This window comes from Pan troglodytes, chromosome 5 (assembly GCF_028858775.2).
Source record: "Pan troglodytes isolate AG18354 chromosome 5, NHGRI_mPanTro3-v2.0_pri, whole genome shotgun sequence".
Taxonomy (NCBI): Eukaryota; Metazoa; Chordata; class Mammalia; order Primates; family Hominidae; genus Pan; species Pan troglodytes.
The window spans coordinates 32213554-32322177 of NC_072403.2; the positions used below are offsets into that span (position 1 = coordinate 32213554).

General features: G+C 42.5%; 6 protein-coding genes, 1 long non-coding RNA gene, 13 other non-coding genes and 1 pseudogene across 27 annotated transcripts; 7 read left to right on the forward strand and 14 right to left on the reverse strand.

The window, feature by feature from the left end:
• Positions 1 to 611: 611 nt before the first annotated feature.
• LOC134810178 (histone H4-like protein type G) lies at positions 612 to 1044 on the reverse strand. Its single transcript, XM_063812179.1, has one exon. The coding sequence runs from the start codon at positions 976 to 978 to the stop codon at positions 682 to 684; it is 297 nt and encodes a 98-aa protein (XP_063668249.1). The 5' UTR covers positions 979 to 1044; the 3' UTR covers positions 612 to 681.
• A 3648-nt stretch (positions 1045 to 4692) lies between these two features.
• Positions 4693 to 6081, forward strand: H2BC9 (H2B clustered histone 9). The gene has a single exon (XM_016955029.4). The coding sequence runs from the start codon at positions 5656 to 5658 to the stop codon at positions 6034 to 6036; it is 381 nt and encodes a 126-aa protein (XP_016810518.1). The 5' UTR covers positions 4693 to 5655; the 3' UTR covers positions 6037 to 6081.
• Positions 6082 to 23341: 17260 nt separating this feature from the next.
• Positions 23342 to 26678, reverse strand: H2AC10 (H2A clustered histone 10). The gene is made up of 2 exons (XM_527265.8): positions 26187 to 26678; positions 23342 to 25875 (listed from the first exon to the last, which is right to left on the reverse strand). The coding sequence occupies exon 1, from the start codon at positions 26577 to 26579 to the stop codon at positions 26232 to 26234; it is 348 nt and encodes a 115-aa protein (XP_527265.2). The 5' UTR covers positions 26580 to 26678; the 3' UTR covers positions 23342 to 25875; positions 26187 to 26231.
• LOC115945180 (histone H3.1) lies at positions 24986 to 25429 on the reverse strand. Its single transcript, NM_001374556.1, has one exon. The coding sequence runs from the start codon at positions 25421 to 25423 to the stop codon at positions 25013 to 25015; it is 411 nt and encodes a 136-aa protein (NP_001361485.1). The 5' UTR covers positions 25424 to 25429; the 3' UTR covers positions 24986 to 25012.
• Positions 26679 to 26952: 274 nt separating the features above from the next.
• H2BC10 (H2B clustered histone 10) lies at positions 26953 to 27448 on the forward strand. Its single transcript, XM_527266.8, has one exon. It carries the CDS (start codon positions 27012 to 27014, stop codon positions 27390 to 27392), a length of 381 nt encoding a protein of 126 aa, XP_527266.6. The 5' UTR covers positions 26953 to 27011; the 3' UTR covers positions 27393 to 27448.
• Positions 27449 to 30945: 3497 nt separating this feature from the next.
• LOC112209429 (histone H4-like) lies at positions 30946 to 41192 on the reverse strand. 7 transcript variants are annotated; one of them, XM_063811833.1, is made up of 3 exons: positions 38986 to 41192; positions 35188 to 35545; positions 30946 to 32408 (listed from the first exon to the last, which is right to left on the reverse strand). In XM_063811833.1, exon 1 carries the CDS (start codon positions 39448 to 39450, stop codon positions 39139 to 39141), a length of 312 nt encoding a protein of 103 aa, XP_063667903.1. In that variant the 5' UTR covers positions 39451 to 41192; the 3' UTR covers positions 30946 to 32408; positions 35188 to 35545; positions 38986 to 39138. The 7 variants fall into 7 exon arrangements, with proteins under 7 accessions (XP_063667903.1, XP_063667902.1, XP_063667906.1 ...); XM_063811832.1 differs by having other exon boundaries at positions 30946 to 32432; XM_063811834.1 differs by lacking the exon at positions 30946 to 32408 and adding an exon at positions 37840 to 37981 and having other exon boundaries at positions 35008 to 35545.
• On the forward strand, positions 40478 to 40549 carry TRNAM-CAU (transfer RNA methionine (anticodon CAU)). The gene has a single exon. It is a non-coding gene; the product is annotated as a tRNA-Met (tRNA).
• Positions 41193 to 53651: 12459 nt separating the features above from the next.
• TRNAR-UCG (transfer RNA arginine (anticodon UCG)) lies at positions 53652 to 53724 on the forward strand. The gene has a single exon. It is a non-coding gene; the product is annotated as a tRNA-Arg (tRNA).
• A 5745-nt stretch (positions 53725 to 59469) lies between these two features.
• Positions 59470 to 59551, reverse strand: TRNAS-GCU (transfer RNA serine (anticodon GCU)). Its single transcript has one exon. It is a non-coding gene; the product is annotated as a tRNA-Ser (tRNA).
• A 5659-nt stretch (positions 59552 to 65210) lies between these two features.
• Positions 65211 to 65282, reverse strand: TRNAQ-UUG (transfer RNA glutamine (anticodon UUG)). The gene has a single exon. It is a non-coding gene; the product is annotated as a tRNA-Gln (tRNA).
• A 472-nt stretch (positions 65283 to 65754) lies between these two features.
• On the reverse strand, positions 65755 to 65826 carry TRNAQ-UUG (transfer RNA glutamine (anticodon UUG)). The gene has a single exon. It is a non-coding gene; the product is annotated as a tRNA-Gln (tRNA).
• Positions 65827 to 66603: 777 nt separating this feature from the next.
• Positions 66604 to 66685, reverse strand: TRNAS-UGA (transfer RNA serine (anticodon UGA)). The gene has a single exon. It is a non-coding gene; the product is annotated as a tRNA-Ser (tRNA).
• Positions 66686 to 67131: 446 nt separating this feature from the next.
• On the reverse strand, positions 67132 to 67203 carry TRNAM-CAU (transfer RNA methionine (anticodon CAU)). Its single transcript has one exon. It is a non-coding gene; the product is annotated as a tRNA-Met (tRNA).
• A 5900-nt stretch (positions 67204 to 73103) lies between these two features.
• On the reverse strand, positions 73104 to 73175 carry TRNAW-CCA (transfer RNA tryptophan (anticodon CCA)). Its single transcript has one exon. It is a non-coding gene; the product is annotated as a tRNA-Trp (tRNA).
• Positions 73176 to 75779: 2604 nt separating this feature from the next.
• On the reverse strand, positions 75780 to 76278 carry LOC129144356 (histone H3.3 type 1-like; annotated as a pseudogene).
• Positions 76279 to 76803: 525 nt separating this feature from the next.
• TRNAR-UCG (transfer RNA arginine (anticodon UCG)) lies at positions 76804 to 76876 on the forward strand. The gene has a single exon. It is a non-coding gene; the product is annotated as a tRNA-Arg (tRNA).
• An 889-nt stretch (positions 76877 to 77765) lies between these two features.
• Positions 77766 to 86320, reverse strand: LOC750915 (uncharacterized). Of its 2 annotated transcripts, XR_010157600.1 has the most exons (4): positions 85829 to 86011; positions 84504 to 84616; positions 83109 to 83186; positions 78853 to 79153 (listed from the first exon to the last, which is right to left on the reverse strand). It is a non-coding gene; the product is annotated as an uncharacterized LOC750915 (long non-coding RNA). The 2 variants fall into 2 exon arrangements; XR_680684.5 differs by lacking the exon at positions 84504 to 84616 and having other exon boundaries at positions 77766 to 79153; positions 85829 to 86320.
• On the forward strand, positions 81600 to 81681 carry TRNAS-AGA (transfer RNA serine (anticodon AGA)). Its single transcript has one exon. It is a non-coding gene; the product is annotated as a tRNA-Ser (tRNA).
• On the forward strand, positions 82236 to 82308 carry TRNAR-ACG (transfer RNA arginine (anticodon ACG)). The gene has a single exon. It is a non-coding gene; the product is annotated as a tRNA-Arg (tRNA).
• On the reverse strand, positions 84399 to 84470 carry TRNAM-CAU (transfer RNA methionine (anticodon CAU)). Its single transcript has one exon. It is a non-coding gene; the product is annotated as a tRNA-Met (tRNA).
• On the reverse strand, positions 85546 to 85617 carry TRNAW-CCA (transfer RNA tryptophan (anticodon CCA)). Its single transcript has one exon. It is a non-coding gene; the product is annotated as a tRNA-Trp (tRNA).
• Positions 86321 to 108624: the final 22304 nt, after the last annotated feature.

Below are 108624 nucleotides of genomic sequence, written 5' to 3' on the forward strand. Positions count from 1 at the left end.
GCTCTTTGACCCCTGTACTTTCATAAACAGTAAACTGAGACACGAATTATTGCAGTTACACCTTATCAAGGTGTTTCTATATTTACGATGGATCACAAGCAAAGGCACGAAACAAGTAAATTTATTTTAGCGCTGCTAAATTAGATCATTGAACTAGCAAGGGGGCCAGTCCCTCCACTGCAGACACATTTGTCAGAACGGCACCTGGCAAGTTTGTGCTAATTATTGTGTATTCTCTGGTTATTGAAATTGCTTATTAAGCAGAATATAAAAGTCGGGTTATCTTGGCACTAAAACTACAATTTTAATTACGGAGGGTAATCCTAACAGTAAGGAGAAAAACACACTACCATAACCACATTTTGAGAGCTTTTAAGTGACAATGTAGCCGTTGATGTCCTCAGCCAGCCCACCAGATTTCTAATCTCTGAACACATGATTAACTTACCACCTGTATTCCATGTTGTATGTCAGCCTTGGCGTAAATTTATACTTTACAGCATTGTACACTTAACAGCTTTTGGGCACCTACAGCAATAAAACACACAATATTGCTGAGTGCGTTAGTTAAGTTTCCACAATGTCAAACGTGAGCCCTTCGGAAGAAAACGTACGCGGCCCTGAAAAGGGCCATTAACGATATTGCAAGGAAAGGCCTGGCCTCACTTAACCACCAAAGCCTTACAGGGTTCTTCCCTGGCGTTTGAGCACGTAGACCACGGCCATGGCGGTGACCGTCTTGCGCTTGGCGTGCTCCGTGTTGGTCACGGCGTACCAGATCACATTTTCCAGGAACACCTTGAACACCCGGGGGGTCTCCTCATAAATGAGGCCAGAGATGCGCTTGACACCGCCATGCTGGGCCAAGCGCCGGATAGTGCACTTGGTAATGCCCTGAATATTATCGCTCAGTACCTTGCGATGGCACGTGGCACCGCCTTTCCCAAGGCCTTTTCCGCCTTTGCCTCGAACAGACATGATAAACAAGTCAGAACTATCTCTAAACAAAACGATTACTCGCTTTCCGCAGCCTTTTATATAACGGTGGAGTAGACCTTTTTGAAAACTGAAAGACCAGGAAAGGCGGGAAAACGTATGCAGTCCCCGCTCATCTACTTCTAGTAATAACAAGACATAAGAAATTCTCTTGTAGTAGGGAGATTTGCTGGCATTTAGAGAATAAGGATCTCTAAACGAAAGTGTCAAACATGTACCTAGAGGAAAGTATCTCGATTTTTGATGTCTGTATGTGTTTAAAGATTTACTCCTGGCCGGGCGCGGTGGCTCACGCCTGTAATCCCAGCACTTTTGGAGGCCGAGGCGGGCGGATCACGAGCTCAGGAGATCGAGACCATCCTGGCTAACACGGTGAAACCCTGTCTCTACTAAAAATACAAAAAATTAGCAGGGCGAGGTGGCGGGCGCCTGTAGTCCCAGCTATGCAGGAGGCTGAGGCAGAAGAATGGCATGAACCCCGTGGGGTGGAGCCTGCAGTGAGCCGAGATCACGTCACTGCACTCTAGCCTGGGCAACGGTGAAGCCCGTCTCAAAAAAGAAAAAAAAAAAAAAATTGATTTACTCCTTCCCTGTATATTAGAGCATTTACCATGCTGAAGTTGAAACAAGCCCAAATTCCAAGACATAAAAGAATTCCTAATCATATTGCCAAGCCGCCCAGCTAAAGAGAAGTAGCCTGGTTTTTGGTTTCGAATCTGTGAGTGACTGCTCTCTCACCGATATAAGACATGTTAATCTGAGTTTCAATGGCCCTATCTGTAAAAAGTGTAAATACTTGTTAATAATTGAGTTACTTTAAGCAAAACACTGGCATATAGTTAGTAAATGATTTTTTTTTTAAATACGGAGTTTCGCTCTTGTTGCCCAGGCTGGAGTGCAATGGCGCAATCTCTGCCCACTGCAACCTCCACCTTCTGGGTTCAAGCTATTCTCCTACCTCGGCCTCCCAAGTAGCTGGAATTACAGGTATGTGCCACCACTCCCGGCTCATTTTTGTATTTTAGTAGAGACCGGATTTCACGTTGGCCAGGCTGGTCTCCAACTCCTGCCCTCAGGTGATCCGCCCGCCTTGGCCTCCCAAAATGCTGGGATTACAGGCGTGAGCCACCTCACGGGCCAGTTGGTAAACGAATTCTTATTGCCACAGCCTTTTTTTACAGACAAAATAATAATGCAGAGGTAAAGCACACCGAAGGATTTTAAAACATTGCCTTTGCAACACCAATACATTCAGTGTGCTTTCACTTATATTAAGCACTATACAATTAAGCAATGAAGAATTGCCCAGAAAAAAGATAATGTAAATTGCCAGAGGCTCCATGCCCTGTTCTCATGTGGAGGACAGAAGGTACGGGGGTGACTGTCTTCTGGGGTTGATACAACAGGAAACTCAGGGAAAGCTGTCATAAATGTTAATAGGAGAAAAGGGGAATTTGCTCACAAGCCAAAATAAAGACATAAGCACCACTAAATTTTTACATTACAAAATACTTGCTGAGCTAGTTAAACGAGAGCATTTAAGTGGAAATAAATGATGTCTCTAAAATAGAATGTTCAAAATAACAATGGATTTTTTATTGTGCAGTTATGATGCACCAAACACACAGTCCTAAAGATCATGGGTTTTTGAAGCAGGGTCAGAAATATCTAAAAAATCATGTAACTGCATAAATGAATTATGGCCTAATGAGCACGTCACCACAACAAAAAGCCAAGAGTGCAAACAACTATTTGTGGGGAAAACAAACAAACAAACTTGATAAACCATGGAATTCCAAGCAATAAAAGCAGCAATCCCATCACAGCCTATTTCTACATTATTTTGAAATAATTAGATTTTTTTTTTTTTTTTTTTTTTTTTGAGGCGGGGTCTCACTCTGTAGCCCAGGCTGGAGTGCAGTGGCACGATCTCGGCTCACTGCAACCTCCACCTCCCAGGTTCAAGTGATTCTTCTGCCTCAGCCTCCCTAGTCGCTGGGATTACAGTTGCCTGCTACCACGTCCGGCTAATTTTTTGTATTTATAGTAGACAGGGTTTCTCCATGTTGGCCAGGCTGATTAAATAACTAGAATAACAAGAAATTGCGCTGGGCACGGTGGATTACGCCTGTAATCCTAGCACTTTGGGAGGCCAAGGAGTCACATCACCTGAGGTCAGGAGTTCCAGACCAATCATAGCCAACATGATGAAACCCCCGTCTCTACTAAAGCTACAAAATTAGCCGGGAGTGGTGGCACACGCCTGTGATCCCAGCTACTCGGGAGGCTGAGGCAGGAGAATCGCTTGAACCCGGGAGGCGGAGGTCCCAGTGAGCCGGGATCCCGCATTGCGCCATTGCACTCCATCCTGGCTGACAAGAGCGAAACTCCGTCTCAAAAAAAAAAAAAAAGTTGCAATAATATTTCCTTGAACCCTGTTTTCCCTGAGCATAGTGTACAGCTCCACCTGCACCTCGGGGTTTTAATTGGAAGGCTCCCATGCCACGTAAAATCTGTATTATATTAACTTGTATCCGTTTCTCCTGTTGATGTCTCAAATGAACTCTCAGGGCAAGCCAAAAAGAATAATAATGATTTAACTCCCCATACTGTCACAAATAAAGCTTTCGTACACTTTTGTCAACAAGTTGTTTCCTTTGTCCCTGTAGTTTTGGTTTTGCCTCAGCACACAACCATTTTCTGTTTTGTTGTTTTGAGACAGGGTTTCGCTGTCACCCATGGAGGAGTGGAGTGGCGCGATCTTGGCTTACTTCAACGGCTGCCTCCCAGGTCCAAGCGATTCTCCTTCCTCAGCCCCCGATATAGCTGGGACTGCAGGAGGGCGCCACCACGCCCGTATTTTTGTTTTTTGGTTTTGTACTTTTAGTGAAGACGGGGTTTCACTATGTTAGCCAGACTAGTCTCGAATTCCTGACCTTTGTATAAGTAACCCGCCCTCCTCGGGCTCCCACAGTACTGGGATTACAAGGCGTGAGCCGCCACTACCGGCCATTTTGAAGACAATGGCCAAGAGACAAAAGCCTAGTTTAGAAGAGCCACCGGCCCTGCCCCCATCCCCTAACCCTCCACCCTCCTTGTTTTAGGAGACATTACTCCCTAGTGCTACGGCGCTTTCAACTGAAATTGTTGGTGGCTCTGAAAAGAGCCTTTGGTTTAAGTTGGCGCACACCCTCAGTACAACTTATGCCCTCTCTCCGCGAATGCGGCGAGCGAGCTGGATGTCCTTGGGCATGATAGTCACTCGCTTGGCGTGGATAGCACACAGGTTGGTGTCCTCAAAGAGCCCCACCAGGTAAGCCTCGCAGGCCTCCTGCAGCGCCATCACAGCCGAGCTCTGGAAGCGCAGGTCGGTCTTGAAGTCCTGCGCGATCTCACGTACCAGACGCTGGAATGGCAGCTTGCGAATCAGTAGCTCAGTCGATTTCTGATAGCGGCGGATTTCACGGAGGGCGACAGTACCAGGCCGGTAGCGGTGGGGCTTCTTCACGCCACCGGTGGCTGGCGCGCTTTTGCGAGCTGCCTTAGTGGCCAGCTGCTTGCGCGGGGCTTTGCCGCCAGTGGACTTACGAGCTGTTTGCTTCGTGCGTGCCATGGGAATGGGTTTCAAGCAACGGTCACAACTGAACAAACAGTTGTTCTTACTCCTATTTATAAAGGCAAAGTCCTTCTGATTGGTCCGAATCTTCCAGTTTCGCGCACTAAATTATGTAGTGCGATAGGACTTGTGATCAGCTACTAGGTCTCATTTTAGAAAATCTTAACCTATCTAAATGCTTTTTTCCCCTAGTTCCTTACATTTTATTATGTTTTATGTGCCTACCTGTATTACGTACCTTCACTGATTTTATTTTAATCAGTTTGTTTGGGATTATGTTTGACAGACGGAAATGAACGTTCTGCAGTTCCGGAGCGATTTCAAAAATACCGCGTTTGAGAGTGATTGGTCCAGCTCAATTTCTCCTTTATATTTTTTAAAAAATTCTTACTTTGAAGAAATATTTTATTTTTAATATAAGTACCCTATTTCATATATTCTGAACCTTTCAACAAACACTGGTTTCACTTCCAGACACTCCGTTCCTAGGGGATATTAAAATCCCATCGCTCTTGAGATGTGTTCATCCTTTGATTACTGAAAAAGCTTAAATTTTTATGTAAGAATGCTAATGACCTTGATCAGATTATAAAAGAAAGCCAATGGTATAATTCTGGAAACACGTAAATCTTTAGCTAATTTCCATTTTAGAATTAGTTATTCATAGATAATTTTAAATCCGGAAGCTGCAATTTGGTAGGAAACTAGAAACATAGTATCCGTCTTTGTTTCTGTTTAAATTCGCACCTAAGGAGACAGAACTTATAGGTAGATGTTACTGGCAAGGCATTAGTTTTTCTAATGTTTTGAATGAAAAACTACGTTTTTTCCCCCGGGGGGTGTAGAAAAGGATTTAGGGTAGGTTTCGCATAAATATCCAATCAAAAAGTAGACTTGAATTTAACTTTTTTATTGGCTGATTTGGTCCAATCAGGGATTGAGAATGATTAAGCACCAATTTGCATAAAAGACCTACAAAAACGGCCAGCTGTGCTGTTGAGCCTCCGCTTTGGGGTGTATTCTTACTCCTTTATCTTGTTGCAATGCCTGATCCAGCTAAGTCCGCTCCCGCCCCAAAGAAGGGCTCCAAGAAGGCGGTGACCAAGGCGCAGAAGAAGGATGGCAAGAAGCGTAAACGCAGCCGCAAGGAGAGCTACTCCGTATACGTTTACAAGGTGCTGAAGCAGGTCCACCCCGACACCGGCATCTCCTCCAAAGCCATGGGGATCATGAATTCCTTTGTCAACGATATCTTCGAGCGCATCGCCGGCGAGGCTTCCCGCCTGGCTCATTACAACAAGCGTTCAACCATCACCTCCAGGGAGATCCAGACAGCCGTGCGCCTGCTGCTGCCTGGGGAACTGGCCAAGCACGCCGTGTCCGAGGGCACTAAGGCCGTCACCAAGTACACCAGCTCCAAGTAAATGGACGCATGTTCAAACCCAAAGGCTCTTTTCAGAGCCACTTAATGATTTCAATTAAGAGTTTTAATGCTGGGTGCTGCTGTATTCTATGGGGGAAGTGTCGCCAATACAGGTAAAATTTTCCTACATCACCTGTTTATTCTGTGCGTTTGACAAACACTAAGCTTTTAGAGCTTATTTGTCTTTATAAAGGTGGGGTATAACTACATTGTTCAGGCTGGTCTTAAACTCAAGCAAGTTTTCCCACCTCGGCCTTGCCTTGTATTACTGAGCAGATAATTTGACACAGCAGGAAAAGTGGGCATTCTTGTTTAGGAACCAAAAACTAAGTTTGCAACCTAAAATGCAATCAATTTGGAGCAACACGTCCACCAGTCTAGAGCTGGTAAGTTTGAGTATTCAAAATGAGTTGAAAGCACATTTAGTGCCTATAATAACCCACTCTAGATAGCATAATGTGGTCTTTGTAGGAGTCTCGTGGAAGTTAATGTCAACTGGGATATTGTAGTTTACCAAGTACTTGAGAAAAATTTAAATTTCTTAATAGATAAGGATTAGGAGACAAACTTTATGGAAATGAAAAAAAAAATGCCATGGAATAAACCTTTAGTTATTTGGCAAGTAGTATGAGGGCTTTTAGCTGTCTTTGAAAAACTTAAGATTTGTAAGACAAGGAAGAGCAGAGAATATAAATAGTAAAGGGCCTGGCAACAATGTGTCATTGTTTTTAGGTAATGTTGGTTGGCAGTCAGCAAAAAGGCCAGGCTCAGGCAGTCTTAACTTGAAAACGCTAACAGGAATCACCAAAACTATGTATACAACTCCTGCTGTGGGTTTTTTAAATATCAAGATTACCGATTTTAATGGTAGGGTAATATAGACTGAAATCCCCACATTCCTCCACCCTCATGGGCATTTCTCTTGGCTCATAAAATGTGGGGGTAGCAGGAGGAAAGGGAAGAGTATATTAAGAGCCTATATCTGAGAGGTACGTTCAGTTTTTCCTCAGAAGTAGCTGGTGGTTGGACTAGTAATTTATTCATTTATTGAGAACCTATTAAATTACAGAAAATACTTAGTAAAGAGCAGTGAGAAAGATAGAAACTATCCCTGTCCTTTACCTGGATTGAAATCTAAAGTGGATATTTGTACAATAAACTCACGAACTAAAGAAAGAAACATAAGTCTGAAGGTCACGTTTTTCTTTTAACTGGCTTTTGATGGGACTGAATTTAAATTGCCAAAAGGTGAATTAACATAATCTTGAAAACTTGCAAGTTCCTGGAGGCAGTTCTGGAGGGAGGATGGAGCAAAAGAGATGGCAGAAGAAGAGGAGCCAGCAGCATGGAATTCAAAAGTAGACATTCTTGCCTCCTCCCTAGTGGACAGGGAGGAGGGGTGGGGAGAGCACAAGAGAGCCATGACAGAGGAAGGGAGAGAGCACAGAGTTTAAGTCTATATTGATGGAACTATGGTTACAAATAGGGGCTACCCATTTATATTCTCATCTGGCCATGTCTCATCAGTGATTTACAAGGATTTCATAGAAGTGCTTTAATAAAATGTACAACCTCACTGAAATATAGAAAGTAATACTATAAGACAGCAAATATTGTATATTTATGCAAATAATTTTTTAATAAAAGGTTTTTTTAAGTCCACCTGTGTGAGTATTTGATACCTCTGGAAGTAACAACTTAAAATAGTTACTAGTTAATAAAAATGAAAGTCTACTTTTCCCTCACACAAAGCTAATACAGCTCAGACATGGGAGTTCGAATATCCTTAGAAATTCCCTCTCACGGCCGGGCGCGGTGGCTCACGCCTGTAATCCCAGCACTTTGGGAGGCCGAGGCGGGCGGATCACGAGGTCAGGATATCGAGACCATCCCGGCTAACACAGTGAAACCCTATGTCTACTAGAAATACAAAAAAATTAGCCGGGCGCGGTGGCAGGCGCCTGTAGTCCCAGCTATTCGGGAGGCTGAGGCAGGAAAATGGCGTGAACCCGGGAGGCGGAGCTTGCAGTGAGCAGACATCGCGCCACTGCACTCCAGCCTGGGCGACAGAGCCAGACTCCATCTCAAAAAAAAAAAAAAAAAAAAAAAAAAGAAATTCCCTCTCTCACGGCCGGGCCCGGTGGCTCACGCCTGTAATCCCAGCACTTTGAGAGGCCGAGGCGGGCGGATCACGAGGTCAGGAGATTGAGACCATCCTGGCTAACACAGTGAAACCCCGTCTCTACTAAAAATACAAAAAATTAGCTGGGCGTGGTGGCAGGCGCCTGTAGTCCCAGCTACTTGGGAGGCTCAGGCAGGAGAATGACGTGACCCCGGAGTTGGGGGTTGCAGTGAGCCAAGATCGTGCCACTGCACTCCAGCCTGGGCGACAGAGCGAGACTCCGTCTCAGAAAAGAAAAAAAAAATTTTTCTCTCTCTCTGTATATATATATATCATATATACATAAAATGTGTGTTTGTCCTCTATATATAATGTGTTTCTTATTATTTGGAATTCTCTCAAATATATTCTGCTATTGAATTCTCCCATGGAGGACCAACCTAACAAATGGGACAGATGAAATTCACAAGAAGTGTTAAGTATTACCTATACAAGAAGTCTGTGAGATGTAGACAAAATTCAAAACCTATATTCATAATCAATCATAGATCAGTAGCCTGTGAGACGTGTTAGACATAGAGAAAGTCAGTAGGGCTTGTGTGTGCACTACTCAGAGACAGGAAGAGATGAAAGAACCAAAAACTGCTGGATATTTATGAGACACCACATATTTATAAAGTACTCAATATTTATGGGGTCATAAATTGACCGCCCACTGTTAACATCCATTTTGGCTGGTTTCATTGGCCCTCTACAGACAGCATGCATATAAAAGGCATGGCTGGTCAGTATGCTACTATTGAGCAATATAAGTGGCTGTATACCAATAGAGCAAGCATGTGTTGGCTCCACATCATTTGCATCTGCTGACTCCTTTGCTTATCATGAACTCTGTTTCTCGAAATCACCCTCTCAGTGGGGAAAATATGCAAGGGGGAGAGAGAAACCTCACACATATGACATGCATAACCAAGGATTCAGGTAGTGAGACTGTGTCATTTGCAACCTATCTGAAATGTGTTCACTTGCCAAAGCTCTTTCCGCTTGTTTCTAGCTGTATGTTTCAAATTGATTCAATAAAATTAAATAAGCTGTGGAGCTCAGGAAACTCACATTGGGCTATGAGACTTTCTATTCATAGCCTCTGGAACAGCCTCCCTGGTAGCGTATTTGGAGGCTATCATTGCATTAAAGTAGTTTTCCGCATGACATTGTAATTTTGTCTTTCTGAATATATCCCTGTTCCAGCTCCAGCTATCATGTTTACATTTAATCCTGAAGGAAGGGAAGGCCTGTGCAGTGGCTCACGCCTATAATCCCAGCACTATGGGAGGCCGAGGCGGGCGGATCATCTGTCAGGACTTCGAGACCAGCCTTGGCCAACATGGTGAAAGCCCATCTCTACTAAAAATACAAAAATTAGCTGGGCATGATGGCCTGTGCCAGTTATCCCAGCTACTCAGGAAGCTGAGGCAGGAGAATCACTTGAACCTGGGAGGTGGAGGTTGCAGTGAGCCAAAATTGCACCTCTGCACTCCAGCCCGGGTGACAGAGTGAGAGACCCTGTCTCAAAAAAAAAAAAAAAAAAAAAGTAAACATTGGCAAGAATTGCTTCAGTTAGGAAGATAAGAAAACAATGCATCTCTAACTAGAATCAAATGTTCATTTTAACATGAACAGACGGTGCTGACTTCAAATGTAGCTGTTTGCAATCAGCATAGGGCTTAGGAAATCAGAAAAACACCTTGAGAAGTGAAGTCAGGGCTACATGGTCAGACTCAATGCCTAACATGAGTGAGATTGGGCTGAGTTTGAAGTCCAATGGCACTCTGTTTTTCTGTTTTGTTTTTTGAGACGCGGTCTCACTCTGTCACCCAGGCTGGAGTACAGTGGTGTGATCACGGCTCACTGCAGCTTCGACATCCCTGGACTCAGGTGATCCCACCTCAGCTTCCCAAGTAGCTAGGACAGCAGGCACACAACAACATGCCCAGCAAATTTTTTAATATCTTCTTGTAGAGACAGTGTTTTGCCATGTTGCCTAGGCTGGTCTCAAACTCCTGGGCTCAAGTGATCCATCTGCCTTGGCCTCCCAAAGTGCTAGGATTACAGGTGTGAGCTACTGTGTCTGGCTATGCTATTTTAAATATCCATTCTAGCCAGCAATCTGGTGAAGTTCCAATTCTACCTGCCTTAGTCCTGTCCTCTATCTTCCTGGATTTTCTCAACTCAACATTGGAGACATACCTATTGGTGTCAATGTTCTTTATGCATTGACTCCCCCTGACCCTCACCAATAAGATTCAACCTTGCCTTTTGCTTACTTGCTTGCTTGCTTGCTTGATTTATTTATTTAATTATTCTGAGACAGAGTTTTACTCTTGTTGCCCAGGCTGGAGTGCAATGGCTTACTGAAACCTCTGCCTCCAGGGTTCAAGTGATTATCCTGCCTCAGCCTCCTGAGTAGCTGGGATTACAGGCATGCACCACCACGCCCGGCTGATTTTGTATTTTTAGTAGAGACAGGGTTTCTCCATGTTGGTCGGATGGTCTTGAACTCCCGACCTCAGGTGATCCTCCCGCCTTGGCCTCCCAGAGTGCTGGGATTACAGGCGTGAGCCACCACACGCAGCCACCTTTTGCTTTAAACAGTTCAGCTTTCTCATTTCAAGGTACTCTGCGTTGTTCCTCAAAGCCTTTCACATCTGAAATGCCCACATTACTTGAATCAAACCACAAAGGTGAACCACACATGGTCCTTATTATCTAGGATATGAAACATTGTCCCATGGAGAAAATAATGTCCCATGGAGAAAATATTGTCTCATGGAGAAAACAACTTATCAAACAAAAATAACCAAAAGGTTCAGAATATATTTTTCTTGTTTTTGTTTAAGCCCTTCTTCTTGCACACTGAAGAATATAAAGAATTTATTCAAGCACAAAGCATAAGGATTGAACACCTGGAAATACCAATTCCAAAGTGATAGAGATAGCATTCTGAAATAGGGAAGTTCAGATTTCATTTATAAAGTTAGAGGAGCTTTTAGCAAGGCTCTGCACAACTTCAGGGGAGAATAGCTGAAGGCAACTCTTCTCTAACCTTGAGGCAGAGGGTAAGGAGCAAGTGCAAGGGAGCAAGGGGAAATTATCTTGATCAGGCTTGTTTGAAGTTATCCTGGAATTGACCTTTGAACATCCGTGTGTGCATGACATTCCCTGAAAGGGGAACAATAAATATTAATTACCCACAGATTGTGTTTGCCCCAGGCTTTCGGCATTCTGCCTGCACTGAATAAAAGCAAGCAGCTCCAGCTTTTCGGGGCTGCACTTTGGCCACTTGAGCCAGGCAGTCTCCTAGCTGCTCTTACACACTGCATAGCTGTGTGTGAGTACTCTTTTCATCCATCAGTCAGCCAGGGTCTGCAGGACAGATCCGGCAAGTGGTGCCCTGTATGAGGAATGCTGCAACGGATCTGGACTGAACCCTCAGAAATAAAGTAAAGTGACTGCTCAGTAAGTAATTGGTCCCCACTGGGGATTTCTAAGTTCGAGGGGATTTTCAAGCTAGGGTTTCATCATGGGACAACAGTTACAAGCTCAACAGCAACAGTAGATAAAAGTATTGAAACAGCTGCTTAAAGCTAGTGGAGACTTGGTTTCGGAGGCTCAATTAAGGGATGTAATGCAAACTGTTGTATTCCATAACCCATGGTTCCCAGAAGAAGGCACACTAGACCTAGGGCTCTGGGAGCAATTGGGAAGAAATCTTAAACAACATCATGTACAAGGACAACAGGTCCCAGTAACATCTGTAATGTTATGGGCTTTCGTTAGGGCTGCTTTGGCCCTGCTCTACACAGAAGAGCCTAAAAAAGGAGGGGAGGAAGAACCATCATCTACCTTACTGCCTCCTCCTCCTCCCTCAGCCCCGCCATTACCCGGGTAAAGATACCAAAGAAGAGACGGAGGTTTTTCCTAATTCCCCTCCCCCAATAAATCGGGAAGAAGACGAGATATACTACAGTTATGGGACCCTGTCTTAGGTAAGCGGCATTAGAAGGGGAGCTCCTGGCTTGTCCTGTGATGGAAGATCAACAGGCCAATTGGGTACATGAGCCTATTACTTTCAACACTTTTAAGGAAATCAGGAAAAGCATTAGAGAAAATGGACGTGCTAGCCCATTCACAAGAGGATTAATTGAGGTCATAGCAGATAACTACCATATTGACTCCATGGGACTGGTCAGTGCTAGCTAAAACAACTTTAGAGGCCCGTCAATACCTCCTCTAGAGGGCAGAATATAATGAATTGTGCAAACAACAGGCTAACCAGAATCAATTGGCAGGACAGAACATCAGCTGCTATGCTCCAGGGGAGGGGTCCCTATGTTAATGTACAACAACAATTAAATTTTGTCCCTCAAGCCTATGCGCTACTGTCTTTGTGCACTCACAGGGCCTGGGACCAAATTCCCGAAGGTAGAGTTCAACAGGGATCTTTCATAAATGTTCCACAAGGTCGTTAGGAGCCATTTGTTGAATTTATCAATCAGTTAACCCAGGCAATTAAGAGACAAATTAGTCATGCCAAGACCGCTGATATCTTATTGTTGCAATTGGCCCATGAAAATGTTAATGTGGATTGCCAGCAAGCAATGCAAGCAGTCACAGGGAAAGCAGCTACAGTAGGGGAACTCATACGAGCATGTCAGCTGGTGGGGACTGAAACACACAAAGCCAGAATATTGGCTATGGCATTAAAGCCTCCAAAAGTAAAAAGGGATAAAAATCCAAATTGTTTTCAGTGAGGAAAGCCAGATCATATGAAGCGAGAATGCCCCAATAGTAAAGACTAAAGTAACTCAGGAAAAGAACCCCCTTCTATATAAGGACAAGCCATAAAACAAAAAAGGGGGAATATGAGTAAGGACCCTACAACACTACTAGCACAAGGCTTATTTACCCTTAACTTCTTAAATTTAGACTTATTTACCCTTAACTTCCTAAATTTAAACGATAAATTTCAATCAGCCATAGAAAAGCACTTTGCAAAAACCTTTCAAAACATAAAACCTTTACTTTTTATGGAAAGATGTAAATAGTAAGCTATGGTGAGGTCCAAATGATTTGTTAACGTGGGGAAGAGGATATGCTTGTGTTCACACCCCCTCAGGTCCTCTTTGGATTTCTGCGCGACATATGAAACCATACCATGGCATGGCTGGAACCCAACCTGGTACCAAAAATAAAGGAAATGACCCTGCAGGACCCGCAGCCCCAAAACGATGCGGCTTCCTCGGACGACACAGGCCCCGGACATTATGCTGAAGAAGACAACTCAGGAAGCTGAGCAAATCCTGCTCCAGACACAAACACCATTCACTCCAGATAATCCGTTCCTTGCTATGCCCTCCGTTGTACATTGCAACACTCTCAGGGTATTGGTTTTTCTTATTCTCTCACTCTGCCTGCAACTCATACCTGCTACACTCTATTAGGCCCATCTTCTAGATCCACCTTTCTTCCGCCCTGTTACTTGGGCAGACACCCCCTTCCCAGCTTCTACCAATGTGACTGCTTGGGTAGGAGGGATAAACATACCCCTGGTGGGGTTCCTCAGTAACAGCCCTATAGAACAATGTGCAAAATCACCTCTCCTGGATAGACCCCCACTCCTGGGGGTCACTCTTTGATTGGAAATGAATATTACTGATTATACTCACGCTTGTCTTATGTTACCTACTGCTTCTGGGATGCAAAGCTGGAACACAAGCTGTAACCGCTGCACCTGTCAAGCTTGTCACTGCACACATCTGTATTCTTCAATCAACAAAACCTGATGCAAAAACAGAAAAGGGGGAGATGTAGGAGATCAGTCAGAGTGGTGAGAGAAACTGTAGGGAAAGGAGCAGGCCTTCTGAAAGGTCAGAAGGCTCTGCATAGCTTCGGGGGAGAATAGCTAAAGGCAGCTGTTCTCTAACCCTGAAGCAGAGGGTGAGGAGTATGTGCAAGGGGGTGAAGGTGAAATTATCTTGATTAGGTTTGTTCGTTTGAAGTTGTCCAGGAATTGAACTTTGAACATCCGTGTGACTGACGTCCCCTGAAAGGGGAACAATATGTTAATTACCCACAGATTGTGTTTGCTCCAGGCTTTCGGCATTCTGCCTGCACTGAATAAAAGCAAGCAGCTCCAGCTTCTGGGGGCTGCACTTTGGCCACTTGATCCAGGCAGTCCCCTAGCTGCTACACTGCATACCTGTGTGTGAGTACTCCTTTCATCCATCAGTCAGCCAGTGTCTGCGGGGCAGACCCCGCAAAGCAGGACAACAAAGGGGAGGTTAAACAAGGATCATTAATTAAGAAGCCAGGGCCAGGCAAGTTGGCTCACACCAGCATTTTGGGAGGCCAAGGTGGGTGGACCACGAGGTCAGGAGTTCAAGACCAGCCTGGCCAAGATGGTGAAACCCCATCTCTACTAAAAAATACAAAAATTAGCCGGGTGTGGTGGCAGGTGCCTGTAATCCCAGCTACTCGGGAGGCTGAGGCAGGAGAATTGCTTGAACCAAGGGGCAGAGGTTGCAGTGAGCCGAGATCATGCCGCTGCACTCCAGCTTGGCTGATAGAGTGAGACTCCATCTCAAAAAAAAAAAAAAGGCAGGAGACTTTTGTCCCTAATGCCTAATGTTGCTTAATTCTGGACATGACATTGTATATAACAAGAAAAAAGAGAACTCAAGTTATCTCATCTCTCTCAAGCTTAATGTGTTTTGGGAATTCCAACAGCTGGTTTTTTTGTGTGTTTTTTTTTCTTAAGGAAATGAGGTCTCATTTTGTCACCCAGCCTGGAGTGCAGTGGCACAATCATAGCTCACTGCAGCCTCCAACTCATATCTCTAATGACTCTCCCACCTCAGCCTCCAGAGTAGGACGGGCTACAGGAATGCACCATCACATCAAATTTTATTTATTTTCACAAACTATAGCACAGCAGTGGAATATGCTTACCATTAGGAGAGTTTTGAGACCCACTACCCCGGTTGAAATTTGTTACATCATTTTTATTAACTGGATGACTTTAGGCATTATGCAGAAACATTCAGCTTGTTTCCTCATTTACAAAATAGAAACAATGGATTTTCGTAATGATGAGGTGATTGCTCAAGCTTAGTTAGAGTTGGGTCTAACAAAGAATTCTGACTTCTATTTCACTTTTCTTTCTACCACTATCAAGAACAAAATGGGGGCTTCTGCACAGCAACTTCAGAAGATAAGCAGATTTTCTGGAAATGGATTTAGAGCAAGAGAGGATATCTAAAATCAAAGATATATGACACTGCTGGGGCTCAGAAACTGATATCCCAAAATATTGCACTTTGACATGCTGAACTGAAGAAGCTACAAGGTCTCTCTGACCTTCTCCCCACCCCTCCTGTCTCTCAATCCTTTCCGTCTCCCAAAGCACAGGATGAAGTTGTTTTCAGAAGTTCCTTATCTGCCTAAAGTCCAAACCTGCCAAAGAATACAATTATCTTTAGTCTCTACCCTGAGTTTTCATTAAATGAACTAATATCACAGGGAGAAACACAAGCCTGTCAACAAACCTAGATAGATTTTGTCACAAACCACTGCCTACTCTGCAGCCCTAACAGACATTGTCCCAGGCCCTGGCATGTTCTTCAAGCCCATTGAATTCCCCTACAAATCATTTATTATATCCCTAAAAACACTTCTCAAGCTCCCATTTCCCTAGGAAGTAGAATAAACATCTATGTCCAATTGCAGTATTGGGTGACCACTCTATCCACCCCCCTCTGCAGTGTACACGTTAATAATTTCATATGCCTTTTATTAATTCTGGTCATTAATTTAACCTTTTTCTTCTTTGGGGCCCACGTTGAAACCTCTATTTTCAACTTCTCTTCCAGTTAGGTGTGGCCTTTTAGCTAAGTTCCTGCCAATGGAACATAAATACAAGTAAAGATTGACATTTCCAGGCCTGGGACATAATAACTTTCCACGAAGGATTTTTCCATGTTCTTTCCCCTTGCAGGGCAAATGTAGAAGCCACATTTAGGATGGCTAAGCCACAAAGACAGAGGGCATCTAGGTTCCAGAACCACTGCTAGAAGAAAGAGGGACCTGCTGATCTAGAATACCCTTTTTGAACCTCATATCCACAGAAAATAAACTTGTATTTATCTTAACTAATATGCTCTGCACCAAAGAAGAGTCTAGATTCTTAATTTCTAAAAGGAAATGCATTCACTTGTTGCTGGATGAATCTTCAGGTCAAAACACTTCATCTGTAAAAGAAACATAAGATTTCATGCAGAGAAACAAAGCAAAATGTGGACTTCTTAAGAGTTAACCAGAGGAGAGGAAGCTATATTCACATCTATCAGCAGTAGAACTTCTGTCCACAGCCTAGTGATCTTTCAAATGTGGATGTGACCATAAGGATGAGGTAGTTTCATTGGATATGTTGCTTCTTGGGTCCTCCATTAGAAAAGCATAAGGAGGGTTGGATGCAGTGACTCACACCTATAATTGCAGCACTTTGGGATGCTGAGGCAGGAGGATCACTTGAGCCCAGGAGTTCAAGACCAGCCTGGGTAATATAACGAGTCCTCATCTCTATATTTAAAGAAAAAAAGATTAAATAAAATCAGTAAGGCGGCCGGGGGTGATGGCTCATGCCTGTAATCCAACACTTTGGGAGAGAGAGGTGGGAAGATTGCTTGAGGCAAGGAGTTTGAGACTTCAGTGAGCTAGGATCATGCCACTGCAGTCCAGCCTGGATAACAGAGCAAGACTGTCTCAAAGAAAAAAAAGAAAAAGAAAAGGAAAGAAAAGAAAAGAGAAAAGAAAAATAAGAAAAGAAAAGCTCAAGGAGAAAACAGAGACTCTATAATATTGACATTGCTCCCCAAAAGTCTCGTAGAATAATCTGGGTAAATTTTGTAAGACACCAGACATGTCTTTTTTCCTCTAACTGCACTTAACCAAAAAAGTGAAAGTAATTGATAGTCCATTTTTGACAGTTATAATCATAAATAAAATCCCTGGATCTCATATCGGACAATAGTCTCACTCAATATGAAGGATTAAGAAGAAATGTGATCTCTCAATTTTTTGTCAAGGTTTATCTAGGGCTCAAAATCAGTAGCTGGGAACATGTATCATCTTCATCATAATTTAATTTTGTTTTATTATGGATTCGGCCATCACATTATAACCATTATAGAAATTTTAATGTGGAGTTCTGTTGCTAGTAGGAGCAGTTTTCTTTGTACTTTGGAGCTCATCCGTAGATATCTAGTATAATGAAATCTCAGAAAATGTTACAGCATATAAAGCCTTGTAAAGATTACATTGGTTTCTTTCATGTGAAAAGTAAAATGATAGCAATTTTGCAGATCTCTTATTTTTTATTTTAAATAAATTATCATATAATAATACTCTTTCCTTAACTACTGGTATCCTTGAATAAGGCGAGCAGTCCTCCATGGGGTTAGCACTCATTGCTTATCTTTTCCTGCCCCTGCCTCTTGATTCACTGTCTTAACTGAATGTCCTTGGGTATCTGGAGCAACACGTTTGAAAAATTAAAATGTATGAATCAGGCCAGGTTCAGTGGCTCATGCCTGTAATCCCAGCACGTTGGGAGGCCAAGATGGGGAGATCACCTGAGGTTAGGAGTTCAAGACCAACCTGGCCAACATGGCGAAACCCCATCTCTACTAAAAAAAAAATACAAAACTTAGCCAGGCATGCAGGCACCTGTATTCCCAGCTACTTGGGAGGCTGAGGCAGGGAGAAGTGCTTGAACCTGGGAGGCGGAGGTTACAGTGAGCCGAGATCCTGCCACTGCACTCCAGCCTGGGCAACAGAGTGAGACTCTGTCTCAAAAAAAAAAAAAAAAAAGAAGGCGGGGCGCGGTGGCTCACTCCTGTAATCCCAGCACTTTGGGAGGCCAAGGTGGGTGGATCACCTGAGGTCAGGAGTTGGAAACAAGCCTGACTAACATGGCAAAACCCCATCTCTACTAAAGATACAAAAATTAGCTGGACATTGTGGCACATGCCTGTAATCCCAGCTACTCAGGAGGCTGAGGCAGGAGAATCACTTGAACCCGGGAGGTGGAGGTTGCAGAGAGCCGAGATCGTGCCATTGCACTCCAGCCTGGGCAACAAGAACGAAACTCCGTCTCAAAAAAAAAAAAGTATAAATCAGTACTGAGTTACCTGGAAATTCCAGCTTAAGAAAAACAAAGACCCTGGTTTTATGTAGTTGGCTATCAGAACAAGGTCCATAGCCCAAATATGCACCCAACTCAGGATCCATGAATCAATGTTTCTTCTCTCTGGTATGATCTTCCTACAGCTGTATAAAGAAAGAACTCACTCTCTTCTCTGCTCAGTCTTGTCAGGACCAAGAAAAATCTTCGCCTTCACCCTCTGAAGTTTTTCTCAAAAATCAATTAACAAAAAACAGATTAATAGGAGAGAAAGGCACACAAGTTTATTAACATGCAGGAGGGAGAACCACAAAGTAATTACCCCAACCCCAGCAGGGGGTACAGAAGCTTAAATGCCATCTTTAGGTTAAAGAATGGGGACTCAGAGCATGGCCAAAAACAGGTTAGGGTGGTCAATCATGCAAGACAGGTTATGGGAGGGCTTTGCTAACAAAGGTGGTCTTGTTATGTAGATGAAAACTCATAGGTAACAGCCCTCAAGAAGAATACATATATAGTAAATGTTTCTTTCAGACCTTTAAAGGTGTCAGACTCAGACTTTTTTTTTTTTTTTTTTTTGAGAGGGAGTCTCGCGCTGTTGCACAGGCTGGAGTGCAATGGCACAATCTCGGCTCACTGCAACCTCCGCCTCCTGGGTTCAAGCAATTCTCCTGCCTCAGCCGCCTGACTAGCGGGGATTACAGACGCCCACCACCATGCCCAGCTAATTTTTGTGTGTTTAGTAGAGACGGGATTTCACTACATTGGCCCAGGCTGGTCTCTAACTCCTGACCTCAAATCTGCCTGCCTCGGCCTCCCAAAATGCTGGGATTACAGGCGTGAGCCACTGTGCCCAGCCTGGTGTCAGACACTTAATCTTTCCTAGATTGGACAAGGTAAAGCCTCAGAAAAAAACCCTGGCAGCACCAAAGCAGGTTTTCTCTACAGATGCACATCTCCACAAAAGGCAGCTCTGCAGGGCAACTTCTGTTTGCAGACCCTCCAAAGAGCCATCTCAAAATATGTCAAAGAAGTATACTTGGGGATGAAATAGTTGATTTCCTTCAGCCTTGTTGGCCTAAAAGAAAGATGCAGAGGCACAAATCATAACTTAAAGAATTTATGGCCGGGCGCGGTGGCTAACGCCTGTAATCCCAGCACTTTGGGAGGCCAAGGAGGGTGGATCACGAGGTCAGGAGATGGAGACCATTCTGGCCAACATGGTGAAACCCCGTCTCTACTAAAAATACAAAAATTAGCCAGGCATGGGGGCATGCGCCTGTAGTCCCAGCTACTCAGGAGGCTAAGGCAGGAGAATCACTTGAACCCAGGAGGCAGAGGTGGCAGTGAGCCAAGATCGCACCACTGCACACCAGCCTGGGTGACAGAGCAAGACTCCGTCTCAAAAAAAAAAAAGAATTGGCGCCGGGAATGGTGGCTCATGCCTGTAATCCCAGCACTTTGGGAGGCCGAGGCGGGAGGATCACAAGGTCAGGAGATGGAGACTCATCCTGGCTAACATGGTGAAACCCTGTCTCTACTAAAAATACCAAAAAATTAGCCGGGCATGGTGGCGGGCACTGTAGTCCCAGCTACTGTGGAGGCTGAGGCAGGAGAATGGCGTGAACCCAGTGAGCCAAGATCACACCAGCCTGGGTGACAGAGCAAGACTCTGTCTCAAAAAAAAATAGAATTTACTTGAGCCAAAGTCAGCACAGCAGCTCAGAAATCTCAGGCCCAAGTAATCTTGGATATGAGCTCCACTGGCCTTTGTTAAAAATAGGTTTTTAAAGGCAAAAAAGGGGGGACAGAAGGTGGGCTGATACAAAATTTTTTGTCAGGAATTTTCCTTGGTTTACAGAAATAGCATTAATTAGTTATTGGCTATACATTGTAAAGCTACAGGGTGTGGGTTACAGTGTGGGATGTGGCATTATTAGATAAACTTATAGCTATTTATAACAATAACAAGCAGTATCTAGAGATGAATACATAGCTCAAAGAGGGGAGTAGGTTGTGATTGCTGTCTCATTTTAATGTTACTGTGGGCCTGATAATTTAAAATGACTCCCATTCCTCAGATGAAAGTTATTTTCTTGGCCTGGTGTGGTACCTCAGGTCTGGTAGCCCCAGCACTTTTGGAGGCCAAAGTGAGAGGATCCCTTGAGCACAAGAGTTTGAGACTTGCCTGAGCAACATAGTGAAGCCTCCTCTGTACAAAAAAAAAAAAAAAAAAAAGTTATTTTCTTTTCCCAGTCTTATCTCAGTTGTGAGTTCTTCCCCATCCACCCTTTTTAAAATTACAGCTGTCTACCACATTCCCTCCTGTCCTCTGGCAGTCATTCCCTTTATCCATTCTAACTTTTCTACATCTTTTTTATATAAGAATATACTAAACTCTTTTTTTTTTTTTTTTTGTTTTGAGACAGAGTCTCACTCTGTCGCCCAGGCTGGAGGGCAGTGGTATGATCTCGGCTCACTGCAACCTCCACCTCCCAGGTACAAACGATTCTCATGCCTCAGCCTTCAGAGCAGCTGGGACTACAGGCACGTGCAACCATGCATGGCTAATTTTTTGGTATTTTTTAAGTAGAGATGGAGTTTCGCCATGTTGGCCAAACTGGTCTCGAACTCCTGACCTCAAGTGATCTGCCCACCTGGGCCTCACAGGCCATAGACTTTGTGTAACTTGTGTTTCTTTCTCCCAGATGCATCTTCAACCTTGGCAAAAATAAACCTGTGAATCAGTGGAGATCTGCTCAGTCACTTTTTGGTTTACACTATTGGGGAGAACAAAAGAAGTACAGAAAAGAGCTTTCACTCTTATGGGCCTGGTGATGCACCAGAAGATTCTATAAAGCAAGCTTTACTAACTACCCTTTATCTATTTGTTTGCTTTCCCCAACATTGCCGCCCCTCGACACTCAAAGCACTTCTCCTTCGTCTTCTAAATTATCTAAAAATTTACTGTTCTTTGTTGAAGACACTACACAAAAGCTGGAATTCAAAGCCACCTCAATGTGTACTCATTCCCTAGGTGTCATTCATGTATATGTAATATATATGTTAATACACTTCTGCTTGTTTTTCATTTGTGAATCTGTCTTTTGTTACATGGGTTTGTTTCAACTAAGAACCTGCGTGAGGTGGGAGTTGAAGGGAAAATTATTCTGCCCTTTCTCCACCTTCATCTCCTGTTGTCCCCTGCTCATTCCCCATAGTCACCATGGTGCCTCAGCAGTCTCCCTCCTCTTCTCCCTGAACACATCCGCACAGGTTGCTTCCTCGCCTCTTTCAGCTCTTTGCTGAAATATTATCTTCTTAGTGGGGTCTTCATTGGTTGCCTTATCTAAATTTCAGCTTCCCATGACACTCCTTAGTCTTGCTTTATTTTTTTTTCCTTCTCACCATCTAACATATTACATAAACATATCTAGTTTATTTTCTGTCTATTCCAGACTCAAATGTAAATTCCATGAAAGCAAAAATTTTGTGTTTTGTTCTCTGGGTGTATTTCCAATGCACAGACCAGCATCTGGTACATTGTAAATTCTCAACCAGTGTTGTTTGCAGTAAATAAAAATCAATGTTGAAGAAATATGTCACCCAAAATGGATCATATTAAATTTTTAAAAAAGAAATACTATTTGTTATAAAAGTAATGATGGCATCATAATTTATTTTTGTTTTTATTTTTGAGATGGAGTCTCGCTCTGTCACCAGGCTGGAGTGTAGTGGCATGATCTCGGCTCACTACAACCTCCGCCTCCCAGGTTCAAGAGATTTTCCTACCTCAGCCTCCCCAGTAGCTGGGATTACAGGCGTGCACCACCAGGCCCGGTCCAGCTAATTTTTATATTTTTAGTAGAGATGGGGTTTCACCAAGTTGGCCAGGTTTGTCAAGAACTAACCTCATGTGATCCTCCCACATCGGCCTCCCAAAGTGCTGGGATTACAGGAGTGAGCCAAGGCACCTGGTCCATAATAAGGTGTTAAATAGCCGATAACATATATAAAATAGATGAAATGATATTGAAATTGTCATTGCAAAATTGTAACTGAGACAAAGAGATCTGACCTAACCAACTCCATCTTGCTTCTAACCTTCAAGCTGTCCTTGTTCATTCCTGGGTGTAGGCTGAACTACCTTTGGGAGGAACTTAGTTTATAGTTTAAAACTAATATGATAACAGCCCTTTCCCAAAACAAACCTCCTTGCCTGGGGACTAGACTGCCTTTGTAGGACTAACAAATTACTCACAAGATTAGAAATTATGGTTTAGGGGTAGGTCGTAATGGCTTACGCCTGTAATCCCAACATTTTGGGAGGCGAAAGCGGGTGGATCACTTGAGGTCCAGAGTTCGAGACCAGCCTGGCCAATATGATGAAACCTCGTCTCTACTAAAACTACAAAAATTGGCTGGGCATGGTGGCGCACGCCTGTAATCCCAGCTGCTTGGGAGGCTGAACAGGAGAATCGCTCGAACCTGGGAGGCAGAGTTTACAGTCTCCATCCTGGGCAACGCAGTGAGACTGTCTCAAAGAAAAAAAAAAACACACACATTATGGTTTAGGAGTCCTGCAGCTGGAACCTACAAGATTCTGACCCCACGTAAACTGCTCCTAAGATCAGTGCTTGAGATATTTTGCAGACCTGATGGATCAGTTGGCCCCACCCAGATTGGTAAACTGACTCATCCGATCTTGTGGCCTCCACCCAGAAACTGACTCAGCCCAAGGAGACACCTTCAGCTCCCTATAATGACATCTCTGACCTGACCAATCAGGACTCCTGGTTCATCGGCTTCCCCCCATCTGGAATGCTGGGGAGACTGATTTGAGTAACAATAAAACTAGGGTCTCCTGCACAGCTGGCTCGGCGTGAATTACTTCCTCTATTGCAATTCCCTGCCTAGATAAATCAGCTTTGTCTAGGCAGTGGGCAAGGTGAACCCATTAGGCAGTTTCATTATTTGCTTTACAAAAATCAATAGATAAAACACTTAGCCAATGTTGTTATTGAAGCTGGATGAGAGGAACATAGGTTTTATTAAACTATTATCACCTTTCCCATATATTCTGGAATGTCAAATAAGTTTTTTAAATAAAAGCAATATGTGAAAAAAAATGACAAGTTGCTAAATTAATAAAGATCATAAAGAAGGATCTGCTGAATACCCAAACAGGGCCTTGTGCTAATCTGTAAAGGAAGGGTTCTATATGAAAACATATCTTGGTTGTATGCCAAGCAGCCCAGGATGGTATGTGTTCCTCCTTGTAACATCCCTAAAAACCTGATACTTCCAATCACTGAAAGGACCTCGGTGGTTCAAAAAAACAAAAAACAAAACAAAACAAAAAAGAAAAAACTTACATTAGTGTTGCCCTAAGAAATTCTTATAAAAGCCAGGTGTTGAAAGAAAGTCAAGCAAGCCAGAAAGTCTTTAGAGACCAGTATATTCTCTCTGAAGGCAAACTACAAGGAAACTGATTCAATTAGAAAACTGCTAAGCCTAGAGTCAAACCAGAGCTAATAAGAGTATTAAAATTTATGTAGCAAGGAGTCTCAGCCCCAGCTGTTTGTTAGAAGCACCTGAATTTTAATAATTACCATTCCCTGGGCCCACTCTAGATTGCTATTAGTCTCATTGAACCCCAGGTAAAGATTTTTCTAAAGCCTTCCCATGTGACTGTAATGTTACATTGAGAAAACTGATCTGTAAAGAAATCAAACTATTTTAGGGGATTTTTCTGTGCACTTGCTTTAGAGAACATTTCATAGAATATTTCATTCTGCAACATAAATAAACATGCATTTTGCAAAAGCTCACTCCTTGTAAGAGTTCACAGGCAGGATGCCTTTACTGATGAGACCAAAACCAACAACCTAGGCTTCCTAAATCAGTGTTCATGAGAATCATCTGAGGTATATGCAGATTTGACTCCAGCCCTAGATGGGGATTGAAACAAGCTCCCATGTAATGCCCTGGGAGCTTCTAACAAGTTCCCACGTAATGCCCATGCTGCCAGTAATGTAGAGGCCAATCTGGCTTTCGTTTCTGCTGCCAATTTCTAATATTGAATTAACTATCAGCCAAAAATGGATCATTTCACAGAAAAACCAAGAACTGTTTAAAAAAAGGGGGAATTGTGCAAATAGCTGCTTCAGACACGAAAAAGCAGCAACCAAGGATATCCCTACCTACTCTCAACTGCCAATGCTCATACCTGTAAAGTTTTAAAAGGGATTAGCCAGAAATACACAACGAAAAAAAATCCCATCTATAATGGGTGTAAGTAGACAACGCGACTAACGCTTGAGACAATGTATATAAACGCCCCCAGGTGGCCCCTTCCACTACCAAATCTAAGCACCAAACCCCTAAAAGCCAGTTTAGAAAAGGACGCTGACAATCTGGCACTTTCGGGAAAAAGCACGGGAACAAATATAGCAAGCTTACCATTAACTTTAGCCAATCAAATGAGGACTTAAGTACTAAAACCAATGTTTAGTTTCAAAGATTTGATTAGTTAATCACAGCTATTTTCGGGTGAAAGTAGGCGGCTCTTAAAAGAGCCTTTTTAAATTGGATAGAATTACTGCCCGGAAACCTCTACGCTCTCTCCCCACGAATGCGGCGAGCGAGCTGAATGTCCTTGGGCATGATAGTCACTCGCTTAGCATGGATGGCACACAGGTTGGTATCCTCAAAGAGCCCCACCAAGTAGGCCTCGCAAGCCTCCTGCAGGGCCATCACCGCGGAACTCTGAAAGCGCAGATCTGTCTTGAAGTCCTGAGCGATTTCTCGCACCAGGCGTTGGAAAGGCAATTTTCGGATCAGCAGCTCAGTCGACTTCTGATAGCGGCGAATCTCGCGCAGAGCCACGGTGCCGGGACGGTAGCGATGAGGTTTCTTCACGCCGCCGGTGGCCGGCGCGCTTTTCCGAGCCGCCTTAGTGGCCAGCTGCTTGCGCGGCGCTTTGCCACCGGTGGACTTGCGTGCAGTCTGCTTGGTGCGGGCCATCTCAGACTACCTGAAAGAAAAACTCAGCCACTTGGCAGAGTGGAAACTGCCCTTATATATACTCAGAAACATTCCAATTGGCCTTGTTGATTTTCAAAAGTCCCGCGCAACAAAACCATTGGCTGAAGAGTCCAACGATGTGATTGGTGAATTACTGGAAAATCTGATTGGATGAATCACTTCATTTTTGAATCCTCTCTTCTCGGTTAGTCTGCGATCCAAGAACGTTAACTTCTTAAAGTTCTAATTCTGCGCTTCTCAAGCTGTAGTCCGTAAACGACTACTTTAAGACTTTGGAAGACGCTAATTCTCATTCAGTAGATGTGTTGTGGGGCCAGATTCGGAGGACCACGTTTTGAGAAGTTTATCTTGTGCCGTTTTCTTGAGTCACCTGGACTGCTGCTAGCTAGAAACCTTTGACCATTATAAGGCAGGATTCCTGGGTGATGTACCTGGGAAATCACGAGCCAAGAAGTCACCGACATACAACAGTGAGCAACAAATGTTAACTGAATTCTATTTTGTCCCAAATGGTGTTTTGCTTCGGTTGAGAATTTTTAAAGCACAGGCTAATTTTAGGTTTTCCAACGACTCTTATCATTTACTTTTCGTTGGGTCCTATTGATGATATTCCAGGATACCACCCCCCCAGCCTCTTCTGCAGGATAACTTGAACACTGCAGTGGCCCTGTCCATCTAAACTTTACAAGGTTTTGTAAACGTTACTGAACTTGCTTCTTCCCGACTACATTAAAGCACTTACTTGAGATATTAAACATTTTCTCATTAGTCCTGTTTGCCTAGTCAGTCACTTGTATAGACAGGGCAACAGCACGGCCTGAATATTGGGCAGGACATCGCCCTGCGCGATAGTAACTTTGCCCAACAGCTTGTTGAGCTTCTCGTCGTGGATGGCGAGCTGCAGGCGTCGGGGGGTGACGCGGGTCTTCTTGTCTCGGGCCGCGTTGCCCGCCAACTCCAGGATCTTGGCGGTCAGGTACTCCAGCACCGCCTCCAGGTACACCGGCGCACCGGCCCGGACCGGCTTGGCGTAGTTGCCCTTGCGGAGGAGGCGGTGCATTCGGCCCACAGAAAACTGGAGACCAGCCCTGGAAGAGTGCTTTTTAGCCTTGGCGCGAGCTTTGCTGCCCTGCATTCCACATCCAGACAAAGTGAAGTATTTAAATACTTGTTTAGAAGAAGGAAAGTGATTGATTCTAGTAAAACGCAAGCAGCTAAACTCTTATAATCTATATTCGGCAAAGTAGACTGTGCTATCTCCTCAACACAGATTTCAGCCAATCGAAAAGCAGGTGTTTAAAAAAATTTAAGAAAAAAAAAAAAAAACCACTTCTGACTTACATACTTATAGTTGAAAGGTCAAATTATGCAAGGTTGAGCTTCTGGGAGAGCCAATGAGATTTAGGAGTTCAGAAATGGCCTATCGTATATTCAGACACTAAAAGAACCAATCAGAAACCGAAACTCAGCCAGCCTCATTTGCATATACACGAAATAAATAATGAGGGCGTTTGGGTTCACCAGCATTTTCCTATGGTCATTTGACGGTATCACTTCGGCTGCGAACATGCCTGAACCAGCTAAGTCAGCTCCCGCCCCGAAGAAGGGCTCCAAGAAGGCGGTGACCAAGGCACAGAAGAAGGATGGCAAGAAGCGCAAGCGCAGCCGCAAGGAGAGCTATTCCGTGTACGTGTACAAGGTGCTGAAGCAGGTCCACCCCGACACCGGCATCTCGTCCAAGGCTATGGGGATTATGAACTCCTTCGTCAACGACATTTTCGAGCGCATTGCAGGCGAGGCTTCCCGCCTGGCGCATTATAACAAGCGCTCGACCATCACTTCCAGGGAGATCCAAACGGCTGTGCGCCTGCTGCTACCCGGGGAGCTGGCCAAACACGCGGTGTCGGAGGGCACCAAGGCGGTCACCAAGTACACCAGCTCCAAGTAAACTAGTTACCTGGGTAAAAGCGCCAACGACCCAAAGGCTCTTCTAAGAGCCACCCATGTTGTCATTTAAAGATCTGTAATTTTCCAGACTTGGCATTGGCAAGGTAAAATGGCTAAGCAACACATGGGATACTAAGGGTTTACTAAAACATCCAAGTTCGGCCGGGCGCAGTGGCTCACGCCTGTAATCCCAGCACTTTGGGAGGCCGAGGCGGTCGCGTCACCTGAGGTCAGGAGTTCGAGACCAGCCTCGCCAACATGGTGAAACCCCGTCTCTACTAAAATATACAAAAATTAGCCGGGAGTGGTGGCAGGCAACTTAATCCCAGCTACTTGGGAGGCAGAGGTAGGAGAATCGTTTGAACCCAGGAGGCGGAGGTTGCCGTGAGCCCAGATAGGGCCATTGCACTCAAACCTGGGGTATAAGAGCGAGACATCTCAAAAAAAAATCCAGGTTCCTTGTTTTTTCCCCTATAGATTGTAAGCGTCACCAAGGAGTAAGCGCGTATGCAGCTTAATATGACACATTTCACTCAGCAGCTAAGGAAAAATCGTGTTCTAGATTGATCCCCACTTTTCTTCTCCCCGCACACCACCATCTTAAAATTTTGTTTTCGTTTTTAGTTTCACTTTACCATCCTATTGCCCTTGATTTGGAGTAGCCGGGTGGAAATCAAGTTTGGGGTAGTCTTAAATCTAAAATAAGGTCTGAGAAAGCGAAACTCGTCTTTTAGTTCGTTGTTAGCTTGCAAATGGTTGGAGCGGCATATGATGGAGGAAATCACCTCTGTTGGTTGCATTTCTAAACCATGGCAGATCGCTACCAGACGTTCTCATATCCCCCTTGCGAGTCCACTGATTTCTCTACAAATTTTACTGAGTTTATAATTACTGGATTACTTCACGTAGCTATATATATTACCTCTTGGCAAGATCAGGAACTCTACCATCTTCCTAGCTGAACATATTGAGGTTTAAGACAAAGAACAGGCAACAGGATAGCCTGAAGTTGGAGCAAAGAAATGAAAATTCCCGGTGCTACATTCAGACGCTTTGATCTGTAAGCCTTTTTAAGGCTCCAAGGACTGTGTTCTCCCTAAACCTCCTCCTCCGTGTCCTGGAACGACTTTGTCCACAGCTACTCCCTTTCTTGAAAATTCACTTTAAGAGAGGAGGGTTACAAGGAATTAACATTTGTGTGGTAGTCCTTAGAATGCATTATTTCATTCATTGATTTTTTTTTCCTACAGTCAGCTGTGAAATGGAAGCTCCTCTTTTACAGGTGAATGACCTCAAGAATTAAGGTTAAGTAACTAGCCCCTTACACGTAAATAAAACTGAGATTTGAATCTACTCTGATTCTAAGGATTACTTCCAACTGTTTGTTAGAGACCATCCCAAGCAGGAGCCTAGTTGCTGTCATAGGAGTCAGGAAATTTAGGCTCAATTGTAATAAAAGAAAACTGGTCAGGAGATACACATATTCTTTGTTGCACAGCAAAGTCCTTACACCAGCAAAAGTTTCTTTTAAAAATAAAATAATATTAATGGTGACCTTTGGGCCCTAAAGATCACCTGGCAGCAAGTTTAACTTTTCTGAGCACTGTATTGTGGTGGGGAAAACATGGGCATTGTCAGTGTAAATGTGAGCTCTAAGATCTTATTTTCTATCTATTACCTACATGTCATTATCTGCAAATACCCACATAGCAGCTTACTGTGAACATTAAGTGACCAAAATTTGCTTTAAATTTTTTGTTTTGAGACAGGGTCTCACTTTGTCATCCAGACTGAGGTGTAGTGACACAACCACAGCTCACTGCATTCAACCTCCCTGGCTAGTGTTCCCACCTGTCTCCCAAGGAGCTGGCACTACAGGCACGCACCATCACACCCACTGAATTTTTTTTTTTTTTTTTTTATGATTTTTGTACAGCCAGGGTCCCACTGTGTTGCCCAGGCTAGTCTCAAAGTAAATTTGTAATGGAATTTGTGAAGAAAATTCTCTAAGCCCCAAATATAACTAAGGCATTCATTTCTTGCCCCCCAAAGCTAATTTTGAATACATTTTAAATTATATATTCATGAAATATTCAAGCATGGATTGAGGGGGACATCACTCAGGAAGTGATATAGTCCTGACTGATTGTTTCAATCCTAAGTTTGGGCAATTTATCTAATTCTTTTGTAAGCACTTCCTTACCTGTTTATTCCAAACAGGAATAATAATTAGTAACTACTGCATGACATTGCTGGAGTGACGAATCAAAGAACACAGCTAAAGCACTTAGGACCGTGTCTGCACAGAGAATGACCCCCTAAATATTAGCTGTGGCTAAGCCTCTGGTTGAAGTGATAGGGAAGGTGTCTTTGGTCCTGCCCACATTTAAAGCCCAGAGTCCTGAGGCCTGGAATAATTAGCATTTGATGTGAAATGGGCTTCTTTGTCTGGCAGTGTAAATAATACTCTTTGAACAGTTCAATCCCATCTTTAAAGCCATTGTTTTCCTCTGAAGCATTTTGAAGACATCCTACTGCCTGTGGCTGTTTGATTTCCCTATCGTTGCTTGCCAGTTCAAGCAACATGTCTCATATTTTCCAGGGACTGTCTCATGCCCTCACTGGAACTAGGGGTGCCTCATTTAATGGTCAGATGTGTTGAGTTGTAAGGAAACCTAGAAATTCACATGAGAAGTGCTTAGTACTTTTTTACTCTTTTTTCTTCCCAAGTTTCCTATTAACTTTGCTAACCTTGCTACATTTATTTTCCATCCATTTGTTGACTAGGTTTCCCTCATATACCTCCAAATCACAGCCCTGTTTTCAGATGAACTTCTGCAGCTTGATAAGTATGTTCTTTAATTGGAACATAGGAAATTGGCTGGCTAATGAGGGCCACACTTTCCTGAATCCATTGTATCCCTGAGACATAGGTCACTTCAAAGGAAACTGATTGGTATAAATTCCTGGCCTGAAAAGCTGAAGAACACCACCTCACCACTAGAGAAGTAACATCATTTTTAGGCTCTGATTTGAGTAGCTGCTACTATTGTATTTGTCACTCCTGCGGTAAATAATTTCTGAAAAGAACCAAGAAGTTACTATCTCCCATCTACCCTCAGCAGTGTGTATCTTGATGGCATTCAGAACATACTATCTCAAAATATGGCCCCTTGACATACCGAATATTTTAAGGTGAAAGAATATGAGAAGCATCGTGGGCAGGAAGATCTCTCTGATTTTTCCCAACTCTTCTCCCCTGAAACAGGTCATAGGACCCTCATATGAGTCCTAGAGAGTCTGAGAGAAATCTGAACAAAAAGACCTTGCTAGGTTTCTGTTTTACCCTTAGCTGACAATCTTCTTTTTGTCCTATTATATTTCTGCATAACTCTCCACTCTTCATCAAACCTAGTGTAAAAATACTCAGGTTTACCCCTTCTCCAGGTCTTCATTTCCTTACGAAGCCTCCCATGTCATGTGAAAGTTATATTAAATAAATGTTGTATTGTCCATTCTCACACTGCTATAAAGAAATAACTGAGACTGGGTAATTATAAAGAGAAGAGGTTTAATTGGCTCATAAAACCACAGGCTGTACAGGAAGCATAGCAGCTTCTGCTTCTGGAGAGACCTCAGGGAGATTTTACTCATGGCGGGAGGCAAATGGGAAGCAAGGCATCTTACATGGTGGTGCAGAAGCAAGGAGAGAGGTGGAGGTACCATACTCTTTTAAACAACCAGATCACAAAACTCACTATCCCAACAGCTCCAAGGGAGTGGTATTAAACCTTGAGAAACTCCCCTGTGATCCAATGACCTCCTACCAGACCCCACCTCCAACACTGGGGATTGCAACTGAATGTGAGATTTGGGTGGGAACACAGATCCAAACCATATCAAATGTATATGCTTTTCTCTCGTTAATCTGTCTTTTGTTACAGGGCCCCAGCCAATGAATTTCAGATGGGTAGAAGGGAAAGCTGTTTTCTTCCCTACAGCACACAGTAGGTGTGGGCTGGCATCTGTGTTCTGTATGTCTGTCTTGCTAGGGTAGAGAAGCAGACATAACACTGAAAAAATGCAGAGAAAAATAATCCCAGAATGAAAATGTTTGAGATGTGTATTCGTTTGCTAGGGCTGCCATAACAAAGTACCACAGACTGAGTAGCTTCAACATTTATTTTTTCACAATTCTGGAGGCTACGACTCTTAAGATTAACCCTGTGGGCAGGGTTGATTTCTTCTGAGGTCTCTCTCCATGGTGTGTCGATAACTGTCTTCTCCCTGTGTCTTCACATTATCTTTTCTCTGTGTGTGTGTCCAGTCTTCTTTACTTATAAGGACACCAGTCAGATTGGATTCAGACCCACCTCAATAACTTCATTTTATATCTTTAACGACCCTAACTCTAAATGCAGTCATATTTTCAAGGACTTCAACATATGCAGCAGGGAGGAGGGTAAATCAGTCTATAACAAGAAGTGCAGCAATTAGTCTTCCAAATACTATATGAACTAAGTATTCCACAGGTGGCTCAAACCCAGCAGGACCAAGACTGGCCTCATTATCCTCATAGCTCTGCTTATCCAAGTTTGAAATTTGGTCCTCATCCTAGATTACCACCATTCATTTTCATCATATATTTAATAATATACAAAATCCTATTCTATTGATTCTATTTTAACATATTTTTGTTTATTGTGGCTAAAAATTGGAAATATGTAGAAGAGCAGGAGTTTCACTAAAAATAGGTTTTATCAGGCCCGGCACAGTAGCTCATGCCTATAATCCCAGCACTTTGGGAGGCCGTGGTAGGCAGATCACTTGAGCCCAGGAGTTTAAGACAGCCTGGGTAACATGGTTAAACCCCATCTCTACAGAAAATACAAAAATTACTCCGGTGTGGTGGTGTGCACCTGTAGTCCCAGCTACTCGAGAGACTGAGGCAGGAGGATCACTTTAGCCAGGGAGGCAGAGGTTGCAGTGAGCCATGATCCCGTTACGGCACTCCAGCCTGAGCAACAGAGAGAGACACTGTCTTAAGAGAAGAAAAAAGACAAAAATGGTTTATGCATAATGAAATACTGTGCAGCTATTAAAACTAACGTCAAAAAAATAAACATAAAATATGCTTGAAGGATAGTACTTTGGGAAAGGTGCCAAATCATATATTCTCATTTATATTAATATATCATATACATGTGTAGTATAGTTAGTTACAGGAAAAAAAACTGACTAGAAGGCTCAATGCCAAAATGTAAACAATTCTGTTGCATTCTTTGGGATGAAAGGATCAGCTCCTCTGGAGAGAACTTTCTCTATTTGGCTGTCTCTAAAACTCCCAATAGTGTGGTTAGGAAAAAGGAAGTTCTCCATTAAGCCCTTTCCTTTTCCAAGTTTCTCTGTCCTGTGTTAAGAAAAATAAAAGTATTTTTTTCTTTTTTCTACTGCCTCCATATTTGCAGGAAAAAAAATTAATTAATTATTGGACACCAACTATGTATACAATATTATTCTAGGTTTGGTATATAAAAAATTAATAGGATAATTGTAAGATACAATTCCTCACTAAGGAAATTGAAAAACAAGGCAAGAGATAAGTATCCTAACATTACAGGATAGAGTAAGATTAGTGAACCACTTAATAATCCATGTGACTCTAAGTATATGTTCTTGTTTATAAAATAATGCACTGGTGACCTCAAAGAGGATCAAATGGGAAAGTCAAGCAAAACTTGCAGTATTAGTGTAAGGACCAGAAAAGCATAAGGAATTTTAATGCCAAGCAAGCAACATTTCAAGGCAATGGCTACCTCCAGGGGAAGTAGTGGGAGGATGAGAGATGAGGTCAAAGTTGTTATTTGTAGTATTTGTTATACCTGGTTGGCAACTGGGTTCAAGCATGGTCATCATATTATCCTTTATAACTTGTATGTGGATTTAATACTTTTTTTTTTCAGACGGAGACTTGCTCTGTCATCTAGGCTAGAGTGTAGTCGCAATCTCAGTTCACCACAACCTCCACTTCCTGGGTTCAAGCAATTCTCCCACCTCAGCCTCCAGAGTACCTGGGACTACAGGCACGCACCACCATGCCTGGCTAATTTTTGTGTTTTTGGTAGAGATGGGGTTTCACTATGTTGGCTAAGCTAGTCCCGAACTCCTGACCTCAGGTGATCCACCTGCCTCAGCCTCCCAGAGTGCCAGCATTACAGACATGCACTACAGTACCTGGCCTTACATTTTTTTTTTTTTTTTTTTTTTTTTTTTTTGATACGGAGTCTCGCTCTGTCACAGAGGCTGGAGTGCAGTGGCGCAATCTCAGCTCACTGCAAGCTCCGCCTCCCAGGTTCACACCATTCTCCTGCCTCAGCCTCCCGAGTAGCTGGGACTACAGGCACCCGCCACTGCACCTGGCTAATTTTTTGTTTTTAGTAGAGACGGGGTTTCACCGTGGTCTCGATCTCCTGACCTTGTGATCCGCCCACCTCGACCTCCAAAGTGCTGGGATTACAGGCGTAAGCCACTGCGCCCGGCCTACATTCTTTTATATATATCTAGAATTATAAATTTTAAAGCAAATAAAGAAACAATAATGAACAAATGTATTCACGGAAAAGTCATCTCGCCTTCCATAAAAATACAGAACCTCCATAAATATTGCTGGTATTAGAAATTTGGTTATACAAAAGGCAATCTCCCCTTATACTCAAAGCCTGTAGATGCTCAAAAGACCAGGCACTTTACAAAAATCACTGCTAATATACAAGACTTGCTGTGTAAAGGATAATTCTTGAAATATCTTCCTTTTCTGCCAGAAGGACATAACCTAAAATGTACACTAAAGTATATCATTTTGTCAATTGTAAATTTAGATTTATGTACACTAAAGTATATCATTTTGTCAATTGTAAATTTAGATTTATATTCATTTTATTTATATTCATCTAGGCACTTATTAAGATAAACACATAATTTGAGTCTAATATGCTCAGTGCAAAAACTAGTTTCATGAAAGATGCTAGAATTGTGACATAATCAGAACCAAAGCAGGGAGGGGAGATTTTGTATGGTTCTCTGCTGTCCAGAATGAAGTCTACATTCCTGTCATTGGCCCAACAGGCCTCCAACATCTGGCACCAAGCCGGGAACTATCACTTCTGATACTGACTTGAATTACACTCATCTGACATTCCATATAATATTCCATTCCTGCTTTCCTTTTCATAAGCATATGTTTTCACTCTCCAAATAGACTGCAGGATCCTTAGGAGCAGGGAAAAATATAGTGGGAAGGCCGTGAGGAAGGGAGCAGGATTGTAATGCCAGTGGGGTCACAACCAGCCTCACACAGAGGGTGTTATTTGAAAGAAGTGAGGCAGCAACACTTAAATCTAGAAGCTGAGTTGCCCACACAAAGGGAACTGTCAATATATAGTCCCTGAAAGAGATACATACTTACAGCAAGTTTGAGGCTAGCAGAGCTGCGCGAGGAAGGAAAGGAGTAGTGGGATTTGAGGCCAAAGAGATAACAAGAGCCGGAGTGTGGGGCCTTGCAAGGTACTGAAAGGACTTTGGGTTTTCGTTTTAGCGAAATGAGAGCCATTGGAGGGTTTTCAGCAGAAGAGTGACCTGATTTTATTCACCTTTTATTGGAAATCTGTGGGACAGAACTAGGCAATGAGGGTGCTACAATAATAAAGGGGAGTGTTGGCAGTGGCTTGACCAGAGCAGAAGTGGGAATGAAACAGTTGGATTCTGTTTGTTTTCAAAGAAGAGCTCATAGAACTTACTGATGGATTGTTATGCAGGATGTGAAAGAAAACCACAGAAATGACTCCAACTAAAACAGTAAAATGCCATTCACTAATTTCAAGATGATGGGAGAAGCTGTTTTGCAGAGATAATGAAAGAAATTCTGTTTGAAGCCTATTAAAGTTTGAAGTGCATATTAATTGGACTTCCAAGTTGAGATGTCAAGTAAGTAGCAGGGTCTCTGAGTATGGAATACAAGGCTGTGGGCTAGTGACTTAACGTCTGCAACATCAACATATAGGCAGCATCTCCATAGCAACAAACATCAGTTCAAAATAATCAGACAGATTTTCATCCTCCACGTCCATCTTCTCAGATCCATCAGGAGCCACAGAACTAAGGGAAGAAAAAAGGCAGCATCAAATACAGAGCTTTCAAGCTGAGATCCACAAATACGTTTCAGGAGGCCTGAGAACTCCTGGAATTGCAAGCAAAATATATGGGGAAAGTGGGCACATTTTGAAAAAGGTGTGAATATCTATCACTGGGTCTCCAAAGTAACCCCTTCATGGCTCTAATAGGTTATTTGAATGAAAATTGCAATATGATTGCATACCCTTATTACCAAGGGCATTTTTCCACATTTGTAAAATAGGGATAACTTTTTCTGTTTGTTCCAAAAATTACAGAAACAGAATTACTAAATAAAGCACTTGTAAAACTGTAAGTTAGGAATCCAGATGTCGTATGTACAAAGCAAACATTCCTTACTTCCTTAACCCAGGGCCCAGTCCTTGCACTGCTTCTTCTTCATTATCAATCCTCTTTTCCTAAACAGATATCATTTCACCTTCTGGCTTTTTTACCCTCATGGGAGTAAAAACTCAATCTATGTTTCCAGCCCAGACCTCTTTTCTGAAATCCAGATTTATATATCAAACTGTTTACTTCGTATCTTCCTCTTAGATATGTGTAATAAGCATCTGACACTCTCTCTGGATGTCCAAAACTAAGATATGGAATTCTTTCCAAAACTTGTTCCTTCAGTATTCTTCCCCATTTTAGCAATTGATACCTCCATTTCAGTTGCTGTCAATGAAATCACTGGAATCATCCACAAATTTTCTTTCTCTCATACTCTACACATTCAGTGACTCAGAAACGAACTATCAACCTTCTTTCAAAATAAACAAAGAATCCAACAACTTTTCACAGCCTCTACCACTAATACACTGGTCCAAGCCACTGCCATCTCAACTCCTTTATTTTAGTACCCTCCTAACTGGTCTCTGCTCCTATCCAGGTTTCATCACAGTTTATTCTTCATCAGGCATCCAGACAGCTCATTCTAAAATATAAATCAGATCAACTCAGTCCTCTGCTCAAAACCCTGAGTGGCTCCCACCTCACTAGGAATAAAAGCCAAAGTAGTTACACCGCCCATATAGGAACTGCTCGCCTCCATTTGCCTTTCAGACCTCATCTCCTTTCCTCTGCACCCTTCTCGCCTCCATTTGCCTTTCAGACCTCATCTCCATTCCTCTGCACCTCTTCTGCCCTTTTGCCCAGACACAATAACTCTCTGCTATCTCCAGGCTTTGCTACTTGGTCGTCTATTTGGAATATTCTCTCGTCTTTTTTTCTGCAACCATCGCTCTATCAGTAAAGCTTTCCATGACTCTATCATTTAAAATTATCACGTTCTCGACTGGGCGCGGTGGCTCACACCTGTAATCCCAGCACTTTGGGAGGCCAAGGTGGGCGGATCACATGAGGCAGGAATTCAGGACCAGCCTAACCCCATATGTACTAAAAATACAAAAATTAGCTGCGTGTGGTGGCACATGCTTGTAATCCCAGCTACTCGGGAGGCTGAGACACTAGAATTGCTTGAACCCAAGCGAGGCGGAGGTGGAATGTGCCGAGATCGCGCCACTGCACTGCAGCCTGGGCAACAGAGCAAGACCCTATCTCAAAAAAAATAACTAATTAAACATCACCTCCTCCCTCCACACGTCTTTAGCCTGTTTCAGTGAAAGCACTTAGCACCATCTGATAGTTTCACTTACTTTGCGTGTGAACGTACACCCAACAGACGCCATGCGTACAGAAAATACTGTTTTGTTCACTGTCATTCACTCCTATAATTCTCAGAGCCATGAACAGTACCTGGCATACGTTATGTGCTCAATTTTTGTTGTTAAATTTATATCCTCATACAAACCAGTGCCTTAGCTCTGATAACATCGTTCTTTTCATATTAATGTACAAGTGCATATCTTTAAAAAAGATGAAACCCTAACTCCACTGATTTTCTCGATTTCAAAGTTATAACCCTACAATTTGCTTGCTGACCACAAAGAGGAAAAATCTGATTTTACAATGGAACTATCATCCTAAAGCAGCAATTGTCTTATTATCTTCAACGTAGATAAACCAGACATGTCTCTGTATAAACTGACAAGCATATTAACCTGATTTCAACTAAGTATATAAAAGTCACTTCTGCTCAGGACAGAGTATAGAAGCCAAGTAAAATGATGCCATAAGAAAAGCCAATCCAGGCCGGGCGCGGTGGCTCACGCCTCTAATCCCAACACTTTGGGAAGCCGAGGCGGGCGGATCACGAGCTCAAGAGATGGAGAACATTCTGGCCAACATGGTGAAACCCCACCTATACTAAAAAATACCAAAATTAGCTGGGCGTGGTGGCGCGAGCCTGTAGTCACTTGGGAGGCTAAGGCAGTAGAATCGCTTGAACTCGGGAGGCAGAAGTTCCAGTGAGCCGAGATCACGCCACTTCACTCCAGCATGGCGAGGGTGAGACTCCGCCTCAAAAAAGGAAAAAAAAAGCCAATCCAAATCTCCTACAGGTTTGGTCTCTAGCAAATCATTGTCCTGATGCCTGAATGTATACTTTTTCAAAAGGCGATCATTGCTGGTTAAGAATTTAAGTTTTCGTGGCCGGGCGCAGTGCCTCATGCCTGTAATCCCAACACTTTTGGGAGGTCGAGGCGGGTGGATCACGAGATCAGGAGTTCGAGACCAGCCTGGCCAACATGGTGAAACCCCATCTCTACTAAAAACACAAAAATTAGGCGGGCGGCTGTAATACCAGCTATTCAGGAGGCTGAGGCAGGAGAATCGCTTGAAACTGTAAGGCGGAGGTTGCGGTGAGCCGAAATCGCGCCACTGCACTCCAGCCTGGATGAAAGAGCAAAACTCCGTCTCAACAACAACAAAATAAGTTATGGTGATGTTTCTATATTGCTCACTAAGCGATACCCTACCTTTTAATATTTTCGTAATATTCAAAAACACATTTTAGGTCTATTGGAAACAATACTTGCAAGCTCTCAAGTGAACATTTATATTGTTACCCCACACTGCCTTTTGTAGACGAGTTTTGTCACCAAGTCAAAAGCAGCAGCGCGCACGCCGCCTGGACTTGGGTCTGCGATCCTACTCACGCAGACGTGTTGCGCTCACGGATTCGCCTTGGTTTAAGGCCCGCCGTCTGGGTGCGAGCTTTCTTAGTTTTTAGCCCTTCCCGCCATTTTGGAAAGGGTAACTTGCGGTCTCTCCGCGAGTTTCCAACTTCTGTAGTCTTTGAGAACTTTACGAACGCTTCAAGCTTAAACTGAAGGAGGAAGGCCCACGGGAATTATAAACTGTCGCAATCCAGCTTACTCACTGGTATCTAAAGTGTTAAAATGCCACAAGAAAGCTAAACATATTCAACATACCAACTTCCCTCAAGCAGAAAACAGTGGCTTTAAGTACTTTATGCCCAAATCCTAAACATGCGAGATTAAGCACGAGTAATTAAACGTTACCTGCAAATCTACACAAGTGCACAGTAACTACTTCTCAGCAAAAATCTGGAACAAAGCAGGATAACAAGATGTCCGCTCTTTTATGAAAAAAGTGGGCGGCCCTGAAAAGGGCCTTTGGTTGAAAATGAAAATAGAGTGCAGCAAGCAGGAGCCTTAGCCACCGAAGCCGTAAAGAGTGCGTCCCTGTCGCTTCAGCGCGTAGACCACATCCATTGCTGTCACGGTCTTGCGTTTGGCGTGCTCTGTGTAAGTGACAGCGTCACGAATCACGTTCTCCAGGAACACCTTCAGAACACCGCGAGTCTCCTCATAGATAAGGCCAGAAATTCGCTTGACACCGCCGCGACGAGCAAGGCGCCGGATAGCTGGCTTAGTGATGCCCTGGATGTTATCGCGCAAAACCTTGCGATGACGCTTAGCGCCTCCCTTACCCAAACCTTTTCCACCCTTACCACGGCCAGACATGACTAAGCAACTCCTAAAACCAACTTAGAAAACCTAAACGCCAAGGCAAAGCAACGCCCTTATATGCAGGGAATTCGGACCTAATTGAAGACTGAAAGCGCGCATACCGGAACTTTGGTCCTGCTTCTTGGCCCTACCCTGCATAGCCCAACCCTGGATGACGTCACCAACGACTCCAGCCTTTGGCATCTGAGCGCCGGCTCCGCGGAGGCGTCTCTTGCAGTTGCTGGGAAATAGGAATGAGAGTTTTAAGGCTGTTTTAACAACCAAATCAGATTAAAGAAATTAACATGTTTAAATTGTTATCAATTGTTCCTTCAGTTGCTTTAGGACGATTGGAGAGGAGCCTCGGTCCACAAGACCGGAAGCCTGAGGAGTGCAGCTTTGTCCCCAAGGTCACAGTGACTGGCTTTCTGCTGCCTGCTGTAAAGCACATGCGGACCGAAACCCCCCTTCGGAAGTGTTTGAAAACTGCAAGATTTCACCCTCTCCATCACCAAGCCAAGGGAAACATAACCAAAAGGGTTTTCTTCCCGATGGCGAAGGCATGATAGGTTAGTGATTCGTGGTAGAATTATTGCCCTCCGCGCGGAGGCCTGATTCTATTCCCAGTTTGTTCTCTTCTTTCCCTGCTTATTAAAATTTGTAATTGCCATTTAAATATCTAACTGCCCCTCACAACTGCACCCAGTGTGTAGGTTTCGGGGTGGGGTTTTTTTTTTTTCCTTTTTTTAATTTTATTGAGACAGGGTCTCGCTATGTTGCCTGCCTGGGTCCCCCAAAGTGCAGTGACTACAGGCGTGAGCTACCGCGCCTAGCCCACCAGTGTATTGATATTTATTTTTCTATCCCTAGTTTTGTTTTCTGTTTGATTCTGGTGATTCCTTTTTCCAAAGTGAGTTGGCAACCTGTGGTAGCCAAAGAAGTAGGCAACTGCTCGTAGGTTTTTTTCTTAAATTAGGAGGTAGTCTGAACGCATCGCCTGTAAGTAGTTAAGAGTACTGTGAGAGCTTGCCTCTGGCAGAATAGCAGAGTGGCGCAGCGGAAGCGTGCTGGGCCCATAACCCAGAGGTCGATGGATCGAAACCATCCTCTGCTAGGGTTTTTTTTTTTTTTTTCCCCCCCTTGTCTATTTTCCTGAGGATCCCTTTTTTTTTTAAGTTACAGTTTTTTAGGTTTAACAATGACGAAAGAAAACAAAATGAACCCGAGTATTTCTTTAATTCCAGAATTACAAGCATTTCCGGGAAATAATGTGAAACTACAATCTCTGCATGTACAATTTTGATTTTCATGGACACCCAAGTGTCATTAATCAATATTTCATCTGTAAACAAAGCAAATTTCTCTTGTTTAGAGGCTATACCACTGTTGCAGCCAGTTATGACAGTTGTAAGTTAACCTGCCAAGCAAGGAGAATGCTTATATAAACTGAGTGCCAAGGGTGGGGTGGGGTGGGAGCCCAGGAATGGAGTTTTATATCTTTTGATACATAATTCAGAAAGCACTATTTGCCCAGTAGTTAAGGCAATCGACTAGGAATTCCTAAATCCCCACACAGATTCTTTTCACCTACAAGGATCTTAATCTCGGAAAATGAGTTGCATTTTGAGGTGGGTGTGGAGTCTTCATAGCACTGATTGAACTCTGACCTGAGAAAAACATTTTTGCGGACCCTACTGGTAAATATGTCTCTACTCTCTACCATCTTTTAATATCTCAAATAGAACTATTCGCTGTGCTTATTTTTTAAACATGTGTGGACTGCTTTATGCTTCTCTCTCTCAGAAAGGATTCCTATTCAGATATTTATGTGTCACATACTGTATTAGGAACTAAGAAAAAAACAACAACCTTAAGTAGTCTACAGTCTAGATATGCTTTTGTTGTTTTTGTTTTTTGTTTTTTGTTTGTTTATTTGTTTTTGAGATGAAGTCTCACTCTTGTTGCCCAGGCTGGAGTGCAGTGGCACGATCTTGGCTCATTGCAACCTCCACCTCCTGGGCTCAAGAGATTCTCCTGCCTCAGCCTCCCAAGTAGCTGGGATTACAGGTGCCTGCCATCATACTCAGCTAATTTTTGTATTTTTAATAAAGGCAGGGTTTTACCATGTTGGCCAAGCTAGTCTTGAACTCCTAACCTCAGGCAATCCGCCAGCCTTGGCCTCCCAAACTGCTGGGATTACAGGCTTAAGCCAACGCACCTGGCCCATATGCTTTTAAACAAGTAAATATGTAGAGTGCAATACAGTAATTCTGTGAAAGGATTGTACACTAAGTGCACTGGGAATAAGGAAAATAGTGCTTGTAATCCCATGACCACCCACTAATTCAGTAATTCACCAGAAGTAATCACATGACTCAGCATACTCTCAGTTAAGATTTATTATATCTATTGACCATTTTTTGTTTGGGTTAAAGAACATGTTTTAAAAATAAAAACAAAAAAGATTCATTATAGCACAGGATACAATGCAAGAAAAGCAGAAAAATTATGTATATACACAGGTAAATGTGGCTGTTACTATAGGACTGAATGAAGGAGGATGAACACAGAAATGAAGACAAAGACAAAAGGATTTGTTTAAAAGAAGGGGTCAGGGGGCTCCTAGCTTCTAGAGAACAAGGGCACTGAGCTTCTACAGCCCTTCGTATTTATTAGGTAGAGTGAACAAGGAGGAAGGGGTAACTGTCGGTCAGCTACTGGATTTATCACAGGCTGACGATTGCTTTCTTTGTTCAACAGACTCTAGATATTCCTATAGATACCTTAAGGAACACGGTGCCTGGGACATGATTGCTCTCAGCATTCCTTCTAGTGGCAGATGCACTTGTCAGTTTGCCAGCATGCTGCTTTCATGAGAACAGTTTGCTGTTTGCTCATATAGCCTCCAGTGGTATATTGAGTTGGTCACGTCCCTCATTCCTTTGGCCTCCAACATCTCCCCCTTTTTGTTTTTGCATTAATTGAATAAAGGCAATTCCAGACTGCAGCTTTCAATTGCCAGTTGGTGGTCCAGCCGATTTTACAGACCATGAACAGAAAACAGAGACACAATAACATTATTCCTATAATTATAAAAGAGACATTGAGGTGCTGTTTAAAGTAGGTCCAAGGGTTAAGCTTCTCTACACCTTGCTGGAATTAGCTCCAAGCTTCTAAAGAGGGCTGATACTCTTAAGTTTGCCTATTCAAATCAAGAATTTTACTCTGTAAATCATTAATATCAAAAGTAACATTGGATGTAAAAGCCCCCTGCAAATGGGCCTTTACAAGTCTCCATGGATATTCACTTTGATTATATTACACAAATTAGTTACACAAATATAAGTATGGTTAAAATGACAATGCAATTGCTGCTGCAACTGCAAACATTGTATTTGTTCTCCTAGCCACAGGACAGTAGTCTTTAACATTGCCACCTCTGTTTGTATTTTGGTGTTAATTTTATTTTGAAGCATCCGTGCCTGGTTGGCCATACGCGTCCAATTTTTCACATATTCAGCTGTTTGAATAGAGCTGTGCAGTGCTACTGAGGACACTACAATAGAGGTTATTAGTGTAACTAGGGAGACTGTAGCAAAAATTACCATGCCTAAGGCTCTACAAGCACAGTGAGTGAGCTGAGTAAGAAGGAGTTGTACAAAATATAAAGCCGGGATAGCCACCCAAGGCTCAAACAAATTGACAGGAATCCATAATCTGGGAATGTGACCCGGAATTATTAAGGTGGATATGTTGTGTGTTTGTATCGTGCTATGATTTATGCAGTGATACAGTTGACAGGACTCACAAGTCAAATGGGTGACGTTTACCTGGAGTTGGTCCTTTTTAGCCGCCAGAAAGATACAGGGATTAAAAACACAAATTGTAAATTGAGTGGTAATATTTCTTACAAAGGTAACATTAAAACTGTGTTGAGTCCTATTACTATTATTGGATAGTGTCCTGACCCAGATGCTGCCATTCATAAATGGGAGTGCTAACTTCCATATCGACTGCTGAATTGGGCCCCTCTTTCCTTGATGACGCCACTGAGGCAAAGACGGACTAAAGCCTGTTCCATGCCGAGCCAGTTGCGTGGCAGATTAGGATTGAATCCCAATGCGATATAGCGAAGAAATGTTAAATGTTCACCACCAGTGGCAGCGAAGTTTGTTCCATGAGGTCTGATTCTCATCTCTCCCAAATGACCACAGGGACCCCAGTCAATAATGTCTCCCATTAACATAGACTTGTCTAGCTAAGGGGTCAAGACACTGGATCCAAGGAGGGGGGGTGAGAATTATTGAAGGGAGCCCATTCTGTATAATCAATACAATTTGGACGATGGGGCTGGGAGAGATTAGTAAATCCACCAGTAATATTATTAGAGCTAAGGCCTAATAGGTACATAATGTTTCCATGGTGACTCAACCATGCCTGGGATTGGACTGCAAGGCAACTGCCATTGAGCGATGTATCCTTGGTGATGCATAAAGGGAGTCCCTCCAATGGGGCACTGTAGTTGATACTATTGTTCTGAGAGTCTAATAGTTCTGTGTCAGGGGGAGTTAGGGGTCCTGGGGTCCATGCTCCCTGATCACGATATACTTCAGGAGGAGTGTCACTCCAGAGTACAGGTCGCACTACTCAGGGGTTAGGAACATATGCCCAACATGTTTTTGCTTCTACACAGGGGAAACATACCACACAGGACACTACAGCTAGTATGGCCAAGAACATTGATTCAGGGGTTTTTGCCTGACCCTGGCACTCCAGCATTTTCTCAGCTTCCTGCATGGTTTTCTTGATCTGTCCCCATGTTATGAGGGTGGATGTCAATGTGACTCCAGTCGGCCCTTGTTCCATCTTTGCATTCAGATTCAACTGGCCTATGGCTTGTACTGGGGGAACCGGGCCCATGGTTGCGATCCACGGATCCCTCCAGTCTCCTGTTCCATGGTTGCACGTACCTGGAGGGCACCTACACAGTTTGTCCATCTCCTGTAAAAACACAAGCATACCCTCATCCCCACATCAGCAAATCCACTGGGCCTTTCCATTGTCCTTCTTCTGGGGATTTCCATAACACCTTTGGATAAACTTGCCTCTTTCCCTCTAACACTTGCCAATGTTGTTCTGCTAGAGTCTTACCATCCATACCAGGCATCAAAAAATTTAAAGTAAACAACGCTAAATGTAATTTTGTTTAAGGTGGTAGCTGGTCTCCTATTCCCCCTTTTTTTCTCAACATACGCTGTAGTGTTTGATGTGCCCGCTCTATAATGCCTTGTCCTTGGGGATTGTAAGGAATTCCTGTTTCATGAGTGATTGCCCATAACTGTAAAAAATTTTGAAAAGCATGACTAACATAAGCAGGTCCATTGTCAGTTTTTAATTGTTTAGAGACCCCCATATGGGCAAATGACGACAAACAATGCCGTTGGACATGGCCAGCAGTTTCCCCTGTTTGACATGTGGCATGTAACATATTGGAGTAGGTGTCTATAGTCACATGAACATAGCTAAGTTTGCCAAAGGCTGCTGTATGTGCAACATCCATCTGCCAGATTTCATTTGGAGCCAAGCCTCGTGGGTCGCATCCTTCCACAGGTGCAACACCAGGGACATGCTGACAAGTGGGGCAGGCTTGCACAATAGCTTGAGCTTGACTGCAAGGCAGATGGAACATATGAGTAAGGGCAGAGGTGTTTTGATGCAGTAATGCATGGGAAGCTTGGGCTTGTTGGAATACAGAACCAATTAATTTATCTGCTTTATCATTACCTTGAGATAGTGGTCCAGGAAGTTGCGTATGAGAGCGAATAGGGGCAGCACGAGAGAGAATAGCTTGCTGAAGTCTTAGAAACAAATTAAGCAGCTCTGGTTCTAGGGTGCCCTTAATAGTGGCAGTCTCAATGCAACTAGCTGCATTTACAACATAGGCTGAATCACAAACAATATTAATAGGAGATAAAGCCGTGAGCTCTAAAACCTGAATAACTGCGATTAACTCTGAGCATTGAGCTGAAACTCCAGAGATCTTTATTGTTTGAGTATGTTTAGTTGCATAAATAGCTGTGCGGCCTTTGTAAGAGCCATCGGTAAAATATGTCTTTCCACCTGGAATGGGCTTGTGATGGGTAATTACAGGGAGGATAAAAGGGTGAACTTTATAAAATTGCAAAATCTTGTCTGATGGATAATGGTTATCTATTATTCCCACAAAATCTGCAAAAGCAATTTGCCATGCAGTCGACATTTCCCATGCTGCGGCCTGTTGTTGGGAATCCAAGGGAACAATAATTTTATCAGGATCATATCCCGTAAGCATTTTTTACCTATGCCTACCTATTGTTATAAGTTGAGTAATTAAAGAAAGATAAACTTGCAAAGATTTCACTGTCAGGTTGAATAAAAAAAAAAAGCCATTATATTACCATTACAGATTTGTCTATGAATTGGCCTAAAAATCCTGATGGAGAATGGGGTGTAGGAAGAATAAACAAAAGCAAAGGCTTTTGTGGCTTTAGCCGGGAGGCATGTTGTTGCTGAAGGATCTGTTCTACACGCTGTCACTCAGCTTCTGCCTCGTTAGTAAGTTGCCGAGGAGAATCTAATGAAGAATCTCTTTGGAGGGTTTGATAAAGGTGTGTGAGTTGGTAGATGGCAATACCTAGCATCAGGCACAGCCAATTGATATCCCCTAATAATTGTTGGAAGTCATTCAGAGTTTGTACCCTCTCCCTACAGAGAGTTACTTTCTGAGGCCGAACACTTCTTCCAGTAACAATAGTACCTAAGTACTGGTATGGGGAGGTTGTTTGCACCTTGTCAGGAGCTATTTTGAGATTCCATGCAGTCAAGACTCATTTTATTTCCCTGAATAACTGATGTAACATTTGATCTGTAGGAGCGGCCAAAAGAATATCATCCATATAATGAATGATGTAGGCATTGGGAAATATATTGTGAGGCTCCTTTAAAGCTTTTCCTACAAAATGCTGACATAACATAGGACTGTTGAGCATGCCTTGGGCTAAAACTTTCCACTGAGAGCGAGAGACAGGCTCTCTTTGATTAATAGAAGGCACAGAGAAGGCAAATTGAGGCTTATCCTTTTTGTGTAATGGTATATTAAAAAAAAAAAAACAATCTTTAAGACCTATTACTACAAGAGTCCAATCTCTTGGAATGGCTGCTGAGGATGACAGACCTTGCTGTAATGCACCCACTGGTTTAATCTGTGCATTAATAGCTCTCAAATCATGTAGCAGTTGCCATTTTCCTGACATTTTTGGATCACAAATACTGGTGAATTCCAGGGGCTGACTATTCTGTATGTTCTGCTTCCAATTGCTCTCTCACTAGCTGATGGAGTTGCATCAGTTTCTCCTGTGATAGGGGCCATTGATCCACCCACACAGGTTTGTCAGTCAGCCACTCTAGCGGCAAAGCAGTGGGTGGAGGAGAAATACCAATGACCCCCACCAAAAATCTTGATGACCTAGCCCTTTTCTGTTTTGTCCAGTTATTGATATTGGATCAGGGTTTCCCTGCAGGGGCTTTCCTAAGCCTTTTCCACTCTGAATCCCATTTTCTTTAACATTTTAAATCCTGGATTATCAATAGTTTCATTTTTAAGTCTCATGTCCCATGCTGTCAGTAAATCTCGGCCCCATAGATTAACAGCTATATTTGCAACATAAGGTTGAAAAGTACATGACTGTCCATGTGGTCTGAGACAGGATAAAATCTCAGCACTCCATTGAACACTTTGAGCTTTCCTAGTCCCACTAGGGATGTAGAAGTTAATTGCAGGGGTCAAGATGGTGGGCCAATAGTGTTTGGATATTACTAACACATCAGCTCCCGTATCCATAAGCCCATAGAACTTATTTCCTTTAATTTGCACTGTACAGGTGGGTCGATTAAATGCTATGGGTTGTGATAGATAAATTTACCGCCTAGTTGTACTTCCAAATCCTTGATTCCCTCGTTTTTCCTTTCATGGGGAAGAGTGCAACTTGCAGGGAATAAGCAATAGTTGAGCAGTATATTCTCCCAGTTCAAAAACCCAAAGATCTTGTGACATTACTACTACTTGAATTTCTCCTTCATAATCACAGTGAACAACTCCGGGGACCATGGTAATGCCCTGTAAGTTAAGACGGCTTTTGCCCAAAATTAATCCCATATATCCTGTTGGCAAAGGTCCCCAAATACCAGTGGGAATCTTTGTGGGTTTGTCTCCTCCAACAAATGTAACCCGTTCTCTGACTGGAAGATCTAATCCTGTGCTTCTGGGTGTTCCTGGGGAGAGGGAATCAATGTTCTTCTGGGAACCCATCCCTGAAATGGGGCTGTGGCCTGGATGGGGAATGCCCTCATTGTTTGAGGGACCCGGATCCAGGCCCCCTTCTCGTTTCCCGACAGGGGGGTGCTATTCTGATGAAATTTTGAGTGGCATTGATTAACCCAATGATTTCCTTTATTACAACGAGTGAAAAGTCCTGGCATTTTTTCTGTCTGGGGGAACTGCATTATAAGATCCTCTCTGCCCAGAGGTCTGATGGCATTCTTTTTTGAAATGTCCAATTTTTCCACAATTATAACATTTTCCTACTTTAGGGCTTGACCCTTGGCCCTTTCTAGATTTGTTACTACTAAATTAGCCATTGCTTGAGCCAACATTGTAGAATGATGGAGTTCAGTTCCCACATCCTGACAGGCTTTGAGAAATTTTCCTAAGATCTTTGCACACCTCACAGGTGCCAGAGCACGTTTACAATCTGCACTTGCATTTTCAAAAGATAGAGTCAAAGTAAGCATTTCTGCAGCAGCGGTATGAGGAATCTGATGCCTCACTGCCTCTTGTAATCGTACAACAAAATGTGCATAGGACTCCTGCGACCCTTGCATAACTTGTAGAAAAGATTGTACTGGGACTCCTTGCTCTGGAATGGTGTCCCAGGCGCGTTTAGCAGCCAAGGCAGACTGCTTGTAAGCAGTGCCTGGGAGTGTCCATTGTCGCAGCAGATCTGAATAAGGGCCATTACCCAGTTGCATATCCTCTGTAATGTCCCCGTGTCCAGCAGCACGATTCTGTCTAGTCTGGTCTGCACACAGTTCTAGCCAGTTTAAATTCCATGTCAGATATGCACTACCAGACAAACAAGTGTGAGCCAAATGCTTTATATCAAAGGGTGGAAGGCACATAGCACCGAGTACAGATTCTAGCAATCCTAAAGTAAATGGGCTCTGTATTCCATTATTAACTACACTAGCTTTTAATTCCTTCAACAACTTAAACTCTACCGGGGTGTGTTCATAAGTAAACTGCTGTGGATTATTCAGATTGGGCCTTATGGAAATAGGAAAAGCGCAAGGTCCTAGGGGCTCTCCAGCTATGGCAGCAGCGCAGAGAATTCTTTGTGTTGGGGTCTCTTTCTGCTACTGAAGGAGGCGGTATAGATGTTTCTGCTATTGGGGGGATGGTACAGGCCAATTTTCATCCTTTCCTGTTTATCATTTTCTTTTCTTTTTTTTTCTTTTTTTTTTTTTGAGACAGAGTCTGGCTCTGTCACCCAGGCTGGAGTGCAGTGGCATGATCTCAGCTCACTGCAAGCTCCGCCTCCCGGGTTCATGCCATTCTCCTGCCTCAGCCTCCCAAGTAGCTGGGACTACAGGCACCCACCACCACGCCTGGCTAAGTTCCTTGCATTTTTAGTAGAGATGGGGTTTCACTGTGTTAGCCAGGATGGTCTCAAATCTCCTGACCTCACGATCCGCCCGCCTCGGCCTCCCAAAGTACTGGGATTACAGGCGTGAGCCACTGTGCCTGGCCTCCTGTTTATCATTTTCAATGCATGCTGTGGGTGAGACAAAAGATTCTTTCAATTTTTGAGATTCAGAACATGGCTCCTGTGGTCCAGCAGAATAAGAAGGGGACAATGGCAGAAGGACAGTACAGACTAAACCCCAAACAGAGAAAACAGAAGGATCAACTTTGAGACCTTTTTGATGAGCCCGTTTTAATCTGTCTCCTACTGGGTCCCAATTTTCCACATTGAGGGTGCCTGTCTGTGGAAACCATGGGTTATGCATAATAAACTCCTGCAGAAGCTTAGTTAGTGTTTGAGAGCTAACCTGAGCATTAAGCAACTGCACATAATGTTGCTCCTCCATAGACAAATTCTGCCCCATGTTACCCTGATTCAGAAACTTCCCGCTCCCAGTACCTCCTCAGGGCACTGACTTTATATCCTCCTCTGGCTGACTCGTCCTGGGGTTCCTCGTTCATCTGATCAGTTTCACTTTCTCTGCTCCAGCAGACCTTCTTCATTCAAGTCTCTGTTTGGATGCCATTGTGGCTGTTACTGTAGGACTAAACGAAGGAGGACAAATGCAGAAATGAAGACAAAGACAAAAGAATTTGTTTAAAAGAAGGGGTCAGAGGGCTCCTTGCTTCTAGAGAACAAGGGCCCTGAGCTTCTACAGCCCTTCATATTTATTAGGTGGAGTGAACAGGGAGGAAGGGGTAACTGTTGGTCAGCTACTTGATTTATCACAGGCTCACATGATTGCTTTCTTTGTTCAACAGACTCCAGATGTTCCTATAGATAACCTTAAGGAACACGGTGCCTGGGACGTGATTGCCCTCAGCATTCCTTCTGGTGACAGATGCAGTTGTCAGTTTGCCAACATCCTGCTTTCATGAGAACAGTTTGCTGTTTGCTCATATACCCTCCAGTGATATATTGAGTTGGTCACGTCCCTCATTCCTTTGGCCTCCAACAGGTGAAGGCTAAAGAAGGCTTTCTCATCCACCGTCTTCACTGAGGATAGGAAAGCCCTTTCTCTCCAATTGTGAACTGCACGCATGTGTGTAAGCTGTGCTTGCATAGCAAAGTCCACTTGGGCATTAGAGTCAAAGTTGTTAAGGGGAGCTAGTCATAGCTACCACGTGGCCAGCCATGTGGAACCAGACACCAGGCACACATCATGAATCATCATATTTACTTTAAATAATGCTGACAACCTAGTTCATAGTGACACACTACTTGAGATATATAGAATAACATTATTACCCAGTAAGTATGTGAACATTCCAATATTTTAGTAAGGGTCATCACCATGGCACTTATCTACAGAGATAAATGAAAACTAAAACAGGGTTGCTGCATTAATTTTGCCCTGGCAATTGTCTGATTCTAAAATGGTGGCAGGTTTTGAGCCAAAACTTGAATGAGTAAGAACTTGCCATATAGCCGAGAAGAGCACTCTAGCAAAAAGAAATAAATATAAGGAAGCATACTAGTTAAAGGTTTTTAAGGAACTACAAATAATTCAGTGTGATGAAGTATGGAGGTGAGGTCATGTGAGGGAGAGGGATTTGGAAAGAAAAGTGGCTGTGTTCCAATCACCTCCTGTGCACCTGTTGAAAGACAATAAATTCTCCTGCCCTAAATAGTAAGAAGGCTGGACACATGACACTCAACACTGAATAAATGAGACTGGCAGAAATTTATTAGTCATATGTACTCACAGCCTGGAAAAAAGAGGGCACTGCACACCATGCAAGGCCACAGAAGGTTTGCACTCAGGAACAGAATGAACCATTAGGGGCTGTGAGAGGTAGGCTTTGTAGTCATCAGAGGGTTGGGTGACTCCTGGTTCCCTCCAGAGAATGTAGTTGGCTTGCTTTAACAGTTTTAGGGACTGGCAGTGAGACGAAACCCATTAGGTTGAGGCCTGAGTGAGATGCAGCTGGTCTGTCAGATAAGGGAACTGGACAAGTAGGGAACCTTTCCTGCCTGTGGGAGTCATAGCTATCAAGACAGGGGAACTTGTGGATAAGCATTTTTGGGGAGCTCTGTGAGGGTCAAAAATCTCAAGGCAGCAGTTGAAATTTTAGGTCTTACAATACCTAAAATTGGTTTGGAGTTATGGCAGAACAAAAAGGGAAAGAACAGGTCATAAGGGGGTGAGTATACAAGGCAAACACTTGGATTTTATTTTTCAGTGGGCAATAGGAAACCACTGACCAATTGTGAGCAAAGAATATTATTCCAGTTCTCTCCTGAGAAAAAAAAGTCTCTGTCCCATTCCAGGAGGTGCAGCAATCAATCAATCAATCAATAAGGGGGGAAATAAAGGAAAAAAGTCTTTAGAGTTTTCATGTTTATGATCTGGTCCTTGATTGGTTTATTTTTCAGCAAGTCACTTCTTTTCTAACTTGGGAAAGGGAAAGTTTGGGACTGTATATATTTATTTAAATCTGACCACTCCACACTAGTCATCTCCACTTGAATGTTCAATACACAACTTGAAGTAAATGCTGAAACAGATTCTAGATCCCCACCACACACATACACACTCCACTCTCAAAATGCTCTTTCTGAAGTCATTCCTGTCTCAGTAAATGCAAACTGTGTTGTTACAGCAAAAGAAACTGGAGATATATATGACTTTTCTATTTATTTCACACCAATTTAATCACAAACCCTTTAAAAAATACCCAGAATTCAACCACTCCTTGATACTTCTACAAACACTACCCATAATGGTTTATGGGTCATCCAGATATTATAATAGCCTTTCAATCAATCTTCTCCAGGAAGGAGAAAGAGAGAGCAACAAAGATTTTTGCAGAATAGAAGAATATTGTTAAATAATTATCACATTGGCCGGGCGTGGTGGCTCACGCCTGTAATCCCAGTACTTTGGCAGGTCAAGGTGGGAGGATCAGCTCAGGTCAGGAGTTCGAGACCAACCTGGCCAACATAATGAAACCCTGTCTCTACTAAAAATACAAAAATTAGCCAGGCATTGGTGGTGGGCGCCTGTAATCCCAGCTACTTGGGAGGCTGAGGCAGGAGAATCGCTTGAACCTGGAAGGCAGAGGTTTCGGTGAGCCGAGATGGTGCCACTGCACTCCAGCCTAGGCCACAGAGTGAGACTCTGTCTCAAAAATAATATAATAATAATAATAATAATAATAATAATTCTCACATTGAAGATGATTGCAGAATTCGAAAATAAATGAGAAATTCTGCATATTTTTATTGAGCTCCTACTATTTGTCAGTTGTTATTCTATGGATAGGGAAAGAAAGACTATGTAAAAGGCCCAATTTCTATGCACCAGAAGCCGCTATATTTGCTAACCAAGAGAAACCAAGACTTATCGCAAATGAGCCAGGAGAGCCATTATTCCCAGTATCTGGGGTTTAGGAAAATTAAGGAAATGTCTTATATGTAGGCTGTTGACATTATCTTCAAATGAAGTACTTGACTTCACAGAGATTCACTGACAGGCTTGAAAGAAGCCACACAAAATAGAACTTTATATGCCATGATGGGGCCAAGAGCGCTACGGAACATTATAAATTCTATAAATATCTTCTCCATAGTATGATGCTAATGCATTACATTTTCGTGTTGATTCATCTATTAAATGTAAAAATTGTTAATAATAAAAATTTTTGCATTTCTATTTCGTGTTCCTTCACTTCTTAATATATGGGAACCTCAAAAACTGGTAATGGCTCTATTCCGCTCGGCACTCCTGAGAAACCCCAAGGAAAGTATTTTCTTTCCTTTCTAAACAGAACCATACCACGAAAAGTGCTCTGATATCACATTATCACAATCAGAGAAAGTACCAGAACAGCATGGAGAGAGGGTAATTGTCTCCGGGGTCTGCAGATATCCATGCAGGATGGCGAGAAAGACCACGGTGCAGATGTTGCCTTGTGGTAAAACTGCCTTCCAGGTACAGTTTTCTTAACAACTATCTGGGCAGACCCTGCAAGAACCTAGTCTGTAAATGGTGAATGTGGATGAGCATCATAGGGAAGAAACCTTGAGTAAGCTTATTTTAACATATCCTTCGATGCAGACAATATGCAGAATTTTAGCATCTTTTAGATGCCATAAACTCCATTTCTTCTGCCTTGGGAGTCAGAACAAACGACTTTTCTCTCCAAGGAGTAGTCATATTACCACAAGACTAAAATAATTGTCGATACCAACCGTTTATAAATCCCGATTCTGTGGCCCCGAATATCCCACCTAATCTAAAGTTTTCATTTTCTCATTGGCGAAAACACGGGCGCTGTGGATGCCAACACGGGGGGTTGGGGGGGGGGGGTGGGGCGGGTGAAGGGGAAGCTCGTTTTATTTTCTAAGTATTGCAGCAACAACGGACCTGCGAGGGACCACGTGGCCTAATGGATAAGGCGTCTGACTTCGGATCAGAAGATTGAGGGTTCGAATCCCTTCGTGGTTAAGTGGGGTTCGTTTTCGGGCCTGAAAATTTTATTACCCATTTCATTCCAAGAAAAAAATAAATCATACACTCTCTGGGTTTTCTGAATCCTTTTTTTTCTTCCATCTCCTCTCCTTTAAAGGGAAGAAGGAGACATTCTCAAAGGCCTTAGGAGAACAAGTGACAGAGTGAAGAAAGACTGGAAAGTCAAAACTGAAATACAGCCATCTACTATTTTGGAGCTGTCAGGTTCTCCCCAAGTTTGGATTTTAAGCACCTGCGTTTCGGTTTTGTAGGCTTAGATTCAATTCAAGGATTCAATTCCTTGAAAAAAAGAAATTCAGATCTATAAGCCAAGCTGTCTCAAACTGTAGCGTCTCAGACTAATGCCAGGCCCCAGTGGCTAGCACAGTAGGAAACCTGTAGCACTAGGCCAAAAACTCTTCACATTTCTTTTTTAGTCTACATCCGCGTGTACCAAGGAGTTTTGGCAGCTGCTGAAGCCTATGTTACTAGTTCTTACTCTCCATTTTAACTTTTTTGTTGTGAGTGTGTTGCCATCAAAAGGATGAGAATACCTAATATTGAATTTCATATTGCAAAGCAAAAATATAAAGGTAATTAAAATAGTCCAACTGGTTACAGTGTGTGTGTGCAAACAGGAAAAGACAGGGAACACAGCTGTGCAAAATATATAAAAAACATTTTGTATTCCTAAATAACATTTTGTGTGCCTGAATTTAATAATAATTTAGGATTAAGGAAAAGTAATTTCCAATTGCTGACATCATGATGAAACATAAGACATTTGACTCCATCCAGATGAGATCATTGATTCAAATCACATGGAGTCCATAAATGTGTTTCTAGATCAAAGCAAAGAATATTAAAATTAGTAATAATTACCTCTCCCTGTCCCCAGCTTCTTCCATAGCTCTGTTTGATTCTGGTTTCCTCTAGTCATCTGTAGATTCCAAGTTGTATAAAAAATGTGGGGATTGAGCATTGGTTTCCAGACTTTGAAATTTATTGGATTAGAAAGTGTCAATGTCCTAATGTCATGCAAAACCATGTTCTGCCTTGTTAATGGCAAAACCCACCATTTGCACTGGGCATCCTTTTATAAACTAGAAAAAGGATATAATCTCAAAAGAAGAGTAACCTTTTAAAATGAATACAGTGATACTTGAGAATTACATAGCCCACCTTTTTTCTTGATTCTAAGAACAGGAAAAAGCTGCCTCCTCTCTCTCTGATCAGTATGTAACCCTGTGTACCAGAGGATGAACAAGACTTTTTCCAGGGGCCCCACAGCCTCCCTCAAGCATTTAATGAAAGTGGAAATTCTGATGCAAGAATATAAAAATTTGCCTGTCATAACCTTTTCTCTCTTCTTTTTCTTTCTTTCTCTACTGCACTGATAGCAAAGAATACCAAAAGGAGGAGAGAGACTTTCCAGACTGGGAAGTGCCAAAAGGGAGAAAACTGAAAAAGATAGGGAAATCTGTGGACATCCTGAGTCTTAAATGGTCACCGTGATTTAGGAACTTGTCCCAAATCCACCAAATAAAAATATATGCACCCTTTGATGAATGTGTAAGCCTTTGTGCTTTGAGAGTGGGATTCAGAAAATAAATAAATAAATAACATGAAAAACATCTTTTGGAGCTGGATTTAAAAAAAGCAACTGGAAGAAAATAAATCAAGAAGAAAGATTTCTAGATGTGTATCACAAACACTGGGAGTTGGGTCCAGTTGCACAGGGGATTAAGAGATTCATGAATTTAATAGAGTAGCCCCCCTTATTTACAGGAGTTATGTTCCAAGACCCCAGTGGATGCCTGAAACCTTGGATAGTGCTGAACTCTATATACACCATGTTTTTTCCTATACATACACACATATGATAAAGTTTAATTTATAAATTAGGCATTTTAAGAGATTAACAACAATAACTAATAAAACAATTATAACAATCTACATACAGTAATAAAAGTTATATGAATGTGATCTCTCTGTCTCTCAAAATACTTTATTGTACACTACTCACCTATTTTCAGACCTCAGTTGACTATGGGTAACTGAAACCACACAAAGTGAAACCTCGGATAGAAAGGGGACTACTGTAAATGTTTATGGAGCACCTACCCTGTGCCTGCTTCTCTCCCCAGCCACTGTGCTAGGTACTGGGATTCTAGAATATAGGATCTAGCAATCTAGGAACACAGTAACAAAAGTACACAAAAACCCATGTCCTCAAGAGGTTTGGAGTTGAAGGAAGAGAGGAGGAGACAACACAGAAAACACAAAATGAATAAGTAGATTATATAAGTAAATTATACTTTATATTAGAAGAGATATATTCTGAAGGAGTTAAAAACTATGCCCCTCTGGCATAGTGACTATTTTGAGTTAAAGGCACTTGAAAAATAGCAGGTGCAAGAATATCACTCTGACTCTCATTCTGTTTCTTAAAAGCAGAAGATTAAATTCCTCTGTGAAATAAGTCCTCCCTAAACTAGAATGACAGTATCATTCATTCTAGTTTCTAAGGTAACTGAGGCTGAGGGAAATCTGTGTAAACAAATCTTGTTAAATGAGCCTTTATCCTCTCAGCCACTTCTCTACCCAAGTAACTACCTAAGCCCAAGCCCCTTTGCCTTGTTACATTTACATAGTTTACCACTTTGTCTAATTCAGCATGTAAGTGTTCCACTCTCACTGCACTGTAGTATCTTCATTTTCCAATGAAGCCTCTTGTGCCACAGAAAACTATTAAATGAATTTGTATGGTCTTTTTGTATTAATCTGCCTTACATCAATTTAATTCTCAGGTTCAGCTGGAGAAATTGTAGTAAGAATAGAGGTAAAATTTTGCCTCCACTACAGTTCAAAAACATAAAGATTATATTATATATTTTTAAGACATAGGGTCTCACTTTGTCACCCAGGCTGGAATGCAGTGGTGTAATCATGGCTCACTGCAGCCTCAACCACCAATCCTCCTGCCTCAGCCTCTCAAGTAACTAGAACTACAGGTGTGTGCCACCACATCTAGCTAATTTATTTTTTGTAGAGACAGGGTCTCGCTATGTTGCTCAGGCTTATCTTGAACTCTTGGCCTCAAGCAATCCTCCTGCCTCAATTCCCAAAGTACTGGGTTACAGATGTGAGCCACCATGCCCAGCCAAAACCATAAAGATTTTTATTATGACTTGCAAGGAGCAAAGACTATGTGTTTCAGTCAGCTATTGCTCCATTCACACACACACACACACACACACACACACAAATGCTTAAAAACATACAATAAGCATCTGTGTGTGTCAGTTGAAGGTCAATAGCTCTAGGCCAAATTATATGAATGGCTGTACCTTAAGATGTAAGTACACTTCAGCTTACCTCCTTTGCACTTCACAGTAGGAACTCTAGTTAGTTCAAAGCATGTTCTTTCTGGGGCCAAGGGTGAAAAGACAGCAGCTACCCAAGGAAAAATTTTTCTCATGAAGATGGCAGAGGTGCATATGGACACCCAACTATGCAGGCATATTCAAAGGCCCTAATTGACTCATGCCTGCTAACTACACATTGACCAAAGTCATTGTCATGCCCAAGGCCAAAGTCAAAGTGATATGGAAATATACCACATGTCTTTGGGAGGAATTGCAGAGTTGTTAGGCAAAGGGCTGAGATATGGAAAGAAATGAAGAATTTACCAAAACTTACAAATTAACCTATATCTTGAGGAAGAGAAAAACAGCCCCAGTAGCCAGAACATTAACAGCTAGGACTTGGAGTTGCTGGGAGCTGGCCTGGCTCTCACAGCAAAGCTCTGGTCAACTCCTATTGGATATAACCAATCTCAAAAAACACCAACAGGCAAGGACACTTTGTGGCCATTATGACTTGAGATAAAACAAGACAATTCATAATCATGGTGAGTAAAAATAAGAAACAAGGACATCGTCAAATAACAAAAGTAACCAAACATCTCCTCCTTTCTGGCTAATATGTCTACTGCTTCTTTACCAGTTATAGTGAGAATCCTGCTTTATCCTCTTGGTTTGTTTGTTTGTTTGTTTTTGAGACAGAATCTCACTCTGTCACCCAGGCCAGAGTGCAGTGACGCAATCAAGAGTCACTGCAACTTCCTAGATTCAAGCGATCTAGGCTCACCCACCTCCTAGGTTCAAGCAATTCTTGTGCCTCAGCCTCCTGAGTAGCTGGAATTACAGGCATGTGCCACCAAAACCCAGCTAATTTTTGTATTTTTAGTAGAGACGGAGTTTCACCATGCAGGCTCAAACCCTGACCTCATGTGTCTGCCCGCCTCTGCCTCCCAAAGTACTGGGATTACAGGCATGAGCCACCACACCCAGCCTATTCTCTCACTTTCTAGATAAAAATTATTAGGATATACAATCACAAAATTACGGTCAGCTAATGGTTCACCATGGCATTTTGTCTCCCTCTTTGCAACAAACCAACAAATCCAATTTTGCTTGTCTACAGGTGTGTCTCTGGTGGTCTTTGTCAGGAATTTGCCAACAGTCTTGAATTCTGAAACATTAAACATCACAGACATAGAGGCAGCTAACTTTTATGTAACACTTCCCCTTTGTCCACCACTAAACCAGATTAAGGGGAGATGTGTTAAACGTGGAAGACAACAGAGCCTCTGATAAACCACATGAATAAAAAAAAAAAAAGAAAGATTTTTTTTTTAAGTTGAAAAGTTTTGCATGGCATAAGCATAACCAATTTTTCGTGTTTTTTGTTTAGATATGGGATGTTTAGATATGGGCCAAATGGCAGTTTTAAATATTTATTTAGCAAGTTTAGCAGTCTTTTTTGTGTGTGATTTTTATATAACATAAATTTTAATGGTCCTGTGGGCTTCATTATTTAGGAATGACATAGCATATGTAACCAATTCCTTTTTTCTTTCTTTCTTTCTCTCTCTCTCTCTTTTTTTGTTTTTGTTTTTGTTTTTGTTTTTGTTTTTGTTTTTGTTTTAATGCGGGGAGGTTGGGGTTGTGGGGGGGGTGGCGGTCTTGATATATTGCTCAGGTTGGTCTCGAACTCCTGGACTCAAGTGATCCTCCAGTCTCAACCTTCCAAAGTGCAAGGATTGCAGGCGTGTGCCACTGCGCCAGGCCCAATTCCTTATGATTACACATTCATGATGAAAACTGCCAAAACAGCGAAACCAAAACTAAGAAGGAAGTGAGGGCAGTGATGGTTCTTAACCCGGGAGACCCAAGGCACTTGCAAAACGACCACTAGACTCCACCCCTCTAAAGATTTCGATTTAACTGGGTCTAGGGGAGGGGAGGAGACACGAGCATTTTGAGAAATCTCCCCAGTTATGTATAATTAACAACCACCGGATCACAGCTAGATAAGGAGAAATGCTAGGCGCTACTCAGGGGGTTAAGCAAAAAATCAGAGGGTCGGAAATCAGTTTTCAACTACAAGAGTCTTGCGGATCTGGAGCAGCGGTGGATACACCTCTGCCTGCGCGGAGGGAGCAGAGCTAAAATACTGTAATTTTTCGGTCCTTTATAAAATAGAATCAGTAATCATGTTACCAACAGAAGGTTGTTAATGCCAGCACACGTTAGTGTGCTAATACATACTGAAGAATACCTCTCTTAAAGGGAGCTAAAAACACCTAATTCTCAGTGAGCAAACGGGCAGGTCTAGCAGATGATACCTTACTGAGGGGAAACCTTTAAAAAAGCCCCGTTGGCAAGGAAAGCCGAGCGACGAGGATGGGATTCGAACCCACGCGTGCAGAGCACAATGGATTAGCAGTCCATCGCCTTAACCACTCGGCCACCTCGTCACATGGCCGGGCTTCTCGTGATATGTGTAATGTTTCTCTTCTCAACAGTTTCATTTGGCAATTCCTATTCTTTTGTTAAATGTTTTCAGTGACGGAAATAATGGATAAATGGCCCTCTTACTCTCATAAAGGAAGAAAAACTAAAGAGGAGACTGGGAGGGAGGAATAGACCCTAATAAAGATGACAAAGTACACTTTCTAAGGGAAAAATAAGAGAAATTAAAAAGGAAAAACGAATTAGTGACTGCTCCTGTTTTTTAAATCAAATTGGATTTTGTCTTTTTTCTTAGGTCATGTATATGAACACCATCATTAAACCAGGTATGTCTGTTGTTGCATTCCTGGACACTCCCTGGTAGGGATTCCCAGAGGGATGCCTGCCATATGATGGCACTAACGCATCTGCGAAATAACCATTGTCTCTCCTAGAAGCCCAAGTGGGTGACTGGTAAAGTGCTGAAGTGATGGGTTACAGTCAAATTGTGATTGGTTCTGAGTGTCAGACCCTAGATTTTGGACTGTATCTTAAAGAATCGTGGGGCCATCTGAGGGATTTTTGTTTTGTTTTTGCTTATTTTGCACAAAGAAATGTGATGAAAATGATACTTAGTGTTGTCATTTTTATTATCTGTTTGTATTTCATTTAAATTCTAAATTTAAAAAATAAATTTATTTTTATAGAGACAGGGTCTCACTGTGTCACTCTGTTGCACAGGCTACCCTCAAACTCCTAGGCTCAAGCAATCCACCCACCTTGGTTTACCCAAAGTACTGGGATTACAGGCATGAGCCACCGTGTCCAACCTTTCTTTGGTTGTTTCTGATTCATTTCATCACAATCAGAAAAGTCAGTCTGATGCTAATGTTCTGTGAAATTAGGCAAAACAGAAGAACCCCATGACTTAGCAGTGACTGCCTGGCCGATTCCTGACAATATGCAGGCCTAGCGAATACGGTCAGACCAGTTCCTGGATACCAGGGGCTGTTTTCTCACCTATACCCAATAAAATTACAAAAACAATAATATTGTGTATGTGTGTGTTTTGACATGATGTAGCATTAAAAAAATAAGGCCGGGCACAGTGGCTCACACCTGTAATCCCAGCACTTTGGGAGGCCAAGGCTGGAGGATCGCTTAGGCAACATGACGAAACCCCGACTCCACAAAATATACAAAAAATTAACCGAGTGTGGTGGCTGGTGCCTGTAGTCCCAGCTACTTGGAAGGCTGTGTTGAGAGGATCAGCTGAGCCTGGGAGGGCGAGGCTGCATCAAGCCATAATCACACTACTGCACTCCAGCCTGGGTAACAGAGTGACAGAGTAAGACCCTGTCTCAAAAGCAAAGCAAAGCAAAGCAAAGCAAAGCAAAGCAAAGCAATTAAGAATATGATCAAGATTCAAACTGTATCCCCTAGGGAGGTACCAAGGAATTACCTAACAAATATCAGACATATTAGGTATCAAATCACCATCAAAACATAGCAGGCCAGGAAATGTACGAATTTTCATTTTTTTAAAGCTTCAGTTAGCAACAAATTCTAAAGTGTTCTGAAAAGAAAAAATATTGCTTGGTCTTGATTGTGTTTGGATTAGAAATTATAAAGCATGATAAACAAACCTGGACCTGAAGGGTTCATTAGTTCTTTGATTCATTCAATGTTTTGATGAATATTTATTGAGCATTGCGTATGTTCCAGGCATTGTTCTAAGAACAAATGTATATGCCACACACAAAATTCCCTGCCCTGGTGAAACCTAATTATGTAGAAATAATCAATAAACAACTTATAAAGCAAAATATAGGCCAAGCACAGTGGCTCACACCTATAATCATAGCACTTTGGAAAGCCAAGGCAGGCAGATTCCTTGAACTCAGGAGTTCGAGACCAGCCTAGGCAACATGGTGAAACCCCATCTCTACAAAAAATACCAAAATTAGCTGGGCGTGGCAGTGCACATCTGTAGTCCCAGCTACTCAGGAGGCTGAGGAGGGAGGATCGCTTGAACCCAGGAGGTCGAAGTTCAGTGAGCCAAGATTGCACCACTGCACTCCAGCCTGGATGGCAAAGTGAGACCTTGTCTCACCAAAAAAAAAAAAAGCAAAATACACAGTATGTCAGAGGATGGTATATGCATAGGAGTGGTGGCAAGTTAAATAGGGTGGTCAGGGGAAAATTAGCTCAGTGGTTTTCCATGCTGCACATTTGAATCCATAGGGAACTTTTGAGAAGGATTCATGTCAGGGCATTATCCCTATAGATTCTAATTCACTTGTTCAGTCATGATATTAAAAGAGAGTAGCAGTCAAGCTCTTCAATACTGGCTTGATTATAAAGGAAGATACACAATGGAAAACTAGTTTTAAAAAGGTGACGGCAAGAGATAATTTTCCCAATCCAAAAGGTACCAGGAATTGCTCCCAATACAGCACTTCCTGACCAAGCAAAAGAAGGTGTCTGCAAAATATCAGTCATAGCATTAGACCAGCTCCAACTAGGGCTTATTCTGCCCTGAGGTCTCTATGGTGTTTAACAGTGTGGTGGCCACACTTCCTGTGTAATCTCCTCCCTTTGAATGTTGGCTGGATCTAGTGACCTGCTCCTAACCTACAGAATATAAAAAATGTGATAGGATATTACTTTCATGATATCTCATGTGAGATATGTGTCTGTTGTTTTAAGCTGCCAATTTGGGTGCAATTTGTTATACAACAGATAACTAATACATGCAGGAAGGCCTGGTCAGCCAGAGAGCAGTGGATCCTATGGCTGAAAGGGAGTATAGTTGAGAATGTAAAAATACAAGACATCATTGCCATAAATTTGCCAAATCTGAGTTCAGATGCTAATCATTACATCATAGACCCTTTCCATAAGATTCTCCTATTGAAAGACTTGTGTATAAGCTTGGTGTAAATCTATACATTATCTTTTTGAAAAAAGCCATGACCAATAGATTAAATCTAAAGAGCATTAACAAATGCCTGCTATTTATTAATAAAGGGTATGGTAGGCTAAATAATGACCCCCAAAATAGGTCCACAACCAATCACCAGAACCTGTGAATAAGTTACCTTATGTTACCTTAAGTGGTCAAAGGAATTTTGCAGATGGGATTTCATTGAAGATTTTGAGATGGGGAGATTATCTTGGATTATCTAAGTGGGTCCAATGTAATCAAGAGGGTCCTATAAAAGGAAGGCAGGAGGTTCAGAGTCAGGAAAAGAAAATGTGACTATAGAAGCAAGAAGTGATGCAAGGAAGGGGCCACTAGAAACTGAAAAAGCCAGGAAAATGAATTATCTCATGATGTCTCCAGAAGATACACAGCCCTGCTAATACTTTTATTGTAGACTTCTGATATCCAAAACTGCAAAAAAACATTTAATTCACGTTGTCTTAGCCAGGGATGGTGGTGTGCACCTGCAGTCCTAGCTACTTGGGAGGCTGACAGGGAACGATTACTTGAACCCAGGAGTTTGAGGCTGCAATGAGCTATGATTGTGCCACTACAGTCCAGCCTGAGTGATAGTGTAAGACCCTATTTTAAAAAATAAATAGGCCGGATGCGGTGGCTCACACCTGTAACCCCAGCACTTTGGGAGGTTGAGGCGGTCAGATCAAGGTCAGGAAGTCGAGACAAGCCTGGCCAACATAGTGAAACCCCGTCCCTACTAAAAGTACAAAAAATTAGCCGGGCTTTGTGGCGGGCGCCTGTAATCCCAGCTACTCAGGAGGCTGAGGCAGGAGAATGCCTTGAACCCGGGAGGTGGAGGTTGCAGTGAGATGAGATTGTGCCATTGCACTCCAGCCTGGGCGACAGAGCAAGACTCTGTCTCAAAAACAAATAAATAAATAACAAAAAATAAATTCATATTGTCTTAAACCACCAAATTTGTGGTAAGCAATAGGAAGCTAATAAAAAGCCACTAAGATAGTACCATGAATAGGGCTAAACAGGCAGAAGGAAGTCTACAGGGCTTTTTTCTGGAACAATTTTTAGAGGCCAGAGGAGTTCACGGAGCTCACTTTTGTTGTCATTGAGAGCCCTGGAGGATATGTTTTGAACTGTAGAGAGAGTCAACAGAAGGAATTTAGAGTCCCACCAACAGTTGGGATTTCTGTATTTGGAGTCCAGAGTGTTAACCGTTATACCATGGTATCTTTGTATAACAAAGGTTCTAGGGAAGACTTGTATACTATTGCATCTGGTCAGTTAACCTTTAAAATGGGCATAGATTCAATGTAAGGAACACTAATAGCTTCTCATAGGGAGAAAAATGCAGGCTCTCAGATGACTCAATTTGTGGTTTGCACATTTTCATGCCCGAGTCCAGAGATAGCATAGAGAGCATTCGGAGTGAGCTCTGAAGAAGAAAAAAGTCATAGGTGGGGCCTCTGACACATGAACCTTTACTCATCCCAGCAGATGATTAACTTACAGTGGTCTAACTGACTTCAGGCTCCAGCAAAGCAAAGCAAAGCTTTCAAAAGAAGAGCTTCTAGGATACATGAGGGTGATGGGCAGTGGACAACTTTCAGTAGCCAGAGAAAAGAGCAAGAAGCGGGATGTTGCTCCAGAAAAGAAGTGCAAATATGTGAGACTATCTATACATGCCCAAGTGTGCTTCTCCATTTGGGTAAACTCAAGAGCAAGGTCACCAAAACTGAGACAGGTCCACTGAAATTTGAAGCCTAGGTGCTAGCCATTAAGTCACCAGGACATGGAAATTGAATCCCTACTGAAGGACTGATGTGTACTTTTAACATACCAGCTAATCTTTCAAATAATGTGGACAATGCATTAGCTTAAGGAGTTTGGATGGCGCCCCAACTGAGTACAAACGGTAGAGGCTCTAAGATGTGTACAACTGCAGTGCTGTGCAGTCCAAACATTTTAAGGACAGTGTTAGTGCTTAGAAGCAGATGGGACGCTTTAAATAGGCTCTAGAAAAGGAAGAAACTGAGATTGGGGGCTGTAAAACATAAACTCTTAATCACTGGGGCCAAGATTCTAACTTACCAGAATCTGAGAAACTCTGGGCAAAAAGGCAAAAAGAGACATCAAGTAAAATAGGAGTAGGGCTAAAATTTCAGAGGTCAGTAGATAGAGACAGTTTTCTCTAGGACAGAGTGCCATGATGATTGGCAGCGCTTGCAGCCAAGTGGGTACACCTCGAAGGTGGGCTAATGATTTAAGAGAACCACAGAGGAACATTGACCAAGATGTTGCTAAAATCCCAAAGAGATTTGGACTCAAATTCCTGGATTCAGCATCCCGAGTGCTAACCGATATACTATGGGACCCTTACATGGGGCACTTGCTACTATAATTCTTATGTAAATCCTTGCATTTTGAGGGGCTTCCAAAGAAGAAAACATTCGCGGGAGGGACCTCTGACACATAAACCATTAAGCACCCTGAGCACGCAAATAACACCCTGGCTGCCTTTGGGAACTCAGGGAAGTGTGGATGCTAAGAGAAAAGACCAAGAATGTACAAGGACATGATACTATCAGAAGCTAGAAATGACAGTCAGGAGTTACATGACACTTGCTAATCCGAAGAAGAAACCGTGAATGAGAAAGTAAATCCACAGACCGGTGTGTGTTGATGATTTAAGAGACGAACGAAGGATGGGTCACCAAAAGCAGGACAGGTCCCACCGAGATTTGAACTCGGATCGCTGGATTCAAAGTCCAGAGTGCTAACCATTACACCATGGGGCCACCTTCCACCGCCAATTTCATGAATTTATAAAAATACTGATTACAGAGCATGTCTCTATTCGATGCAGTATTCTATTAATATTTATTAAATTAATACTATCTGCATCCCATGTAGCAGAAGCTCCAAGAGACTCACATGCACTACAAACATATCTGGACCAAGTCCGTCTTAGAAACTGAAAAAACTTGAACCCGTTTGAGTATTGTTCAAAAAAGGAAAGAACTGAGGTCTGGTAGGTGAAAGACGTATCCTTAAACTTGCGTATGATAATTTAAATCCGAGGAACTCGCATCCAACAAGAGAGGAGGGGCAAGAGAGAACAGATGTGAAACTCCAGGTGAAAGATTAGAGGATGCTGTTCTGCAGGAAAGCATCGTGCTGCCGACTGGGATGGGTGCTTAAGTGATCAGGTGTACGCTCCTCTGGGTACAATGGTAATTTGAGAGAATGAAAGAGCACTAAAAGTTTGGTAGGTCCCACCGAGATTTGAACTCGGATCGCTGGATTCAAAGTCCAGAGTGCTAACCATTACACCATGGGGCCAACAACACAGTAATCTCCTGACATATTTTTGATAACATGAATGTAGTACGTGGAATTGGTCTATTGAGAGTGCTGTTTACTTTGGCCTCTCAAAATAGGTGCATAGTCCCAGATTCCGAGAAAGCAACAAAACTGCTCCAGCAGGCAGAAAGCAAGAACAGAACTCACCTTTCCAAAAACTTGTTCTGATCTGCCCACGGAGATTATGAATAGGAGCGTTCCTTGATTAATCAGAACTTCGCATTTGCTGAAATTTTAGGTCACGATACTTTTTTCTACGTAAGGGTTTATAAAAGAAAATATCAACACTTAGACATCTCTCAAAACATCTTAGCAACAGTTTTGGAGATTCTCTATCTGGTGTTTCCTCTGCAGTTCCGGCCTCTGAGAGTAGGATGACACGAGGGGAACCAGAAAGGATCTGTTTGAGATATTTATTCCATAAGTTAAAGGCAAGCACGGTTTTGGAAGTCAGACGTGAGCTGGATTTCAGATAGGGAGACAGCATTTCAAGAAGACTGAAAGGCAAAACAACTTGAGCGTTTTTCCATCATTTTTATAGCAGTGTCAGAAATTACTTGTGTTTTCAAGTGCTTTCCAATGTAACACTTCAAAAAATCTCTAAGTCTTGTTACACAAAAGAACTAAAATTATCTGCTTCCACTTTTACGGAGAAAGATAATAACAGGAAAATAAAAAGTACTACTCCATGTTATTCTGTGTGATTGCACAGGTAGTGCACCGGATTTCCTCTACCTGAGAGTAAAAGAAGCACGCCGTAGTCGGCAGGATTCGAACCTGCGCGGGGAGACCCCAATGGATTTCAAGTCCATCGCCTTAACCACTCGGCCACGACTACGCACCTCCTTTAACGACCTGGATATATTCCCATGAGGAATATATGTTTCTTTTCACAGACATCTTTAAATTTGTTTATTTTGACAAGGTAACAACTCTGGAATGTCTCTCATCCTGGTTAAAAAACAAAATCAAAATTTTAAAGATTTAGATATTGGCTAAAAGAGATATTGCAAATTGCAAGACTTGTCTGATGTAGGAAGTACGAAAGACTTTACGAGGGGGCCACACGCCAACCCCTAAATGGTCTCCAAACCTACGAAACTGGCTGAAAGCTCTCCACACCTAATTAGTAGGATTACAGACATTGAAGCCTACAAATGCGCATTTCCACCAGGATACCTTGTGGATTCTTACACGGGTCAGGTCCGCTGACGTTTAGTACGCCTACTTTAAAACCCCTTTTCTGTAGGGTCCTAGTCTTCAAGTAAAATATACGCGGCCATATAGCAGAGGATGGTTTCGATCCATCGACCTCTGGGTTATGGGCCCAGCACGCTTCCGCTGCGCCACTCTGCTGTTTCGACAGTCCGTTCCGCCACTCTGCTGTTTCAGCATTACTCTTGTCAAGTATGTATTAGAGGCTACAATTTTCGGCATCTTCCTAATTTTAAATGATTTGTTGTCGTTTGCCAAATTATCCTGGAGAATGAGAAGTGCACACTGGCCATCCATATGGGGCTGCACGCCACTTCCAAACACCAGCGGTTTAGAATTCTTCCTCGATAAATTCGAATCAGCTGAGGTTGAAGTTCTCTAAAACGGAAGCATGTTTCGAGTTATGGGAAAACAAAGTGCAGGCTAATTGGCATAATTTATAAAGGTGAAATTATAAATGCTTGGGCAAATTTCAGCCATTCCTGTATACCGGAGGGAGTCGTTATTACTTCCAAACATTTTTTACTTGAGATTTTCATCGAAAATGTTCACAGGAAAAAAAAAAATTACAGTTGCAGCGAGGAGGCAACAGAACCTAGACCTCCGCGCGGCAGGTGAGAATTCAACCACTTAACCACCGGTGCTAAACGTAGTCACATGGATTTGTTTTCTTTTACATCTATCATCATATCTCCCTTAAAAAAAGTGACAATGTATGTTCTCTGTCTATAATGTTTTAAAAATCCAATCAAATATTATGTCTAAATATTCTGAGTAAACGTTTGAACATAGAAGTAAATAAATACGTAAGAATATTTTTCAGAACGTTTGAACGTAGAAGTAAGCAGAAAGTCTGCTGATACGTGACCCTTGGAGACTTTCAAAGTGAAAAAGACTCAAGCCTGTAATCCCAGCATTTTGGGAGGCCGAGGCGGGTGGATAGCTTGAAGTCAGGAGTTCGAGACCAGCCTGGCCAACACGGTGACACCCTGTCTCTACTAAAAATACAAAAATTAGCCGGGCGTGGTGGCACGCGCCTGTAATCCCAGCTACTCGGGAGGCTGAGGCACAAGAATCACTTGAACCCGGGAGGAGAAGGTTGCAGTGGGCCGAGATGGCCCATCAAATGCACTCCAGCCTGGGTGACAAAGGAGGGAGGAGAGGGGAGGGAAGGGAAGGGAGAAAATTTGAGTTTCAGGAAGGAAATTAAGCTCATTCACTTGGCTGTTAACTGGAAGCCTCAGTTATGGCTTTTTTTTTTTGACGGAGTCTCGCTCTGTCGCCCAGACTGGAGCGCAGTGGCGCGATCTCTGTTTACTGCAACCTCCGCCTCCTGGGTTCAAGCAATTCTCCTGCCTTAGCCTCCTGAGTAGCTGGGATTACAGGCGCCCACCACCACGCCTGGCTAATTTTTTGTATTTTTAGTAGACACGGGGTTTCACCATGTTGGCCTGACCTCAGATGATCCACACGCCTCGGCCTCCCAAAGTGCTGGGATTACAGGCGTGAGCCACCGCGCCTGGCCAAGGCCTTCTATTAAGAAGTTAATATGTGTTTCAAGAACTTCCTGGAATAAACAATAGGGTCCTAGAATAAATAAAATTTATTTGCAACTTTAGCTTCCTGGGCAAAGGTCTCTGGGAATGGTAAAGGTATGTTGATGAAAATAGTGGAATAGTAAAGTCATGTTAATATAGACAGTAAATTGGGCCGTGGCTCATACCTGTAATCCCAGCAGTTTGGGAGGCCGAGGCAGGAGGATCCCTTGAGGCCAGGAGGATCCTCTGAGGCCAGGAGTTCAAGATCAGCTGATGAATTGCCCAAGGTTATTTTTAAAAGGTGACTTCTACGTGTTAACTCTGCATCGTGTTGCAAAAACTCAACAATTACAGTTGAACTATCCAGTGCATCTTTCCTGATACAGAGTAATCTAAGTTTTATCTGTCATATATGAAAACAAACAAAACTACGTCTACCTAGTTTGTAGATCAGTATATAGGTTCTTTTCTCTGTCCTCTCACTCTTTTTTAAAATCATAGATAACTCTCATAATAGTCCAAAATCCTGCTTTGGTGTAGATAGTCTGTGATTTCCCCCCTAAATCCCACATTCTGCACTCTTGGCACTCACATTATCCAGTCAGAGGCCATCACTCTTATATCAATGCACTATATCTGGGTCAAGCATAGGCTTATCCTTGTAAATTTCATCCTTTTTCTTTATTATGAGTTGATATTGTCTGTCTTTTCCACTGGACTACTATTTCCTCCAGAGCAAAAACTCTGTGTGATGTATCTTTCTATGGAGCTGGCACAGAGTATATGGGCAGCAATTTTTTAAACATAATTTGTATATTTTCTTTTTTCAAAGAAAAACTTTTCATCTTAAAATATTTTAGAAATACAAGTCAGCAAAAAGCAAGCAAATTAAAATAATGTCTAATCCCACACCCAGAAATATTTACTCTTATTATTGTCGTATAATCATTAGCCATACGGCTTATACTGTATAATCTGACTAATCTATAATCACACATGGCAATTAATTGCTTAATACATCATTTGTCTATTTCAAGTGTCTTAAGCATCTTTCTATATCAGATATTCTTCAATATCACGTTAAGGGCTACATAATATTCTGCCCTATTATAAATAATAAATTTATTTAACCAATTCTCTCCTGTTAGTGTTCTGAGTTTCTTATTATTTTTCACTTCTGTAACTGAATAATACTGCTACTATTGCTCCCCGATCAAACCGAGGGTCAGGCTGCTTATTCTTGCGGCCCAATAATGAGATGCAGATGAACTGGGAAATAAGGGAGTTTCTTTTTTCTTTCTTTCTTTTTTTTTTTTTTTTTTTTTGAGACTGAGTCTTGCTCTGTCACCCGGGCTAGAGTGCAGTGGCACGATCTTGTCTCACTGCAACCTCCACCTCCTGGGTTCAAGTGATTCTCATGTCTCAGCCTCCCAAGTAGCTAGGATTACAGGTGGGTGCCACCGCGCCCGGCTAATTTTTATATTTTTAGTAGAAATGGGGTTTCACCACGTTGGCCAGGCTGGTCTCAAACTCCTGACCTCAGGTGATATGACCACCTCGACCTCCCGAAGTGCAGGGATTACAGGCGTGAGCCACCGTGCCTGGCCAGGAGTTTATTTTTGTAACGGGGTACACAAAGAAGGCCTGGAAATTAAGGCCAGACCAACTCAAAATCACAAAGTTTTCCAGAGCTTATATACCTTCTAAGCTGCATGTCTACATGTAAGTGTGCATGCATTTAAAGACATACCCTTGGTGGGCTTTGGTTACATTCCAGCCTTTGTATAAGGGCACTGGCTTTTTTTTTTTTTTTTTTTGCTTTTAATATTTAACTTAACCACTCAGTCAGTGCTAAAACCGTTGTCATGGAGGCCTGCCTGTTCAGCCATTAGGGAGACCTGGCCTGCCGCACTATGTCTGCTATGTCAAATGAAAACGATTCTCTCCTTGACCAAACTCTAGCCAGGCTCCACTGTACATTCTTCTCAACTAGGCCTCAACCTTGACCTTTAAAGACTAAAGACACTAACATAGTTTCTAAGACCACATCCCTAGGATGACTTTAGTCCCCCTTAAAGTGCCTGCCTGAGAAAACTCAAGACTGCCAAAAGAATGCACTGTTGTTCCCAACAACACCTGAAGATAAAGCCCCTGTCTCCCACTTCTGTGGGAAGGTAGGAGCTTAACTTCTGTAAGCACCAGTTAGCAAATGTAGATGGGTTTCATATGAACTAATCTCTTTCTGATTTTTGTAACTTTTCACTCCACTGAGCCCTGCTCACCCCCTTTTCTGTTCCTTCATTTTGCCTTTAAAATGCTCAGTGACAAGCTGGGCGCGGTGGCTCATGCCTGTAATCACAGCACATTGGGAGGCCGAGGTGGGCGGATCACCTGAAGTCAGGAGATCGAGACCAGCCTGGCCAACATGGTGAAAACCCGTCTCTACTAAAAATACAAAAATTAGCCAGGCATGGTAGCAGGTGGCTGTAATCCCAGCTACCCAGGAGGCTGAGGCAGGAGAATCCCTTGAACCTGGGAGGTGGAGGTTGCAATGAGTGGGATTGCGCCATTGCACTCCAGCCTGGGCGATAAGACCAAAATGCTCAGTCACTTCTGCACAAATTTAAGTTGAATTCATTTCATGCTCTACTCTTCTTTATTGGAATATTGTATGGATTAAAATCTGTACTGGGTGCAGGGGTTTCAGGATCAAGTGGCATCTCTTGATCTGCTGAAAAGCTAAATCTCAGAAATGTCTCAAATGCCACGTTTTCGTTTTGTTTTTATTTTTTGAGACGGAGTTTCACTCTTGTTGCCCAGGCTGAAGTGCAGTGGCGTGGTCTCAGCTCACTGCAACCTCTGCCTCCCAGGTTCAAATGATTCTCCTGCCTCAGGCCTCCCGAGTAGCTGGGATTACAGGCGCCACCACGCCGGGTTAATTTTTTTGTATTTTTAGTAGAGACAGGGTTTCATCATGTTGGCCAGGTTGGTCTCGAACTCCTGACCTTAGGTGATCCACCCACCTCTGCCTCCCAAAGTGCAGGGATTGCAGGCATGAGCCACCGCTCTCCGCCGGGAAGTTATAAATCATGCAACCCCCAGTTAGTGACTGTGGGGCAGTAAAAAACTTACAGAAAAACAAGCTAAGCAGTGGCACGTTATTGTCTATGCTTATTCTTTAGCAAAGTTCAGGACCCTACCATAATTCTTACCTGTTCTTGTGAATGCAGCTTCAATCTCCACAAAAGAAGGTGGAGGTCAGTTTTCCCGCCTCAAAGTTTATCTGTAAACTGAATTCCTCTTGTAATTATCTTGGCCTCTGCTCTAGAATCAGCAAAAAAACAGTTTTGCCTGTGAGGTGAGAAGCAAGATGGAGTCAGTCAGTCATGTTAGATTTCTGTCATTAGCATCAGTGTGAGCAAATAAATTTCTCTCATTTAAGCCTCCCAGTCTATGGTATTTGTTATGGCAACCCTAGCAAACTAATATGATTACTAACAGTGAAATCTGGAGCAAGAAAATAATTACTGTGCAATAACAGTATAGAACTTTAACAGAACTCTATACACCTTTTAGGAATACAGTAAAATAGAAAGTGCTTGCTTGTTAAAAAAAAAAAAAAAAATGACAAGTGGGCAGGACATGGTAGCTCACACCTGTACTCCCAGCACTTTGGGAGGCCGAGGCAGGCAGATCACCTGAGGTCAGGAGTTCGAGACCAGCCTGGCCAACATAGAGAAACCCTGTCTCTACTAAAAATACAAAAATTAACTGGGCGTGGTGGCGCATGCCTGTAGTCCCAGCTACTCGGGAGGCTGAGGCTGGAGGATTGCTTGAACCTGGGAGGCAGAGGTTGCAGTGAGCCAAGATCCCACCACTGCACCCCAAGCCTGGGTGACAAAGTGAGACTCCGTCTCAAAAAAAAAAAAAAAGATTTATGTCAATATCCTTGGCAAGAGAGAAAAGATGGAAGCAAATAGGCCATTGTAATAATTGAGAGAAGTGGATAAACGGGATATGAAATACGAGGAGGTAAAACTCAGCACAACTTGGGACTCCTTTCAGAAGCGAAGAAGAGGTAATGTCCAGGATGGCTCCAAGTTCCTGACTCCAGGTCGAGTGGGGATGAAACTGAGAAGAAGGCATGAAGTGTTGCAGGCAGATAAGCAAAGGAAGAGTCAGGAAGCAAAGAGGGCAGGGCATGAGCATGGAAAAAGCGCCAATGTTTAGGGGTTTATGTGTAGGAAAAGTTATCTAATGCCAGAAGAGAGCGTTTAATCTCCCTTTAAAGAGGTGGCCAAAGATAGACTGTCCACGAGGGTAATTCTTCATTTTAGAGTCATAACAGCAAGCCAAGGGCAAAAGAGACAGATCTCACTTATCTGTGAATGCAGAAAACAAAACGCGTCCTTTATGTCAACGTCTTGAGTTCTTTTTCCCGGGTTGACTGACTAAATATCTCAGTACAGATACTTTTGCCCCCTTCCAAAACGCAACCACCCATGACCCCGACGTGATTTGAACACGCAACCTTCTGATCTGGAGTCAGACGCGCTACCGTTGCGCCACGAGGTCACAGAAATCCTCCGTTTTCCTTTTAAGATAAGTATCTAATCTTATCCTCCTCCCAAACAATTTCTTTATTATTTGATTTGATCTCTTTTCACAGTTTTGCTAAGGCTTTTTTGAGAAAAATAAGGGAGTGGCCGGATTAAATATTAACCCCAAACCCAAATAAATGCTCCATATATGAAAAACAGTTGTTTCTCAAGTTCAATCTTTCTATTTCTCGAATTTCTCTGTTTCGAGAAAAAGTGTCTATGTGTTGGGTTTAGATTAGCAGTGAAACAGTAATAAGAACGGTTATGAAGTTTGTACTACTACTTTCTGTAAATGCGCTAGACTACTCCCTCTTCAGGAAGAGAATTCCAGCATTGCACTGCCCCGCAAGACCTGGCCTAGCTAGCACTTACTTCACTCAAACCTATCCGCACACCCGCCCCATCCTCAACCTAATGGGATTCGAAAGCCTAACATAAATAATATCTCTTGCCTAAACGTTCACTTCTCAGTCCAAATTCGCGGGCCCTCTGGTCTCTATTGTGTACACAAGCCATTCAATTCACAACAATAACCCCAAAGAATCCGTTAACATTTACTGAACTCACCGTTTTCCACTAGCCCCATGGATTAACTTCCTCCAGCCTAGCTATTCTCAAGAAGTGCCTCACGGTCGGAAGCAGCAGGGAACCTAGGAAAAAGGGAACCCCACACCTACTGAATCAGAAACTGGGCGTGGGGCCCACCAGTCTGTTTTAACTAGCCTTCCAGGAGATTGGGATGTAGGAAAAAGTTTGAGAATCACTGTTCCAGCCTAGAAACTCGATATTTTGCTCTTTCAAGAAAATAAGGCCGGGCGCGTTGGCTCTGGGAGGCCGAGGAGGGCGGATCACCTGAGGTCGGGAGTTCAAGACCAGCCTGACCAATATGGAGAAACCCCGTCTCTACTAAAAATACGAAATTAGCCGGGCTTGGTGGCGCATGCCTGTAATCCCGGCTACTCGGGAGGCTGAGGCAAGAGAATCGCTTGAACCCGGGAGGCAGGGGTTGCGGTGAGCCGAAATCGCACCACCGCACTCCAGCCTGGGCAATAAGAGCGAAACTCCGTCTCAAAAAAAAAAAAAAGAAAAGAAAAAGAAAAAGAAAGAGAGAGAGAAAGAAAAAAAAAGAAAAGTCCAGCCTTCTAAGATGGAGGAAGGACAGTGTATTAGTTAACTGTGCTCCTGTAACAAATACTACAGACTGGGTGGCTTAGACAAAAATAATTTTCTCACAGTTCTGGAGACTAGAAGTCCGAGATCAAAGTACTTGTCTGTTTGATTTTTTTTTTTCTCCCCTGAGGCCTTTTTTGTTGGCTTGCAGGTGACTATCTTCTCCCTCTGCCTTTAAGTGATTTTTTCTCTGTGTGTCCGTGTTCTAATCTCTTCTTATAAGGACACCAGCCCTTATGATTTGGGCCCTACTTTCATGATCTCAAAATACCTTAATTACCCCCTTTAAAGACCCTATCTCCAAATACTGTCACATTCTTTTTCCCTTTATTTATAAACATTATTTCATTCATTTCTCCATTTTGCAGATGAAATACTGTCACATTCTGAAGTACTAGAGATTAGGGCTTCCACATATGAATTTAAGGGGGTTGGAGGAAGGCTAAATTCATTTCACACAGGTAGTTTCCAGACGAAGCTGTACTGACAATATCCGAACCTGGCATAGGGAAAAGGGATAGGAATGGGGGCTCCATGGTGAACATCTACTGTCTCTTTGCTTTTCCCACTCCTGGTTTAGGATTTAGCTTCCTCAGGGCTCTCAAAATCAGCGACTCCTCAATCAGCTTTCCAGATGACAAAATTTTGTTTCTGTTATCTCCTCTCCCTATTTGGATGTATATTTTAGTGCTGTTTGAGTGAGATCTGCGGAGTATGCAGAAGTAAATTCTTGTGTTTAACCCTCGATCTTTACCTGGAAGCATCGTAAGGCAGCGGTGGTTCCCTGCTTGTGGAAAGCAGTCTGGTTCTACCTTTGCCTCTCCAGCTCTCAACTCAAACATTCCTTTCTCATCGTGGCCTTTCTCTCTGCCAATCAAAAGATAAAGCACTCGATCAGTAGTTATTGAAGTACCATATTCCTGCCCTTGGCAGTTATCTAGTTGAAATTTCACAGTTTTTTAATATAGTTTAATATATTTTAATAGCAAACTTACAGGAACAGCACAGAAGACAGACAACATTAAAAACATGTATTTCCATATAGGACAACTCAGAAAAGTATAGTGAATGGATGAAATCTCAGAAAAGTATAGTGAATGAATGATAAAGATGCTACAACACCATTTAGTTTCCGTCAATAAGAAATTTACTTGTTTTAAAAAAAAACCAAATGCTGGCATTGTCCAGAAAACTTTAACAGATTTATTTATAATTATTATAAAGTTGAACCGCTGAAACTTGTTCACTGAAACATTTTAACTTGCATTAAGGCTGTACGTTTCCGCATTTATATTAAAAATTCACACCCAAATGAAAATGGAAAAACTGCCAATACCTGATTTCTGTCCCCTATTTTTCCACTCGCAATCATATACCTAGGTACTTTTTGACCCCATGGGAAAAAAAATAACGTTCAGAACTACCAATAACAGGAAGAAGATAATTTTTTTTAATGAAATTTTTCCCATCATGGTGGATTCTTAAGCACGTTCTCCACGTATGCGGCGTGCTAGCTGGATGTCTTTTGGCATAATTGTTACACGTTTGGCATGGATAGCCCACAGGTTGGTGTCTTCAAAAAGGCCAACCGGATAGGCCTCACTTGCAAAGCATCTATAGCTGCTCTCTGGAAGCGCAGATCTGTTTTAAAAGTCCTGAGCAATTTCTCGCACCAGACGCTGGAAGGGAAGTTTGCGAATCAGAAGTTCAGCGGACTTCTGATAACGTCTAATTTCACGGAGTGCCACAGTACCAGGCCTGTAACGATGAGGTTTCTTCACCCCTCCAGTAGTGGGCGCACTCTTGCGAGAGGCTTTTGTAGCCAGTTGCTTCCCGGGTGCTTTGCCACCGGTCGATTTGCCGGTCGATTTGCGGGCAGTCGGCTTTCTACGAGCCGTGGTATAGAGACCTCCTTACTTACCCTGCTTCTCCTTTGGCTGGAGCTCGGCGAGTGAGAGGCGGCGCTGGGCTGGCGTTGGAGAGCGACGGCAAGACGGCGGCGGCTACGAACACAATTGCAGTTTTTTTTGTTTTTTTTTTTTTGACAGAGTCTCGCACTGTAGCCCCGGCTGGAGTCTGGAGTGCAGCGGCACGCAGGCGCCCGCCACCACGCCCAGCTAATTTTTGTATTTTTAGTAGAGACGGGGGTTTCTCTGTTTTGGCCAGACTGGTCTCGAACTCCCGACCTCGTGATTCGCCTGCCTCGGCCTCCCAAAGTGCTGGGATTACAGGCGTGAGCCACCGCGCCCGGCCATTAGATTTTTTTTTTACCATTAGATTAAACTTCGTCTTTCCCCAACCAGGCTGTAAGTTTTTTTCAGGGGTGGGAAATTCCTTGGTTTACAACAATCATTTCACTATACTTAGTACATTTACAGCTCATAGGGAGGAGATTATTTTCTATCAAAAAATTGTTCTCATTTGTAACCGGGGACCACGTGGCCTAATGGATAAGGCGTCTGACTTCGGATCAGAAGATTGAGGGTTCGAATCCCTCCGTGGTTATTTGAGATACTGACTGCTCTGCTGTTATTTTCCTTCCTCAAAGCTGGTAAGCAGAAATGTACTTCTTTCCATTTACTTCACTAAGTTATCTTCATTGTAGATCCCTTCCTTCACATCCCTTGCCTTTGCTCTGTACTTAGTCTGTTTATCCTCTCTCCACCATAATGCCATACAGTCCATCTTCTGGGCCTGCGCTACTCAAAATTTGGTCCAGTCCCTGAACCAGTAACATAACCTGGGAGCTTCTTAAAAATGACAACTTTTCGAGGCCGACCTCCCTTGCTAGTCCGCACTACACTTGACCTACCCAGAATCGCTGTGTGTAGGCTCTAGGATTCTGGGTTTTAACCAAGCTATCCAAGTGGTTCGTTTGCACACTCGAGTGTGAGAACCATTTACAGACCTTACAGGCTGTAGAATGCACTCTAGACCATAAAGCACGTCAGACCCAATTACAATTTAGCGCCAACCTACGTGAGTTTTAAGGCTATTACGACAGGGGTAATGTGAAGCTCCCACGGGAACCTCTTAGAAAGACTGGGGTACGAAGGAAGGCAGAAAAGAGGTCCACACGTTTGACAAAAGTATCTTCTAACAAATACAGAAGACTGGTAGAATTAGAAGAATCACCATTTGCAACCCTTAGAAAAATAATAGACCAAAGCAACGAACGAGCGTAACGACCTTAATTAAAACCGTTAGGAAAAGGTGGTTGGGAAATAACATATGCTCATGGTGTTAAGTGCCACCCTAAAACTACTTGTCAATTGCAAAGAGAGAAATAAAGAACCTTGGGGGGCACCACTCGGTCTTCACCATCAGCAGGATATCCCTACAAGTGCCTTCTGATGTGAAGTTAGTACAGTGTAAAGAACAGCGTCTGGGCAAAAATGTTTAACCTAAATCTAATCACTCAAATTAATCACAAAAGCAATCATTTAGATTTATCTTCTAATTTAAAAGGAACAAAAATAAATTAAAAGATGCCATAAGGAAATAATGAGACAAATCCAGAATGTAGGACATTCTATGAGACAATTAGACTTTTTTGCTTATTTTGTTTTGTTTGCTTTGTTTTGAGACAGGGTCTCGCTCTGTCGCCCAGGGCTGGAGTGCAGTGGTGAAATCACGGCTCACTGCAGCCTCGACTTCCGGTGATCAGGTGATCCTCACCTCAGCCTCCCGAGTAGCTGGGACCACAGGCACACACCACCAGGCCTGGCTAATTATTTTTCTGTTTTTTGTAGAGACCGGATCTCCCTGTGTTTCCCAGGCTGGGGGAAGGAAGGGAGGAAGGGAGGAAGGGAAGAAGGGAGGGAGGGAGGGGAAGATTAAAAGATGTCATGAGGAAATAACAATAAAAAGAAAAAGCTGGGGAACTGTTCTAATGTGAAAGAATAGGAAACATAAAAACTGACTCTAAAAATATATTAGATAAATAAATACTCAGATGTTTTTAGTCACTTATTTAGAGTTTCTTTCCGTCGCCCAGGCTGGAATGCAGTGGCGTCATCACTGTAACCTTGAACTCCTGAGCTCAAGCCATCCTCCCGCCTAAAATTCCGGAGTAGCTGGGATTACGGGAGCGCGCCACCAGGCCAGGCTGATTTTTTAAAATCTGTTTTGTACAGAGGCACAAGAGAAGGGCTTGTTTTGTTACAGGTGCTCTCAAACCCTGGGGTCACGAAATCCCGCGTCAGCATTCCAAAACGTTACAGGCGTGAGCCACTGCACCCAACCAGATATGAGATATTTTTAAAGAATTGCTCGATTGTTTTAGTTTTGTTCATGATATTGTAGTTAAATAAAAGACGCATGTTTAGGCGACACATGTTTATGGATTTTGGTGTTCTATATCATAATGTCTGCAAGTGAGTTTCATATGATTCAGTAGAAATAGGTAGATGAGGCTAAGACGGCAAAATGTCAATTATTGAATGTGGGTGATGAGTATACAGATAATTGCCTATTCTTTCACATTCTTTATATGTTTGAAAGTTTTTACAATAAAAAATTTAATTTTTCAAGAAGGCTTGACAGAGGCTGTGCTATTTTTAAAAAGGCCTTGAAGGATGAGCTCTGGGGCTCCAAGCAAACACGGCAGAGGTCAGGGTGAAGAAACCCGCACCATCTGAGATAGGGCTGGTCCTTTCACTTCTCAGGAGTTCCAGGCCCCCTTGACAGAGTGACCAGAAGAGGAGCTGAAAAGGTCGGACAGATGCAGAAGATGAAGGCCTCCCATGTCATCTGCGATCTTCTCGCTAGGCCACAGGGTACCTTAAAGGCATTAAAGGAGGTAAGGGACACAGTCAGAAACACATTCTGGGTTAGTGCTAACTTAGCTTTACCTACATAATCTGCCCTCAACTACATTTCCGGTGTTATCTCTCATCAGTGCCCTTCCCAGTACCCCTCCAAAAAGCAATGTTTCAACTAGAGGGAACTTTCTTCAGTTTATCCCATATTCCTTGAGGTTTAGGTTTGGAACACTACCCTACCCCGTTTTCTCACCCCACACCAATTTGTCTCATTTTAACACATCCTTCAGATCCAGATCTGAGCTTAAGTATAATTCATTCCAAAAATACTTAATTAAGCACCTATGGAGGACTCAGAGGTAAAGAAGGTAAAACTGGAACCTTTCTTCGTGAAGCTTGGAGTCTAAGTGATCCTCCAGGCAACCACCTAAAACCTTTGTGGTTGAGATCCAGAACTCTTTCTGTGGGCTACTTACTGTGTTAGGGCTGCACTTCTCACTTGTACTCAGTTGTTTCATTGTTAACTTCTGTAATCCTTTAGAAATCTCGCTCTCCATTGAATGAGCAGTACCTAGCAAAGTGCTTGGCTTTTGCTATTTCACATAAAAAGAATTTGAAAAAAATAGGCAATTCTCTGTCTCACTACCCATATTCAAAGTGCTTATTTTTATTCTAAAAAAATAAAATTTTTGGAAGAATGAAGAAATGAATATATTATTTAAGGGATCAGGAACTGGAGGCCAAAAGACTAAGAAGTTGTTGCAACAACTTAATGAGAAGTTTCTCATGAGTACTTCTAAGTACCTAAACTAAGTACCTCATTTTAAAAAGTGGTCCGAGTAGCTGGGCATGGTGGCACGCACACCTGTAATCCCAGCTACTAGAGAGGCTGAGGCAAGAGAATTGCTTGAACCCGGGAGGCGGAGGTTGCAGTGAGCCAAGATCGTGCCACTGCACTCCAGCCTGGATGACAGAGCGAGACTCCGTCAAAAAAAACAAACAAAAAAAAGGTGGTCTGAGGGCTGGGGAAGAAGAGCCAGATTTGAGAGCTAATTAGAAGGTTGAATGGAGGGCCTGCTGGGAAGGGAATCAGAGAGACGTAAAAGGACAAGGGGAGTCTTCGGTCTTGGTAGCCAGTCTTCGGTTTTGGTAGCCAGTCTTCGGTTTTGGTATCTCATCAAAAATTTGGATTGTTGGAGGAAATTCAAGTTTGAGGAAAATGATGGAACGTTCCTTTGGGGTTGCATTGCTTTTGAGATGCCCATGGACATACAAGAAAAAAAAAAATAGGACAACTGTATATTCTGGAGCCCAGAGGATAGAGATCTGGAGTAGAGACGATTTTCAATCCATCCGCACATGAGCAGTAGTTCATCAATCATTCCTTACCCTTCTTCTGTTCATAGAGTTGGGCCATTGATGAAATACAGAATCCCTGACTTGCTCACTAATACACACACACACACGCATAGTATTGTGGTAATGGTAGTGCAGTTTTAGAACCTGGGGTTCTGCTCTTCCTTTGGAAGTGGTCTTTGAATATAATTTCAAACTATTCACAGAATATCAGATGCAGTTGTTCTTCCCCTTGTGAGAGAAGGCCCCATAAACGAAAGAGGATTTGACCAGCAAAAATATTTTTTACTTTCTAGTTTCTTTCAGAAATGTTCTTTCAGCTGGTTAAAATATTCTGAGCTTTATGAAAAGACAGAAGCCTATCTTCACTGCAGAACATTTTGATGAATCTAGATTCTGGGGTTTTACAATGATAGTTACAATTGTACTGACATTTGTTGAGCCGTTAGTATATCGCAGGCACTGGACTTTGTCAGAAAATATAGGGGATCTCTGTGGAACATCAGTGTTATTTACTGAGGATAATTTTCTTTCTTTTTTATTTTTTTAATCTATTTTTTATTTTTTTTTTACCCCCGAGACGGAGTCTTGCTCTGTCGCCCTGGCTGGAGTGCAATGGCGCGATCTCGGCTCACTGTAAACTCCGCCTCCTGGGTTCAAGCGATTCTCCTGCCTCAGTCTCCCGAGTAGCTGAGATTACAGGCGTGCAACACCACCTTGGCTAATTTTTTTGTATTTTTAGTACAGACGGGGTTTCGCCATGTTGGGCAGTTTCAAACTCCTGACCTCATGATCTGCCCGCCTTGGCCTTCCAAAGTGCTGGGATTACAGGCGTGAGCCACCGCGCCCGGCCTGAGGATAATTTTCTTACTAGGCAAAAATATGAGAATTGTAAAAGTTGTTGAAACATATTCCTGATTTGCATTATAAAAAAGACCCAAAGAACATTCTTAGCGTATCATGTATGTGCCTGAATTTGAAGTTTGTTGATTGCTTCCAAGTTTTATTCTTAAGATACGAATTCAGCTATTATTATATCCCTAATAAAAGGAGTACAATATGTGATGTATGGAAACATGTAAGACATTTAATGAGAGCTTTTAGTACCTGTAGTCGTGGCCGAGTGGTTAAGGCGATGGACTAGAAATCCATTGGGGTCTCCCCGCGCAGGTTCGAATCCTGCCGACTACGGCAGTGGGCTTTTGCATCTTCAAGCAGGTTTCATCCGACCGATCGACATTTCACATGTAAAAAGGCTTTCGATCTTTTACAAGTTAACATCAAAATTTGCATCTTCAAGCAGGTTTCATCCGACCGATCGATATTTCACATGTAAAAAGGCTTTCGATCTTTTACAAGTTAACATCAAAATGGATTTCTTGGGGATTCAGGGCAGGACAATTTCAATTTATGTCTCAGAGGTCCTCAAAATGGATTTCTCATTGCCCAAAGTAAACCTTATCTCTGATCTTTTACAAGTTACATCATAATGGATATTTCATTGTTCAGGAAGGAATCATTGTGCACAAGGATGGATTTCTCATTACCCACGAAGGAATCATACTTCATGAGTAAACCAAGCCAAAGGAACAAATAAAACTATATTTTGTTTTAATTGGAGGGTTTTGGGTTCAAAATCCTTATGATCAGAAAGAAATAAAATTTCATATATTCATGTATAGGAGGACGCGGTAATCCCAAAACGTTTTTTTCTATAGGTATAACGCCTGTCTTCGTTCATCGGAGGGCCAGTGGCGCAATGGATAACGCGTCTGACTACGGATCAGAAGATTCCAGGTTCGACTCCTGGCTGGCTCGTTTAGTTTTGGTGGAAACTTTGAGGTTTACATAAATGCCCCTTCCCTGGGCACTTATATACATTTTATGTATTTTATTATTTTAATTTTTAAAAGAATTACACAAGATGACAAAAATTTTTATAATATAGACTCCAGCTTCAGTTCACTATTGTTTTACATACACAAGAGTTTTGTTTTTTTTTTAAATCACATCACTAAATTGCTAAGTTTCAGAACTGACCAATTTTCACATTGCTTGATAAAACTTAATACAGGGGAATTTTTTTTTCTTTTTTTGAGATGTATCACTGTGTCGCCCAGGCTGCAGAGCAGTGGCGCGATCTCAGCTCACCGCAACCTCTGCTTCCTGAGTTCAAGCGATTCTCCTAGCCTCAGCCTCCAGAGTAACTGTGGATTACAGGCATGTGCCACGACACCCAGCTAATTATTTCTGTATTTTTAATAGAGAGGAGGTTTCGCCATGTTGGCCAGGCTGGTCTGGAACTCCTGATCTCAAGTGATCAGCCCGCCTCGCCCTCCCAAAGTGCTAGATTACAGGCGTGAGCCACCACGTCCGTTTGGGAAAACCTTGTGTCATTCTGTGAGAGTTACGATTGAGAATTCACAAACAGAAAATTTCTAGATACAAACAATTTTGGTTTCTTTTCTATCCTTTTCGCATACACATAATTTCAAGAATCACTTGAAACAAAAATCAAGTCTCTTCTCTGCTCCCTGTCCTCTAGCAATTTTTAAAGTTATTGAAACATATTCCTGATTTGCATTATAGAAAACACCCAAAGAACATTCTCAGCTTACCACATATGCGCCTGAACTTGAAGTTTGTTGATTCCTTCTAAGTTTTGTTGGCAGGACGTGAACTCAGCTATTAAATTCCTGGTAAAGCGAGAGATACAATATGTGACATATAATAACATGTACGACGTTTAAGAAAACTTTTGGCACCTATAGTCATGGCTGAGTGGTTAAGCCTACTTTCTAAACATTTAAATAGCTTATTTTAAAATTATTTACCTACATATCTCTAAATAATATGTTTGTATGGTCCTTCTGTTGACTTTATGTAACAGGAGTAACTGGTTCACTTTCTTCTTCACACCCCAGGACCCCCGACACACACATGCTCCCTTTCTAAGTCTGCTCATATGGTTATAGCACAATACATGATACTTTAATATTTGTAGCTTAAAATATGACAACTTTATAAACATAATTCAACAAGTGGGCAAAGAAATACATTGTTAAGTTTTCCTTTCCTTGCAATTTTTATTTTTCCCCGGCATTAGTACATAATTGTCTTTTCTTGTTGTTTTACTGCTTAAGCTTCTAGACACTTTTCATTAATTCAACCCCAAGCATTTCGTCAGTTGTCTAAACATTTCTCCAAAAGTTCAAAAGCTTTGCACAGTCTGTAGATTTCATCCTACTGTAAACATGTCTCCTTATGCATCTGTATTAGTTTGAGTAAACAGAAAAATAAGAACAGGAAAAAAAGTGTCACCTACAGCCTGCTCAAATCTGGACATGTTACTATATGTCACATATGGTACCTCTCATTTTACTAGGGATTTAATAATACTAGGTGAGTTCGTGTCCTACCAATAAAACTCGGAAGGAATAGCTGAAATAACTTTTGAAGTTTGCTGTAAATGTTAGTGTTTGTAATTATGCAGAACGGCGGTTTAGACTTTTTTCTTTGCTCTACCATTGACTAGCTGCATGACTTTGGGCAAGTTAGTTAACCTCTGCAAACCCCAACTTGCAGACAAACCCCAATTTGTCTCATTTGTAAAGTAAGAGTAATAGCAGGTATTTACTTCGTAGAATTGCGAGGAATAAATGATTCAGAACTTGGAATAGTGCATGGTATCTATTAACTGTTCAAACAATCTAAGCTAAAACTACTGCTTTTGTTATTTTTAATCTAATTAGGATAGTAATGTATTGCAACCAGAGATACAGATCTCTGAGAGAGGTGCAAATCAAAATAAGTTCCCTTACGGTGTCCATGACAATTATACCAATTTCCTCCTCCAAGAGGTAGATCTATTTTTGGAAGGGGGAAAAACAAATCCACAAAACACTCCCTAGCAGAGGATGGTTTCGATCCATCGACCTCTGGGTTATGGGCCCAGCACGCTTCCGCTGCGCCACTCTGCTACACGAGTAAGAAATCCCAGAGCTAATAGTCACCTTTTTTCTAGCGTGTCAAGTTTCCAAATCGCAAAATTATGTCTTCTCTCTTTTTTTTTTTTTTTTCCAGAGCAGTAATCTGTTCGTAATATGGCCAAAGGCTTAGACTACTACTAAGAAAAGAGTTAAAAAGAAATAGGAAAAAGGTTATTTTAGGTACACTTGTCCGATGTAATGTTTGTCACTGTGTATTGTGTGAATGTGTACAGTAAATACATAAGAGAAAATCTGCTAATATTTCAAATGTCATGTTTTAAAGTCATTGTAAGTTATAAAAATTTAAACACTTCTGAAGAAATAAACGTACTTTTCCTTTTTTCCATGTTGTAATTTGCTAATTCATAATCTGTAGGGGGTCTTGAGCCACATGTGGGGAAAAAAACGGCACATTCATGCACATTTTCAGATAATACTATAAGGGGGTTCACGGAATATCTAGCCTTCTCTGATGTAATGGTTCATTCCCTGTATGAATTTGAGAAAGTAACTGCATTCAGGTTTTCTGCCTCTGGAAATCAAGTGACTTCTTCCGTGATTTGCAGGGAGGGTTGAGGAAATCGCAGAGATCCAGGGAAGTTCTATGGAATCGCTTTAGCCTGGAAGAGCTGATCCAAATATGAAGCAGGTAAGCTTAGGTCATCCACTCAAACCAGACTACGTCTCTGCGAAGATCTGCTAAGCTTCTGAAGGTTGGAGAGACAGACATGGATGAAAAGATAAGGCCGCGGGCGTGGGAGTGAGTATGGAGAGAAGTCCAGGAGGGTTTAACAATAGGGATGAGTTGCTGAAGAGTATAATTCAGAATGTTTGCAATAAAAGAGTGAAAACGTCTCCATAAACCCGGAAATAAGCCCCAAAATACCATAACATATTCCTGTATATATCTGCCTACTAAAAAAAGAGAAGGGGATAGTTTTGAGGAGGCTAAAGTAACTGAGTATACAAGTGCCTAAGAGAAGCAGGAAAAGCAACTTTTTTCCCCCTGTAATATGTAATGTACCCCCCGCCATACAGTTATCTGAGCCAGCAAGCTAAAAACTGTTGACCCCGACGTGATTTGAACACGCAACCTTCTGATCTGGAGTCAGACGCGCTACCGTTGCGCCACGAGGTCTCCGGGACACTCCCTTTTTATTTACCTGTCAATCTGATTCATGAAAATAATTTCGGTACTGGTGAAGACCAGGCAGCTATTAACAGATACAAAATAGTGCCTAGCTGCTTCCCTCTCGGTAAAATTGCTGTCCGCCCAATCACTGATTTTCTCTGCCTCCGAATTGCTTCATTTTCACCTGTTCTTGTTTATATTTCATTCCGTTTCTTACCTAGTTTTCCCTGTATATTGCAAATATAGACGTCTTGGGAGTTTCGTTGTTTTTATCTTTATAGAAATACATTCTGTTGAAGGTCAGTCGCTTTGGAATGGGGTTGTAGAGAGGAGGTAGCGAAGAGGGAATAATGAGGATCCTTCCTCTCCCGACTCCTCATTAAGGAACGCTGATCAAGGTGAGTTTTAAATTCGTTTCCAAAGTTCACTGCAGGTCACAACCAGTGTTTCCGTTAACGAATTCACGCGGGGGCTGGCAGGTTGTTTGTGCTGCATCTTTTCTGAGCGATAACGGCGCCTCCCTGTAGCCTCCGTTCTCAGCTGATGAGAGAGTTGATTTCACACCCCGATAATTCTTCAAAATCAGACCACTGGACCTGAAACTGACCCTAAAAAGAACAAGAAATCCTGTCATCAGGAGTGAGTGGGTTATTCTGGCACTGTGCTTTGTTTGGCTGGTTAAAGAGCCTGCCTTGGGTAACCAGAGATCGGAGTTTTCTAAAGTCAGCGGGGTTTGTCTGGGGACCCCGAATTTACATACAGACGATCTCCGCAAATAGTGCAGGGGCCGCTTTGAACTCTTAGGAAAAGATATTCCAAAAAGTGGTCCCCTGCTATAAAACACTCATCTTTCTCTGAAAATTAAGGACCCCCCGCCTCGCCCCACCCCGCCCCCCATTTTCCCCCGCCTTGCTGTGGACTAGAGAAAGGTTTCCCTGTCTTAATTCTGAAAAACTGTCCAAAGCCCAAGGGCTCCAGCTGGCAATTGTTAAGGACCATAAATCCTAAATTGAAGGAGTTTGTGTTTGACCTGTAGATATCAGAGTAGCTTTGGTAGGTTGTGTGCTGTTATTTGGCTGTTAACAAGCTAAGGTCATTCTACGGGGTCGTGAAAAGAGATTAGGGGGCTTGGGTGAGGGGTGCGTTGGGAGTCAGAAGCAGTGGGCAACGAAATGAACGGGCGTTTCAGAATATAAATAACCAAGGGCTTAGGAGGATCTGCAGCAGCTTACAGAATGAAAGGATACTCCAGATTTGGTGTTACCAGAGAATCCTGTGTGATCTGCTGTTGACTGAAAGTTGAAATACATACTTTTCTCATCTATAAAATTGTGATAATAATATCCACCTCATAGGACTGTTGTGAGTTTATTTACGTATTGTGCGCTAAAAGAGTTTATACATGCTTAGAAAGATGCCTGGCATATCAATTGCTCTCAATAAATGTTAGTATCACTATAAAGTTTGGTGAAATTCTTATTTGTTTTTTGTTTTTGTTTTGTTTTGTTTTTTGTTGTTTTTGTTTTTGTTTTTGTTTTCAGAGACAGGGTCTCTCTCTCTCTCTGTTACCCAGGCTGGAGTGCAGCGGCTCCAACACAGCTCACTGAAGCCTCAACCTTCAGGGTTCAAGCCATTCTCCTGCCTCAGGTTTCCTAGTAGATGGGACTACAGGGCCACCACTCACAGCTAAAGTTTGGTGACATTCTTAAATGCATTTGGTGTAGCCTCATTCAGCAGAGAGTGTAGTAAAATTTACATTTATCAATTCTTGATTTCTTCCATAAATTTACATTTTGGTGTTAGCAAACAATTAAATACATTTGCTCATTTTAGATGTTAGAATTTTTCTGTAATGAGGATAACAAAAAAAAGTAGTAATAATGGTCATCATCCCAGGTTGCAGCTAAAATTGGACAGGACATTGACAGCATCCAGCTGTGGAGAAACCTGGAAATGAACACAAATTCAGATCAGCAACTGGAATGAAAAACTCAGTGAAATACTTTAACTTATAGAAGTTTATTCACTCATTTTAATTGATATTTAAATCTGCTGTGATTCACAGCACAGCCGATTGTCTGGTTATTTATAATGAATTGTTTTTAACACAGAAGCTAGTCTGGGCCCAGCATGGTGGCTCAGCTCTTTGGGAGGCTGAGGTGGGTGGATCACTTGAGGTCAGGAGTTCAAGACCAGGCTGGGCAACATGATAAAACCCCATCTCTACTAAAAAATACAAAAATTAGCCGGGTGTGCCTGTGATCCCAGCTACTTGGGTGGCTGGCTGAGACACAAGAATCACTTGAGCCCATGAGGTGGAGCTTGCAGCGAGTCAAGATCACGCAACTGCACTCCTGCCTGGGCGACAGAGCGAGATCCTGTCAAAAAAAAAAATATGAAGGTCTGTTTCTTTTCCCATCAGAAACACAGCCAATCTACATTTCCCAGCCTCTTGCAATTAGATGTAGCCATGTGGCTGAGATATGGACAATGAAATGTGGGAAGAAGTCTTGGTTTAGGAAAACTTCTCATGAGTGTTGCTTTCTCTTTCTGTTGGTCAAATGCTGAAGATCCAGTGAAGAACTCCATGATCCTAGAGCCAAAGCCGCTCAATGATCTCTTGGTGATCACTGGTAAGACCAACCAGAAAACCTGCATTAGATGTTGCCTGAGGGGAAAAAAGACATTTATTGAGTTTAAAAACTGAGACTTATGGTTATAGCTGTGTTATAGCAACTCCATTATATAGTAATGCAAGTGTTAAAGCTAATGGTATCACTAGCTATTCATAATTAATATAACAATGCTTTATTTCTCCTTGCTCATTTGTCTCCCATGTTTTAGTGCATAAACTAATCTCATAATTACAGCATTCTCATAAAACACCATGTAATAAGGTAACTAGAATCATTAACACATACATGCTAAACATATGGCAGAAAATAGAATTTTCCAAAATTCTAAAAATTATTACCTCATTTAATAATGCATCATTGTTTCGTAAATTAATTAGGATATCTCCCGCACTTTACTTTCTCACCCTAAAAAACCAAGCTGAGCAGAAATATATAAATAGATAATACTCTTTAGTAAATGCAATACAAGGCTGGGCGTGGTGGCTCACACCTGTAATCCGAGCACTTTGGGAGGCCACGGTACGCAGATCCCTCAGCCCAGGAGTTTGAGACCAGCCTGGGCAACTTGGCAAAACCCCATCTTTACAAAAATTAGTAGGGCATGGTGGTGCACAACTGTAGTTCTAGCTACTCAGGAGGCGAGGTAGAAGGATTGCTTGAATCCAGGAGGTCAAGATTGCAGTGAGCCAAAATCGTGCCACTGCACTCTAGCCTGGGTGACAAAGTAAGACCCTGTCTCAAAAAGAAAAAGAAAAGAAAGAAAGCTGGGTGCGGTGGCTCATGCCTGTAATCCCAGCACTTTGGGAGACTGAGGTGGGCAGATCATAAGGTCAGGAAATCGAGACCATCCTGGCTAACATGGTGAAACCCCATCTCTACCAAAAATACAAAAAAAAAAAAAAAATTAGCCGGGTGTGGTGGCAAGTGCCTGTAATCCCAGCTACTCAGGAGGCTGAGGCAGGAGAATCACTTGAACCTGGGAGGCGGAGGTTGCAGTGAGCTGAGATCGCGCCATTGCACTCCAGCCTGGGTGACAGAGTGAGACTCCGCCTCAAAAAAAAAAAAAGTAAGCACAATACTACCCTAAAAATGTTATATTAATGTGAACTTCGTTCTAGGTACAATCTTATTTTAGCCTGACTCAGATTTCTTCCCAATCTCATCAAAGCAAAGATGTTTTTTAATTTAATTTTTAAGAAATTAGTAAATTTCAATCCCACATTTATATTTTGTTGAGCTCCTTACTGTCTTGGTCATTCCCAGATGGGTGTGCTGGTAAATGTTTAACAACCAGCTCTTGAGGGAAAGACACTGTCTTAGCAAGTAGTGCTTGCAAATTCTCTCACCATAACTGATTCAAACTACAGATGCAGAGTCACTGAATGTGAAGTTGGGAAGAGATGTGCATAACTGGCTCCTGTGAGCCAGTACAAGGGGCTCTATTGTACCACCAAGGTCTAGTCTATAGTTTTCTCAACAGTAATGACACTTAGAAGAAACTAATTGTCTTAGTCTGTTTGTGTTGCTATAAAGGAATAACTGAGGCTGGGTAATCTTAAAGAAAAGAGGTGTATTTGGCTCATGGTTCTGCAGAATGTACAAGAAGTATGGCACCAGCATCTGCTTCTGATGAGGGCCTCAGGAAGCTTCCACTCATGGTGGAAGGTGAAGGGAAGCCAGTATGTGGAGGTCACATGGTGAGAGAGAGAAAGTGAAAGAGGAGGAGATGCCAGGCTCTTTTTAACAACCAGTTCTGTGAGAACAAAGAGTCAGAACTCACTCCCTCCAGTGAGAATAGCACCAAACTATTCACGAAGCATCCGCCCCCGTGACCCAAACACCTCCCCCAAGGCCCTGCCTCCAACATCGGGATCAAATCTCAGCATGAGATTTGGTGTGGTCTAACAAACCATATCCAAACCATAGCACTGACATTTATTAAGCATTTATGTGCCAATAATATTTCTCTGAATTTTTATATGCTGACATATAATATATTCCATCTTTACAATAAGTCTGTGAAGTTGGTACTGAAAACATAAAAAATTGCCCAACATCTAGAAACTAAAAGCTAGGACAATTGAACACACACAATTTTTACACACAAAAAAATTGTTTTTGTTTATCTTGTTGCATAGTATAAACAATGATCAGACAAGGCCGTTGTGTTACCTGAGATGGAACAAGATGAAGACAAGATCACTCCGTAACTATGTATGACACAGGAAAGAAATAAGGACACTCTACATCCATAAAAAAAAGTAAATACCCCTTTTGCAGGATAGTAGAGTGACTATGATTTCTTACCAATGACATCCCCAGCCCCACTTTAATTCTTCTCCTTCCTCCTAGATAAAAATTCAAAAAAGTGACTCACACTGTTACTGAATTGCTCCACTTCCTGACCACACCCAGTCCAGAGCTGATATTTGATTCCCTTACACTCTCCTTAGAATAGTAAGCTTCTCCAAACTGTTCCACTAGTGTTCATTCTCTCTTGCTGTAGCAAGTTTAATAAACCTAGCTTTGTTTGACCACAGGTGTGTTCCTAGAGGTCTTTGGTAGCAGACTTTAACAGTGTCAGTAGTTTCATTTTACAGAAGAGAAAATTAAAGTTTAAACTGAAGAGTTAGGGAGCCTGTTGTTTGAGATAAGATTTCATACAAGAGATCACTTTACCTTCCTGCAAGGAGCAGATGACCTAGGCTGAACTTATAAGACATTGTCACAAACAGCAAAATGAACTGGCTGCCAAGATAAGGATTCACAGATGGGTAACCCAGAGATGAGCCACAACAGGAAGCTATTATCACCCCTGAGGATGGAGGGGCAGTGGGAAGAGGCCATGTTAGAGCCCAGAGTGGGAGGTAGAAGGGTGACAGTGGTCTGCAGAAAATGACCATCAGGAGCTAGAATTCCAAAGGGAGAATCTCAGACCTTGGAATGGATGCAGCTATTGCAGGCAATGCTACAGGAAGCAGAAAGAAAGAATATCCTGGCCTCAGGGTTCCTCTTGAATTCCAATCTTTTGTCATTCTCCCATTGGCTAATCCTACCCAGAAGCCAGAAGGCAAGGATGTTCAAAGCAGAAGAAGGATGGGGAATGAATCTGACAACAAAAAGCCAACCTGATTTACAAGACAACTTGATTGACACCTCCCAATTATGATCAAAGTATTAAATCTACTGAAAATGTTTTAATGAGGTCGGGAGCATGCCTGTAATCCCTGCACTTCAGGAGGCCAAGGTGGGTGGATAACTTGAGGTCAGGAGTTCAAGACCATCCTGGCCAACATGGTAAAACCCCATCTCTACTAAAAATACAAAAATTAGCCAGACATGGTGGCACGTACCTATAGTCCCAGCTACTTTGGAGGCTGAGGCTCAAGAATCACTTGAACCCAGGAGGTGGAGGCTGCAGTGAGCCAAGATCATGCCATTGCTCTGCAGCCTGGGCAACAGAGAGAGACTCAGTCTCAAAAATAATAACAATAATAATAATAATAAATTGATAGTAATAAAAATGTTTTAATGAATGTATAAATTAGTCTTCTCATTAGAGTTTGCTCTTTGAACTAATTGCTTCTAATATGCAGTTTCTAATCATAAGAACTCCAATATAACACAGGGTTATATTTAATATGTATTTATAGAAGTGCCTAAGTTTTATAGCATAAAAATCACAGGGAACAACAAATTACAAATATTCAATTTAAAAAAGTTTTCTTTTCTTTTCTTTTTTTAGACTGAGTCTTGCTTTGTTGCCCAGGCTGGAGTGCAGTGGCACAATCTCTGCTCACTGCAGCCTCCGCCTCCTGGGTTCAAGCGATTCTCCTGCCTCAGCCTACTGAGTAGCTGGGATTACAGGTGCGCACCACCTCGCCCAGATAATTTTTGTATTTTTAGTAAAGACGGGGTTTCACCATGTTGGCCAGCTGGTCTTAAACTCCTGACCTAGTGATCCACCCACCTCAGCCTCCCAAAGTGCTGGGATTACAGGCGTGAGCCACCGTGCCCAGCCAAAATGTTTTCTTTTCTAAGACATAATTATCAAGTATATAAAACATTCCATATCCCAGATATAAAAACAGTAGTAATTCACTTATGAAAGAGTGGCATTTTGATAGTAGGACAGTTTGATGGTTTGATAATAGGATTTTTGTTGGTTTGTATTCAATATAAAGCACTTTAACAAAAAAGCCAGGCCATGATAAGTTAAAAGTCAATTCTTTCACTAGATTTCCTTGCTTTGAGCAAAAAACGTTTAAAAACTTTTTTTGTAGATTTGAAAAACCAGGCCACAGAAAACATCTCAAATATCCAACAGTCCTTAGGGTAGATCAAGGGTCAGGAAACATGCCTGCAGGTCAAATGTGGCCTGCTACCTGTTTTTGTATTGCCTACAGCTGTTTTTACATTTTTAGATTGCTGAATATAAATTAAAAGCAGAATAATCATCTGTGCCACATCAACATTATATGAAATTCCAATTTCATTGTCCATAAATAAGGTTTTATCGGGACACAGCCATGTCCATTCATCTATGGCTGCACTACAAGATCAGTTATGAAAGACACAGGAGGACCTGCAAAGCCAAAAATGTAGCAGAAAATATACAGAAAAAAAGAGTTCAGGCCCCTGCACCACAGAAAGGTGTTTTCTTGCAGACAGAGGCAGCTGTTCCCCTCGGCATCAGACGCATCTCCAGAATTTCTTTCTTATGGGATTAGCACAGGTATCGGTAAGCAGAAAGATTCAGAAACTTCCAACACATACTGTTGCCCAAGGCCACAGCGTGTGGGAGACCTGAACTTGGGGTGGCCCCTAGTTCCAGCTGACTCCTCTGCTTGTCAGCTTCACTCCCTCTGCTCAGGTTCCCAGCTGTGACTGGAGGCCCAGCTGGAGCTCTGTGCTTGGGCTCCACAGTCCCCGTTGTATACTTATAATAGTATGATACATTCCTTTTTTGTTTTCCTTAATTGAGTTTGAGTTGCATTGTTAGAAACCAAGTATTAGGATATGAAAGCTCAACTTTTGTGTATGTGTATGTTACTTTAGAAAAAACATTCTTTCCATTTTGCAGGGAGGGTAGGCCACCATGTTCTTAATCAGCAGGAAAGTAAACAGGCTCTTTTGTGGTTCTAGATGAGTGATCCATCCATCCATTCATTTATTCATTCAACAAATATTTATTGTTGGCCTAATGTGTGTGAAGCACTTTTCTAGACCCAGGGGATACTACAGTTAACAAACCAATTAAAACAAATTCCTCTGTTCGATGTTACTCTGCCTGGATATGATCCTAGGGACAATCGTAGCCATCTTGTGACCATGAAGGGAGCTAAGCTGATGCATTGCATTAACCTTGCAAAATGTAAAGATGGAAAGAACCTGGGTCCTTAATCAGGATATATTGGAATTGTCCTCTGTGTTGGTCAGGATTAAAATGCAAACAATCAAACACACTTTAGATTGTTTAAACAGGAAAATATTTTTTACAAGAAATGTTGTAACATTTCTATGTTGAGCATTCAGATTGACTTCCAATGCCACACTGCAGAATTGAACCACCGAGGGATCTGCTGGTTCTTCTAAAATCACTACAGTGTCACTACCACAGCACTACAGCATCACTGCCACAACCAAGAAAACCACCACCATCAGAAAGCTCCTGCCTGCTTCCAGCTCCAGAACCATGCAGCACCTGCATCAACACCAGTAAAACAGATGACTTATGGCCCGCCTCTCAAGTCTTAAAAATCCATTATGGGTCACTGGAGACTCTGCTAACAACACTATACAGGAGAACCAAACAAGAGTTAAAACTGTAGAAATGTAGTCCCCGCCTCATTTCTAGCCTCCAAATTCCATGTGACTACATCTGATTTGCTAGATATAGTTTGTTTAAGCTACATTTTTTTTTCCAAATCATGACTGCCCGAGAACCTGAGAGATGTAGTGTTTTGTTTTCCTGCCTCTACAGTACAGAAAAGATCACTAGGAGGAGAGAGAATGACTGTGGCATGCCACCTTACTAGAGCCTCTCCATGTCCTACCTGAGAACTTCTTGTTAATTGAGAAAACTCTTCTTTATTGTCTAAGCCAATAAATCAATCTGACGTTCCAGGGTGTGGAATCAGTTCATGCCAGAATTTAGGCCTTCTAAGCCCCAACCCTGTTCTCCCACACCTACCACCCCTCACTAACTTTGGTTTTCACACCTCTCCCTTCTCTCATGTGTGGTAGTCACAATATTCAACTAAAGAGCTCAGAGATGAGACTTTCCAGAGAAGAGGGTATCACAGCCAAGTTAAATCTATAGAGGTCTTTCTTAACAGATAACTGAAACAGAATTTCTGAGATCTGGTGACCTCAGCAAGAAACATAGGACTGACTTAGTTTCTTTCTCCATGGGTGAAGATAGGAAGACAAGTTTCTCAGAGAGTGAAGAGGGATGCTTTAAGAAAGAAACTAAGACCTTCTCCATCTGCTGAACTATCCTTGACAATACCCTTATTTTGGGTTCCTTCTTAGTTACTCTTCCAAAGAAAATGACTTCCCCATTTCCATCCCCAAGTAACTAAAATGTCTACATTTCCTATAGAAACAATGGCATATTTCAGCAACTACCATATGCTGATCATTGTTTAGGAATGCACAAAATATATCATTCTTGTAGAAGATGTTTATTTTCAGTCTTTAAATGAAATCTCTCTTAATAGCAGGCTCAATTCAAAATCATCTTCTAGTTTTTAAAAATTCGTAGATACGTGGACTTTTGGAACATGTTTTCTAAAAGGACCCCAACCACCTTTTTATGGATTCAGTTTTGTGTCCCCCAAAATTCATATGTTGAAATCCTAATCCTAGTACCTCAGAATGTAACCTTATTTGGATATAGCTTTGGGAGGACCTGAGGCAGAGCTGTAGGGTGTAGGTGAAGCTGTGGATGCTTCCTGGTTCCTCTGGGTGTGAATGCGGCTGACGGGTTCAGAGGCTGAGGATACCTCGCCAGGATGCTGAGGAAAGAAGCCAGGATTTTAGTGGTTCTGCACTCAGAAACCAGGGCACAAGAACGCAGAGGCAGATGCCCTAGTGGATAGACGACCAGGGAGGGCCAGCGGTTCTTCTCCATGCGTGGACACAGCAGCGGTCTTCTCTTCATGTCCAAACTGAGATACCATCTGAGGAAAAGGAGAGGCCCAAAATTAATTAATAAAGCCCTGAATTGACTAGGACGAAGACCATTATTGACTCAGGAGTAGCCTGGTTTGACTAAGATGAAGGATATGCCATTAAGCGGGAAGGGGCAGAGGATGGAAATAAAGCTCAGTTTGTACTCATATAAACGTACAGGCGCGCACCATCATGCCCGGCTAATTTTTGTGTTTTTATTGGTCAGGCTGATCTCGAACTCCTGAGCTCGCGATCAGCCCGCCTCGGCCTCCCAAAGTGTTGGGATTACAGGCGTGAGCCACCACGCCTGGCAACGCCTCTAGGAGCAAAACATGTGCATTTCAGCTTTTGAGGTTCCCTGCTATGCACAGCCCTCAGCTTGCCATCTATAGGCCGCTGCATTGACAGGGGTTGAGAGGGTGAGACTTTCTCAGGCCCACGGCACAGGCAGTGATGCATATCCGCCATGAGGGGGCGGCGAAGCCTAGAGAAAGAGAGAGACACCTGAGACATGAGTTCGAAGAGGCGGGAGGAGGGAAAAAGCTGGGGCGGGAGGAAAGGGGACGGGCAGGGAGGGATGGAGAGGAAAAGTGAGAAGGAGGGAGGGAGAGGAAGAGATGATAGAGTGAGGGAACGAGGAGGAGACGAGGAGGACAAGTTATGCTATCTACTATCTCACTAAAGTTATAGAGGCCCATGCCCTCCCTATGGGATGCTCTTAACAAAGCAGAACTTATTGCACTAACCCGGCTGCTGGAGTTGGGGGAAGGAAAAATTATCAGCGTATACACAGATTCCAAGTATGCCTACTGTATGCTACACACATGGAGCTATTTGGAAGGAAAGGGGCATGTTAACATCTGATAACAAACAGGTCAGAATGGTGCTGTCATTTTTAACGCTATTGGACTTTAAATAAGAGAACCAGCCCATAAGAGAACAAGCCAGGTGGCGATTGTTCACTGCAGGGGCCACCAAAAGCAGAAGCACAAATACAATTATTAATGATTGTTTTTCAGGGCATGTCCTCAAATTTTGACCCCAGGATGCATGGGACCCTGAAATAGAACTGGGGTCCATAGGGTTACATGCCTCCCACTTCCATGCCTGGTTACAAGGGCTTACCACTGCAACATCTGTTCTTTCTCCCCTTCCTTCCTTCCTTCCTTTCTTTTCTTCCGTTTCTCCTCTCTCTCTTTTTCTTTCCTAAGATAGAGATGGAGTCTTACTATGTTGCCCAGGCTGGTCTTTAACTGCTGAGCTCAAGTGATCCTCCTGCCTCGGCCTCCCAAAGTGCTGAGATTACAGGCATGAGCCACAACCCGCAACCTGCAGTGTCTTTAAAAGGAACTGGAAACCTTCGGTCATGTGGCATAACCCTCTTTATTACTATCTCTCGTTGTTAGAAGGGAGTTTGCATCAATACATCTCATCTAGGGTCCTCAGGGAAAGTATTTAACCTTAGGGTATTCCTTTCCACTGCTTTAAATATCACAGGATCCAAGGCTGTGGAGAAAGGAACCTATATGATCCAGACCAACTCCACTTTGGGCTCTTAGCTACCTCTAATCTAATTATTAGTAGAAGTAGTATAGGGCACTCCCTATAGCATTTTCTGGTGTCTAGGGATAGGTGACCTAAAGAAGTCCATTAAAAACATCTCAATCCTTATTCAACAACCACAGAAAGCTACAGTCAATACTCTGGATGCTCAACAGACAGCCTTGAACTCCCTACTTCAGTGCTACAAAACCGAACGACCCTAGATGTACTCACAGCAGAGGCAGGGGCACATGTACCATGTTAAGAGAGGAATATTGCTTCTATATAAATACCTCAGGCCAAGTTGAAGAAAACTTAGAAATCTGTTATCAAAATATAGCTATACTGGACAAGACAAAGGGAGACCCCTCTTCACCCATCCTAGGCAGGATAGCTAATGATTAATTAGGGTGGTTGGGACCATGACTAAGCCCCATTGTCTCAGTAATTGTTCACAGCAATAACCCTTTTAATTTTTGGTCCCTGACTTCTGAACTCTGTCACCAAGTTTGTTGCAAAAAGCCTAAAAGCCATATACATTCAAATGTTGGGCTACTCAGGGGTACCAACAGCTAAGCCTATAGCCAGGAGAGAATCAACCTATCTGAAAATGACCAGGAAGAGTTTCACTCCTTTAACAGGATGCTTGCCTATGCCCAAACTCAGCATAAAGAAGCTACAGAAAATAGACTTTGCCCTTCAGCACCCCTCAAGAATGAGGCGTGAACATTTAAAAAGGGAATTTGTTGCCCTTGCAATGCCTACATGACTTAGCTGGACCCCTATTCTGCTTTTGTTGCCCAATGCAAGGCATATGTGATATACTAAGTAAATTCCTACTCAGCTTAACTCTGCTTAATTTTGGGAAACAGGATGTCTGTGATCATAGATTTCTTCTTAGGCAGCTTATTCATCCCCTGAAAAACCTCTAGCTTCATTCTAATCCAGTTTCCATGCTAAATGACATTCGCACTTGCACCATGACAGTTGACAATCACCATGATAATGACTGGAAGAGACTGAAAAAGGACAAAAAAGAGGAGGCTCCTTGATTCCAAGAAAATCTTCGTCCCTTCTCAAGAAAAAGCAGGAATATTCCTTCCCTTGCTCTTAATGCCCAGCCCCTTTACTAAGTAAGATACCGTACATCTGTGACTTCCCAGTTCTCAGGGGCTGGAAAGTTATTTGCAAGCTATACTCCCACTTCTCCAACTCCATGGTCATTAGATAAAGCCTACACTGCTTGACACTTGGTTTTGTGTATTGGTTTCTGGACACCACACAGAAAAGAGCCCCTTTAGGAGTAACTGGGACCCCCAGTAACAATATAGCAGAAAGGAAGACTAAAGTCTGTCCAGAAATCTGAACAGATTTTTGTCAAAAACCATTGTCCACTCTGCGGGCCCAACAGACTTTGCCCCACACCACTGTATGTTCTTCAAACCCATTGGATTCTCCCTAGAAATTATTTATTGCCCCTCAACAGAATTCCTCTTCATCCTGCTTCCATAACCTGTTTTGCCAGGATCCTAGCCCCCATTCTTTCTGTAACCTCAAGATGATATACAAGTCTCTATACTCATTGAGGGGTTGAGCCTTCATTCTGAAGGCTCCTGTACATACACATTAAGTAAATTTGTATGCCTTTTCTCCAACTAATTTGCCTTTTGTGAGTCACTTTTTCAGTGAAACTTCAGAGTGCCAAAAGAAAAGCCTTGGTCCCCACACTCACAAATAGCAAGCGGCATAACTCCTTCCAGCATTACTTTCATAAAGTCAAAATGTTTTTCTTCATGAAGTATTTATTTTATAATTTCTATAGTCTGATAAGTAGTTCACTATTTTCTCTATTATCGTGCACAACACAGCAGTTATGAACAGAAACTTCAGTATGAGACACATCTGGCTTTAAATATCAGCAATCTGTTCATCTCTAAGTGACCTGGGCCGGATACTTAATTTCTCTGAGCCTCATCTGTGGGATAAGTGTAACCCAGGATCCCCAGGTCACTGCAGAAAAACTACCCACTTGTAACTGTTGCACCTTGAGTTTTTGTTATTTCAAAAAGTTTCCAGGAACAACCCCAGCCCCTGCAAAACAAAAACCAATTGGATCCAGAGATGCCTGAGTTGGAGAAGAACTTTTTTGAACTTTCCACATTACCATACTAAAACCTAGACGGGAGCCTATTCATCATTTTTTGTATATGTGATGTATGAAGAAACATGATCAACGGCTGCACCTGCGCTGACTTTATCCCACTTTTACATACAATGACTCAGCTGAACAGCACAATAAAGGCCCCACTTTCACCTTTGTTCCAGGAGGCACTGCTTTGGGAACTACTCCAATGTTCTCTTTACTTGTTGCAAGTAATCAAATACCTTTGTTAAATCCTCCGTGGTTGCAGTCATTGGACTGACACCTGCCAAGCGATGGAACCTGTCGTGTGGGTAATGTAAGCTCAGCACTAACTGTTTAAAAGTGATGTTCTGAGGATTAAATGAGATCATGCATATATAAAACACAAGTATAGTGGCTGTAAAAAAGCCAATAATTAGCAGTTGATAAAAATTAGTTTCATTCTCATCCCCTACACCACTGTCTGTTACCTGCATTAAATTGCAATGATCTGCCTGTATTAAGGCCCTCATTTGAACAAATCAATTATAAAAATATATTTTTGAGACAATTGGGGAAACTTGTGTAAGACTGGGTTTAGATGATTTGAAGAAAATGCAGTATTAATTTTACTAAACATGATAAAAGCACTGTGGTTATGAAAAAAAGCTTACCAGAGATTCATTCTAAAATGCTTATGTGTGAGGCTGGGCACAATGGCTCACACCTGTAATCTCAATGTTTCTGGAGGCCAAGGCAGAGGCCTCTTGAGGCCAGGAGTTCAAGACAAGCCTGGGCAAGACCCTGTCTCTACAAAATAAAAATAAAAATTAGCCGGGTTGGTGGTGTGCCTGTAGTCCCAACTACTTAGGAGGCTGAGAAGATTGCTTGAGCCCAAGAGTTCGGGGCTGCAGTAACCTATGATTGTGCCACTGTACTACAGCCTAGGTGACAGACAGAGCAAGACCCTGTCACAAAAACAAACAACAAACACACACACACACACACGAATGCACAGAAAATGCTTAGAGGTGAAAATGTATGGCATGTGGGAAGAAAAGGGAGGTTACAGAGACAGAACACTTTCCATCTGGCAAAATGTTAAAATTGCTGAAGTTGTGAATGGGCACATGAGGGCTTCTTTTGTTTTTTGTTTGTTTGTTTGTTTTGCTTATTTATTTTTCTTTTTGTATTAGGGCTTCTTTATACTGTATTCTTTTTTTTTTTTTTTTTTGAGATGGAGTCTCACTTTGTCACCCAGGCTGGAGTGCAGTGGCGCGATCTTGGCTCACTACAACCTCAGCCTCTCCGGCTCAAGCAATTCTCCTGCCTCAGCCTCCCAAGTAGCTAGGATTACAGGTGCATGCCACCACACCGGGCTAATTTTTTTATTTTTACTAGAGACGGGGTTTCGCCATGTTGGCCAGGCTGGTCTCAAACTCCTGAGCTCAGGTGATCTGCCTACCTCCGCCTCCCAAAGTGTTGGGATTACAGGCGTGAGCCACTGCACCACTGAGCCTGGCCTTTTTTTTTTTTTTTTTTTTGAGATGGAGTCTGACTCTGTTGCCCAGGTGGGAGTGTAGTGGCATGATCTCGGCTCACTGCAACCTCTGCCTCCCAGTTCAAGCAATTCTTCCTGCCTCAGCCTCCTGAGTAGCTGAGATTATAGGCACTCGCCACCACACCTAGCTAATTTTTTTTGTATTTTTAGTAGAGACGGGGTTCCACCATGTTGGCCAAGCTGGTCTTGAACTCCTGACCTCAGGTGATCCGCCTGCCTCGGCCTCCCAAAGTGCTGGGATTACAGGCATGAGCCACCATGCCCGGCCTGGTCTTTTTTTTTTGAAATAGGGTCTCGCTCTGTTGCCCAGGCTGGAGTGCAGTGATGCCCTCTGGGCTCACTGCAACCTCTGCCTCCCAAGCAGTGAGATTACAGGCATGCGCCATCATGCCTAGCTAATTTTTGTATTTTTGGTAGAAATGGGGTTTCACTTTCTTGGCCAGGCTGGTCTGGAACTCCGGACCTCAGGTGATCCACCCACCTCAGCCTCCCAAAGTGCTGAGATTACAAGCGTGAGCCACCACACTCGGCCTTATACTATATTCTCTACTTCTGTGTTTCTCGAAAATTTCCATAATATAAAGTTTTTAAATCGAATTTTAAAATGACATGAAAACGCTCCTAGTACGTTGTTGAACCATACAAAGACAGGTCACAAAGTATTAAGAATTCATTTAGGAATAAAAGTACATCATTCACAAATCCATTCCACACGTATTTACCAAATGCCTACTATGTGTCAGGCACTGTTCAAAGAGAATGGTGTTCAGACTGGATGCAGTGGCTCACCTCTGTAATCCTAACACTTTGGGAGGCCGAGGTGGGAGGATCACCTGAGCCCAGGCATTTGAGACCAGCCTGGGCAACACAGTGGGACCCTGTCTCTACAAAAAAAAAAAAAAAAAAGAAAAAAGAAAAAAGGCCAGGGGTTGTGGCGCATGCCTGTAGTCCCAGCTTACTCAGGAAGCTGAGGTGGGAGGATCGCTTGAGCACAGGAGGTCAAGGCTGCAGTGAGCCGTGATGGAGCCACAACATTGCAGCCTGGGCAACAGAACAAGACTCTATTTCAAAAAAAATGTTGGGGGTTGGGGGAGAAAGATGATTGTTCTGCAGAAATGTCAGTCTCAGCTCCCAGGATGTTAATTTTCAACCGACAGGGAAAGTTAGAGCACTTCTGAAAGCTCATGCATCCATCAAATGTGGAACGTCTTTAAACTCCATTTATATTTGTTTCAAAAATAGACTGTACCTGAGGCCAATTTGTGGAATTTGAGAAGTTTGACTTCACGATATCCAGTCTCCTCTTGGTACTCAGTTTCACATACCCAGGACCTGCTGACTTTTTAACACTATCCCTTATCAGATAAATTCTGCAAGGCAAGGCCCTTATCTGTTTCACATTTGCATACTTGAAGTAATGAAGTTCATGCCTGAAAGACAAGCTGTAGACGACCAAACCATTGGTTGCATAAGGAGAGAAAGAAAGAGAAGAGAGGAAGAAATTATCATTATTGTTTACCTTTGACTTAAAAATTCATTTGCTCTAACTCATTTTACATTGCATCTGATGTCTTTCATTTCTAATTGTGGAATAAAAGGCTATCTCCCTCATTAAATAGACTTCAGGCAATAGCAAGCAGGTTAGAAACATATTTTCGGGTATAAGGGAGTCTCCTCTCTCCTAAACCATGCCTTAGAGTTAATAATGATTTTTAACATTTTCTCTGGGGTGTGGAGAGCAATATCTGTTTCTCTCCATGTCCTTCCCCACCTTCATAGTCAGCAAGATGATTAAGCTGTTCTGATCCACAAAATGCGGAACCTCAGACCTAACTAATAGAGTCCTCCCTCTGATCAGTGGCAAGGAGTAGCCATTATCATTTTTTAATGGTAATATTTATTACTTTTTTAACTTATTTTTTAATGGTAATAACATTTATATTATACTGGGTGTCTGTATATTGAGTTGCCATTCCAAAGGACTATATAAAAAAAAATATCTAAATGCTTGACAAAAAAATGCAATTTTTTTGGAAAGGAATATATTTGGTGGCTGCCTCATGCAGCTTTAGTGTCCAAAATCTGATAGATTGGTGTATCCCAGCGGTAGTTTTCTGTTGCCACAAACTCCAATCAGCAGGAATGGGGGTTGTAACTCCTGTACAATAGTTCTACCTTATCCACAGTTCTGTTTTCTGCAGTTTGAGTTGCTCCTGGTCAACCTTGGTCTGAAAATATTAAATGAAAAACTTCAGGAATAAACATTTCATATGTTTTAAGTTGCAACTGACTCTGGGTAGGATAATGAAATACCACCCTGTCCAGGATATGAATCATCCCTTTGTCCTGCTTATCCAAGCTGTGTATGCTATCTGCCCATTAGTCATTGACATCATCTGCCCCTGACATCCAACCACAGACGTTATCATGGCTTAGTGATCCAGGATCACCTAGGCAGATGATCCTCCTTCTGATGTATCATGAGGTCAACAGTAGCCTAACGTTCCATCACAGTGCCTACTTCACTCACCTCGCTTCATCTCATCACTTAGGCATTTTATCACCTCATCATCATAAGAAGAAGGGGGAGTACAGCACAAGACGATATTTTGAGAGAGAGACCCCATTCACATAACTTTTATTACAGTGTATTGTTATAATTGTTCTATTTTAAGCTAGTGTTGTTAATCTCTTACTATGCTTAATTTATAAATTCAACTTTACCATAGGTATGTCTATGATAAACATTGTATATATAGTGTTTGACACATCCATAGTTTCAGGCATCCACTGGGGGTCTTGGAACATGTCCCCCAAGGATAAGTGGGGACTACTCTAGTGCCATCAGGCTAGCAGGCTGTAAAGGTTTTAATGGCAGTCCCTGGACCACGGCTTATTTAATTGCTTCCAAGGCCAACTGCTACAAAGGGCCCCATTCAAAGCTGGTGGCTTTGTTGGTCACCCTGACTTAGGGGACCAAAAGAACACTCAGGTGGGGTACATGTTGCCTCCAATGCCCCAGTACCCAAAGAGGCCTTCCAGCTGTTGGGCCTCCTTTTTATTAGTGGATGCCTCCAAAGTTAAATTTTTTTGCTTGGTTGTATCTAGAATACTTTTCTGGCTTACTGCCCATTTGGCCTTCGCATTTAGCCCAGGGACAGTCCACTGTTAGTCTCCACATCCGAAAGCCTTTTTGACTAGCCAAACTGAGCTGTTACATTATGACAGGGTAGTTTGTAGCATTTCCATTTGTAACAATAATTAACACAATAATGTCCTGTTCTTCAGTTAGTATGCAGTACTGTTTTGTTGAATAACCCATTGGGACTTGGGTGGCTTAGGTGGCAGACAGGCATGGATATGCCCCGCCGTAATGGCTGGAATTCTTAGCTGTGAGCGGGTGCACCCCTCAGGCAGTGATGATGTGCTGAGCCCCAAGCAGCCAAAATGTCAATGACTATAAGACATTCAGCCACAGGAACCAAAGTCACTGGCACCTCAAATGGCCAGAGGCACCCCACAGCAGATAAGCACCATAGGTCACTGCTTTTGTCCCCAAGCCTCTTAATGTCACCAGTTTAATTTTTCCCTTAAGGAGACCTGGAAATATTGTCACATGGGTTCCAATATCTAAGAACACCAGAAAAATATGAATTCCTTTTTTCCCCCTTTTTATCTTTTAAAGGAATATTATTAATTTTAAAAGCAGGGACCATGCTAATTATCTCTATATCATTCCAATTTCAGTATATGTGCTGCTGAAGCAAGCATGTCTTTTTTTTTAATTTTTAAATTTTAAATTTTATGAGCACATAGTAAGTGGATATATTTAATAGGTACGTGAGACATTTTGGTACAGGACGCAATCTGTAATAATCACATCATGGAAAATGGGGTATCCATCCTTTCAAGCATTTATCCTTTGTGTTAAAAACAATCCAATTATACTCTTAGTTATTTTAAAATGTACAATTAAGATATTATTGACTATAGTCTTCCTGTTGTGCTGTCAAACATTAGGTCCTTTTCATTCTGTTTTGTTGTTGTTGTTGTTTGTTTTTTTTCTTTTTTCAGATGGAGTTTTGCTCTTGTTGCCCTGGCTGGAGTGCAATGGCACGGTCTCGGCTCACTGCAACCTGCGCCTCCCGGGTTCAAGTGATTCTCCTGTCTCAGCCTCCTGAGTAGCTGGGATTATAGGCACACACCACCATGCCTGGCTAATTTTTGTATTTTTAGAAGAGACAGGGTTTCACCATGTTGGCCAGGCTGATCTTCAACTACTGACCTCAGGTGATCCACCCGCCTCAGCCTCTCGAAGTATTGGGATTACAGGCACAAGCCACCACATCCGGCCCTTTTTCATTAACCATCCCCACCTCCTCTCCCGCTTCCTCCCACTCCCACTACCCTTCCAAGCCTCTGGTAACCATCCTTATATTCTCTATCTCCATGAGTTCAATTGTTTTGATTTTTAGATCCTGCAAATAACTGAGAACATCCAAAGTTTGTCTTTCTGTTTGTGGCTTATTACAAGAACTCCTGTTTTATCTTGACAGGAATATAGAGTGACTGACCTCCAGTGGAGAGGAAACCAGAGACCTTGGCCCCATTCCCAACTGGGCCATTCAGCCTGAGACATTTGGATTTGATAGAACCTCTTTGATAGAACCATGGCTTATTGATGAAGTGGAAGGAGTGATACCCGAAGTACCCAGCCCAGGGTGTAGACATCAACCTACAGGGGTGCAGAAGCTGGACACACCACCCAGGCTGCACAAGATTTAGCTGGCTATTCTCCATTTTTATTCTTTGGATAATGAGTTTCTGCTCTGTAAATGCCCTTATGAACTGTGTTTGGTTCCCTCTCAGATGCCTCAGGGACCACCAGAGGACCTCTTCCTCTTCCCTCTCAGGGTTCTCAGGGATCATCTGAGTATCCATTTCCTGAGTTCTCTAGCTCTCGGGAATGAACAACCATACAAGTGTCCAACAATCAGAGGGTGGCTTGCCACTGTCCTATTCTATATTTCTTTCTCTCTGCCCCAGTCAGTGCAGCCAGCTCACTCATATCCGCAGGGTTGGGGGTGACCTATGTCCTGTTTACAAAAAGAGTCAAACTGTAAAACATTTGAAGAGATTTATTCTCAGCCAAATATGAGTGACCAATGGCCTGTGACACAACCCTCAGGAGATCCTGAAAACATGTGCCCAAGGTGATCGGGGCACAGCCAGGTTTTATAGAGTTTAGGGAGGCATGAGACATCAATCAAACACATGTAACAAATTCATTGGTTGGGTCTGGAAAGGCAGGACAACTCGAAGCTGAGAAAGGGTGGTGGGGTGAGGGTGTGGCTTCCTGGTTATAGGTAGATTTAAAATTTTGTGATTGGCAACTGGTTGAAAGAGTTATTATCAATAGGAAGGAATGTCTGGGTTATAATGATAAGGGGTTGTGGAGAACAAAGCTTTATTATGCAGATGAAGCCTTCAGGTAGCAGGCTTCAGAGAGAATAGATTGTAAATATTTCTTATCAGACTTAAGGTATGTGTTGATGTTAATGCTGGTCAGCTTTTCCTGAAAGCCAAACTTGAGTTGGGTATAATTTCCTGTCCTTCTTTCCTGTCATGACCTGAACCAGATAATCAGGTAAACTTTGGAATGCCCTGGCCAAGAGGAAAGGTCCATTCAGATGGTGAGAAGGCCTTCAAATTTTATTGTCGGCTTATAATCTCACCTCTCATTCTTCCTTTTATAAATCATCCGGCTGCTTCTCCAGCTCCTGCACCCCTCTAGGTTGATGTCTACACCCTGGGCTGGGTACTTCGGGGTATCACTCCTTCCACTTCATCAATAAGCCATGGTTCTATCAAAGAGGGCCCTGCTCACTTCACCAATTTTGTGAACCAGATTCACCATGCACTGGTGAATTTTGTGAACCTGCCTGAGCCTGGTGAGACAGAAGACACTCACATGCAACAAGTTACATGAAGCAAATGTATTACTTACAGATAGGAAGCAAGAGACAACAGAAGACTAGAATTCATTATGTGCCAGTTTCCCAAGGCTTATGAAAGCTGCCTTGGGTGGATGGAGCTTCAATTGCACATGGCCTACTGTTGTTGCAGCTGAGGGGCCCCAAAAGCAGCTTACCCCAGGCTCAATACCTCAGGGGCCACAGGAATCACTGGGTAAATCTCATCCTACTTCCAGGGAGAGAGGAACAAGGTTCTGGTTGTCCTAGCAGTTCCTCCTTAATTCAAGATGTTACATTCTTTAGGAGAGCCAGGAGCCAGGCCCAGGCTGTTTCAGGCAGTTCCTCCCTGCCTCAGGATATGGGCATTCCCACACACTCTACAGTTGTTCTTCAGACTACAAGCAAGAAATGGAGGAGAACTGGGTCAGTCCCTGGCCACTTGGAAAACAGTTCTGCAGAAAGAAGTCACACCTGTGAAAACTGCCTGCCAAGAGAAAACAACTACATTGACATGTATGTGAGCAAGAAATCAATTGCTATTTGGTTAAGCCATTGAAACTTTCTATTTTTCTTTCTTTTTTTTTTTTTTTCTTTTTTTTGAGAAAGGGTATCACTGTAGCTCAGGTTGTAGCACAGTGGCATGTTAATGGCTTACTGCAGCCTTGACCTCCCAGATCCAAGCAATCCTTTTGAGTATCTAGAACCACAGGTGCACACTACCATGCCCAGCTAAATTTTAAACTCTCTAAAGAGACAGGGTCTCCCTATGTGGCCCAGGCTGGTCTCAAACTTTTAGGCTCAGGTGATCCTTCCACCTCTCGACATCCCATAGTGCTGGGATTACAGGAGTGAGCCGTCTTCCCTGGCCTGAAACTTTTAAATATATTTGTTACAGCAGTTGACACTACTCTAAGCAGGATATATACCTTGCATGTTCAATAAAGAATATATAGAAATAGCAACAGTTTTCAGGGGAACATTGTCTTTGAGGATGAAACTCTGACTTTTTTTCTTATCTTGGCCAAATTCCTCCCTAAGGGACCTTGGGAGTCACCCCTACAAACCATAAAGTTTCATCAGAGGGGTTTTATTTAACCCTATGTGACGTGGTTTGCTTTCCAACCTGGCTCTGGCATGACCTCACATAATAAATAAGGAAAGAAATGAAAATATTTTAGCCCCAAATATATTTCCTTGTCTTGAAATGACCCTGCAAAGTTGTCTCGCTCTTGTGGGAATAAAATCTACATCTTTTTTTTTTTTTTTTTTTTTTTTTGAGGCGAAGTTTCGCTGTTGTTGCCCGGGCTGGAGTGCAATGGCATGATCTCGGCTCACTGCAACCTCTGCCTCCCAGGTTCAAGCGATTCTCCTATCTCAGCCTCCCGAGTAGCTGGGATTACAGGCACATGCCACCACATCTGGCTAATTTTTTTGGTATTTTTAGTAGAGACGGAGTTTCATCATATTGTTCAGGCAGGTCTCGAACTCCTGACCTCAGGTGATCCACCCACCTCAGCCTCTTAAAGTGATGGGATTACAGGCGTGAGCCAACGTGCCCAGCCCGTTCTTTTCCTTTTTTTTTTTTTTTTTTTTGAGATAGAGTCTTGCTTTTTTTCCCAGGCTGCACTGCAGTAGTGTGATCTCGGCTCACTACAACTTCTGTCTCCAGGTTCAAGTGATCCTCCTGCCTCAGCTTCCAGAGTAGCTGGCGTGCACCTCCACACGCAGCTAATTTTTCTATCTTTATTTATTTATTTATTCTGAGACGAAGTTTGGTTCTTATTGCCCAGGCTGCAGTGCAGTGGTGTGGTCTCAGCTCACTGCAAACTCTACCTCCTGAGTTCACGTGATTCTCCTGCCTTAGCCTCCTGAGTAGTTGGGGTTACAGGCATGAGCCACCATACCTAGCTAATTTTTGTGTATTTTTAGTAGAGATGGGGTTTCACCATGTTGGCCAGGCTGGTCTCGAACTCCTGACCTCAGGTTATCCACTCGCCTTGA

Excerpts from the sequence above, each read along its gene's own strand:
- LOC134810178 (XM_063812179.1), bottom strand. The coding sequence starts at position 978 with ATGTCTGTTCGAGGCAAAGGCGGAAAAGGCCTTGGGAAAGGCGGTGCC.
- H2BC9 (XM_016955029.4), top strand. The coding sequence starts at position 5,656 with ATGCCTGATCCAGCTAAGTCCGCTCCCGCCCCAAAGAAGGGCTCCAAG.
- LOC115945180 (NM_001374556.1), bottom strand. The coding sequence starts at position 25,423 with ATGGCCCGCACCAAGCAGACTGCACGCAAGTCCACCGGTGGCAAAGCG.
- H2AC10 (XM_527265.8), bottom strand. The coding sequence starts at position 26,579 with ATGCAGGGCAGCAAAGCTCGCGCCAAGGCTAAAAAGCACTCTTCCAGG.
- H2BC10 (XM_527266.8), top strand. The coding sequence starts at position 27,012 with ATGCCTGAACCAGCTAAGTCAGCTCCCGCCCCGAAGAAGGGCTCCAAG.
- LOC112209429 (XM_063811836.1), bottom strand. The coding sequence starts at position 39,450 with ATGTCTGGCCGTGGTAAGGGTGGAAAAGGTTTGGGTAAGGGAGGCGCT.